The following is a 144,179-nucleotide window of genomic DNA, read 5'->3' as shown; positions in this document are numbered from 1 at the left end:
GGAGACAGAGGGAGCTGGTGGAAGGTTGCTTGTGTGACTGCAAGCCAGTGTCTAGGGGTGAACACAGTCGTCGGCACTGGGTCCTTTATTGTTTGCAATATATGTAAACAATGCAGATGAGGACATGGCGCAGATGACACAAAGATTGCCCACGTGGTTGACAGTGAACAAGGTTGTAAGTTGTAATGCGATACAAACCGATTGGTCAGGTAGGCAGAGATAATAAAATGTGAGGCTGGATGAACACAGCAGGCCCAGCAGCATCTCAGGAGCACAAAAGCTGACATTTCGGGCCTAGACTCTCTCTGATGAAGGGTCTAGGCCCGAAACATCAGCTTTTGTGCTCCTGAGATGCTGCTGGGCCTGCTGTGTTCATCCAGCCTCACATTTTATTATCTTGGATTCTCCAGCATCTGCAGTTCCCATTATCACTGGTCAGGTAGGCAGATCAGTGCCAGAAGGAATTTAACCATGATAAGCGTGAGGCGATGCATTTTGGAAGAAGCGAAAAAACAAGAGAGCACTCAATGATCGCCAGAGCCCACAGAAGAACAGAGAGTTCTTGAGGTGCTTGTCTGCAAATCACTGAATGTGGCAGAACAAGTTAACAGGGTAGTTAAGAAGGAATATAGAATATTTACCGCCTTTATTAGTCAAAGTATAGATGACAAAGACAGACAGGCTATGTTGGAGCTGTACAGAAATTTGGGTAAACAACAGCTGGAGTATTGTGTGCAGTCTGCTCAGCATACTATAGGAAGGATGTGATTGGACAATGGAGGAGATTCACCAGGGTATTACCCGGAATGGAGCACTTTGGCTATGAAGAGAGGCTCATTTTCTGTGGAGTAGAAAAAGTTGAATGGGAAACTGATAGAGGTGTGTAAGATTATAAAGAGCATGGGACAGGGTAGACAGAAATCACCTGTGCTCCCTGATTGAACAATTAATATCCAGGTGGGTTTGGGTGGGGGAGAACACATGTTTAAGGTGAAAAACAGGAGCTTTGAGGAAAAAATATTTTCACGCAGATCGTGGTGGAGGTTTTCAATGTACTGCCTGCGACAATAGTTGAGGTGGAAAGTAGTTAGATGAGCATTTGAAGTGTTGTAACATTCAGGCTACGTGCTTAGTGTGAGAAAGTGGATTTAGAGCAGTTCTGGTGATACAGACTCATTGGGCCAAAGGGTCTCTTCTGTACTGTATAATTTTATGATCATTGTCTGTCTCGTTTATGGTCTTCACAACTGCAGCATCAGGAATCAAGCTACACAAGGTACCCATCCTTAGCACAATTTTTAGCCTTATCGAAGGGAATGCCCAGCATAGCACATCTTCTCGGTGTCCATTGGAGAAGCATCACATATCTGAAGTCCCTCAAATAGTTGAAAATGTCCAATTCTATTCAACAACAGTAAAAGTCATATCAACAATTCCTTTTGCTAACAACTGTGATTGCTTACCTTTAAATATACAGAAAAAATTACAAACAATGAAATGATCACTGCACCTAGCTCATAGGGGCAGCACAGTGGCTCAGTGGTTAGCGCTGCCGCCTCACAGCACCAGGGACCCGGGTTCGATTCCAGCCTTGGGCGACTGTCTGTGCAGAGTTTGCACATTCTCCCCGTGTCTGTGTGGGTTTCCTCCAGGTGCTCTGGTTTCCTCCCACAGTCCAAAGATGTGTAGGCTAGGTGGATTGGCCATGCTAAATTGCCTGTAGTGATTAGGGAGTGTGGGTTATAGGGGGATGGGTCTGGATGGGATGGTCCAAGGGGTGGTGTGGCCTTGTTGGGCCAAAGGGTCTGTTTCCACACTGTAAGGAATCAAATCTAATCAAAAATATCTATTGGAAACAAATGTCAATTAATTCATTTCTGTCTTATTGAGTCTTTCTCTGCAATGCTGGACGTGATGTTCGTCCTCAATGCCCTCATCTTTGGTGGAAGGCTGCTGTCACTCTTGGAGTTATTAGCTCTGGTTGCAGAACATAATCCTGATTTGGAGGAAATGGCATCGAGGCTGAATGACCTTGGGCCTCCTATTTACTGACACATTCTGAGGGGACCTTTAACTTCTTCATATCAAGGTTTATCAACAATTACTGGAGATTGCTTCAAGTTCTGGGCTCACTAGCACATCTATATTTCTTCCATTTCTCTGTGCCTTCTTAACGCCACACCCATATGAGTGTTGGCAATATCCACTGCTGTGCCTGGACCCATTTCTCATGGTTTCAATGACCTTGTGAAGAGAATGTCAGGAATAGAACAGGTCCTTGGTGATGTGAGCAGTCAACATTTGTGTTGCACACAAATACAGATTAGCATAGTCCTTCATACAGTAGAGAACTCTGATTAGGAATGTCTCTGCAAGGACATTTGACATTGAGGCCTAATTGTTACATGCAGCATAAGCAATGCCTCATAAGTACAATTGGAGATTGGAAGAATGAAAGCATCAATGATACCTTGACGCCCATTCTATACCCTACAGCATCCAAGAAAGGCAGCATTGTGTTTAAGAGCGTGTTGGTCAATACTTACTAGTCGAGGTGAGAGGAAATCAACACTATGCTGCTTTGTAGCTTCTCAGCCCTTGAATTGTCTTTGTGAATTGTGGCCCAGAGATGACACTTTTAAACTCACTTGGATTATTTCTGCTTTACAGATAACCAAATCCAATCTGCAACGGTTGTGACTGGGATTTGAATTCCACACAGTTAAATACAACATGTATTTCATATGGAGGATATTATGATTATAGATGTCTTCAACCTGTACTGTGAAAGTGCCTGATTAGTGCAATTACTGCTTAGAGCCCAAGCAGAGCCCACATACTCAGACAGAAAAAGAGATACACTTACTCTGCTACAATCTGGCATGGTCACAGCCATTTTCTGCTTCCAATGTTCAACTGCATGTCTCACAGGGACAGAAGGTATTGCAGGTTGCATTTGGCACAGTGAGTTGCAGCTCAGCTGGTAAATCAAGCATTCCAACTCCCTGATGCTCCATGTTCCTTTCCTGTTTGCAGTCTCTGTAATCCCCATCATTATTGAGCTTCCAGACATTCCTACCTGTTGACATCTTCATGCTGCCTCCAATTTCCACAGTTGATGTTCCCAGTTTCCCAAATACAGCAGTTTCCCTTTAAAAAAAAACCTCTTCCTTGGTTTTTGCTGAGCAGGCACCCACCCTGGAAGAACGTAGATGCGCAGCTCCAGCTGATGAGTGACTGGCCTCCTGACCTCTGTGGAGGTCACTGACTGACTTAAAATGATCCCCCTCCCTATCGTACCCCCCACCCCACCCCTAGCATCTGTAGCTCTGGGCTTGCTGGATTGACCATGGTCTGCTCCCCAGATTGCAGTGATACAGAACTTCTGTCCTTGATTGTACCAAACAGCCAACTGACTTTTTCCATGCTGCTGGGCTGAGATTGGACTCTGCCACTGACTGACTGTGGTAAGACTCCTTGACCGATGACAGGCGCTTAACTTTAACAAGGACTCTATCTCTTAACCTAAGACCTATAGCCACTTAGTTGAAGCACACCCAATGTGTTTGCTGTATTAGCTGCCGCCACATGCATGTCACAGCCCAAAGCCTCACAGTAACACGTGTACCCCTATTACTGATTAAGGCTAACTAGTTCAACACTAAATGGTAAGGTAAGACAGAAGTACTGTGAGTATTTAAGTTCTGAATGAGACAGTAAAGCTCAAAAAGACAAGGAAAGACAGAATGGCTGTGAGCATCTCACGAAGGACAGAGTGAGTGAACTCTAAGAGAGCAAGCTGCTCCAATCCATGATGTGCATGCTTGTTCCTGCATGCAGAGTGGCCTGGCAGCAGCAGTTCATTACAAGGTGCTGGTACATTCCAAAGTGCAACATTAAGCTGTCGAACTGTTATAAGTGTTTTAGAAACATGCCATGATGATGTAATGTCTGATGCTAATCTTCTAGGATGCTTGACACTTGTGGCCCATGAAACTTAGCTTCAGACTTTGTGATCCACTGTCCAGGATGATGTCCCTGAGGATCAAGTGGTGAGTTGGAGACATTAGGTACCCATTCAGACTTTGATATTGGGAATTGTTGTCATCTAGTTTCTCTCCAGGCTATTGGTGAATATGAAACTACATATCAGTGAGACGAGATTAGGTTCTTATGAGGTGTATATGCATGCAAGTGGACCTCTTATCCATACAAATAGACTTCACTAGCAAAATTCTAATCTCACTTTTCAAAACGGTGATTGCATAATTGGGCTGTTTGTTTCTTGACTTGGCAGATCTTACTGTTTCAAACTTGCCATATCTTTTCCAATGGACTTATCATTGCCCAAGCCATTCAGGAACTTCAAAAATTAAGCCCAATATATGAGATAAAAATGATTTGATTTGATTTGATTTATTATTGTCACATGTACTCAGGCATAGTGAAAAATTTTGTTTTGCATGCAGCACAGGCAGTTCATAACATACAAAGTGCATTAGGGTAATAGAACAGCGAAAAGAATACAATTTTAAGGCTCCAGAGAAGGTGCACAAAGAGCAAGATCAACATTGTATTTAAAATTTGGGGTGTCCATTCAGAAGTCCAATAGCTGTAGGGAAGGAACTGATCTGGTGATATGTATGTTTAAGGCTTTGTATCTTCTGCTCAACTGAAGAGGTTGGAAGAGATTATAATTGGGGTGGGGGGGGGAGGTCTTTGTTTATGTTGGCTGTCTTCCCAAGACAGTGAGAACTATAGACACCGTCAATATATAGAAGGTTGGCTAGCTTGATGGATTAGGCTGTGTTTCGCAACTCTTTGTAGTTTCTTATGGTCCAGGGTACAGCAGTTGCCATATCAAACCAGATGCATCCAGATAGGATTCTTTCTATGGTACATCAAAAAAATTGGAAGGAATCTTTATGGCCATGCCAAATTTCCTTAGCCTTCTGAGTAAGTAGAGCCATTGTTATGCTTGATATGGTCACATTAGCAAATTTCTTCTGTTGTGATTCTGGGCATTTAACATTTTCTGGAAAAATAATATTAGGCATCTTGAATCTTTGTGAGTTATTTATTTGTTGTGGCTGTACTGGCAATTGCCATGTTCTTCTAGCAGTTTTGAGGTCTACAAACTTCTTAATAGTATGATTAATGCTCCATTTATGACCCTCTGATTATTTTGGTAGATGACTCCAAATGCTTATAAGCAGTTCTGGTTGTTAGGATCGGACTGCTGTAGTGATTTTAAATGATTGGAAAGGGTTGACAGGAAGGGAAGATTTTTCTATTCATTAGAAAGTTAATGAGGATAAAACAGGTTACAAGATTTAAAAAAAAACCTTAAATAGTAACACATTCTAGGGTGTTCAAAGCTCTGATGCCAAACTTTACACGTTTGTGAAATCAGTGGGAGTTTATCGCATGCCTGGTATTGATGCAATGCAATAGATTCTGTGCCCAGCAAACAGAGTAATTGGCACATCAGATTAGATAGGAGACACATTATAATATCATCCATGATGTTGTACAGACTCATTAGAGAGCACCAGAAACCAGAGAGCAGTCTATACCAGGCTTGGTTTAGACCAATGAAATACGATTAATTACTGACCTCATAAGGAGAGTGTCCCTGGACAGCAGCAAACCATAACACAGTTGAATTTTACACAGTTTAAGGGAGAAAAGTGTAGTTCCAGGATTACTAATTTGAATTTAAACAATTGCAATTGTAAGTTCACAAAAGCAGAGGTGATTAACGTGAACTGACAATTTAGTTTCAGGGAAGGGTCAATACAGATGCAATAGCAAACAGTTAAGGGAATATTCTAGAAAATGCAGAATCAAGTCTTTCCGCCAAATAAGAAAAGGCAGGTGTCTCATCTGTGACTAACTTAAAATGTCAAAGCTAGTTCCACACTCAATGAAGAAACATATAGTTGTGCAAAGGTGGGAGGCAGGTCAGATGATTGGGCAGAATATAAAAGAAAACAAAAAAATACTGTAAGATTAATAAGGAGGTAAGATAGTGATCAGCAGAAAGTTACCAAAAACTATAAATACAAATATGTCCACGGGAAAATGTCAGTCTTTGGCTGAATTTCTTTATCTCTAGTAAGTTATAGTATTTATTTCCTCTCCTATAGTACCCCGTTGTTATTTAGTGATTTTTGGAATGTTTTTAGTGTCTTCTACTGTGAAGGCTTATGAAAAGTATTAATTCAACTCCTCTGCAATTTCCTGATTTCCCCATTATTTCCTTCATTAGATTCGGGGAAGGTGCCTTTGGATTGTAAAATAGTTCAAGTAACTTATTAATTCAAAAAGAAAAGGAAGGCATAAAGCTGGAAATAAGAGGCCAGTTAGCTTAACAGCAGTCACAGGGAAAATGTTGGAAGCTATTATTAAGGATGTTATAACAGGATGCTTGGACAAGTTTCAGGTAATCAGGTGCAGCTAATATAGTTTTGTCAAAACAAAATTATGTTTAACAATTTGCTGAATATGACCTATGGATAAAGGGAACCAGTGAATATATTGTACTTAAGTCTTCCAGGAGGCTTTTGATAAGGTGTCACATTGAAGGTTATTGCAAAAAAAATGACAGCCCATAGTATTCCTCCAGCTCCACACTGTGTTATCTCACAGTTCATAGTGTGATGGTAACGTACTGACATGCATAGAAGATTGGCTAACTACCAGGACGCAGAGAGTAAAAATAATGGGTCTTTATCAATCTGTCAGGATGGCAAGAATGGTGTGACATAAGGATTGGTGCTAGTCCTCAATTTTTTACAATTCATATGAATAACTTGAATGAAGGGACCAAATATATGATAACTTCATATGCTGAAGACACTATGATAGATAGGAAAGTGAATTTTTAAGAGGACAGAATCTACCTCTATCACTTTGTAGATTTCTTAAATGAGTAGATAAAGATTTAACAAATGGAGTATAATGTGAAAAGTGTGAAATTGTCCGTATTGCCAGAAAGAATAAGAGAAACAGTTTCACAAAATGGTGCGAGGTTGCTGAGCTCTGAGATCCAGAGAGATCTGATTGTTCTCATGCATGAATCACATAGGTACACAAATACACAAGTAATCCGAAAAGCTATTAGAATGAAATGTTTCATTGCTGGGGTATTGAATGCAAGAGTAGGAAGGATATGCTTCAGTTATACAAGGCCACATCTGAAATATTGTGTACAGTGCCAGTCATCATGCTTATGAGAAAATGTTAATGTCTTCAAAGCAGTTCAAAGAAATTTATAAGGCCATTACCTGATATGAGCAGATTGTCTGATAAGGAAGGGCTGACAGGCTGAATGGGTACCCTCTGCATTTCAAAGGAGGCACTGGTAACTTAAATGGATCATGCAAGACTTTGAGGGGATTTGGTCAGATGGATGTTGAAAAGATCTTTCATCTTGTGAAAGAGTCTAGAACTAGGGGTTGTAGTTTAAAAATAAGAGGCCACCCATTTAAGACCAAGATGAGGAAAAAGAATTCTCTCTGAGGATTAGATAACAAAGTGTGAAGCTGGATGAACACAGCAGGCCAAGCAGCATCTCTCTGAGAATTGTGTGTCTTTTGAGTTCACTTCTTCAAAAGGCAGCAAATGAAGTTTCTTTTTATTCTCTTAAGGCAGAGCTAGATGGATTCTTAATTACCAAGGGGATGAAAGATGATTGGGAATGTGTGGGAATATAGAATTTAGGTTAAAATCTAAGCAGCCACAATCTTTTAGAAATGGGAGAGCATGTCCCTAGCATCAAGGGGCCAACGCTTGTTCCTTTTCTGTATTTTTGTATGTTACTTTAGAAGGATACAATAAACTGTAATAATTAATAAAGTTGTCTTCAGTAAAAGGGACTGACTACAGTTTAACAGAATGCAACCATCTTGTATATAGAATTAAAAGCTTTATTCTTTTACAAATATATTTATATTTGTGAATTTAGTTCTATGTAATCTTACAAGGTAACACTTGACAGTGTTCCATGGAAGGAAAACCAGGATGCACTGTTCGTAAGTAGGAAGGGACTGTGCTCAAGAAATGCCTGATCAATGATAACCCCCAGGATGTCGATACTACAGGATTCAGTGATGGTAACATTATTGAATGCCAAAAGGTGATGCTTAGATTATCTCTTATTTGGGATTGTCATAGCATGGCATTTGTGTGGTGGTGCAAGTGTTACTTACCACTTGTCAGCCCAAGACTGGATATTGTGCAGAGCATGTTGCATTTGAACATATTCTGATTATTATGAAATGCTTTTAGGTTTTGAACTATTTGTCTTTCAGTAGAATCACTCAGATTGTTGCCATCTGTATTCCATTCTGAGTTGAGTGATGGAAATTTATCAGCTGTCTCTTAAAACACACAAGGTGTGCACCTGGATGAATAGCATTTGGAACAGAGGTTCTTTAGATTCAACTTCTTCTTTATTCCCAAGAGAGAGTGTAGACAATGTGAATTTAAGAAAAGACACAGGAAGTTTCTTGGTCATTCCAGCCACAGTTTAGATTCACAATATCCCAGAATTTTTCTCATGCCTTTTTGATATTTATGCATGTTGAATATTGGTATGATCCATTTTGAACAAAGATCTCTTTTTACCTCAGGATAGTTTTATTTTCTTTTCTTAACAACTTCCAGTTGTTGCACCAGCACTTGATTGATTTTATTTCAAGGCTGAAGTTTTACTCTATTCCTGTTATGCTCACAATAAATGATCTCTGTGCATGATTGCATGGACATGTTCCACAAAATTGGCTTCTTCCAGCAAACTCTGATGAAGGTGCACCACTCCGAAAGCTTGTGACTTCAAGTGGGCCTGTTGGACTATAACCTGACGTTGTGTGACTTTTGACTTTGTCCAAACCAGTCCTGGCAGATGGGCAATAATTGTTGGCTTATTCAGCGATGTCCTCATCTTGTGAATGAAGGAAAGCAGCCCAACATCGGCAGCTCCACATCACATCTTCCAGCAAAGATAGGGCATTATGAGGAACAAAAGCAAAGTTGCTGGAAAAGCTCAGCAGGTCTTGCAGCATCTGTGAAAGAAAATACAGAGTTAATGTCTTGGGTCCGGTGACCCTTCCTCAGAACTGATGGTGGCTGGGAAAATGTCAGTTTACATGCAGAAAAAAGTGAGGGGTATGTGGTAGGGAGTAAACAATAGGAAAGAGCCTAAAAAGAGAGAAGTGCAGTTGAACAGGCAAAGAGTTGATAACAATCAGGCTGGGAGGGTAAATAGTTGTTAATGGGGACTGTTAGTGACTGATAATGGGCAGGGTGTAATGGCACTAGCAAGTGGTAATGTGGTGCTAGGTGTGGTGTGTGGGGTAGCATTCTGGGACATGGAAGAGCTTAGGCCCTAAAATTATTGAACTTGATATTGAGTCCGGAGGGCCGCAGGGTCCACAAGTGCAAAATGAGGTGTTGTTCTTCCAGCTTACTTTGGGCCTCACTGGAACACTGCAGCAAGCCAGAGACAGAGTTGTTGGCCATGGAGCAGGGTGTTGCGTTAATATGTCAGGCAACAGATAGTTCAGGATCTTTTCTGCGAGCAAAACGTAGATGTCCTGTGAAGCGGTCACCCAGTCCACACTTTGTTTCCCCAACATAGAGACCACATTGTGAGCAGGGAATGCAGTAGACTAGATTCTGGGAAGTGCAGGTGAAGTGTTGCTTCACCTGGAAGGTACGTTTGGGCCCTTGGATACTGGGGAGGGAGGAGGTAAATGGGCAGGTGTTGCACCTTCGCCGGTTACAGGGGAAGGTGCCGAAGTGCTGTAGGAGGGGTGTTGGGGATGAGCCCTGTCTGAAGCTTCAATGGTTATAAATGTATGTGAAGGCTCCAAGGCTGCTTTCCTGCAAAATTGGAGATCTCATTCTAATTTAATAATCCTAGGCAGGTCAGAGTCTGTGGTATCCTTACTGGCTGTAGAAATCTTTAAAACATTAACAATTTCCGTTTCTGATTGAGTTAATAAAAGGTATTGTTCGAGTATCCCACCAGTGATTTAAGTTTCTATCCTATAAATGCAGCTGCTGTTGCCAAATTACCATGGTAAGATCTGTGCAATAAATAGACATTTTATTTCTTCCTTAACCCCTGCAAAAAGAGAAAGCTGGGTTTTAATGAACTGTGCCACTTGAATTCAAAGGCACAAGAAGGTGCAAAGTGTCATACTCGGGTAAATGAATTATCAGAGTGGTTGTTTGCTCCTCTGTGACTGTATGTTGAAAGTGTGACCCAGATTCTAAAATCATCTGACTCTTTGGCACCTATGCCCCACATCATTCATAGTTTCTGTTTAGAGAGAAATTAAGGGTCTGCAACACCTTCTTGACAATGATAGGACTGGAGTGGAGAGTGATACTTGGTGCGCCGGATTGATGTCAGCATCTTTGATGTACGCAAACTGAAAGAAGTTATGATTCTACAAGTAAGTCCACACAATAAAGAATTATGATGATTCAGAGTGATAGGCAAGATTACTGTAATTTCTCTTCCATTGTAGCACTCTGATCCCAATACTTCCTAAGCCTCCAAAGCTGTTCTAATGATGGTCATGAAACAATTAGTGATTGCCATAAAAATCCAACAGGTCCATTAATGATTTTTTCAGAGAAGGAAAATGTACCACTTTAATTCGGTCTGGTCTACAGGTGACTCAAGATCCAGAATAAAGTGATTAACTTTTAATTCCCCATGAGAATGGCATGATAAGCCACTTAGTTATATCCAATTGCTACAAAGAATAATAAAATGAATGAAACTAAACGGTCCACCTGGCACCAACAAAGTTCTAGAAGCAACAATGCACACACAGCTCTGCCAAATCTGCAAAGTCCTCCTCACAAATACCTGGGGGTTTGCACCAAAATTGCAACAACTTCTCATAGACTAGTCAAGCAACAGCTTGACATAGCTACTGTCATGAAATTGTACCCAACTTGAAATTGACACCATCATCACCACCTCTATGTACATCTAGTCCCATTGACAGGACAGACCAAACAAACATGATGGCACAGAGGTGTACAGTTGGAAGGGAGTTGTCTTATGAGTGTTCAGCATTGACTCTGGACATCATGAAATCCTTCACATTTGATTCCCTTACTAATTACATATCAGCTTACATCAGCCTTGAATACATTTAACAATCCAGCTTCTATGGCCCTCTATGGTAACAAATTCCACAGATTCACTGTTCTCAGAGAAAATTTTTCTCCTCATTTCTGTCCTAACTGCACAATGCCTTACTCTGAGATGATGACATCTGGGTGTCTATTCTTCCCCAAAAGGAAGCAACTTCTCAATGTCTATCTTGTCAAACCCATTCAGAATCTTGCTTGTTTCAACAAGGTTGATTCTCATTTTCTAAACTCCAATGAAGCAGCTCAAACTGCTTAACCTTCCTCATAAGACAATCGTCTCCATACCCAGGATCAACCTGGTGAACTTCCTATAGACTGCTCCAATGCCAGATAAGGGTTCTAAAACTGTTCACAATATTATTGATATTACCGAACTAACACCTTGTATGATTTTTGCAAGACATTATTATTTTTATATTCAACTTCCTTTGAAATAAAGGTCAATATTCCATTTATTTTCCCCATTGTTAGTTGAACTTGTCAGATAGCATTCTTTGACTAATGCATGAGGACTCGCAAAATACATCTGTGCTGCAGCTTTCTGCAGTGTTGATCCACTTAAATAATATTCAGCTTTTCAATTTTTCCAGCCAAAATGTAGAAGCTTATGTGTTCCTGCATTTTATTCTATCTGCTATGTTTTTGCTCACTTGCTTAACTTGTTTATATCCTTTAAGACTCTGTCATCTTCATCATTTGCCTTCCCACTTTTTTTTTATGTCATCCATGAACTTGTCTGCAGTACATTCAGCATCCTCATCTCAGTCATTAGTGTATATACTGTAGATAACTGTGTCCTCAGCATTGATCACGGCAACACTCTGATGAAGGGTCTAGGCCCGAAACATCATCTTTTGTGCTCCTGAGATGCTGCTGGGCCTGCTGTGTTCATCCAGCCTCACACTTTGTTATTTTGGATTCTCCAGCATCTGCAGTTCCCATTATCTCTGATCACAACTCTTTGTCTTCTTTTATTTTGTTAATTCTTGATCCATGTTAATGCACTATCCCTAAAACCCTGGGGTCTTATTAAATAGCATCATGAATATAACCTTTCAATATGCATTGCGGATATCCAAATATCTCCCATCCACTGTTTCCCTTTACCTAACCTGCTTGCTTTTGTCTAAAAGAACTATAGTAAATTTATCAGGCATGATTTCCCCTCCATAATGCAATGCTGATTCTTTTTAATTATATGTTTCTAAACGCATTCACAGTATTAATGTGAGATCGATACTCTGATGAATGAACGACCACAAGCTGTTTCCATGGAAGATAGTGAAAGAGGATATTTTACTTGGAGATCTGCAGACCCAGGCTGACGTTCCATTCAAAACCTGTTTACTTGCATTCCCCACGCAGATGGCCTAAAAGCCCTTCACTTCTTCCTCTCCTGCAAGCCCAGTCAGTCCCCCTCTACCAACACCCTTATCCACTTAACTGAAATCATCCTTACCCTTAACAACTTCTCCTTCAACTCCTCCCACTTCCTACAGACTGAGCGGGTGGCCATGTGTACCCACATGGGCCCAAGCTATGTCTTCCTCTTTGTAGGGTTTGTGGAACAATCCTTCTACCGTAGCTACACTGGCCCTATCTCCCACCTCTTCCTCCACTACATCGATGATTGTATCGCCACTGCCTCATGCAAACGTGAGGAGCTTGAACAGTTCATCCACTTTAATAACACCTTTTACCCCAACCTAAAGTTCACCTGAACCATCTCTGATACTTGTCTCTCCTTCCTGGAACTCTGTCTCCACCTCTGGTGACTATCTAGAAACCAACATCTATTTCAAGCCCACTGACTCCCACAGCTACCTAAACTACACCTCTTCTCACCCACCTTCCTGCAAGAATGCAATCTCCTACTCCCAATTCCTCCGCCTCCATTGTGATCCATTCCCGAACACCCCAGATGCCCGCCTATTTCAAGGACCAGAACTTCTCCCCTTCAGTGGTCGAAAATGCTCTTGACCACATCTCTTATGTTTCCCACATCAATGCCCTCACATTCCCTCACACCAACAAAAATAAAGACAGAACCCCCTTTGTACTCACGGTTTACCCCACTAACCTCTGGTTTCAACGTATCATTCTCCGCCACTTCCGCCATCTGCAATCTGACCCCACGTCCAAAGATTCATTTCTCTCCTCCCTCATATCTGCCCTCAGCAGGGACGGCTCCCACCGCAAGTCCCTTGTCCACTTCACACTCCCCACTCGCCCCACCACCCCCTGCACCTTCCCTGCAACCGCAGGAAGTGCTACACCTGCCCCTACACCCCCCCCCACCTCCATTTGAGGCATCAAACAAACCTTTCAAATCAAACAGAGGTTCACCTGCACAAACGTCGATGTAGTCTATTGCATCTGTTGCACCAACGTGGTCTTCTCTACATCAGTGAGACTAAGCAGAGACTCGGAGACTGCTTTGTCGGGCACCTGTACACTGTTTGCGACAAACGATAACACCTTCCAGTTGCGAGCCATTTCAACTCTCCCTCCCACTTCCTGAGTGACATGTCCATCCTGGGCCTCCTCCAGTGACACAACAGAACCATCTGGAAACTGGAGAAGCAACACCTCACATTCCACCTTAGAAGCCTTCAACCCAATGCTCTCAATGTGGATTTTACCAGTTTCAAAATCTCCCCACCCCCGGCCTTATCCCATGACCAACCCTTCCTCTCATCCCTGCCTCCTTGACCTGACACAACCTGTCCATCTTCTCTCCCACCTATCAACTCGTCCTACCTCACTGACCAATTCCCACCACTGCCTACCTACACTCACCTATCATCATCCCACCTACCTTCCCCAGCCCCACCCCTCCACTCTATTTATTTCAGAGCTCCCTTCCCCTGCCCCCATTTCTGAAGAAGATTCCCAAACTGAAATGTCAACTTTCCTGCTCCTCTGATGCTGCTGGGCCTGCTGTGCTCCTCCAGCTCCACACTGTGTTATCTCTGACTCTAACAGTGGCAGTTCTTACTATCATGGAGGCTCCATGTGATCTGACATCACCAAGACGTAGCTCATTTAGCCCACGCTCAGGAGCTATCCTTACAGTTAGGATATATAGTTATTTTTACTCTTGTTTTTTTTGTTCCTTTGCTGACTGAAGTTGAAAATTTAATTTCTTTGATAGGTGCTAACAACAATGGGAAAAATGCTGTGTGTCACACTGAACAACTTTTATTGCAAACATGTTTCTCTTAATCTTTCAATCAATAGCGTCAAGCAAAAAGAAATTGATTTATTTCTTTAATTTACCATTATCGAGGCACAAATATCAAAACATAACATCCCATGGTACATACCCTTTTCTCCACCTTCATGGCCATCATTCTTCATTTTATAAAGAACAAGCTATCCCAATGGTGTGGACTTTGCCTACAGGATGGATGGAAAAGTTTTCTACCTGAACTGGTTGAAAGCCAAGAAGCAAATGATGCCGACTTTGTTTGTCGAACCTCAGTAGTCGGATGACAGTGTCATTTCCAGTCTCCAGGCAGAGAATCTTGGGTCTTGTTCAATGGCTTTGATGAAGCATACTGAAGAATTGATCTGAGCTTCAATCTTGAGAAGAGTCAAATCCCAAATCATCCCAGGGCAAGTGCTGGTCCATGACTCCATTAAGATCAATAGAGAAATCCTCTTAAACCATGTAACATATCCCTCACCTGGATAGCTATCTCTCATCTAAGACTGACATTAATGTGGTGATTTCACACAGCACCAATCTGTGTGTACTGCCTTTGGACACCGAAGGATGAGAGACTTCTGTGCTGATACCGAGATCTTTGATTATGAGGCTATTATCCTTCCCACTCTTCTATATGGCTCTGAAAGTGAGAATACATATTGTCATCCCTTTTGATTTTTGCATTTCACTTAGCTTTTTCCTGTCTCTTCTGTTGCCCCAGCAGTCTTTCTTTTAGCGTCCTATATAAATTTAGTGACTAATTATCTGGTCCCAATAACCATCTCCATACAATGGATTTGTTACAAAATTCTACAGTGTTTGTGGTTCTGATTTTGATTTAGATGAGAATAAGTAAGATCTTTTATTCTGGAAATTATTATTTTAGTGAATGTTGTAGAGAAAATGCACAAATGTGATTCGCTATCACATAAAGACTGTTTTGTCACTTCCTCAAGCTGGGAGGGACTGTCTAATGACAGCTGATAACAAAGTGTGGAGCTGGATGAACAGAGCAGGCCAAGCAGCATCTTAGGACCACAAAAGCTGACGTTTCGGGCCTAGACCATTCATCAGAAAAGGGGGATGGGGAGACGATTCAGAGGACTTTCCACATCAAGCAGATGTTCACCTGCAAATCCGCCAATGTGGTAAACGGCATCTGCTGTTCCCGTTGTGGCTTCCTCTACACTGGGGAAACCAAGTGGAGGCTTGGGGATGGTTTTGCAGAACACCTACGCTCGGTTTGCAATAAACAACTGCACCTCCCAGTCGCAAACCATTTTAACTCCCCCTCCCATTCCTTAGATGACATGTCCATCATGGGCCTCCTGCAGTGCCACAATGATGCCATCCGAAGGTTGCAGGAACAGCAACTCATATTCCGCTTGGGAACCCTGCAGCCCAATGGTATCAATGTGGACTTCACCAGCTTCAAAATCTCCCCTCCCCCCACTGTGTCCCAAAACGAGCCCAGCTCGTCCCTGCCCCCCTGACCTGTTCTTCCTCTCACCTATCCCCTCCTCCCACCTCAAGCAGCACCTCCATTTCCTGCCTACTAACCTCATCCCGCCCCCTTGACCTGCCCGTTCTCTCCGGACTGACCTATCCCCTCCCTACCTCCCCACCCATACTCTCCTCTCCACCTATCTTCTCCTCTATCCATCTTCGCTTCCCCGCTACTTCTCTCCCTATTTACTTCAGAATCCTCTCCCCATCCCCCTTTTCTGATGAAGGGTCTAGGCCCGAAATGTCAGCTTTTGTGCTCCTGAGATGCTACTTGGCCTGCTGTGTTCATCCAGCTCTACACTTTGTTATCTTGGATTCTCCAGCATCTGCAGTTCCCATTATCTCTAATGACAACAGATCGTTGTTCCTCATCATGATTGCTGGTGGAATGTAGGAGAAGAAGGATTAAATCAAACAAAATTTGCCTTGGAGAATTCTTCAAAGAATAAGCAAAATAAAAAGGTTAATTTGTTTCAGCCATGCTGTGAAGTGAGAAAAAGGACATAAACAAGCAAAAAGGTGCTGTTCTGATGTTGATTTAAACACTCATCAAGGAATTAAACGTAAGAAATAAGGAAAGGAGTAGATCATAATGCTCCTTTTCTGATGAATGGTCTAGGCCTGAAACGTCAGCTTTTGTGGTCCTAAGATGCTGCTTGGCCTGCTGTGTTCATCCAGCTCCATTCAATAAGGTGATGGTTGAACTTCTACATCAATTTCACTTTTCAATCCAAACCCCACATATTCCAGGAATCATTTGAATATGTTCTTGACTTGGTTTCTACAGCTCTCTGGAGTGGAGACTTCCAAAGATTCACAGTTTTCTAACTACAGGTATTTTTTCCCCACCCTTGTGCTAAATAGCCAGCCCCTTATCCTGAGATTGTGAATCCTAGCTTGGTATGCTCCGCAAACTGAAACAGTATTTGAGCATCTCCTCAGTTATGCCCCTTAAAAATTGTACATGTTTCAGTGAGAATGAGTTCACATTTTAAATTAAAAGGTGTTTTGTGCTGCCTCCCTTTGAAATGCCCATGTGGTTACACTAATTGATCTTTATTTGAAAAGAGTCTTTCATGTGATGTTTGAAGCTGGAACATTATCATCTATATAATACATTTCTTTTGTCCTTGCTATAAGAGGGTAACAGGGAGAGAAAAATAAAGAATTATGCGGCTTCTTTGAAATGCAAGACAGAATGATATCTAACCTCTATCAATTTGCCTGAAAGATGTCCTATCACTTTCCTTCATTTTCCACAAGCTTATTGTCAACTTCTTGTCAATTCAGGGAACAAATTGCTAGATAGTCCTTTATTCACGTAAACCTGTCTCCATTTTCATGTTGTAAAATTTTTGGAATGCTTTCTATTCAAACTATGGCTTTGTTCCTATTTTACAGAGATTGATATATGTGTTAATCACTTATTCTTACGTTCTCTTTTAAAACTGTGCATTGCAATCGGTCTATGTTCTACTATCCAGTTTGCTCAGCATAGGAAGTAGGATTGCTGAGAGGCTTCACAGGAATAACATCACAACAACCAACCCAACCTTCCGGTTGCCCTCCACTTTAACTCCCTCTCCCACTCTGCTGGTGACATGCCCATCCTAGCCTCCTCTGCTGTCAGAGTGAGGCCAAATGTAAACTGGAAGAACAGCTCATTTTCCACCTTGGGAGCTTACAGCCCAATCGCCTGAACGTTGCCTTCACCAGCTTCAAAATCTCTCATCCCCCAACCTGTCCATCTTCTTACTCACCTATACACTCCACCCTTCCCACTGGCCAATTACAGTAGGCTCCTACCTGCATCCACCTATCTCCATATCACCTACCCTGCCCCCAGCCCCACCCCCTCCTTCTATTTATTTCTGGACTTCCGACCTCTCTTTAGTCCTGATGAAATGTTTCAGCTCGAAACATTGACTTTCCTGTTTCTCAGATGCTGTCTGATTGGCTTTGCTTTTCCAACTCCAAGAAATTTTTCTTTGCAGTTTTTCTTATTTCTTGTTTTACTCTATTTATTATTAGTTTTGCTTTTGTGCTTTGCATTTGAAGGTTTCATTAATTAGTTCATGATACTATCCATTGCTCTGATAAGCAGGAGGAATTATTTGCCCTTGGCTAGCTACATATCAGTATTAGTCAATGATAGCATTAATATTCAAGAATATTGCCAAGTTGCCCAAATATTTACAAACTTGATTTTCCTGCCTTGAAAACAAACAGCAGGCTCAGCTGTGAAACTTCATTTAAATGAGATGTACATTTGCTGACATCACAGAATGATAGAATCATAGGGATATATTGCATGGAAACAGACCCCTTGGTCTGAATTGTCTATGTCATTCGGATATCCTACATAAATCTTGTCCTATTTACCAGCATTTTTCTCATATCCCTCTACTCTCTTCCTAATCAAATGCTAACCAGAAAACTTTTAAATGTTGTAATTGTATCAGCCTCCACCACTTCCTCTGGCAGTTCATTCCATACACGCACCACCCTCTGTGTGAAAGAGTTGCCCCTTAGGTCTCTTTCATATCTTTCTCCTCTCACCTTAAAACTATGCCCTCCAGTTTTGGTCTTCCCCCCCCAGGGAAAATACTTTGTTTATTTACCCTATCCATACCCCTCATGACTTTATAAACCTCTATAATGTCACCCCTCGGTCTCTGATGCTCCAGGGAAAATAAACCCAGTCTATTCAGCCTCTACCTATGGATCAAACCCTCCCTACTCTGGCAATGTCCTCACAAAACTTTTCTAAACCCTTTCTAGTTTCACAACATCCTTCCTATAGCAGGGAGACCAGATTGCATGCAATACTTCAAAAGTGACATAACCATGGCCTGTAAGCCACAACATGACCTCCCAACTTCTATACTCAATGTACTGATCAATAAAAGCAAGCATTCTAAATGCCTTCTTCACTATCTTTTCTACATGTGATTCCACTGTGAAGCTGCACTTCAAGGTCTCTTTGTGCAACAACAATCCCCAGGACCTTACCATTAAGTGTGGAAGTCCTGCCCTGATTTGCCTTTCCAAAATGCAGCACCTCACATTTATCTAAATTAAACTTCCTCTGCCACTACTCAGCCCATTGGCCCATCTGATCAAGATCCTGTTGTACTTTGAGATAACCTTCTTTGCTGTCCACTGCGTCTCTAATCTGTTCATCTGTGAACTTTCAAACCATAACTCCTATGTTCACATCCAAACCATTTATCTAAATGATGAAGTGCACTTGACCAAGCACCGATCCTTGTGGCACACTGCTGGTCACAGGCCTCCAGACTGAAAAGCAGTCCTCTACCGCTGCCTTCTGTCTCCTACCTTTGAGCCAGGAGTCTGGCGTAATGTTTATTTTGAAGCCTTGGCTCATTGTTCTCCTGACCATGAGGCCTTTCTCAATTTTCAAGAATGGAATTCAAATCTATATTAACAAACAATAGAATAAAGAAGCATAGCCTATTTCAGCAAATCAAAACAATGTAGAGCCTTGTCCTATTGAGACCGACAGTACATTTCAACAGTATTCACTGATATGACATCAGTTTCAATTTTATAGTATATGACCACGGAGACATACAGACACAGAAGATGTTCGTCAGTTCATTGTGTCAACACAGACTGCATTCGAGAGTGACTCAGAACTAATCTCCCTCCCTGCCCTCCCCATATCCATTTATCTTCCCCTGGGTCAAATACCCATCCTCTTGCCCTAACGTTATTTTGGTCGCTGCCTCCCTGTACAGGAATCAACAGCTGTATCTGTAAATGATTTCAATTCCTTCCCTTCTACTGGGCTGGAAGCTTTACTGATCCCTCTTTTAAGATCTATCAGAATAGTGGTGGAACTTTTCTCAATGGATAATCTAGTTGCGATAATGAGAAGTATACTTAAAATTTTAGATAGATAAAATGCAAAGCACTATTTGCAAGGTAATATTAAAACAAAATGCAGCATGGTGTTTTCTAACCAAATAACTAAGCTGACTTTAACTTGTTAAGTCTTTTGGTCTGGGACCTTATAAGAATGACTCATTGTATGCATTTGAATTGGGAGTCAATTCAATTATGAAGGTTTGAATGGAAAGATTGACATTAAGCCCCACATGCAAAGTACAGGTACCACTGCAGGCCATTCGGAAAATATGAATTTTTGTTTATAGGGGTTAGGCAGCAGGTGGAGCAGCACTGCAACCGCAGTGAAAATCTAGGCTATTGACGGTCCATTTCCTAAACTTCAGGATCACTTTCTCCCTGAACTATCAACTGCCTGAATGTTAGAGCTTGTCAATTTAACACCCTTTCAAAAGCTGCTGAGATGTAAGTGTCCATCTGGTGCCGACAGCTCACTGACAGAATGTAAATTAAACCGGTGCTCCTCAATAGCAACAGCGATTGTGTGCCACCTGCAGACCAACCTTTCTGTGTTGATAGTTAAAATTAGGCCTAATGTTCACGCCAATTACACTGAGAAATACTATTGCTTTAAATTCTGTGAAACAGCGTGACTGCTGAAAATAATTCACTTTAATAGAAAGGACACCACACATTGTATCAGTTAACTTTCTAGCTACACTTACAGCGATGATTAAAAAATAGCCCACAAAATATGCCTCTCAGTATATGAAGGATAAAATAGCACACAGGAACAAAATGAAACAATAGTAGTTAGATTTTCAGCCAACTTCATATTAAACTACTTCAGCAAATTATTCCCAATTAAGAGGACCACTGTTATTGCTTATATGAAATAGAAACTTAGAATCCCGACATTGTGGAAACAGGCCCTTTGTTCGAACAAGTCCTCACCAACCCTCCTAGACCCATCCCCCTATGACCCCACTAATCTACACACCCCTGAGCACAATGGGCAATTTTCATGGCCAATCCACCTAGCCTGCACATCTTTGGACTGTGGGAGAAAGCCAGAGTAAACCCATGCAGACATGGGGAGAATGTGTAACTCCACACAGCAGCCGCCCAAGCCTGGAATCAAACCCGGGTCCCTGGCACTATGAAGCAGCAGTGCTAACCACTGAACCACCATGCTGTGTGTTCTAGAAAGTGAAGGCAGTGCAACAGGATCACATTCTGAACGGTCATTGTCCCTGTTCTGTCATATTAAATTGTCTCATTAATACATTAGCAATGTAGGTATTGTCTCTTGCTCTAAGTTAACCCACCACCTTCTTGATGGAAAGGACACTGGAAGGAAAATTTTAATTTGAAGGAGGAATGCAACACCAATTGTCTTAGGCAAATCTTTAAATGTTGTGAAAAGATAAAGGAGACTACTTGTAACTGTTATGATTTTGTCCCAAAATGTTCCCAAATGCAGCAGTGAATTCTGATATATTTACGAGGATAGGCTGGTATTCAATTAGCAGCTAAATGGTAGAAGAATTAGTGTTGTGTAACATTTTGATGTTGGGTTATTGAAATTATTTTTGAAGATGTCTCTTCATTTACCTTTAATAAAAAAAAAAGCTTTATTCCTTTTCCCAGTATTTTTGCGGCTTTCTGTCTATTTTTGGAAATGTGTTTGCTCTTTTGGGATTCAGCCCATAAAAGCTGCATAATGCCACTACATGGTCACAGTGACCTTCACAGTTTGATTGCATAATGTTCATAACATTAGTGCATTTGATTACATGATAATGTTAAGCTATGTCATGGAGTTTTACACTTTTTAATGGAATACATAATTAATTATTGTTAGTGGTATTGTTTTCAATAAGTTAATTAGTATCCGCCTTGTATTGAGAGAGTAAACATTTTTCCTGCTTAAGGCTGACTGGGGCCGATTGTGGTCTCATTTCTGCCTCATATCTTTGTGGCAGGTTTGGAAAGTAACACAAGCAAGTGCACAATGCAGTGCATATAGTTCCTGTCAACATCTAGCCCACTATAAATTTGGAGTATGCTGGGGAATAGGTATCCAAGCCAGTCACAAGGCTCATTAAGAAATGCAAATTGTGACACTATGATATGAAATGAATCCCCAGTGCAGTTTAAATGTTGCAGGGCAAGTTGTATAGATTGTTCAAACTACATTCAGCACAACATAAGAGCCCAAGCCATTAACCCTTAACAAAGCTAACAGGAAAATGTTCCAGGGTGAGTATTTCTGAAACCATTTTTGTGGTTCAATAAGGAGTATTGACACTTTTCTAAGCGGCATAAGTATCATTGACAAGCTTGTCATACACACACACAGAGGGGCGATCAATTTCCCAACTCTTTCCAAAAGGGAATCATTGCATTCAAGCATAAGTGAATTGCCAAATGGTTTTAATGAGGCAAATAAATGTAATTATTTTGTTTGTTGGTGAAGCCATGGTAGCTGGAGTTGGAGCTTGTTACTTTCTTGTTTAGAAGAGGACATGGCAGCAGATGTATGAGACTACCATTTGTAAGTTCCCCTGCCTTTCCCAAGCCACGCACCATTTCTGGCTTGGAACAACAATTGTGTTCCTTCACTGTTACAGGATGTACTAATACCACAAAAATAGCAGGTGTTCACAAAGGTGGCCACCACCTTCTTAAATATAGTTGAAGGGTGGGCAATGAATATTTGCTCATTCTATGAGTCCCACACCCTACAAAACTAATAAATAAACCCAGTGAGAAGTTTGTGTAAGAACAATGCCATGTGGACGTAAGAAGCATTATTTACGTTCAACAGGTCACTCTATGCATTAACTGATACTGTTCTTATAAGTTTTTCAAATCCCTTACTTCTCAAGTTTATTATAACTTTACCTCACTTAATCTGTTCATTTAATATGATTTTACAATTGTTGCCGTATATTCTAATGGTTTGGATGTTTAGTGGTGAAACTGACACTTCAAAGTGATAATATGCTTAACATTGAGGACAAGTTCATAAATTTCATAAGACTAATTGTTATAATCCATTAATCTTTCCAATTGGAAAATTTCTTTCAATATGGCCTTTTTGTCAAAGTCACTTGCGCATTCAATTTTGTCTAATCATAGCCTTGGATTTTTTTTCATTATGTAATCACCAATGCAATGGACGAAAAGAACATAAAAATGTTCAAGGCAATTCTGGAGCAGATTTGATTTCAGCTTTTTCTTCAAGACATCATAATTGGTCACTGTTATTTTCTGTTATTCAGCAATCATACCATTCCACTTACAACTCTTATGCTTCATCATAAAAATCCTTTGAAACTCTGAACAAATGTGTCTTGAAATTCAAGAAATTTAATATGAACTACATCATTATCATTCAATTCTATTACATTGTTGCACAGTGCCAGAGTTATTCAGTCTGACTTGCTTTGATTTGAAACTACTGTCTTGACTGTGGACAAATGGGTTTGAATAGCTTCCATTATAAAAGACTTGAAAATATTTCCATCTACATATTTCACACTGACCAACCTTTGCTCAATGATTGTGTCCCTGTCCTTTTTTAAATATTTGAATAGCATAAGTGATTTCCGGATGTTCTACCATCATTCCTATGCTTGCCAAGCTGTGAAATTTTCTAACCATACATACTTCTTTTTTTCATTTCTCATAGTATTCTTGGATACATTCCATCTGGACTTGTTTTCTTATAAATATTTACATATTCTAACCTTTAACAATTATTCTCTATTTTCTCTAGAGAATCCCACAAACATCAAATATCAAATGGGAATTTTGCCAATAATTTCCTCCATGAAAACTATTACAAAACATGAAAAATGTCTTCCATATTCCTATCTCCCAGCAATTACAATCCAACCTTCACTATGTCACCTTCTAATAAATATAGTTTATTTCTTTCATGTCAATCTTGTATACTGCGTAAGACACTGAACTGAATAGACTGAAGTAGAAGAACGTGTCAATTTAAATCCAAACATGTTTTATTCGATTGTATGAAATAATGCGCAGTGCAACAGCTTTCATGGAAGTGATGACATACAACTGACATATAATTTATGATTGTGCAATGATGCAAACAAAGAGTTTTTACACTATTTCATTTTAGTGAGTGGTCCTCCTTAAAGAGAATAAACTGACTACACTCTAGCCTTGTGGCACAGTGGTGGAGTCTCTATGTTTGGGCCAGATATTCCATGTTCAAATTGTGCATCAGGGTATATTGACAATGAAAGCATTTCAAATGCAGTTCAATGGACAAATAATCAGTGTAACAGGGAGAAAAGAGTGTGCGCATCTGTGTGTTTGTGTGTGCGTGTGTATGCATATACGCATGTATACGCATGCACTCTCAAAAACACATGACCAATCCACTTAATCTGCATAGCTTTTGACCAAGGGTGGAAACCCAAGCACCCGGCAGAAGCCCAAGCAGACACAGGAAGAACATACAAACTTCACACAGTCACCTGAGGCTGGTATTGAACCAGATCCCTGGTGCTGTGAGGCAGCAGTCCTAACCACTATATTTATTTTTTAACTCAACGTTATGGACTTCTTTAGTGCTTTCAGATCCCAAAGTGTGGGTTTCAATCAACTAAATACACTGAATTACTGGCTCCCACTTGGGCTAGTGTCCCTGGAAGAGGTCTTCCAAGACCAAGGATCTTTTGAAATCCCTGCAATTTTATATTCAGCTGGCAATTGGCTGTGCAAGGTACAGATTAGATGAATGCAACAGTATTAGAGTGCTTTTTAAATCCATCTAAACTACCAAAAATGCAATATTAAAAAGACAGCTTCTTCCTCAATACAGTACTTAATCAATACTGTGTTGAATTATTGTGCTAGATAATGTGTTTGAGTCACAAAAAATACAAAAATAAGGAACAAGGGTAGAATATTTGGTCCCTTGATCCTGCTTCACCATTTAAGAACAACATGACAGATCTGATTCTGATCTCAACTCCATTTTAATGTCTGTCCTATTGTCAACACTCATTGATCAAAACTCCATCTAACTCAGCCTTGAATATATTCAATGACCAGCATCCTCTGCTCCATGGAAGAGAATTCCAAAAGCTAATAACACACTGAGAAATAAAAAGTTCTCCTTATCAGAGCCTTAAATGGGAAAGTCTAAGTTTTAATCTGTGTCCTTTGGTTCTAATCTCCCTCACAAGGGGAGGCAACCTTTGACTCTTTACCCTGCAAGCCGTCTCAGGTCTATTTCAATCAGATCACATCTTATTCTTCCAGGATCTGATAGTTATAGCCTCATCCTGCTCAAACTTTCCACAGAAAATAATCTCTTTGTCCCTGATATCAATTAAATTAACTTTCTCTGAATCATTTCTAATGCAATTATATTCTTTCTTAAAGAGACTATGACTGTACACAGGACTCCAGATATGTCTCACCAAATCCTGTCCAAATATAACATAAGTTACTTAGTTTTATATTTGATTTCCTTTGAAATAAAGGCCAACATTCAATTTGCCTTCCTTGTGACTTGCTACATCTGCATACCATCTTTTTCTGATTTATGTCATCAGGACATCTAGATTCCTCTGTACTTCAGTGTTCTGTGATCACTATTAATTTAAATGATATGATTCTTTTTCAATTCTTCCTGCCAAAGTGAATAAACCTGCCAAATCTTTGTCCACTCACTATCTAAATTCTTTTGTAGACTCTTTATATCCTTTTGACAACTTCTTTTCCTGCTTATCTTTCTGTCATCATCAAATTTAGCTGCCATCTACTTAGTTCCTTCATTCAAATTTTGATCAAGATTGTAAATGAGGCCCAGCACTAATGCCTTCAGTCCTCCATTACTATCAGTCTGATGGGCTGAAAATGATGCACATTGCAGGGCTTGTTCTCTTATGTTTTTGATTTAGAGATGAAAGGCCTGTAATCTAAGTCAAGCTAGTACAATTGGAGCAAACATAGAAATGCATTAAAAGCTCAGTTGCATTTGCATTTAGACATTAATTTATTGTTGACATTAATAGTATGTTGTCTCTTTGTGACATTTTAATTAATGGTTCTCTACATTAGCCCACTAGATATCTAAAAATGATTGGAGCAAAAAATATTTTTAGAGACGGAATTGCAAATATTAGCATGGTAATTTTCTGAAATACCCCAAACAGCACAAGTACTTCTTTGTGAATTTCAGTTTGATATTTCATTTGTTAATTTAATGTTTGGTCCCTCTATTGTCCTGCCGTTTAATGTAATCCTTAACCTGGATCTACAGAACGAGGAAGTCAGGGAATCTTTCATTGTTGGTCTTCTCAGTGGGTGACAGCAGTGGTGGGAGATGGGCCTGGTATAAGCCAGGAGGCAGGAACAGAGAGTGGCTGTCACATCTGCAGTGCAGAGCAAGCTTGCTGTTTCACCTTGGAGGACAGCATATGTGGAGGAGGGCTAAGAATAGAATAGTTTTTGTTTTATTTGCTTGAATTGAAACATGAGTAGAATCTTACACATGCTTGAGCAACGAGGGTTATTGCAAGTTTTGTGGCAGAATCAGGAGAGAAGCCAATGTGGTCTATTTTGACTTTGGGAGCATCATGCTGCATCTTTCATGCATTTGCAATGTAGTAAGGCAAATTTCTTTTGATGCAGGTCAGGAGGTGTCCCAAGTGAGTGACTGGGCAGTATAGAGGGTAGGCAGGGTTAGAGGACATAGTGACGTAGGAGAGGGTGAGTGGGGAAAGGCGTTGCAGGCAATAATGAGAGTGATAGGGCATGTGGGTACAATAGCAGTGAGAGAAATACCATTGAAAGCAAGGCCTCAGGCAAAGAAGAAACATCAATTATAGACCATACAAAGCTACAGTGCTAAGGTCTGATGCAGCTATTGTGTTCCTACTCAATGTAAATACACCTTTAATTCAGAGATAATGGGAACTGCAGATGCTGGAGAATCCAAGATAATAAAATGTGAGGCTGGATGAACACAGCAGGCCAAGCAGCATCTCAGGAGCACAAAAGCTGACGTTTCGGGCCTATACCCTTCATCAGAGAGGGGGATGGGGTGAGGGTTCTGGAATAAATAGGGAGAGAGGGGGAGGCGGACCGAAGATGGAGAGAAAAGAAGATAGGTGGAGACAGTATAGGTGGGGAGGTAGGGAGGGGATATGTCAGTTCAGGGAAGACGGACAGGTCAAGGAGGTGGGATGAGGTTAGTAGGTAGGAGATGGGGGTGCGGCTTGGGGTGGGAGGAAGGGATGGGTGAGAGGAAGAACAGGTTAGGGAGGCAGAGACAGGTTGGACTGGTTTTGGGATGCAGTGGGTGGAGGGAAAGAGCTGGGCTGGTTGTGTGGTACAGTGGGGGGAGGGGACGAACTGGGCTGGTTTAGGGATGCGGTGGGGGAAGGGGAGATTTTGAAGCTGGTGAAGTCCACATTGATACCATTAGGCTGCAGGGTTCCCAAGCGGAATATGAATTGCTGTTCCTGCAACCTTCGGGTGGCATCATTGTGGCATTGCAGGAGGCCCATGATGGACATGTCATCTAAAGAATGGGAGGGGGAGTGGAAATGGTTTGCGGCTTTAATTCAGTACTTCCATGTGCTGTGTTTCCAGACAGGTCTAAACAGGATAAACACAGAGAGGGTTTTCCCAGTAACTGGGGAGTCCAGGACGAGGGGTCACAGTTGATTGATATTGGCTATGGCATTTAGGCTGAGATAAAGTGTAAGTTATTCACCCAGGGAGGGTTAGACCTGTTGAATTCTCTGCCACAAAAAACATTTGAGGCTAAATCATTCAATGATTTCAAGAATGAATTTGATTAACTTGTTCGTGCTAAAGAGATCAAAGGAAATGAGGAGAAATTAGGAACAAGATACTAAGTTTGATGATCAGCCATGATCATATTGAACAGTGAAGCAGGCATGAAGAGCTTAATTGCCTATCTCTGTTCCTATTTTCTGTTTCAATGTTTCTGGTCAGCCAGGTGGACCTTGCAGAAAATGAGTTCCCTGACTGGGGATGTTAATCTGGCCCAATCAGAGAGCTGTGGCTGGCAGATAAAAATAGGATTGTCAGAGGTTCTATTCACTCAGAGTTAGCTCTGAGGAAGTTGGATCAGCATCAAGGACTCTTCTTGTGTAAGTAAGGAATTACGTGGTAACAGGATATTTTCCTCTATGGAATTATTTCATTGTAACTTTCCTTATCTCTTCATTTTAGAAAATAACTATGAGGTACGTTTAAATTAGATTAATTGCTTGACTCTAATTTACTTTGAAATCAAGATGCACTGCAGGGTGCCCCAAAAACCATGTATTCATGGTAGATAGGAAGCAAATTCTGAAAGTCGCCAAGCCCTGAAAGTATGTGGCTTCAGCAGGAACCTGTAACAGATGCCACATAAAAAAAACTTGCATTTATTTTGCTTCTCATGACAATTAAGTATCCCAATTACAGCCGCTGAAGTTCAGTTTTAATATATTTTTCCTGTCTTAATGTGGGAAAAACAGCAGCCAACTTGAACACAGTGAATTCTCACAAATAGTTATGTCATTATAACCAGGTAATCTGTTTTTGTGGTTTTGACTAAGGGTTAAAGACTTGTCAGGACACAAAAGATGACTGTTCTCTTTTTTCAAAATAGTACCATAGGATGTTTTACAACTGAGAGGCAGACAGGATCTTCATTTAATATCTCAACTGAGAGAAGACACATTTGACATTGCAACACCTGCTTTGTACTGTACTGGAGTGTCAACCTCAATGTTATGTTCAAGTCATGGAGGGACTTTTAAATCTAGAAATTTCTGACTCGAAAGTGAAGATGTTACCAATAGAGCATTGCTGTCTTGATACACACAAATCATTGCAACAGATAAATGTAATCAAAAAGACGACATTGAAATTCACATTGGCTGGCGTGCACTGGGACTAAGTAGTGCCGTTAAATCACAAAAAGCCATTTAGCCTATTACAGTTTGTAGAATTTGTAAGAATCAAATAAAATATATGCCTTGAGATATATTGCAACCTTCTGAAGTTTAGGGCTTCGCCACCTTTGACTCTTTTCACTGTAAACAATGAGGGGAAAATAATCTTCAAATTCTAGGCAGTTCTTCTGCAACCACTTCAGATTGACAACATTGGGTTTTATATATCAGCAGTAATGTGGTCGCAGGGATGGGGTAGGGCAGGTGAAATTAGGGGAATATCAAAAGATTCTAGTCAGTAGAGCATTCAATTGTTGGAGTGCCAAATAATGCCGTTTTTACTGTCATAGGATGCTAGCCTTTATCACAAAGGGTTTGAAATATAAAGGTGAGAAAATGATGCTTAATTTGTACAACAAAGACTAGGCTAGACCTTGGAATACTGTCTTCATTTCTGGGCAGTGCACATGACGGAAGCTATGTTGTCCTTGGATGGGGTATAGTGTGGATTCAGCACAATGATCTTAGGGCTTAAAGTATTATGTCTGGGGACAGATTGCTTCCTCTCACAGAGGAATTTAAAACAACCAGCCATATCTTAAAATAAGAGCTAGTCCATTTGGGAGTGGAGTCAGGAAGAATTTTTCATTCAAAAGTAGAGCAAATGTGGAATTCTGTGGGTGAATTGAGTTTTTTTAAACGAAGATTGATAGATTTTTTCTTGTTAGGCAAGGATATTAAGTGCTGTGGAGCAAGATCAGTGATTCTTGAGGGAAATGAATGGCATTTTCTTATTCCCACGTCTCTTTGCACCCCTTATATGGATACCTAGTGTGTTTGCATTACCGAATATCAGATTTAATAAATATTTTATCACAATTATGAGCAGTTTGTCTTTCATTGATTATAAAGACAAAATAACATTCCAGGGTGGTCCTTCAGAGCCATACATACTTCTGTTTCATGTTGTGTATCATTAATTTTTCACAATCAAGACAAGACCACCAGAGGACAAAAGGCGTTTTGTTCCCACTGCCTATTCAAAATGTCTATTCATCACATAACTGGCACTCACCCTTAACAAACAAAAATGCATTTAGTCCGAAAAATGTTTGAACAGAACCCAGTTTTCTATAGTAGTTGTTTTCGCATTTTACAGCTGTTTCACAAAGTGACTAATATGATGCAGGTCTTTAAAATTCTCTGCTGTTAAAAATAATTTGAAGCATAACTTATTCTTGATGCTAATTGAAGTTAATTGAATTGAACTGATTAATATGAGAATAGTTAGGCAGCACTGTGTGAATTAACTAGGATTTAGTAGGGCAGTACTTGATTCCATTAGCCGTCGCAGTCAGAGAGGTAGCATAATTGAATTATAACTCACTTGAATTGTGCCACATGACCAAAGGAGAATTTAGTGGTTCAGGTAATATCTGCCAATCAGATCCCATGTGCTTCCCACTATTTGTTAGAAATTCACAGATCTATATTAGTCATTTTATTGTATTCATGGTTATTGGTCAATTTCATTAGCTGACTCCCATATGATCCAGAATCTACCTTTACCACCAAAATATTTAGTTAGTCGATGGTACAATGTGTACATCGTTGTATATACACTTGCATGTGCCAGAAATGCCTTCTCATCATTTTAATGGAGCAAGACGTTAGTAAGTTAGGGACAGGTTTCATAGTCTCAATGGTAAATGTGCAAATCTGTGCCACTGGCTGATATGTGTCTGCTGGTACCATTCTGATCACAGACCATTTTCCAGTTGGTTGACATGCTTACCCACCTGAAAGCAATGCAGAGGCAAATGAATTAGTCAAAAGGCCATTAATGCCTAATTTCACATGGCAATTAGAATTTTGAATTCCATTTGATCTCCAGAACTCCCAAGGCATGGGAAACGAGGCTAAGTGTTTGGAGACAAACTCATGGCAGCGGACCAATAGCCCATTCTCAAGGAAGCTTTGGATGACCTCCCACTGCACCAGCCTGCTCATAACTGTGGCTGCAAACTTCCTCCCCCATGATGATCCACTGCTTATTTCCATTCATTTTTATCTCATTATTTGCCTCATTTCTACATCGCCCCAAATTCTTTTCTTCTTCCCCAGGAATCTAGACAGCACTAATTCCCAATAGTAAAGTTAGAGCAGTTATCTGGTGGCAGCAATTCACCTCCTGTCTCCCTGGGCCTTCACTGAACTCTGTCTTCTTCACAAAACCTCTACATGAATAATGGACAATGTACTCTTCCACCCCTTTTCCACACAAGACAGCCTCCCAAACCACCAGCTTAATCACAACATCAGACCGGCTTTCAGGTCAGTTCACACACTGCTTAGCCCTTCAGGATTTCACTTTGGAGCTCAGGCATACATGTGACTTGAGTACTTCTGCCAGGTTTGTTTGGGTGTAGGGACAGATGTATATTTCATGCACCTGAACTGTTGGTGCATTTTATGGCTCTTTCCTTCATTTCGTAATGCTTAATTGCTTTGCATTTACTTGGAGGCTTGCCCTGGTCATTAGCAAAGAGGGACAGGCAGGCCAGCTTGTCATTTTGGAGATCTGAACAGTGAAAGGAAATGACATGTGTCTGCACAGCACTGTGGTTTATCAACATCACACTTACAGCATGCGCCAACTGCTATTATAGCAAATATATTACATGAGTTTCAAGCAAACGGACAAATGTAAAAGTGGAAAAGAGTTAGTCTTTGATAGGGTCAAGAGGGACCATGGTCAGGCACGGAATACTGTCACATTCAGTCAGAGGTTTGGCTGATTCCTTTCTAGGGGTTTGGCCATTATCAGTCAAGCCTTGGTCTGACCAGAGTCATGGCTTTGCTGGCTGGAGGTTGGGCCACAGTCAATCCTGCAGGTCAACTGCTATCAGCCCAATGATTAAAGGTGAGCCAGTTTGCATGCTGTGGAGACATTATACAGAAGATAGGCCATTTCTTTTCCAGAATGAGACTGAGAATGATGGAAGTGAAGGGCAATTAGTTGTGATGCTTGAGTTTGAGTAGCAGTAAGATATCCTGATGAGTGAGTATGAAGAGCAGAGGGCGGGAATGTTTAGTAGTTTGGGAGGATGTGTGTGAAAGCTATTGAGTTGACATTATGTGTGCAATAGTGAGAATTGTAATTCATGAACCTTGGTGAGAGGTGTATGGCGATGCTGAGTTAGAGAGAGTTTTAGCGATATGATTATGGGTTAGCAAAGAGAAGGTGGTAAGATGGTGATACATATCGTTGTAGTGCATAGAAGATCATCGATGTTCTGCCTACACTGCTGTGAATTGCAATTCGCCTGGATACTGCACTGATCTTGGCTGCTTTCTTGCCCAGGGCCGATGAGGTCTTGTGACATTGGCAAAGCAGGCAATCAGCAGATTGGTTCCCTTCATGTTATTCATCACCACCCTCAGGTCCCTGTTGGCAAAGTGAGAAACAAACTTACATTTCAGGACCATTTCCTTAGTTATAACCATGCATGAACATATTAAGGAATGTAGTTCATTGCTTGCAGTATCTATAATGGTGTATGGCTGGAGTTCATGGTGCCAGCAGAATTAACATTGTAAAGTTCTGGTAGTGTTGAACACTTCTGCTTTGTGTATTCTATGATTCCAAAGGACTGGTGCCAAAAAGGCTGATTCTATAATTAATGAGACGAAAACAGAGGTTACTTGAAAAAGTACCATGATGTATATTGGTCCAATTGCCATGAATCTCAGTTGGAGAAACATTTGGTCAAAAACTGGAAACATTTGCCCATGGTTATAAATTATGTTACAAACAGACATGATACATTTTTTTCCCAACGCTATGAAGAGCCATATAAATATATCTTAAACTTTTAAACAGAGGCCACTGGGTAAAACAGTAGCAATGCTGTGTTTATAAGGGAACAGGGAGCACAGATGGAATCATGAAGTCTGGAGGACTTTCAGAGAGAAGTAACATCAGCTGATTACTGGGTGGAATAAGACAATTTCATTGTTGAGCTGAGTCAGTGAAAAATTAACACCAACCTGAGAAGCAACAGCCGATCGCTCACCCTCTCTTTGTTTGCAAATTCTCTCTGAAAAAAAAATGAGCTGAAAACCACCAGAAGTCAACTTGATCACACATAAAGGTTTCCAGGAAAAATTGCGCCAGCAGGTTATGCATGCAGAATAAATTCTCATCCAGCTCACCATTTGGGATAATCTGTGACTTATCCTTTTATCATGCGTTTAACTACTACTTGGCCAAAGTCCTTTAATGATAACACTGTGCCGGATTTTCATTTTCTTTGCTTCTCCCAGGACTCGAGAGTGTGTGCATGTTTGCCATAATATTTGCAAATTTGTCTGATTAAGTTTATTTTTGGTTTAAAAAAAACGCTTTTTTTATAGACTATGTAAATCTGATTGATTTGTTCTTTGTTCCAAATCTGCTACATAATGGGACCTATAAAACTGGCCATAATGCCAATTTGGCTAAATTTAACATTGCTGTGATCAATGGAGGAGTGGGATTACAAAAGGAAACCGTACATTCCTCCAACATTAATCATAACAGGTAGCAGCTCCCAAACTATTTAGTACTGATCTTTTCCCTTATAAAAGTGTTAATATCTATTATGTGCATTCATTTATACGTACATCCAAATTAGAAGCGTAGTGTTCCATTCATACTCTTGAGCAATGTGTCCATGAAAATATCTTGCAGCTTTACATGCAGCCACCTGGTGGTTCTGTGCAAGTTGATGGCATGCCAATGCATTGACATTCACTATCTTCCAGTTCCAGTTGGACCATCCCTGAATCAAGGGAATTTTGGAAAATTAAAATCAATGATCAACTATCTCACGAGACACTCCTTTTAAGATGCAAAGATCCATCAGGACCTGGGCACTTGACAGTCCATGCCTCCAACATTTTACTTAGTAGCATTTCCCCAGTGACTGTGATATTCCCCAGTTCCTTCCTTCCTTCCGTTTCTGATTTATTACTACCTCTGAGATGCTAGTTGAATTCTCTATAGTGAAGGCAAATGCAAAATACTAGTTCCATTCATCTGCCATTTCCTTATTTTCCATTATTAATTATCCTGGCTCATTTTCTATAGAACTAATGTTCACTGTGCTAACCCGTTTCTTCTTTAAATATTTATTAGAAATCTTATTATCTGTTTTATATTTCTGGTAACTTAATGGTCTAATTTTTCCTCTTAATCGGTTGGTCACTTTTTGCTTCTTTTTAAATATTCTGTGCAATCTTCTGATTTGTCACATGTCTTTGCATAACTTTATGCTTTTTGCTTAGTTGATACACCTTCAAAATTTCTCGTTGAACATGAATAATGGCTCTGTCCCTTGGAATTATTGGTACTCATTCGAATTACTCATGTGTAACCCCTTAAATATCTGTTATTGCATCTCTATTAATGTACCCTTTCATCTAATTTTGCCAATTCATTTTAACCAGCTCTGCTTTCATGCCATCTTGGGGCCCCTTAAATGAATTTTTAAAAGAACGTCTGATCCATTCCCCTTTCCTTCAAACCAAAGTTAAAATTTCAATCATATCATGCTTGTTGCTACCAAGGAGTGCCCTTACTTTGAGATCTATCTGAATGCAGAATAGCATTTTTCATATAGCCTACGCTTTGCACGGCTCCAGAACATGTTGTTGTAAGAAAATAACCCAAAACATTTCCATTCTGAGAAAGGGCTACCAGATCCAAAATGTTAACTCTGATTTCTCCTCACAAATGCTGCCAGACCCGCTGGGCTTTTCCAGAAACTTTTGTTCTTGTGTTCCAAACCATTTCATGAATTGCTCACCTAAACTACCCTTGCCCCTCTGACTTTTCCAGTTGATGCATAGATTAAATTGTTCCATGCCTTTCTCATAAACTGAATATTTCTTACATTATATTCACCTTATTATGTGGTTACTATTAGAGGCCCATAAATAACTTGTTGCCTTCATCATATCTACCAAAACTGTTTCATATCTCAGTTTCATAAATTTGGATCACCCTCTTCATAGTGCTGGCACGATTATTAATTAAAACAACGAATCCTCTATCTTTTCCTAATATCCTGTGGTTATTAAATATCCCGGACCCTTTAAGATCCAGGTTTCATTCTATGTCACCCTGTAATAGCCCCTGCATTAGCTATCAGATTGTACTTGTTATTTTTTTTAATAGAATCCTTACAGTGTGGAAACAGGCCCTTTGGCCCAACAAGGCCACACCGACCCTCAGAGCAATCCACTGAGACACAGTCCCCTAAGCTACACAGCCCTGAACATGGGCAATTTAGCATGGCCAATCCACCTAGCCTGCACATCTTTGGATTGTGGGAGGAAACTGGAGCAAACTCACACAGACATGGGGAGAATATGCAAATTCCACACAGACAGTGACCCAAGGGTGGGATTGAACCCAGGTCCCTGGTGCTGTGAGGCAGCAGTGCTAACCACTGTGCCACTGTGCCACCCAAATATGTTTGTGCTCTTAGTTCATTTGTTTTACTTTGAATGCTATGCCCATTCGGATGCCTTTAAGTTTTATCTCTTCACACTATAAATTCCGGTCTTATCTGATGGTTGATTTTTAGGCTCATAGCATTTATCCTTTCATGTCATTGTCCATTTATTATTTCTGATATCCATACACATCTTACAGCCTTGACTGTAGTCTTTGATGCATTACATCTTCTCAAATTTATCCCTCACCACACTATTTGGCTTATATCCTCTCTATTTCTCTAACTACATGGTCAACAAGAACACTGGCCCAGCATGATTCAGGTGGAAACTATCCAATTGGTACAGATCCCACTTTTTCCAGTATTGGTGCCATGATGCAGAAACTGGAACACTTTTCTCCCGCATCAGTCTTTGTACCATGCACTCATCTCTCCAATCTGTTTCCCATAAACCAATTTACACATGGGTCAGGTTAATAATGCAGGGATTGTGACCTCATCTTTCTTAATTTGATGCCAAGCCCCTCATGCTGAACCTACTTCTTTGTCCTGCCAGTGTCATTGGTACCTGCATGGGGTACAATAAGTCAATTCTTCCCTTCCTACTGTAAGCTCCTTTCTAACCCTGATTATATATCCTAAACCCTGGCATTGGGCACAGCTATGTAGAGACGTACTCTTTGCTTCAGAGAATAGTGTCAATCTCTCTCTTTCCTCCTACTTTTATATATTTTTCTTACTCCTCATGCTTGAATGGTTTCCTGTGACACGGTGACATGGTTAGTATGGTTAGTTAGCTCACTGTATCTCGTCACTGTATCTCCCCTCTCCCCACACCTCCAACAAACCCCACAGCCATCAGACAAAGAACCAGTTGGACAATTGCAAAGGCTAAGGCTCCTGTGTTCCTCTCTGGGTCCCCTTACCTCCCTCACTCGCAAACTTTCCTGTTCCTGAACACTGACTAAATCAGATGGCTCAACCTTAAGGAATATGATGGCTTCCTGGGACAAAGAACGAAGGTACCATTCCCCTCCCCTGGTGCATCGTAATGTGTATAGTTTAGCTGCCAGCTCATAAAATCTGAGCCAAGGCTGCTCAAATCTCAAACACTTACCGCAGAAATGTTTGCATTGGACAAAACTGGCAACCAGGATCTCCCACATGCTTCAAAGGTGGCAGAGCATCCTTAAATCATCCTGAGATAATAATTACTTATTTATGTTGCCTTTTATGGATCTTATTACTGTTACCATCAATTTATGCACTATGTTAAAGCTTAAGAACTAAAAGACCTTTAGCACTTACCTGAGGCTCAGCATACAGCTAGCTCCATTCTCTGCCAACAGTGAAGATCAGTTCTAATCAGCACCAATGAATCTATCTCCATCTTTGACCGTATGTCTCATGAGTCTCAACTCAACCTCTCCTCTCGCTGCTTCCGACTACTTATCATAAGTTCTTTGCCTCCCCCAACGCTTTGGGTACTGCTGTCTATCTGTCACAATGCACTCACCTCATTCAACCCTCCAGTTGATGCTGAGTGTCTGTCTTAGGTTTGTAACATGCCTGCTCCTCTGGGTAATGCTGACTGTCTGTTGCAGGATGCTTACCTCACTTACTCCTCTAATCTCAGCCTGAAGTGTCCCACTTGATCATTTCAGGCTGTTCTCTCCAGAGGTAAGAGTTGATGTGTGACCCATTACTCAACTCTGTGTGATGGAAATTGGTCTGACAAGATGGCAATCTAAGTTCCTGCTTTGAATACCCTTCTGCCCAATGCAGCTCCAAGCAGCTGCAATTTCTGACCAGGTAAAGTTGCATTCTGAGAATGTTGAATGAAGTTCCTGTCTTAGTGAATTATTCTCAATTCTGATTGAACGTGTGCAGTAAGCAATTTATACTGTTGACCATTGTCAGGACTACACCACTTCCCAATTCAATCAACATTTTCAGGAGCTTGAAATAAATTCACATAGAATCTTAGAATCCCTACAGTGTGGAAACAGGCCATTTGACCCAATGAGTCCACGTTGACCCTCGGATTCTATTCCTGGTATGGTTCTTGAACTGATTCTACTTTTCCTATCTATAATTCAATTGAAAAATTGATTCCTTAAACATTTTCCATTCATAAAATAAAATGAATTATACTGTCACAAAATAGTTTGATAAGTCATTTAGACAATTAGGGATCCTTGAACTTGAACAGTTAATTTTTTACCTCAGCCCAATCCTGTTCTGTGACTTGCCTTCATACATGTCCGGGAATTTCTCATGTTCCAATCATCCCGGTTATACTTTAAATCTGACTACAGGCTGAATCTGACATTTTTCAGCTAAATGCCAATTTTGCGGAAGTCACAGAGAGTTTCTCTCTGTAAGGCTTAGTGAATTGGCTCACCAAATCATCCTAAACTCACCTCATTAATTAGCAATAGAGATAATGGGAACTGCAGATGCTGGAGAATCCAAGATAATAAAATGTGAGGCTGGATGAACACAGCAGGCCAAGCAGCATCTCAGGAGCACAAAAGCTGATGTTTCGGGCCTAGACCCTTCATCAGAGAGGGGGATGGGGTGAGGGAACTGGAAAAAACAGGGAGAGAGGGGGAGGCGGACCGAAGATGGAGAGAAAAGAAGATAGGTGGACAGGAGAGTATAGGTGGGGAGGTAGGGAGGGGATAGGTCAGTCCAGGGAAGATGGACAGGTCAAGGAGGTGGGATGAGGTTAGTAGGTGGGAGATGGAGGTGCAGCTTGGGGTGGGAGGAAGGGATAGGTGAGAGGAAGAACTGGTTAGGGAGGCAGAGACAGGTTGGACTGGTTTTGAGATGCAATTGGTGGAGGGGAAGAGCTGGGCTGGTTGTGTGGTGCAGTGGGGGAAGGGGACGAACTGGGCTGGTTTAGGGATGCGGTGGGGGAAGGGGAGATTTTGAAACCGGTGAAGTCCACATTGATACCATTAGGCTGCAGGGTTCCCAGGCGGAATATGAGTTGCTGTTCCTGCAACCTTTGGGTGGCATCATTGTGGCACTGCAGGAGGCCCATGATGGAAATGTCATCTAAAGAATGGGAGGGGGAGTGGAAATGGTTTGCGACTGGGAGGTGCAGTTGTTTGTTGCGAACTGAACGGAGGTATTCTGCAAAGCGGTCCCCAAGCCTCCGCTTGGTTTCCCCAATGTAGAGGAAGCCACACCGGGTACAGTGGATGCAGTATACCACATTGGCAGATGTGCAGGTGAACCTCTGCTTAATGTGGAATGTCATCTTGGGGCCTGGGATAGGGGTGAGGGAGGAGGTGTGGGGGCAAGTGTAGCATTTCCTGCGGTTGCAGGGGAAGGTGCCGGGTGTGGTGGGGTTGGAGGGCAGTGTGGAGCAAACAAGGGAGTCGCGGAGAGAGTGGTCTCTCCGGAAAGCAGACAGCGGTGGGGATGGAAAAATGTCTTGGGTGGCGGGGTCGGATTGTAGATGGCGGCCCTATCATGAGACCAGTTTAACTTATTTGAAAAAGCCAAGTGATCAGGGTAAGTATTGGATTGACAGCGAGCAGCAGAAATTCAAAAATATTTTTGCAAGAATGCCCCCAAATTCCCTGGGTTAAATTGGGATGCAACAGATTCTCTAACATAATTTTAAATACAGTCTACACAGGCTTAAAACATCAGGATTAACAGCTGAAAAGCTAAAAGATATCAAAAGATATTAAGCATATTAGAAAATCAATTCCAAGTCAGCTTAAACTCCTTTATTCACCATCTAGAATTCATGTAATGTAGACAGAAACGTACTAAATTCATAGACCACTTTGTGAGCAGATGGAGAGGAAAGGACTCACTAAGTTATTTTGCAGGTAGGGAGCTAACTAACAGAATTATTGAGTTGATGATTGCATGAGGTGACTACCTCTTCCCTCATGAAAATGCCTCTTTTTATCTAATCTATGTCAATGTGTATTGTAATATTAATTCCTCACGCATGGTAATAATGAATTAACTCATTCTTTTGTTATTTCAAGGAATTCCGGCCAAAATGAATTGTTTTAAAATGTAAGTTCTATTGGGTCACACATAAAGGTATCTACAAAGTTCGGGATCCTTCTTTTAAACTGACATTTTTACAACTAGTAAGGGAGTATATTTTTTTAAAAAGTGAGCCAGTTCATCCTTCTTAACTAGGGTTGGGATGGGCTTAACAGTTTATGTTGTTCCATCTGGGTGTGACTAATTAGGGAATCTCTCCTTGTATCTGGTAATGACGCTATTCAGGAAATACTTGCAGAACTGAATATGAGTGAAGAATAAAGCACAACTTTTTTTTCCTGTATTAGTATAAATAAAATCACGACGCTCCATGGAGACAAAAGTAAACGTTCATGAAGAAAAGACTGAGATGCTGGCTCATAATAAATCCAGACTTGCCAAGGCCACCTCTCAGATGATAACATCTTTAGGAGATACCACTGCTCAGCTCACAATGATGAATGAAGAGCTGGAAGAGAAAGAAGAGGAAGCAGGATGAGCTAAACCTTTGTATTGTCAATCAAATGATAAATAATCTATTTTACGGGGCGATCAGAAGCAAATTGCACATGTAATAGATCAACTCAGCAAGAACAGCTACGTCAGGTCAAAGCAATGCTGCAGAAAATGACAGACCTGTAAATACAGGTAGAGATGCATAATGTACACAAAGGGAGTTACAAGTAACCCAAGGGAATTTTTTTTTAGATGTCAATACCAGAAATGATATAGTGAGAGAACTCAAGTAAGATATAAAGGCAACAAAACAAACGCTGAAGCGGCATGGAGAAGGGCAGCATGGGAAAATGAGACTAATGAGATTGGGCAGTTTTTAGAATTGTTTAAGGAAGGAAGGAATATATTGGACTAACAGAAGGCAAACTATTGATAAACCTAGAAGAATACAGTGGGTAAAGCCAGAATGTTCCATATGAGCTGGAATCTCTTCAGAAGCAAAACAGTACATGGCAAGAAGAGTTGAACCATTCAAAACAGCTTGAGGAACGTAATCTTCCAGTGGCTAATCTAGAGAAAACCTGCCTACCCTGCTTCAGAATAAGCAAATCTAAAAAAAAACAACTGCAGGCCATGAAAACTAAAACTGGACACACAAAATGGAATGATGGACAATATCACTGATGACTGTGGAAATCATTGGCACATCCAAAACATAAAATTGGGATGCTTCAGCGAATTATCTATATTTTATAAATATATACATTCACACGTTCTTTTAAATAGTTAAAATTTGTTTTGATAAGAAGGGAGATATTTTACATACATTTTATAAGGAGTCTGTTAGCTGTAGGTATTCAATGTTGTGAATCAGCCTGTTAGTCTGCTATGTGTTTCCAAGCTGTGCACAAAGAAATTTATTGATTTTTTGCAATGTCTGCAGCATACTTATAATATGTTTTACTGTGTTAAGTAGATAAAATCTATTGAATAATAAAGCCCTAATGTGATTGATTATTAGACTATTTTCGTTAGCATGAAACTGGGCCTGAAATCATGGACCTCTACCAAATACAATCGCCTTCTTAAAGCAGACACAACAGATCTGGACACCTTCCCACAGGTCGATGTCAAGGTTGTATCTATACTGGGACCGGTTTTGCCAAAGGTGCAGTTAGCTTTGCAACAGAGATCTTTAGCATTGTCGCCAGAATGTTGTCAGGCAGAATACCTTTGCAAAATCTAGAGACTTCGGCTCAAATTTGATAAAACCAAAACTCATCAGCATTGAAGTCATATTCTGCATGCAGTCCAGTACCCAGTCTACTGCTTAACTTTTATTAATAGTATTTACCTTTTGCTGAATGTTGGCTTTGCTTTCTATGCTTTTTCTCCCCTTCATTCTAAACTCTCCTTGTTTTTTTTCTATTAGGTGCAAGTCAGGGGTTTGCTAGATTCCTCTTTACTTTCCTGGAGGCTCCAGCAACTTTCAACTTCTAAACTGCACAACATCCTAACTTGGAATTATATCATCATCCCTTTACTATCACTAGATCAAAATTCTGGAAACTCTTCCCCAACAGCACTGTACGTCCCTGTATTAAATGGACTGCAGTGGTTCAAGAAGAAGCTCACTACTACCTTCTCAGGGGCAATTAGGCCAAGCTGTGATGCCCAAATCCCAGGAAAAATATTTATAAAACACACAGCAGCCTTAATTATCTGTGGTTATTTATTTATGGGGTGAACTTTGACAATGATAAGCAGAAAGATGCAAGAGTGGTGACTATTTAATGTTCAGCATTAGTTTATGCCCCTGCAGTTTGAGTTTTTCAAACCCAGAGGACTGCCTAAAAATAGATTCCTAACAGTCAAACATTTCTAAAGTTTAACATTATACTGTTTATCTGAGGGTACAATCTTACTCCCATGAAAATTGATACTGATTTTAATTATCAATTGGCCCCTAAGCTCTTTTAATTTGCAACTATAATTTATGTTCAGAAATTTGTCAAATTCATGGAAATTGATAAACAGCATGAAGAAGAAGTCACAACATATAAGATAACTACAATATTTCAAATGGACCTAGATATAACTTAAATTCAGCAGAACAATGATAGATGATATTGCATATTACTTGTGTACGGTAATAGCACATTCGACAAAAAACATAATCTAACTGTTATCTTTTTCTGGGGGATGATGGCCTAGTGGTATTATTGCTGGGTTGTTAACTCGGTGACACAGGTTTGAATCCCGCCACAGCAGGTGGTAAAATTTGAAATGTCAAATGATGTTGGTTGTTGGGGAAAATCCCTCTGTTTCACTAATGTCCTTTAGGTGAAAGGAAACTGCTATCCTTACCTGGTCTGGCCTACATGTGACTCCTGACCGATAGAGATCACATTGGACACAGGCCCTTCAGCCCAAGAAGTCCATGCCGACCGTCATAGCGTCCACCCCCCATAACCTAACTAATCTACACATCCCTGAATACTACAGGCAATTTAACATGGCCAATCCACCTAGCCTACACATCTTTGGACTGCGGGAGGAAACCGGAGCACCCGGAGGAAACCCACACAGACAGGGGGAGAATGTGCAAACTCCACACAGACAATCGCCCGAGGGTGGGATTGAGCCTGTGAATCTGATGAAGCATTTCTACCCTCCAATTTCAATTTCCTGTTGTGGAAGCCAGAAAACCCAACTTCAGGCAATTCCCTATTCTTCTGTTCCTGTCCGTTACAAGGCTCCAATCAGAACCAAAGAATATATGAACAAGGAAACTTTATTCTAAAGCTGCGCACTCTGTAAGAACCCGAAGTATATCTGAACAAGCTTCCAAATTATCTAATGACTCAATAATGTTCAGGTGACTCACCTACTAAAGGGACACTGTCCCAATTGTGTATTATCTATAATACACAATGCCCATGAAATCGTAATGTAAGCTTATATAAGGCTTTCCTCAAATCAAGGAGAGGATTCAACCCTGAAACTAAGGGGAACAACTACTTCCTATCCACCCTGTCCAACCTCCTCATATGCTTAAATACCCTAGTCAGGTCCCCCTCTTAGCCTTCCCTGCTATAAAGAAAACAACCCAAATCTATCCAGCCTCTCTACATAGCTAAGATGCTCTAACTCAGCAACATGTTTATGGCAATTTGGCATAAACCTGTGACCTCTGTTGTTAGTATTTTTATGGTTAGAAGGAGAGGCCAATTAAACCTGCACATGAAGCATGGTGCCAGAAGTGATCACCTGTGATTGTGAGAACTGTAAGAGAGCTAGCTGCTGCAGAAAGCAGCAGGAAAAAAATAGAATAATAGCTGGTAACATTGAATTACAAGCTGCAGCTACTTTCACAGGATATGGCCTTTGCTGACTAGGCAGAATTTTTTGTTCATCCACAGTTACACTTCAAAAGGATGCGGTGAGCTGCCTTCCTGAACTGTTAGAGTCCTTAGAGTCTAGGTGGACCCAAATGATTTGCGAAGCGATGTCCAGAATTTTGACATAGGGCAAATGGCAATAGGTTTTCGTGTCAGAGTGATGAGTAGCTTGGGGGTGAATTTGCAAGAGAATGGGTGGCCCAGTGGCTCAGTGGTTAGCCCTGCTACCTTACAGCGCCAGGGACCCAGGTTAAATTCCAGCTGTGGACAACTGCCTGTCAGGGGTTTGCACGTTCTCCCCTTGTCTGTGTGGGTTTTCTCCTATAGGTCAGGTGAATTGGCAATGATAAATTGCCCAAAATGTGTAGGCTACGGACAATAGCCATGTGAAAAGCAGTGTTAGGGAAAAGGTGTGGGCCTGGGTGGGATGATCTTTGGAGGACTGGATGGGCTGAAGGGCCTGTTTTCACACTGTAGGTATTCTATGATTCATTGAACCAACAGAGACACACAAAATGGACTCTTTGTTTGAAATCATAAGGTAATATCCATGACGAGTTACCTTCAGATTGCATTGTTGAATAACAGCTAGAAATGTTTCCTTTCAGCTGGTAGACTGCATCCACTTCCCATGCCAGGCAATATGAAAAGGATTCACAGACAGTGAGAACAAAGACCATAGAAAAGAGGAGGAGTAGGCCGTTCAGCCCTTCTAGCCTGGTCTGCTGTTCAATTTGATCATGGCTGATCATCCAACTCAGTACATTGTTCCTGATTTTTCCCCATGCCCTACAATCCCTTCTGCCAAGAATTATATCTAACTCCTTCTTGAAAACATTCAATGTTTTGGCTTCAACTGCTTTCCGTGGCAGAGAATTCCGCAGCCTCACCACTTCCTGGGTGATGAACTTTATCCTCATTTTAGTTCTAAATGTATTCTTCAACTGGGACCCCTGGTTTTGGACTCCTTGATCATTGGGAACATTCTTCCTATGTTTAGCCTGTCTCATCCTGTGGGAATTTTACAGATTTACATGAGATTTCCACCTCATTCTTCTAATGATTTGAGTATTGCCCTTATTGACCCAGTTTCTTTTCATTTGTCAGTCATACCTTCCCAGGAATCAGCTTGGTAAAGCTTTGATGCACTTCGTTTAAAGCAAGAACATTCTTCGTCAGATAAGGGAAACAAAACTGCACACGATGCCCCGAATGTGGTCTCACCAAGGCCCTGTACAATTGAATTAAGATGTTTTTGTCCTCGTACTTGAATTCTCTTGCTATGAAGACCATTTGCTTTTTTCAAAACCTACTGTGCCTGCAAGCTTACTGTCAGAGATTAGTGTACAAGGACACCCAGGTCTTATTGCTCCTACCCCTTTTCCAACCTATCACCATTCAAATAATAATCTGCCTTTCTGTTTTTGTTACCAAATTGGATAACCTCATATTTATCAACAGTATACTTTATCTGCAATGTATTTTCCCACCTCACTCATCTTGTCCAAATTGCACTGAACTATCTCCTCACTATTTACCCTCCCACCCGGCTTTGGGTCATCTGCAAACTTCAAGGTATTAGATTTAACAGAGAGAGAGGGAGAAAGAGAGAGAGAGAGAAAGGAAGATCAACTAAGTGACAGAGAGTAGGAGTGGTAAAAACACACATTAAAAAAGAGAAAGAAAGCATGAAAGAAACCATTCAGTCCATCATGTGTCTGCTAATTTTTGAAAGGGCTGCCTACTTAGTTTAGTATTTTCCCTGTGCAGCCTTTTAATCTAATTTAGTTTAAATATTTGTTCTTCTTTTTTAGAAGCTATTATGGTTTCAACTTCGACTATAGTTTCTAATAGGAAAAAGAAATTCTCTTTACCTCATCTTTCAATTTTTTGGACACCTGCATATCTAAATTAAGTACCTTTCACAACACCTTTCTGAAAGTATTGCTGTACTCTAAATGTAACTATAGTGCAGTAGGCATTGAGCTCAATCATTAACTGTAACTTGGAGTTTTGTTAACCAGTTATAGCTGGAAGAATTGACTTTTGTTTTGGGACACCTGTAAATAACACAATTATTATTTTAACATGGCTTTAGGACTCTTGTTTGTTATTATTTGAAGCTCCAGGATATAGAATGTGATTTATGCTGATCTGCAGTATATGCTTCCTTGCTGGAATGGATAGATCTGAAGTACACCCAATATTGAGCCTCAAATCTCAGTTCCGGCCATCCACAGGCAGTTTGCCGACAAAGATCCTTTGTGGAGTATTTTATTATTTTATATTACCTCACACATTCCACGACATGTGTTTGCTTGTCTTCTTGCGAGGCAGTTTGAAAAATAAAATTTGCACAAAAGGAGGCCAGTTGTGAACAAACAAACTGGTTCATTTTGCAAGAGAAATCTTAATGAACAAGAGTAGAATTTCAAAATATATTTATACATTTCCTACGGCTCCTCATACTATTAAAATAAATATAGCTCCTCCCCATTGAAGGGCTGAACACTTAAGATAGAAACACTTCAATAGGTCGGCACTACTGCTTCTCTAGCAGACTCTGCAGGTATTTTGTCAGCTAGAAATCTCTCAATTTATCACTGAATGAGCACAAGTTAAGACTTTTCCTCTTAATCATTGTTCTAGGTTCAAAGTTGCTCTGTCTCGAATTCCCCAGGGAGATACAGAAAAAATCCTGGGATTTTCCATTGTAGATGTTGACTTGAAATGCAGAACTTGACCTGCATTGGGTCAATCTTGCTTGGATTGTCCAATTGATCAGTTGGCACACTCAAGGTCTAACTAACGATGGTATGTGTGCTTTCAAAGTTGGAAGACATGCACATGCCTCTTCAGAACTGAAGAAGATACAATTTGCCATTGTACATGAAGGAGAAGATAATTCATCCATGTTGAAGTACCCTCTCACCATTTTTAGAAAATATATTTTAAATAAAAAGAAGCCACATCAATGGGCGACCGTTGTGGCGGAAAAATCCCTCCAAAGAGTGATGTACTGTTGTAGCAATGACCCATAGACTTGGTCTTCCTTGAATGATGGCTTCTCAGCCTGCACCTCCCAACATCTGCACTAAGTGAAAGCCACCTCTGCATTAAGAGTGCAAACTGCCATAGAACGTAAATAATAACTCTGCATTGTCTCAAAACTAATATAAAGAAGTACACCTCATACTGCATCAATTGTGTTAAACAAGCTTATAGTTGGTTCATCTGGCAAGTATCTCTTACTGAACTATAGTGAACTTCATAGCATAATTGGAAAATAAGTGAAAGAGAAATCACTGTAAGATTTTTACTAGGACTCTTCTCATCTGCCTCAATGTCCTCAGTAGATCATTGATTATAAAGGTGACTGCCTTCTCCCATTGACATCTGAGGGAGTCTCTTCCAGCCTCTGATTGCAAAGGACCATTGCCATGGGTTGTTAACACTGCTCAGATTTACATTCCTACCCATTCACCAAGTACACAGTCTGGCCAAGAGTGAGGCCGGGCCCTTTGAATCTTTATTCAGATTTGGTAGTGGCATTAAAATTAACAAGGTCCTCTACATCCCAATTCTTACATGTCAGTATTACAGAAGCACAAAACTGTTTTAGCAAAGAAGGAGGCTCTTTAATCCAGCTCTGATGAAGAGTTATCTAGACTCAAAACATTAGCTTAGTCTCTCTCCACGGATGCTGCCTGACCTATTGTGATTTCCAGCACTTTTTGTTGTCAATTCATCATGTCTGCACCAGCTTTGCAAATGGGAATCATTATCAATGCTAATCTCCTGCTTTTCCTCTACACCTTGTTCAATATTTTTATTCAAATCATGCTTGCTTGAATGTTTTAATTGAATCTGCCTCCACTACACAGCCAGGATGTTCATTGCATATCCTACTCACTAGGTAAAAAAGACTTTCTTCCTTTTTCTTGTTCAATTCTCTTACAAGTGGGACAGTTTCTGTCAATCCACTCTATTCTCTCTTCTCATGACTTTGAAAACTTCTGTCAGATCTCTCAGCTTTCACTTTGGGAAGAACAGTCCAAATTTCTTCAATTTATCTTCTTAACTGAAGTTCCTCATTCCTGGAAGTATTTGTGTAAATTGTTTCTGCACCCTCTCCAAAATGTTCACATCCTTCCTAAAATGTGGCACCCGAAACTGTACACAATACTCCAGCTGAAGTCTAACAAGTGTCTTATACAAGTTCAACATCACCTCTTTGCCTTGCACTCCTTGATCCTATTAATAAGGCCAAGCACACTGTATGCTTCATGAACTGCTGACTTCACCATCCTATCACTAAACCGTTGGTTAGAGCACATATACATTACATTTTCTTCAATCAACCTGTTCAGACATGTAATCATGTAGCTCAATGGCACATGAGCTTTGAAGTTGGACCTTCTGGTTTCAAGACTGAAATGCTTCCATTGTGTCACAGGATGCTAGGCCTCCCTCAACAATTGCTTATGCATAGGTAACAGCATCTACTTTGTCGTGAATACCTCCTGCTACTCTATGAAAATCAAGACCTGCATATTCCTTCACAAAAGACCTTGACAGATTTCCAATACAGCAGTTGGAAAAGGGGCACAATCTTATTCCTTAGAAATGCTGGTAAATCAAGCCATGGACTTGAGTGCTGGCAAAACTGGAAGAAAACAAATTTGTGCTTGGAGAATCAATTTGTTAACATTGAGTGAATGGCCATTTTCTATTGTGTTTTATTCTATTCTTACTGTCTATGGGAGGTAACAAACTAAGTGTAATGTTCGGAAGGTTTGTAAAGTAACTGCTACTATATTGTTAAATAACCAGGAGAAGATAAACTGTCACATCAGCTTTAGTTACATTTATACTCAAGTTAACTTAAAAATATATACTTCTTAAATATGTGCATAATTTCTGTCAAAATAGATGGTGCTCATCAAGACCATATTTAAATGCACTCAGATGCAGTTGCATTTTGTTTGGTTATGATAATCTACTAAATAAAACATTTTGCTTAATAGATTCAGACTCACAAAATGGCCAATTTATTATTCAATACTGACATTTCAGCATCTGATAGCCTGAGATTTGGCCATAATTCAGTGAAAAATAACGTGCCACATGTCATAAATTAAAGAAACATATTTTTGAAGAACATGTGTGCACCTGCTGTGAGTTAATCAGATGGCATATGATCTGAGAGCTGTTCCATATGCAATAGTTTCAATAGAACTGAAATCCAGATGACACAGTTAATGCTGCTATGATCATTTCCTCCTTAACAGCCTTTAAACATTAACCATATAAAGGATAACTGCTTTATCTAGCTCCAAAAGTAATAGCTTTATCTGCAAATCCATCCATATTACTAATAATGTGTGTGCTCACCACAACTCACACCACTAAACTTGTTTAAATACAGCCACTGATATATTCAAAGTGAATATTTTGAATTAACACTTTTTAAAACAAACCTATTAGCTGATCTTCATATTGTTAGTAAGCACCACTCTTGGCTGTAATTGGCTTTCACACAGTGACGAAAACACGGTTAGAAAAGCATAAGCCACTACAACTTCTATTCTATGTTTTCTTTTGCAGGAAAATGTTCCAAATTTGTGGAGACATATTGGGAGTAACCAAATGATTATGTATCTGTTCTCTTTTTCTATCTATTTTCTTCTACATTCTGGCAACACCCAGTTTCCTTCTACTGTCTCATCTTCCACTTTCTTAGCACACTAGCTTCTCCACATTTTACAATCTCATTGATCTGGTATTTTATTTACCTGATCCACCTGAATATCGGGGGTGTGGGAGATGGGGAGTGCAGGGAAGACGTCATTAAAGCACATGAAACCCATAAATCAGGATTTCACCCACACAGTGAGGAGATCCCGGCCCAAAGAAGAAACTGATCGAAAAGGTTGGCATCCAGTTAGAGAGAATGCTGGAGGTCTCTGGGAAAGGTTGGTCTACATTGGTATGAGTCTGATGACAATTGGAGGTTATAATCTCATGAGGGGGCTGCTGATCCTTGGGTCCTTGAGGCAGAACCCACGGAAGTCAGAGAGTCAGATAAGAATCTCAGGCACGTAGGAGTGACAGGAGAGGATCAGAGATCTGAAGTGAGGTTTGGAGACATTCCACTCCCGCACATCCCAGATGCCCAAGTTCTTTAAGGACCGCAAGTTTCCCCCCACAGTGATCGAGAACGCCCTCGACCACGTCTCCCGTATTTCCCGCAACACATCCCTCACACCCCGCCCCCGCCACAACCGCCCAAAGAGGATCCCCCTCGTTCTCACACACCACCCTACCAACCTCCGGATACAACGCATTATCCTCCGACACTTCCGCCATTTACAATCCGACCCCACCACCCAAGACATTTTTCCATCCCCTCCCCTGTCAGCTTTCCGGAGAGACCACTCTCTCCGTGACTCCTTTGTTCGCTCCACACTGCCCTCCAACCCCACCACACCCGGCACCTTCCCCTGCAACCGCAGGAAATGCTACACTTGTCCCCACACCTCCTCCCTCACCCCTATCCCAGGCCCCAAGATGACATTCCACATTAAGCAGAGGTTCACCTGCACATCTGCCAATGTGGTATACTGCATCCACTGTACCCGGTGCGGCTTCCTCTACATTGGGGAAACCAAGCGGAGGCTTGGGGACCGCTTTGCAGAACACCTCCGCTCAGTTCGCAACAAACAACTGCACCTCCCAGACGCAAACCATTTCCACTCCCCCTCCCATTCTCTAGATGACATGTCCATCATGGGCCTCCTGCAGTGCCACAATGATGCCACCCGAAGGTTGCAGGAACAGCAACTCATATTCCGCCTGGGAACCCTGCAGCCATATAGTATCAATGTGGACTTCACCAGTTTCAAAATCTCCCCTTCCCCTACTGCATCCCTAAACCAGCCCAGTTCATCCCCTCCCCCCACTGCACCACACGACCAGCCCAGCTCTTCCCCCCCACCCACTGCATCCCAAAACCAGTCCAACCTGTCTCTGCCTCCCTAACCGGTTCTTCCTCTCACCCATCCCTTCCTCCCACCCCAAGCCGCACCCCCATCTACCTACTAACCTCATCCCACCTCCTTGACCTGTCCGTCTTCCCTGGACTGACCTATCCCCTCCCTACCTCCCCACCTACACTCTCTCCACCTATCTTCTTTACTCTCCATCTTTGGTCTGCCTCCCCCTCTCTCCCTATTTATTCCAGTTCCCTCTCCCCATCCCCCTCTCTGATGAAGGGTCTAGGCCCGAAACGTCAGCTTTTGTGCTCCTGAGATGCTGCTTGGCCTGCTGTGTTCATCCAGCCTCACATTTTATTATCTTGGAATTCTTCAGCATCTGCAGTTCCCATTATCTCTGAGGTTTGGAGACTGCTTGGATGAAGAGATCTTCTTTTCCAAAAGAAAATTCCTTACTCATAAGATGTGGAAAGGTGCACGAGAAAATTTGACATTCGGTAAATTGTAGGACAGTTCATTCTATTTGAATGTGCTAAATTACTCCAGCAGCCTTCTGTCTTGTGAGATGTTGATTTGTGTCTTGGTGGTCAACTGTGTTAAATGTTGCCTAACGCCTCACCCTGGCATGGCAGTAACTGCCACATTTGCTGCAGTTGAAGACAACATGTCTGAGAGGTTTTAAAGGGATTCTCAGTGCACAACATAGCAGAAAGTGTTCTTTTTCCTCCATTGAGCCTTTGCAGCAGTTTGCCCAAGGCTGGGAGAATGGAGGCCTCAGGCCTCATGGAGAGGAGTGGCAAGGTTGACCTTCAGAAAGTATATGTAAAGTCACTTATCTCCTGGATCTGCCAGCCTAGATTCCACTGCCAATTTTCTCAAGGCTCACAGCCATCCATAGTTAAACTCGAAAGGCAGAATAAAAATGAGGCTCACAATTTATTATCATATTTAATGTGCCAGTCCACTTCCTTGGATCAAGTTGCCCACCCACTTGCCCACTTCAGTTAAAGTCAGAAGAAATTGGATTGGAGACGGATTTGGTTCAGGAATCTGATGCTTATTTTAACCACTCAACTGAAACCAGCTCATTACCCCTATAATTCCCCCTCTGTCTAACTCCCCTGACTCTCTTTCAACTATTTCACACTTGGCTTTCTTTATTCTCTGCCTACAATCTGTTTCTAATACATACACTTATATAGACTTTCTCTCTCTCTCTCTCTCTCTCTCTGTCCTATCCCAGTTTCTTTATTTCCAAGCTCTCTTTCACAGTCTCTTGACTCAATTATCTCTTTGTCACAAATTTCTAAAGTAACACAGTGAAATAAATAAAACAATTGGAAAATTGAAGCATTTCAAAGTGCAGAAACAAATTAATTAATTTTAAACAATCAGTTCATTTCACACAGAATAATTTAATCAGAGTTAACGTTTCGGGTCCGGTGACACTTCCTCACCGGAGCCAAAACATTAACACTAATTTTTTCTTCACAGATGCTGCCAGACCTGTTGAGCTTTACCAGCAACTTCTGTTTTTGTTTCTGATTTACAACATCCTTAGTTCTTACACTTTTAATTTTCTCTGAGGTTGAGGTGACTAGAAGTAGGCAACAATATATTATAAGATAATAAAATGTGAGGCTGGATGAACACAGCAGGCCAAGCAGCATCTCAGGAGCACAAAAGCTGACGTTTCGGGCCTAGACCCTTCATCAGAGAGATGAAGGGTCTAGGCCCGAAACGTCAGCTTTTGTGCTCCTGAGATGCTGCTTGGCCTGCTGTGTTCATCCAGCCTCACATTTTATTATCTTGGAATCTCCAGCATCTGCAGTTCCCATTATCTCTAACAATATATTATATTGGGTGCTTGAGGAAAGAATCTGGATTAGTACAATTCAACTGCAATCTGCACAGTATGCCATAATGATGGTTACTCGCACAGTTTTCAAGTTCAGTTAACCTTGGAATGTAAAGTTTGGAAAATGTTATGTCAGTGATGAGAAACCTGAACTACGTAATAAACGCCCTTATATTGGCTCTTTCGATAACTGACGCATACTTACGCTGGCAGCTGTATTCTCCAGGACTCTGCCAATGGAGTACCTACCACGAAGGTGTTCAAACTAATGTACAATAAAGGACAACAAACAAAATACTTTCTGCACCCATGTTACTCTCAGTGCTTTCTCGAAGCTGTCTTCAAAATGTAGAAATAATGATTCATAAGTTGAAGAAGGGTGATAAATGGTATTTTGGAGCCGATTTTCCTTGCCTATACTTGAATGGATGTTACAGGACTTCATAACATTCAAAGTTAATGTTGAGAACTCCACCTGCCACTGCCCCTCTCCCTCAGTCACCCATCTCATAATGCCCCCTGCCTGAGTGCGTACTGATATGCTCCTAGAAACTGGTGCGTCTGCCCTGTCAGTAGATCAACATGTATCAAGCAGTGTTGATGAAGGGGTTTAACATACTGCCTAACCAAAGAAATAAAACAAAGAACAGCGGCTGCTGAAAATCTATTCTATTAGCCGGTTTGTTACAACAGAATGGTTTCACTGCACCTGTTTGAAGGCACTTAATGATCAAATGCATTAGTATGGGACATGTGAAACCCAGGCTAGGTTAGAATGGTAAATTCTGTTCCCTAAAAAGATATTAGTGATCCAGTTTGCTTTTTAAGCAAATTGGCAATATTTAGGTCACATTAGTAGTGTTTTAAAATTACCAAATAGGAAAAATATTCAAATTTGCAAAAGGATGGTGAAGCTACATTTTTAATCAAAGGTTTTTGATTATTAGAACATAGAACATAGAACATAGAACAGTACAGCACAGAACAGGCCCTTCAGCCCACAATGTTGTGCCGACCATTGATCCTCATGGATGCACCCTCAAATTTCTGTGACCATATGCATGTCCAGCAGTCTCTTAAATGACCCCAATGACCTTGCTTCCACAACTGCTGCTGGCAACGCATTCCATGCTCTCACAACTCTCTGCGTAAAGAACCTGCCTCTGACATCCCCTCTATACTTTCCACCAACCAGCTTAAAACTATGACCCCTCGTGCTAGCCATTTCTGCCCTGGGAAATAGTCTCTGGCTATCGACTCTATCTATGCCTCTCATTATCTTGTATACCTCAATTAGGTCCCCTCTCCTCCTCCTTTTCTCCAATGAAAAGAGACCGAGCTCAGTCAACCTCTCTTCATAAGATAAGCCCTCCAGTCCAGGCAGCATCCTGGTAAACCTCCTCTGAACCCTCTCCAAAGCATCCACATCTTTCCTATAATAGGGCGCCCAGAACTGGACGCAGTATTCCAAGTGCGGTCTAACCAAAGTTTTATAGAGCTGCAACAAGATCTCACGACTCTTAAACTCAATCCCCCTGTTAATGAAAGCCAAAACACCATATGCTTTCTTAACAACCCTGTCCACTTGGGTGGCCATTTTAAGGGATCTATGTATCTGCACACCAAGATCCCTCTGTTCCTCCACGCTGCCAAGAATCCTATCCTTAATCCTGTACTCAGCTTTCAAATTCGACCTTCCAAAATGCATCACCTCGCATTTATCCAGGTTGAACTCCATCTGCCACCTCTCAGCCCATCTCTGCATCCTGTCAATGTCCCGCTGCAGCCTACAACAGCCCTCTACACTGTCAACGACACCTCCGACCTTTGTGTCGTCTGCAAACTTGCTGACCCATCCTTCAATTCCCTCGTCCAAGTCATTAATAAAAATTACAAACAGTAGAGGCCCAAGGACAATATTATTACAGCTTTTTTTAAAAAAAATGTTCATGGGATGCAGGAATTGCTGGTGAGGCCAGCAATTATTGATTTGTTACAGTAGTTAAGGATCAATCACATTGAATTCAGACCAAGTGAGGATGGCAGATTTTGTTCCCGAATTTACCCTTCCTCAGAACTCAGATTTTTATAATAATGGTTACAAATAGGGTAGCTGCTTAGTCCAGGTATTTTAAAAAATCTTCACCCTCAGCCAAGATAGCATCTGAATCCCTGCCGCTAGGATATTGACTTAGGTTCATGAATTACCATTGCACCACCCCATCATCCTTTAATAATCAAGCCCGCTTACCATATCACCAAGTGGAAGATTTGAGCTTAAAAAGCACTGAGGGTTACAGAACTTAATTTGTATATGTAGCAACTATAAAGACAGGCTATGTCTAAGAATGCCTGTCCTCAGGCCAATTCTCTTTTGTCACCAGAAACAATCTCAAACGTACTCACGAACTGTTCACCTCTGTCTTCCCTGCAAACATTGAAACTCTTCCAGAGAGTGGATCATGAATTTCTTCCTTTCTGGAAGTGATTTCCAGGTTTACGTCCTCCCACACCTCAGTAATTTCAAGAAAGAAAAATTCAAATCTCTTATAATTTTAGAAATGAAAGCGAAAAAAGTGAAGTATTTGTGGACTGTGATAAATAACAGAACAATATGAAAACAATTCAATTTCTGTATTATTGAAAAGGTACAGTTCTATTTTTGGTTTCTTATTTACACACACATAACAAAATCGCTAATATTTCTGACACAGGTATCTACCTAAAACCATGGAAAATTGCCCAAGTATGTCCTGTATCTAAACAAAAACAGGACAAATCCAACCCAGCCAATTACCGCCCCATCGGTCCACTCTCGATCATCAACAAAGTGATGGAAGGTGTCATCGACAGGGCTATCAAGCAGCAACCTGCTCAGCGACACTCAGTTTGGGTTCTGCCAGGGCCACTCAGCTACTGACCTCATTACAGTCTCAGTTCAAACATGGACAAAAGGGCTGAATTCCAGGGGTGAGGTGAAAGTGACAGCTCTTTTGATATCAAGACTACATTCAACCATGTGTGGCATCAAGGAGCCCTAGCTAAACCGGAATCAATGGATATCAGGGGCAAACTCTCCAGTGGTAGAAATCATACCTGACACTTAGGAAGATGGCCGTGGTTGTTGGAGGTCAAGAATTTCAGTTCTAGGACATCTCTGCAAGAGTTCCTCAAGGCAATAGCCTTGGCCCAACCATCTTCAGCTGCTCCATTAATAACCTTCCCTCCATTATAATGTCGGAAGTGGGATGTTCGTTGATCATTGTACAATGTTCTGCGCCATTCGTGACTCGTCAGATACTGAAGCAGTCCATGTTCAAATGTAACAGGATCTGGGCAATACCCGGGCTTGGGGTGAAACATGGCAAATAACACTGGCAACATACAAATTCCAGGCAATGACCATCTCCAAGAGACAATCTAACCATCACCCCTTGGCATCCAATTTTGTTACGATTAACGAATCCCCCACTATCAACTTCCTGGTGTTACCATTAACCAAAAATTAAACTGGAACTAGTCATATAAAAACAGTAACTACAACGGCAGGTCAGAGGCTAGGAAGTTAGCTATTAGGTACCTCACTTCCTGGCCCCTCAAAGCCTGTCTATCACCCATAAGGTACAAGTCAGGAGTGTGATGGAATATTCTCCACTTGCCTGGATGAGTGCAGCTCCAACATCACTCAAGAAGCCTGATGCTATCCAGAATGAAGCAGCCCGCTTAATCAGCACCAGATCCACAACATTCAGTGCCTCCGCTACAAATGCTTAGTAGCAGCAGTGTGTACTATCTTCAAGATGGACTACAGAAATTCACCAAAGTTCTTTAGATAGCACCTACAAACCCATGGCTACTTCCACCCAGAATGACTAGGGCAGCTGATGCATGGGAACACTAGCACCTGCAAGTTCTTCTCCAAATCATTCACCATCCTGACTTTGAAATATGTCACCCTTTCTTCAGTCATTGGATCAAAATACTGGAATTCCCTCCTTAAGGGCTTCCTGGGTCTACCTGCTGCAGAAGGACTGCAAGAGTTCAAGAAAGCATTCACTGCCACCTTCTTAAGAGCAACTAGGAATGTGCAATAAATACTGTCCTAGCCAGCAACACACACACCTCATAAGTGATTAAAAAACTGTGATGCATATTTAACCTACACTTGCTTTAAAGATTGTTCATAAAAGGAGAAAGATTTAAACCTGCATTATCTTTAAGAAAGATTTTATTACTATCAATATGGGAAAGAAAGTTTTATCATTCAGAAGTTATGTGGCCAAAATAACTGATGAGTTAGAATTGTTGCTATTGTCATTCATGGTAACATCTGTGAGTTTACGTAGCTCTTTTTAAAAAAGTTGAGAAAATCACTTAGTTCCTTAAAGATGTATGCATATTACTTGTGGCATTATAGTAATAGTACAGAAAATTACTTGTAAGATATCTGGGGTTCAAGTAATTGGTGGCTTGTAAGGTGTCATCCCTGACCAGTCAAGAATTGATTTCGTCATGACTGTTTGAAAAGCTGCAAATTGGAACCTATGGAGCTTCAAGAGAAAGGGCAATAAAGAAATGAAATAATTCAAAAAAATTAATACTGGGGATGATTATAAAAATGTTCACATGTTTATCTTTGTATTGTATCCTTTATAACACACATAAATATTGCACAGCTCATTGATTTGTTGAAATGACTTACATTATAATGCAGTGTAATATATATTCAGTTTGCATGCAACTTAGTCCTAGAAACATCAAGAGATAAATTCTGCCCAAGACAACAGCTGTACTCTTCTCATCTTTGGAATGTGAAATGGATATTGTTTTATATCTGTCTAAGTGTTACTATTGAAAGTAGTTAAGCAAATGATTGAGGTTAATTGGTTAATTAATATTCTGGGTAGATATAGGAACATCAGGGAGGCAATGGCCTAGTGGCATTATCACTGGAAAACTGTTAATCCAGAGATGCAGATAACATCTGGGGGACCTGGGTTCAAATCCCACCATGGCAGATGGTGGAATTTGAATTCACTAAATGTCTGGAATAAAGAATCTAATTGTTACAATGAATCTATTGCCAATTGTCGGAAAAACCCATCTGGCTCACTAATGCCCTACAGGAAGAAAATCTGCCATCCTTAGCTGGTCTGGCCTACATGTCACTCCAGACCCACAGCAATGTGGCTGGCAGTTAACTGCCCTCTGGGCAATTAGGGATGCACAATAAATGCTGCCTAGCCAGCAATGTCCTCATTCCATGAATGAATAAAGGAAAAATCATGTAAGCCAGGAAGTCAAGGTTCAAGTCCCAGCCACTCCAAATGTGTGTCATAACATCTCTGAACAGGTTGATTATAAAATATCCTCGGAACATGCGAGAATGGAAGTGCCTTGGCTTTTGTGTCAGCATCTGGTTTACATCTGTTTTGATACGGAAAGGGCTATCAGATTCTAAGTTAATGCCTTAGCTGAAATATGTCACCTGCAGCAGAACAGCCCTTTCTCAAAACTAGATTGCCAACTGTATTCAATTACCAAATCCTGCAGCATTCTTAAAAACATAAGAAAGAAGGAGCAGATGTAGGCTGTTTGGTCCCCTGAGTCTGCTTTACTGTTTACCATCTTTTCACTTGATTTCCTGAGTATCGACAGGTCCTCCAGAACAAAGAGCTAATCAACGATTCATAGCCTTCTAGGGGACCATTGTCCTGGGTGGAAGGTTTGCTAAGGGGACCAATGTCCTGGGTGGAAAGTTTGCTCGAGTAGTTCGAGAGGGTTTAAACTAGTATGGCAGGGGGGTGGGAACCTGAGCTGTATACCAGAGGTGAGCGTTGATGCAGGTGAGGCAGTAGCAAGAGGTAGACCAGCTAGTGGGAAGGATTTTCCTGGGAAGGAACCAAGGGATCGGTTAAAGTGTGTTTGCTTTAATGCAAGGAGTATCAGGAATAAAAGTGATGAACTTAGAGCATGGATCAGTACCTGGTGCTATGATGTTGTGGCCATAACAGAGACATGGGTTTCTCATGGGCAGGAATGGTTGCTGGATGTTCCAGGGTTTAGAACATTTAAAAAGAATAGGGAGGGGGGAAAAAGAGGAGGGGGTGTAGCACTACTAATCAGAGAGGGTATCACAGCTACAGAAGCTTCCATTGTCGAGGAAGATCTGCCTACCGAGTCAGTATGGGTGGAAATTAGGAACAGCAAGGGAGTAGTCACCTCGTTAGGGGTTTACTACAGGCCCCCCAATAGCAGCAGGGAGATTGAAGAAAGCATAGGTCGACAGATTTTGGAAAAGTGTGCACGCAGTAGGGTTGTTGTAATGGGTGACTTTAACTTTCCTAATATTGATTAAAACCTCCTTCGAGCAGAAGATTTGAATGGAGCTGTTTTTGTAAGGTGTGTTCAGGAGAGTTTCCTAACGCAGTACGTTGACAGGCCGACGAGGGGAGAGGCCATTCTAGGCTTGGTGCTCGGAAACGAGCTGGGGCAGGTATCAGATCTTGTGGTGGGAGAGCATTTTGGTGATAGTGACCATAACTGCCTCACATTCTACATAGTTATGGAGAAGGAGAGGATTAGGCAGAATGGGAGGATATTTAATTGGGGAAGAGGAAACTATGATGCGATTAGACATGAGTTATGAAGCATGGACTGGGAGCAGTTGTTCCATGGTAAGGGAACTATAGACATGTGGAGACGGTTTAAGGAACAGTTGTTGGGAGTGATGAGTAAATATGTCCCTCTGAGACAGGCAAGAAGGGGTAAGATAAAGGAACCTTGGATGACGAGAGCGGTGGGGCTTCTAGTGAAAAGGAAGAAGGTAACTTACATAAGGTGGAGGAAGCTAGGGTCAAGTTCAGCTAGAGAGGATTACATGCAGGCAAAGAAGGAGCTCAAAAATGGTCTGAGGAGAGCCAGGAGGGGGCACGAGAAAGGCTTGGCAGAAGGAATCCGGGAAAACACAAAGGCATTTTACACTTACGTGAGGAATAAGAGAATGGTCAAAGAAAGAGTAGGGCCGATCAGGGATAGCATAGGGAACTTGTGTGTGGAGCCTGAGGAGGTAGGGGAAGCCCTAAATGAGTTTTTTGCTTCTGTCTTTACGAAAGAAACCAACTTTGTAGTGAATGAAACCTTTGAAGAGCAGGTGTGCATGCTGGAATGGATAGAGATAGACGAAGCTGATGTGCTGAAAATTTTGTCAAACATTAAGATTGACAAGTCGCCAGGCCCGGATCAGATTTGTCCTCGGCTGCTTTGGGAAGCGAGAAATGCAATTGCTTCGCCACTTGCGAAGATCTTTGCATCCTCGCTCTCCACTGGAGTCGTACCTGAGGACTGGAGAGAGGCAAATGTAATTCCTCTCTTCAAGAAAGGAAATAGGGAAATCCCCGGCAATTATAGACCGGTAAGTCTCACGTCTGTCATCTGCAAGGTGTTAGAAAGGATTCTGAGGGATAAGATTTATGACCATCTGGAAGAGCATGGCTTGATCAAATGCAGTCAACACGGCTTTGTGAGGGGTAGGTCATGCCTTACAAACCTTATCGAGTTTTTTGAGGATGTGACTAGAAAGGTTGATGAGGGTCGAGCTGTGGATGTGGTGTATATGGACTTCAGTAAGGCATTTGATAAGGTTCCCCATAGTAGGCTCATTCAGAAGGTCAGGAGGAATGGGATACAGGGGAACTTAGCTGCTTGGATACAGAATTGGCTGGCCAACAGAAGATAGCGAGTGGTAGTAGAAGGAAAATATTCTGCCTGGAAGTCAGTGGTGAGTGGAGTTCCACAGGGCTCAGTCCTTGGGCCTCTACTGTTTGTAATTTTTATTAATGACTTGGACGAGGGAATTGAAGGATGGGTCAGCAAGTTTGCAGACGACACAAAGGTCGGAGGTGTCGTTGACAGTGTAGAGGGCTGTTGTAGGCTGCAGCGGGACATTGACAGGATGCAGAGATGGGCTGAGAGGTGGCAGATGGAGTTCAACCTGGATAAATGCGAGGTGATGCATTTTGGAAGGTCGAATTTGAAAGCTGAGTACAGGATTAAGGATAGGATTCTTGGCAGTGTGGAGGAACAGAGGGATCTTGGTGTGCAGATACATAGATCCCTTAAAATGGCCACCCAAGTGGACAGGGTTGTTAAGAAAGCATATGGTATTTTGGCTTTCATTAACAGGGGGATTGAGTTTAAGAGTCGTGAGATCTTGTTGCAGCTCTATAAAACTTTGGTTAGACCGCACTTGGAATACTGCGTCCAGTTCTGGGCGCCCTATTATAGGAAAGATGTGGATGCTTTGGAGAGGGCTCAGAGGAGGTTTACCAGGATGCTGCCTGGACTGGAGGGCTTATCTTATGAAGAGAGGTTGACTGAGCTCGGTCTCTTTTCATTGGAGAAAAGGAGGAGGAGAGGGGACCTAATTGAGGTATACAAGATAATGAGAGGCATAGATAGAGTTGATAGCCAGAGACTATTTCCCAGGGCAGAAATGGCTAGCACGAGGGGTCATAGTTTTAAGCTGGTTGGTGGAAAGTATCGAGGGGATGTCAGAGGCAGGTTCTTTACGCAGAGAGTTGTGAGAGCATGGAATGCGTTGCCAGCAGTAGTTGTGGAAGCAAGGTCATTGGGGTCATTTAAGAGACTGCTGGACATGCATATGGTCACAGAAATTTGAGGGTGCATACATGAGGATCAATGGTCGGCACAACATTGTGGGCTGAAGGGCCTGTTCTGTGCTGTCCTGTTCTATGTTCTATGTTCTATGTTCTACTGATACCTTATTCTGAAACTTACAAGCTTCTATTCCCGGAATTCTCAGATGGGGCAAGATGAGCTCTCAGTGTCTACCATGTCAAGCCCCGTGGCACATTTTTGTATTTCAATGAGCTCACCTCTCATTCTTCCAAATATACCCAGCAACAGCTTGCAACAGGAGCCGGTCCCAATATTGGAAACCTGCTGAGCCCTGAAGTGACCAGCCCAAGCTCTCAAGTTGAATCCTTTGGACATGAAAATGGAGTTGAGGTAGAAGATTAACAATGATCTACTTGAATGAAGAACCTGCTTGAGCAAAAAAAATGGTTCACTCCTGCATCTACTTGCTACATTCTTATATTTTTTGTAGCCTCTTTGTGTCTTCTTCATATTCTGTTTTCTAACTTTACCCTGACTTGTTAGCCAACATGTTTAGATTTGACACCGTCATCTATTTCATTGATTTAGATATATACGAATAAGACCCAAACACTCATTTTAAAACCATTCCATTTAGGAACAGCATTAGACCATTTAGCTGATCATTGCTGATATATTCCTCAACCCCATTCTTCCGTTTTCTCCCCTTGATCCCCTTACTAATCAAGAACCTATCTAACTTTTTAAAGACACTCAATGACTTGGCCTCCACAGCCTTCTGCAATGAGTTCCACAAATTCAAGACCATCTGGCTGAAGAAATTTTTCCTCATCTCAGTTCTGAAGGGTAATCCCTTCAGTATGAGGCTGAGCCCTCAGATCCTAGACTGTCTTACTAGTGGAAACATCTTTTCCATGTCCACTCTATCCAGTACTCTTGGTATTCTGTAAATTTCAATCAGCTGCTCCCTCATCCTTCTAAACTCCATTGAGCACAGTCCTAGAGGCCTTAACTGCTCCTTATATGATAAGCCAATCACTCCCAGGGTCATTGTTGTGAACCTCCTTTGGACTCACCCCTATGCCAGCACATTTTTCTTCAGCCAGGTAACCCAAAACTGCTCACAATATTCCAAATGCAGTCTGTCCAGAGCCTTGTACAGTCTCAGCAGTATGCCTCTGCTTTTCTATTCTTGCCTTTTTGAGATGAATGTTAACATTGTGTTTTCCTTCCTATCTGCCAAATGAACCTGCATGTTAACCTTAAGAAAATCCTAAATTAGGACTCTCAAATTCCTTTGTGCTTCAGATTTCTGAAGCCTTTTATAATTTAGGATGGGGCAGTCTCCTGGCTGTGAAATTGCTAACTTGGTTGTACTGCAAAGAATGCCGGGTACATTGTCCAAGTAAAACTCTGAAACCACAAAGCCACACACCAGGCACAGTGCAAACACAGCAGCCAGGTGCTAATGACATTAGCATAATGTAAAAGCTAACAATTATTCTGGACTGATATAGCCCAACAACATATCCATTAAACGGAGGTGAGCACAGACAGAAAGGCATTGGATCCTGCTACACAAAGAAACTAACAGTAGCAGGGTATCTAAATGATTGACTCTGTTTCAAACTATTAAGTGTATCTCCCTGATTGGACAGAGCTATAGAAAGTTCCAGAAAACCATCTAAAAGGTATATAAACAGGGTCCACCTGCAGACCTTTCTCTGGGAACTGCTCTCGGAGTCTCTGGAATCGTCTGAGGCCTTCTGAGGAGACCAGTATGGAAAGAGGCAATGACTGGCTGACTATCTGGAGGGAGTCAGGAAGAATGCAGCTTTGTAGACTGAGAGACAGAGCCATAGAGAGCTGTGTAAATTTATAAGAAACTCAGGAAGCATTGTAGCCTTAAGGGCCAGGATTAGAGATAGTATGTTTAATATTAAAGATTATTGTAATTTTGTTCCTAATAAAGTGGGACTGATTTGCTTTGGTACCAGCTTGCGGGCGCCTTGGTTTAACTGTATTGGTTTTGTGGAACACCTGAGCAAATTCATTCACAACTTTCTGGCTGGAGTTGTCTAACTTGTTTTAAGGAGGCACTAGACAAGAAGGAAATATTCTACACATCTGCTCTTCCTATCAAAGTGCATAAACTCACACTTTCCCATATTGTATTTTATTTGTCATTTCTTTTCCCACTCTTTGAGCCTGTTCAAGTTCTTCAACACGATCTGCCCCTCCATCTATCGCTGTGTCATCTGCAAACTTGGCAACAATACCCTCAGTTTCTTCATTCAGATCTTTGACATATCATGTGAATAGTTGTGGTCTCAGCACAGGCACTGAGGAACGTCACAAACCACCAACTGTGATCCTGAAAATGACCCCTTTATCCCTTATCTCTGACTTCTGCCAGCCAGCTAATCCTCCATCCATGACAGTACCTTGGTCCTAACATCATGGGGTCTTAACCTATTAAGCAGTTTCCTGTGTGGCACTTTGTCAAAGGCCTTCTGGAAATCCAAATAAATAATGCCCACTGACTCACTTTCGTCTAGCTTGTTCCTTACCTCCTCAAAGAATTCTAACAAATTTGCCAGGCATGATCTCCCCTTGATGAAACCATGCTGACACAAACCTATTCTAAAATGCACTTCTAAGTACTTCGCAATCTCATCCTTAATAATGGACTCTAAAATCTTATCAATGACCAAGATCAGGATATCTGGCCTATAATTTCTTACCTTCTACCTTCTTCCTTTCTCAAACAGGGGCGTTTAATCGGCCATTTTTCATGAGGGGGAATGTGACGGACACCTGAAGGTGTTGAAGGACACTCTCATAAGAATGGGATACGATGCTCAACTCATCCATCGCCAGTTCTATTATGCCACAGGAAAAAACTGTAATGACCTCCTCAGACATGAGATACGACTGATAGGCATGGTATATTGGTGAGACCATGCAGATACTACAACAACAAATGAATGGACACAGCACAGCAATCGCCAGACAGGAATGTTCCCTCTTAGTTGGGGAACACTTCCAACGGTAAAGGGCTTTCAGCCTCTGAAATTCAGGTAAGCGCTGTCCAAGGCGGCCTTTGAGATACAATGTGGAATGGCTGAGCAGAAACTGATAGCCAAGTTCTATACCCATGAAGACAGCCTCAACCATGATCTTGGGTTCAGGTCACACTACATGTGACTCCACCACACTGTTCTGAATCTGTAAGATCTTCCTAATGATCCTGTTTTGACACCACCACCTTGATAAATTGTTATAATCTCTCTACGTTAATTAGTTTGTAGTTTTGGATGGCTTATTACTTTGATTAGACAAATGACTCATACCTATCATTTGGTTTGTCTCCTACCTTAGTTTTTTTTGCATTTATCTCTCTGCTTCATTTAATCAAATTATGGGTCATCCCTTTGTTTGTTATTCAGCTGTTTACACTTTACTCACACTGTCAAACACTTTTGGCCACCTGCAGAGACATACTATTTGACACTCTATTTACACCAGTTGTATGATCTTTTGATCTCTTTGCCTTTGATCTCTCTGCCTATAAATTCTGTGTTCTGTGTGCTGCTCTTTCACTTCAGCTGGCAAAGGGGCTATGCTCTGAAAGCTTGTGATTTCAAAAAAACTTATTGGACCATAACTTGGTGATATCTGATTTCTAACCTTGTCCACCCGATTCTAAAACCAACACCTCCGCACCTTGATTACTTATAGAATAGTGAAGAAAGGTTCACCCCAGTGAAAGCTTTGTGGTTGCTCATGAATAAAATGCTTCATAAAGGTTATTATGTGGGGAGATTTCAATTGTTTCTGTTCACTCATTCATTTATTTCTTAGTAAACTAGTTTGGCAGTTTATAAAGTAAATGTTTCAAGAAGTGTTTAGTCTACTTCTTTCAAACATCAAAGAAGACAAATGACCAATAAATTCAAATACAGAAATGCAAAATTTTCTGTTTGATTTGTGAATACAATACAAGTGACCAAATATGAAACAGATAGTGGGACAATCTTGGAGAGTCAAAAGCTTCCTATAGGTTTATTTCAGATGCTAATCCCCACGTATATAACAATGCAGCTATGTCAATTCTAATTTTGAACCTAATACTGTTTCTGTACTACTGTACTATTAAAATGATCAGAGCATTGTTAGAGCATGGCTCCATGCTGTAAACCTATATTGAGGATGCTGCTTTAACAGTGCAATTAATCATTGGGGTGGCATGGTGGTGCAGTGGTTAGCATTTCTGCCTCACAGCACCAGGGCTCTGGGTTTGATTCCACACTTGGGAGGCTGTCTGTGTGGAGTTTGCATATTCTCCAACTTTCTGCGTGGGTTTCCTCCCACAGTCCAGGGTTAAGGTGGAGATACTCTTTGGAGGGTTGGTGTGAACTCAATGGGCTGAATGCCCTGCTTCCACAGTGTAGGGGTTCTACAATCCCTTTTATCTGCTGAGTAGTCTACAGAGTTCAGTTAGGCATTTTATCCACAGTCAATGCTAAATACAGAAACTCAGATTGTAAATGCTTGTTATTCTTGTTTGAAGCATTTTTTTTGTATTCTTCTATTGAAAAGGCATGCACAAATATTATACATTCACGTGGTGAATTTTTAATATTGGCTTTTATCTTGATTTGCTGGAATTGCATGCTATTTCAGAGTATAATACTATATGGTTAAATGAATGGGTTACAACTTTTTAAAATAGCGATTTTTTTTATTTTTGCCAACACACTGTATTTATTACTGATACTGTAAAACATAATTTGAAATAATAGAAAAAAAATACTTTTGAAGCTTGGTGTCCTTAAAAGACTTCATAGCATGAATCAAACATCCTTAGACGATTTCAGTGATATGTTCTATTAGATATCCGAATGGCCAGTCTTTGATTTATTCTATATAAGAACCAAAAGAACTACAAATGCTGTCAAACAAAAACAAAAATAGAAATTGTTGGAAAAGCCCAGCAAGCCTGGCCACATCTATGAAGAGAAATCAGAGTTAGCATTTCAGAATTAAGCTTTACCAGCAATTTTGGTTTCTGTTTTTGATTTTTTCTATATTGTCTACAATATGAAATCAAACCATGCAATGGTAAATTATGTCTGAAAGATAATTCTGGAAAATCTTTTCTAGTACTTCAATAAATACTGAATATTGTGGTTTGAGAGCAGCCAAGTATTGAAATGCAATACATTCAGAATCATATGAAAATTATTACCAGATATTTTTTGTGTCACCAAGTAATTCACATTCCTTAAAATTATAAAGTTAAACATTATCAACATTAGATAATTACATAAGATATGTTTGATTTAGTATTGAAGCAAAATACAATTTTCTCTTCTTAGTGGCAGAAGAAGAAATAATTGCCATCAATTTAGGCAATCTTAGTTTATAATATACAGAAAGCTGCGCAAACTATCAAGAATGTATTTGCAGGAACTTACAAGCATGTTGTTATAAAGTGGAAGTTGAATCCCCTCTGATAACTAAAACTGAAACACCCAGAGAGGAGTGCCTCCCCATATAATTTGTTAGTAGGAGTGTGAGAAGGGGTGTCTGCCATTTTTATCATCAACATCTCAAGGTTAAATGAAAGAAACCTCTGACTTTCACTTTACAATCAGCAAATAGCAATCTATTTATCTAACTCTAACAGTGAATAAACTAACTAAGCTATTAACAAACCGAATAAACCCCTTCTAACTACTAACTATTCTCAAATAAACCAAGATTCTAATGGTATGCTGTTCCAATCAATATACACCCCACTTATGTAAAACAAAAATAATAAAAATAGAATTTATAGAAAGTCTATTACAGCCAGGTTACATTTCTTCCAGAGTGTTCTGTGTCTTCTCCATTTAATGTTTGGTCAGGAATACCTTCTCCGTTGAATTCTTCTGTCAGGAATATTAACTAATTGTGCCAGAGGTACCTTTGATTTTACATGATTTTGGTTTTATTGTCACGTGTACTGAAATACAGTGAAAAATGTTGTTTATGAGTAATACAGGCCAATCATAGCAATCAAAGGATGTGCAGATCAAAAAGACTTAGAGGCATACAGGTTACATTGCAGGTTACATTATCTGAGGCTACTGTCCATTCAGCAGTCTGATAGTGGCCGGGAAGAAGCTGTTCCTAAACTTGCTCATACGTGTGCATTCAGGCTTCTGGAAATTCTGCCTGATGGAAGAGGTTATAGGAGATCATTACCAGAGTGCGATGGGCCTTTGATGATGTTGGTCGCCTTTCTGTGGCAGCAAGCCATGTAAATGAAGTCCATGGATGGAAGGTTGGCTTCGAAGATGGTCTGGGCTGTACAGGCCACATTCTGTAGTTTCTTACAGTCCTGGGCAACGCAAGTGCTGTACTAGGCTGTTATGTACCTGGGACAGTATGCTTTCAATGGTGCATCTGTAGAAATTGGTGAGGTACTTTTGGACTTGCTGCCTGAGGAAGAAGAGGCGTTGTTGTGCCTTCTTGACTTTTGCATTTACATGGAAAGTCCAGGGAGGTTGTCAGTTATCGGCACTCTGAGGAACTTGATTCTCTTCGCTCACTCAAACTCAGTTCCATTGATACAGATGGGATGCATTCTCCTCCTTTTTTTCTGAAACCAATCAGTTCTTTAGTTTTGCTGATGTTGAGAGACAATTTTTTTTTCATCGCACCAGACCACCAAGCTCTCTATCTCCCTTCTGCATTTTGACTGTCGTTGTTAGATATCCATCCCACTACGGTAGTGTCATCAACAAACTCATAGATGGCATTCATTCAGAATTTGGCAACACAGCCATAGGTGTGCAGGGAGTACTGTAGGAGACTCCAGTGTTGAGTGTTCCTGTGGAAGAAATGCAGTTACCTATCCTCACTGAATGCGGCCTATGGGTCAGAAAGCTAAGGTTCCTATTGTAAAGGGCAGAGCTGAGACCTAGGTCACACAGTTTTGAGATCAGTTTGGAGGGGATAATGGTATTGCAGGCAGAGCTGTGGTCAATGAGCAGGTGTCTGATGTAGTTGTCCTTATTGTCTAGATGTTCCAGGGATGAGCGCAGAGCTAGGGAAATGGCATCTGCTGTGGATCTGTTATGTTGGTCGGCAAACTGTAGGGGATGAAAGCAGGTTGGAAGACTGGAATAGATGTGGGCCATGACCAGCCTCTCAAAGCACTTCATGAAAGAGTATTGAAGCCAGAGCTACTGGGTAGTAGTCAGTAAGGCACACTTCATGTGTTTTCTTGGGTACAGGTGGTATTCTTGAAGCAGCTGGGGGCTTAGGCTTATAGGAGGGAGAGGTTGAAGATGTTAGTGAGTATCTCCACCAGTTGGTCTGTACAGGACTGAGTGCTCAGCCGGGGTCACCTTTCGGACCATCACTTTCCTTGGGTTGACTGCCAGGAAGACCATCTGACTTCTGAAGTGGTGAAGTAGGTATGTCTGGGGCTGACAGGGCAGGCATCCCCACATTGGTGGTATTCTGCTTAAACTGAGCATTGAAAGCATTGAGCATGTCGAGAAGGTATGTGTCATTGTCTACTATCTTACACTATTTCATTTTGTAACCCATAATGTTGTTTAGGCCTCACCATAATTGGAAGGAGTCTGTTTGGTAGGCCTGGGTCTCTAACTTGGTTCAGCACTGCCTGTTGGCCTCCCTGATAGCTTTATGGAGGTAATCTCTGGATTTTCCGCATTGGTTTGGGTCATCCCCCTTGAATGGTGCATATCTAGTCTTCAGTAGGGATTGGATTTCCTGGTTCATATAAGGTTTACGGTTGGGAAACACTCGGATTGACTTCTTTGGTACACAGTCTCCGTGCATTTGCTAATGAAGTCAGTGGCGGTGGTGGCATACTTGTCTAGGTATTCCACTGAACTCTTGAACATGGTCCAGTCCACCAAGCCCAAGCAGTCCTGGAGATGGTCTTCCACTGCTTCAGACCAGCACTGTACTTCTTTTTGTGAAGGTTTCTCCCATTTCAGCTTCTGCTTGTAAGCTGGGAGGAGGAATGTAATCCTGTGGTTGGATTTTCTGAAGTGTGGCATGGGGATTGAACAGTAGGCGTGTTTGATGATTGTGTAGCAGTGAACTGGAATGTTCAGTTGTCTGGTGGGGCAGGAGGTATGTTGGTGGTAGTTTGGCATCACCTGCTTGAGTTTGGCTTGGTTGAGGTCACCAGCCACAATGAATCGGGACTCAGGGAATTTTGTCTAATGTTTTTGTGGCTGTATAAATCATGTCTAGGGTATTCTTGCTCCAAAACTTAAAGAAGACTTTGAGGGTTAGTGATTCTCTCTTGAGAGCTGACAGCTGCTAACTCTTGCAGATGGCAGTTCATTCTTTTGTCTTTGTTCAACAGCCTCATCTTTAATACCCTTGATGGCATATAAATATTTTTTACAATAGGATTGATTCTACGTTGTCAAAACCATTAGGTGTAAATTTAATTGTTTTTTGGTGTCTGGGTGCCTGTTTCAAATTAATTGGCTAAATTCAAGACTTGTTGTCCCAATAACAACAAAAACTGCTGCTTGGCCTACTGACTGTATGGCATTTTGATACAAATTTTTCATTTCAGGTGTTCTGTACACCTGCAAATCAACAAGCTGCTGCCCCCAGACATCTTTTTTGAACCTCTAAGCATGGAAAAAACACTTTGTCTTTTAAAAGGACCACACACTGCTTTTCCCCTCTAACATTTTACAAACACCAATATTTTACAAACACCAAATTCTAATACCATGCCTTCCAATCCACAATTACTCTACCCAACTTTGCAACAATGTCAAGTCGTAACGAAAAGCTGGCTAACAATGCAGTTTGGAACTGCAGTTAGTGTCCAGGGCAAAAATCAATGGGGTGAATTATCTTGAGGCTTTTCTTGATTTGCCGTCTTAACCTCAGCAGGGAATAAACACCTTTTATTAAAGAATTACTCGATGAAATAAAATCCATTTAATTGACCTCCTATAATTCTAGCCGTCAGGTTAGACAATGTTAATCATAGCAATTAATCTTGACCAATTAGTGTGCAATCGGCTTAGGAATCATAGAATGAAAACTGTACTGGTAGAGAGCTTCGGGAACAAATCAGTTTTTCCTTTCAAATATGCTACATGAACCATATGCCACATCTCAATTTATTTGCTTATTGCATCCCAAAATATTATTTTCAAAAAGAAACCTATTAGATTTTATCTGAAGAAATATTTCCATTAAGCTCATTATGTTACAGCAGCAAAGCAGTTACAGGCCAAAGAAAATCCCGTTTCTCATGTCTTTGCTGTTCTACCACATTCTCTAATCTAATAAATTTGACATAATTTGCCATATTCTGAACAATTTAAACAACTATTGCAAGGTCCTACAGCACATGTTGTTAGATCAGCAGAATGTGGCTTCGATAAATGTGGTCACTTTGAAAAATAACCCCGTTACTAAACTCTATTCTCAAATGAAGATATATCCAGCCTTCAATGAACATTGACATTCACTTATTAAAGCATGACTGTCTTTGTAGTTCTAGCAATACCACATAGTACTTGCAGCTGTGAAAGGTTGGGTATAAATTTCTATTCCAATTCCTCTTCGATTTGACCTTGGTTGCCTTCATTAAGAAAATTCTACTTGTTGGCAAACAGTTAGATGAACACTCTGCCAGAATCTTGTGGCTTTGGGTGCAAGACTTGTCAAGATCTGTCCAATTCATATTGACCATTATATCGAAGTACACCATAATTGGCACAATGCAATGGAAGAAAGTTTTATATTTCAGACAAAGTCTTTAAGAATGCCTTTGATACTATGAAGCAAAGTGCTGGAAAGTGGAACTAGTGTAGATTTAGAGCAGTATTTTTGTCAGAGCAGACTTAACGGGCCAAAGGGCCTGTTCTGTATTGTATGTTTCTATAAAAGTACTAGTCTCAATGTCAGCCTGTGGCTCACTTGGCAGTACTTCCTGACCCTGAGTCAGTAATTTGTGAGTTCATAGTCCTATTTAAAAAATGCTTCTAACACTGAGGGAGCATTGTATGGCATTGGCATGCTGTCACTAGGACAAAATATTAAACTGAAGCCCCATCTGTCCTCTCAAATGGATGTAACAGTTATCCTGGCCTGTGCTTCCCTACCCCACCAACACAAAATTGAATAGTAATTATTACATTGACGGTTATGGATGATTGCTATATGCAAATGAACAATTATGTTTCCCACATGACATCCCTACACTTCGAAAGCACTTCATTGAGCGTGAAGTGACATAGGATATCCTGAGATTGTGAGAGGCACCGTATATTATACGTATATAAATCTAAGTCTTTCTTTCAAGTAATCAGTAGATACAGGTTCTGTACAACCAATCCCAGGTGACGTCTCATTGTAAAGTCTTTAATATTTTAAAATTTTGCCAATTGATTTTTTTTGCTCTTGATGCCAAATCTCATATCTCTGTCTGTTCAGCCATGATCAAGAATGTTCCATGTGATGAGTTATGGGTATTAAACTACAGTGTACCTCCTTGTACTATATAACCACTGAAGTAACAACCTTTACTTTATTGCCATTGATTCTTACTTGATACTTTGCACATATTTTATTCTCTCTTTAGCTACATGCAACACATATTTAGACATACATAGATGCACTTGTTCACCTCCATTCTTTTCAGACATGCTCATCACACTACTTCATAAATCAAGAAATAAATTCATAGAAATCAGAAGATTTAATTTAAAAATCATTAGTTGCTACTTTTCCCAAATATAGATCAATACAAATCTATAGTTGCTTTATAAACTCCATTAGCGCGTTACTTAATCCCTAACAAATCGGAGTTCTTTAAAAAAAACTACACAATTGCATCTAAAAATGCCTTACCATAAGAAGTTTAAAATAGCCTACAAAAGCGAAATTATTTCATGTGGCAGCCCCTGAAACTTACGTTGATTCAACAGGGCAGTCAATTTCTCAAACAAAACCCTTATTGCCACTGCTCAACTTTAATGTATGTGTTCCCAATCAGTTCCCACATGCCTAAATGAGAATAACAGAATAAATTCACAATGTCGAATGGCTTACTTCTGTTTCTATGTGGCATTGCTGATCTCTACTTGTCAAATATTCTTGTGAGTGGTGAAGCTTAAGGAGTCTATACAACATTAGTGTATTGTGGCATTCACTTCTCACCCCCAAATGCACAAACTACCCTAGAAATACAGTATAGAGTGATTGTTCAATTGACGGAAGTGATGAGATTCATCATTTTGCTGCCTGCCTTTTGCTACATTCTCCATACCTTTTAAAATAGAGCAGAATCAGCACGAATTAAGTGATAGATTGATTGATTTATTCTCATCATGTGTATCGAGATACAGTGAAAAGTATTGGTTTTTTAGCAATACGGGCAGTTTGTACCATATTAAGTGCATCAGAGAAGCAGACCAGAGTGCAGAATACAGTGTCACAGCAGCAAAGAAGGTGTGGAGAGAAAGGTCGAAAGAACATTTGAGAAATCCATTCAAATGTCAGATAACAGTGGGGAAGAAACTGTTCTTGAATCTATTGGACTGTGTAATCTTTTATAACTTCTGCTCAACAGAAGAGGGTGGAAGAGAATATGACCAGGGTTGGAGAGGTCTTTGAATTATCTTGGTTGCTTTCCCAGTGCAGCCGGTAGTATAGATAGAGTCAATGGATGAAAGGCTGATTTGCATGAAGGATTGGGCTGTGTTTACGACTCTGTAGTTTCTTGTGGTCTTGGGAGGAGCATTTGCCATCCTACTCTGTGATGATACTTTCAACAGCTCATCCTCGCACCTACCCCAAACACCAGGCCTTGTTATCACGTAGCCTGCTATTACACACAACCTATTGTTAGTCACTAACAGCCTCCATTAACAGCTATTCATCCTCCCAGCCAGATTGTTATCCACTCCTCTCTCAGTCCAACTGTTTTCTCTCTCTGGGCTCTATCACCATCTATCATTTACTCCTTATCCCCTCACTCCACCCTATCTTCTGCGTATCAACTAGCATTTCCCTTGTTACCATCAGTTCTAAGGAAGGGTCATAGGACCTGGAACATTAACTGATTTCTCTTCGCTGACGTTACCAGACCTGCTGCGCTTTTCCAACAACTTGCGTTTTCTTTCTGAGTTATTTTACAAAGCAGCCTTCTCTTGCCTTGGTGTTGAAAAATAACATATCATATGCAACATGATATATGGGCCAAATGACCTGTTAGTAAGTGCAATGGCATGTGATTTATGTTTTTGTTCCAGAAATTGTGGATGGGCACTGTCTTGGTGTGGCTTCGTCTACATTGGGGAAACCAAGCGGAGGCTTGGGGACCACTTTGCAGAACACCTCCGCTCGGTTCGCAATAAACAACTGCACCTCCCAGTCACGAACCATTTTAACTCCCCCACCCATTCTTCAGACAACATGTCCATCATGGGCCTCCTGCAGTGCCACAATGATGCCACCTGAAGGTTGCAGGAACAGCAACTCATATTTCGCTTGGGAACCTTGCAGCCCAATGGTATCAATGTGGATTTCACCAGCTTCAAAATCTCCCCTTACCCCACCACATCCCAAAACCAGCCCAGCTTGTCTCTGCCTCCCTAACCTGTTCTTCCTCTCACCCATCCCTTCTTCCCACCTCAAGCCGCACCTCCATTTTCTGCCTACTAACCTTATCCCACCTCCTTGACCTGTCCGTCTTCCCTGGACTGACCTATCCCCTCCCTACCTCCCCACCTATACTCTCCTCTCCACCTATCTTCTTTTCTTTCCATCTTCGGTCCACCTCCCCCTCTCTCCCTATTTATTCCAGAACCCTCTCCCCATCCCCCTCTCTGATGAAGGGTCTAGGCCCGAAACGTCAGCTTTTGTGCTCCTGAGATGCTGCTTGGCCTGCTGTGTTCATCCAGCTCCACACTTTGTTATCTTGGATTCTCCAGCATCTGCAGTTCCTATTATCACTGTTTTGGTTGTGCGTGTGTGTGTGTGTGTGTGTGTGTGTGTGTGTGTGTGTGTGTGTGTGTGTGTGTGTGTGTGTGTGTGTGTGTGTGTGTGTGTGTGTGTGTGTGTACATTTTGACCAGCCAAAACTTTAGCACTGTTCGGATGTATTACAACTAAAACAATATTTACAATATTATAGGATCAACCAAAGCTTTAATCAACTAAGAATACAAAAAGTACATTTTGAACAAGATCAAAATCCTAACATTGATTATCGAAATCAAGATTATTAACAACTTCAAATGCTTATCAGCCATCAGTCAGTGCAATGAAATTTAGCATCAAAGATCTTTCCAACAGAAACATTCAAGCTACCATGTCCTTTTTATTGATTGGCAGATTGGTACATGTGGAAAAGACAATTCCAAAGATTTGAAACAATTTCAGGACTGAATAACAAATCAAATGATGAACAGGTTAGAATATTTTTCCACTACATGAGGAGAACATCAGATCTGCATCACATAAACAACAGATTGATTGTCAAAAAAAGAAACGTTTTGGCCACCCCCAAACAGCCTTTGACCAATATTTCTCCTCCATGAACAAATAGGGCACTGATGATATTACACAGCAAAAGTTCTACTCATCACAACTTCCATCATCTTATCTCATTGTTCCAGCCTGCTCACCTCCCATCCTTACTGCAGGAGCTATCCACTCAATAGGAACAAATTCGGACATTGCCAGCCATGTACCATGAAGTGCTTTGATCTTCTGCTGATCCTTTGGTTTGTAATATTCACTCATGTTATGTGGTTAGGCAGCCAGATGTATTAAACCAAATGTATTAAAAAGACAACATGATAAATAAAACTCACTAACTTTAAATTTTCCTCAGGATTCTATTCCTTGTCATGGACTTCCAAGACCCACCTACTGACACAGCTGAATCAAATCAAAGACTCGGACATGGATGGTAGAGCAAAGGACAAATGTATCGTTGACGTTGTAAAATGAAGTAATCTATTTGTCTATTTAATCTATTTATCACCTCAGCGATGGTCTTGTGGTATTATCACTGGACTGTTAACCCTGATACCCAGGTAATGTTCTGGGAATCTGGGTTTGAATCCTACCAAGGTAGATGGTAGAATTTGAATTCAAAAACTATCTAGAAGTAAGGGTCCAGTGATGACCTTGAATACTTTGTCAATTGTTGAAATTACCCATCTGGTTCATTAATATTCTTTAGGAAAGGAAACTGCCATCCTTACCTGGTCTGGCCTACATGTGACTCCAGACCCACAGTAATGTGTTTGATTCTTAACCTCCCCCTGCCTAGCCAGTGGCACCCTCATCCTGTGAATTAATAAAAAAAAGAGAATGTGTGCAAATATTAATCAATGTTTATTGCAGGAAGTAAAGGTTGAAAGTCACATTCTGTAAAGATTTTAGGGCCATGGAGCAACCTTCTAATAATGTTATGGAGCTGCCCCTCACTCAACAAAAATAGCACAGTGTGGGCAAAGTTAAGGTAAAAAGAGAAGCTGTGGATTAAACTGACTACTAATAGGCTGTAGAGTTCATAGAATGGTCTTTCAATATTGTATCTAGAAAAGCTTGGTAAATTTCTGAATACCATGTCCTATGAAGTGTTACAAAGAAGCCCAAGCCTGAAGATAGTTCTTGGCCTTGCTTTCTCCTTGACCAATAGCTGCAGCTGGAGCCCAATTGCCAAAGAGTGCTTGGAGAGAGGTGGTTTCCTATTGGCTGAAGCACTGCTTGACCCAAAAACTATCTCCCACCTGAAGAGCTCACGTTTTCATTGGCTGCATTTCAGCCACAGTGTGAGATCTGCCAGCAAATTGGAACATTCCAGTTAGTGCATGAGAGGGGCCTTAACAGCACGTCTGAAATACATCATTTATCTACCTGACCTGGCCTTCTAAATAAAAATGACTTAGAGGCAGAATAATTGTAATAAACTGACACACCCATCGGAACTATGAATTTCCAAGCCTGCTCTGATGTGTCTCCTTCCCATTGGCCTCTGACAACCCTGTCCAAAAATATCTATTTGTAATAGTAAATAATGTGAAGCAAACGTTTTGGTTAAAGTTGTTTTCATTTCCTAATGAATAGTTATCGCCAAGACATCTGGGATTTTGCAAATTTAATACAATGTGGCACATTTTGATTAATTTCATGCACTGAAAATTGTACTTATTCACTGCCAATATGAACACTGGAAGGCTCCACACCCAATCCTTTAGTGATGAGTCAGCATGGCTGAGATTTAAAGAGGATTTGAATCTGTCTCACTCTGCTCTGTTTCAAGTAAGAAGAATAATGGTTAAAAAAAATTAAAATGCCAATGGGAATCAATAGTCTGATGTAACACTGCATCCAAATGATAGAAAAAAAGTGATTTTGAGAATAACTTTTATTTGTGTATAGTTTACAACTCCTCAAAGAGAGAAAAGCTATGAATTGTTGCTGATTTAAACATGTAAGTGCTCATTTGAAATGGATTAAGTACTCCTCTAACATTGAAGGCAGAGGATTAAGAAGGCAAGTATACTGCTGTTAATATTACAACCATAATTTATGTCATTCAAGAAGATCATACTTGTGTTTCTTTTTGACCTCCACTGCCCTTTCCTACCCAACACAACATTTCTTGATGCCCTTAGAGTCCAAAAAATACCCTTGAAAACAAGCAAAGAATTTCATTTACATTACTTTCAGGACCACCCAACATATCACAGCCAGTGATATGTAACACAATGTGGAGCTGGAGACATGAAGCAGGCCAGGCAGCATCAGAGGAGCAGGAAAGTTGACATGTCAGGGTGAGATTCTTCTTTAGAAATGTTGGGGGGAGAGAGTTGTGGAATTCAGCTCAGAAATAATTAGAAACCAGGGGTAGGGCTGGGGAAGGTAGGTGGGATGGTGATAACTGAGTGCAGATAGGGAGTGGTTGGGAATTGGTCAGTGAGGTGGGAGGAGCAGATAGGTGGGAGAGAAGATGCTCAGTTTGTGTCAGGTCAAGGAGGTGGGGATGGGAAGGAAGTTTGGTCGTGGGATGAGGCTTGGGGTGGGGAGATTTTGAAACAGGTAAGATTGACATTTAGGCCATAAAACTGCAGGCTTCTGAGCTGGAATATGAGGTATTACTCTTCCGGTTTGCAGGTGGCATCATTGTGACACTGGATGAGGCCCAGAATGGACATGTCACCCAGGAAATGGGAGGGGGACTTGAAATGGTTCCTGACCGGGAGGTGTTATGGCTTGTAGCAAACAGAGCACAGGTGCTCTACAAAGTGGTCTCTCAGCCTCCATTTGGCCTCACTAAGGTAGAGGAGGCCACATCGGGAACAGCAGATGCAATGGACCAACTTGACGGATGTGCAGGTGAACCTCTGTCTGATGTGGAAGGTTTGTTTTGTGCCTGGGATGGATGTGAGGGGGACGTTGTAGGGGCAGGTGTAGCACTTCCTGTGGTTGTAGGGAAAGGTGCCGGGGTGGTGGGGTTAGTGGGGAGTGTGGAGTGGACGACAGAGTTGTGGAGAATAGAATTGGCAAAACTGTAGCAGATGAAATTAAATGCAAGGAAGTGTGAAATTATCTATTTTGGACCCAAAAAAAGATAGATACAGTACTTGATAACAAAATGTGGAGCTGGATGAACACAGCAGGCCAAGCAGCATCTCAGGAGCACAAAAGCTGATGTTTTGGGCCTAGACCCTTCATCAGAGAGGAACGGGTATGGTACTTGTTAATAAAATGTGAGGCTGGATGAACACAGCAGGCCCAGCAACATCTCAGGAGCTGAGCTCCTGAGATGCTGCTGGGCCTGCTTATTCATCCAGCCTCACATTTTATTATCTTGGATTCTCCAGCATCTGCAGTTCCCATTATCAATGGTACTTGTTAGATGGTTTTAAGGTAAACACAATGGATGTGCAAAGGGATTTGGGCCTTCAGGTGCATTGATCTTTAAAATGTGACAAACAGGTGCAGAAAATAATCAAGGAAGTGAATGGAATGCTGACCTTTATTTCTTGAGTTCTGGTATACAAAGATGCAGAAATTATGCTACAGTTATACAAAATCCTGGATAGATCTCGCTTGGAGTACTATGAGTGGATTTGGATACCACATCTTAGGAAGGATATGTTGGCCTTGGTGCGAGTACAGCATAGGTTTACAAGAATGATACCTAGACTTCAGGAGATAAGTTATGAGGAGAGGTTATCCAAATTAGGACTCTTTTCTCAGACTGAAAGTCTCAAGATATTAGCAGGAAATAAACAAGATAGATAAAGATTACAATTTTCCACTGTTTGAGGATTCAGCAACTGGGGGGCATGGTCTGAGAATTAGGGCCAAACTTTTCAGGAAAGATTTTAGGAAGAACTCCTATGTACAAAGGGTGGTGGATATTTGAAATTCTTCAACAGACTGCAGTGGATGCAGGATAAGTTATTAATTTTAAACCTGAGATAGATAAATTCTTGTTAAGCAAAGGCAATAATGGATATGGACCAAAGGTGGGCATGTGGAGCTAGACCACAGATCTGCCATGATCTCTTTGAACGGTGTTGCAGGCTCTGGGGGCTGAATGGCCTACTCCTGTTCCTATGTTCTGTCTATGACTGAAGCTTTTTGGAGATAGAATTAACAGGGTAAATAAAGGGAAGTCAGTGGGTTGCAGGTACTTCAATTTTCACACATAAAGTTAATGCATCAGGTAACGATTCATGGAGTTAGAAAGGGTTGTATATGAGTCAGCAAGAAGACAGTGGGATAAATCAAATGATTGCGTTTGGCATGCTGAACCTAGTGAATTGACATAAGAGCCAATGCTCAAGTTTTTATTACTTATAGCTAATATTAATGAAATAGAAGAAGAAACATGAGTAATGTCTAAGTTTGCAGCTGATCCAAAGCTAGGTAAGAACGTAAAATGTGGCCAGGACATGAAGAGGCCACAAAGACATATCAATATTTAAGTGAATGCTGGACAACAAGGTGACAGATTTTCTGGAGAAGGGTCCGAACCTGAAACATAAGCTTTCCTGCTCCTCTGATGCTGCCTGGCCTGCTGTGTTCCAGCTTCACACTGCGTTATCTCTGACTCCAGCATCAGCAGTTCTTACTATCTCCTCAAGGTGACCGATAACATGGGGAAGTGGGAGGTTATTCACTTTGATTGTTATAAGAGCAAAGCAGTTTTTATTTTAGCAAGTCATGAAACTATTAAATATTGATTTTTCAGTACTCTTTGGTGTGCTGGATCTCTGTTTTATAGAGGAAAATTACTTGCTTTGGAGATAGTACATGGAGGATTAACTGGATTGATTCCTGGGATGAGACTGCTGTCCCATGGTTAGAGTCAGAATATACCAGGTGAATGCTCACTATAGAATTTAGACATGATCTGCTTGAAATATGTTCTGAGGGGATTTGACAGAGTTGATAATGGGAGGTTGGGGATTTTAAAACCCAAAGGTAAGGCCTCAGAATATGTGATTGATTGTTAAAAACTGAGATTAAGGCAAATTCTTAAACTCAGAGGATTGTGACTCTTTAGAAATCTCTATGCAAGAGGGTTGTGATGTTTCATCGGTGAATATATTCAAGGCTGTGATGGTCTCATTTCTGGTCTCTGAGGAAGTCAGGAATGTTTTAAGTCAGGCAAGAAAGTGGAGTTGAGACAGAAGATCAGCCATGATTATATTGAATTACGGAGCTGACTTTGGGCACTGGATCATTTACACTGCTTGGATGTTTATGTTCTTAAGTACTTCAGATGATAATGATATAGTCGATTCTTATTATGACCTAAGGAAACAGCTTTATTATTACAGATCACATTATTGAAGTTTCTGCTTTATTTTTTGGGTCTCTTGTACTTCAAGTTGGATCAAAGAAAGGTTTTCCTCTATTGAAAGAGCATTGCAATCGGGTTAGCTCGATTCACAAGCTAACTTGTATGTGAGATAATGGGAACTACAGATGCTGGAGAATCCAAGATAACAAAATGTGGAACTGGATGAACACAGCAGGCCAAGCAACATCTCAGGAGCACAAAAGCTGACATTTCGGGCCTAGACCCTTCATCAGAGAGGGGAATGGGGAGAGGATTCTGGAATAAATAGGGAGAAAGGGGGAGGCGGACTGAAGATGGAGAGAAAAGAAGATAGGTGGAGAGGAGAGTATAGGTGGGGAGGTAGGGAGGGGCTAGGTCAGTCCAAGGAAGACGGACAGGTCAAGGAGGTGGGATGAGGTTAGTAGGTAGGAAATGGAGGTGCGGCTTGAAGTGGGAGGAAGGGATGGGTGAGAGGAAGAACAGGTTAGGGAGGCAGAGACAAGCTGGGCTGGTTTTGGGATGCAGTGGGGGGAGGGGATGAGCTGGGCTGGTTGTGTGATGCAGTGAGGTGAGGGGACGAACTGGGCTGGTTTTGGGATGCGGTGGGGGAAGCGGAGATTTTGAAGCTGGTGAAGTCCACATTGATACCATTGGGCTGCAGGGTTCCCAAGCGGAATATGAGTTGCTGTTCCTGCAACCTTCAGGTGGCAACCTTGTGGCACTGCAGGAGGCCCATGATGGACATATCATCTAAAGAATGGGAGGGGGAGTTAAAATGGTTTGCAACTGGGAGGTGCTGTTGTTTGTTGTGAACCGAGCGGAGGTGTTCACCTATCTTCTTTTCTCTCCATCTTTGGTCCGCCTCCCCCTCTCTCCCTATTTATTCCAGAACCCTCACCCCATCCCCCTCTCTGATGAAGGGCCTATGCCCAAAACGTCAGCTTTTGTGCTCCTGAGATGCTGCTTGGCCTGCTGTGTTCATCCAGCTCTACACTTTGCTAACTTGTATGTGGTTCAGAATAATATCACCAAGTGCAGTTGTGATTTCCACCCAGCTGAAACAGACTTAGGACTATTCTGCGCACAATGGAAAAAACAACATTGAAAAAAGCTGCTAAAAAACAGTTCAGGATGAAGTACCAGTAGATAATGAGCTAAGAGCCTGCCTTTGGGCAGAGTCTAAATCAATTGTAAGGAATCTGTCTATCCTGTATACATTTATTGTTGACATTTGAGTTTTCTGATATTTCAGTATCTTTCATTTTACGTAATAAATTGTATTTTTTTTTAATATGTAATGGGACCTCCAGCAGCAGGTAGTGTCGGTAAGAAAAAGATACTGAGCAAGGGATCTTCAGCAATGGCGCTGGTACCTCCAGTAGTAGGTGGCGATGGCGAGGGAGGGCAGCTGGAGCAGTCAAACAGCAACTCGAAGGAAAAATTGGTGCCTTTGGTGAGTAAAAGGCCGATGGGATGAAAGGGCAGCTGGACAAAAAAAAATCTTCAGCCTGATGTAAGTTGTAGGCTTTGTTACATGTACACACTGTAAAATGCTTCTTTATTTAATCTTAATATTCCTTCATGTTTGCAATGACCTGATGCTAGTGGAATACAAAATCCCACGTTTGGGATCTTTAGGTTATCTGTGTGTTTAAATGTCATGTTATATATCTTGTTAGTTAGCAGGATCCAACATCACAGGCATCAGATTATGGTGGGTGAAGTTGAAAGGAATCCTGGAGTTACCTGACACTCGGGTAGTCATGTCATGGCCTCCACCAAGAGTAGCATAGCTGGTAGTGAGAAGGGAAACTGTAGTCTATAAGAAGATACCAATGGATTATTCGGGGGGCAAAATGTGGCAGACAGAATTGAACCTTAAGAGCTTTAAGGTGATGCATCCAGAGAGGTCAGACAAGGCAGAGGAAGACATATTTAATGGCAGAATACAAGAGGATGCATTAAAGAGCTTTAAAGAGGACTGGCCATATGTCTCTAGAGGCTGTAGGACAACTTGGAGATAGTAGGAACTGCCGATGCTGGTGTCTGAGATAACAAGGTGTCGAGCTGGATGAACACAGCAGGCCAGGCAGCATCAAAGGAGCAGGAAAGCTGATGTTTTGGGTCTGGACTCTTCTTCAGAAAACAACAAAATTACAAGAAGGGTCCAGACCCGAAACGTCAGCTTTCCTGCTCCTCTGATGATGCCTGGCCTGCTGTGTTCATCCAGCTCTTGGACAACTTGATGAGTTGGTTAAGAAGGCTTACCAAAATCTTTTAAAGATGACGCGCATAATATAAGAGCAGTGAGGTTTTGCTGGAACTACATAAATCATTAGTTTGGTCACACTTGAGTAACGTGTGCATTTTTAGTGATCTCATTGCAGAAAGGATGTAATTGTACTGAAACAAATACAATAGAGGTAGGTGTACAAATATGTTGTCATATATTTGTGAAAAGTTTAGCAATGAGTAAAGGTTGGGCAGTTCGGCTTGTTTTGTTTAGTGTGAAGGAGGTTGAGGGAAGATTTGATTGAGATGTAAAAAAATTCTGAGCAGTTTGGATGAAATGAATGGAAAGGGCTTGTTAAAACCTTAGCAGAGAGGTCACAAACTAGGATACGTACATTTAAAATCATTGGTAGAAGATAGGAGGGGAGATGAAGAGCATTTTTTTTACCTAGAGAGTGGTATGGATCTAGAACTTGCTGCCTGGAAGGACAGTAGAGGCAGGACCCTCAATTATGTAAAGAGATATCTGAATATGCAGCTTAAGTACTATCACCAGCGAGGCTTTGGACCAAATGCTGGGCGACTCATTTTTTAGTTGCACAGGCACCAAGGACAAAGTGGCCTCTCTGTCCCATAAATTTTCTAATATTCTAAAAATGTCTGTAATCTGTAAAAATCTACTCGCTTTATTTGTATCTAATCTGTGTGTGTGTGTGTGTGTGTGTGTGTGTGTGTGTGTGTGTGTGTGTGTGTTTATGATTGTGAGAGAGCATGCATAAGCCTAAGTATATGGCATTGCATCAGTTTACAGTAAATGTATGAGGATAAGAAGCCTAATTTATTTTAAACTCTTAAAGACTTCCTGTTGAATTATTTAATTAGAACACATTCCAAGAGTAAGAAATATTATATCTCCGTTCATACAAACCATGTGATTTATGCGAAATGAGAGAGCCTGCATGGTCTGTCTTTGAGAACCAATATTTTGAATTGAATCATTATGAAATTTAAATTACTTGCTGTAGATCTTTAACGTAAACCTTATGAAGCCTAGGAATCTTGAAATGTCTGTAGGAACTATTGGAAAGAGTGAGCAGATCGATTGGTATCTGTAGGGTAAACATATTCTATTTCCCAAATACACCTCTTTTCATAATATCATGGTGGTTCATCTGATGTTGTAATTCTGAGGAAGGGTCATTGAACCCGAAATGTTAAATTTGACTTTTCTCCACAGATGCTGCCAGACCTGCTGAGGTTTCCTAGCAATTTCCGTATTTGTTTCTGATTTCCAGCATCCACAGTTCTTTTTGGTTTTTATATTGCAGTTTCTTGGGCTTACTTATGGTTACTACAGCAAAAGTATTTTGTATTTAAACATATTAATAGAGTACGTCTGACCACCCAAATATAAGAAGATACATGAAGCATCTAAATGAGGGCATCGTAGCATAAAGAGCAAAATTCAGTCTGAACTCAGCAGCTGTTATGTTCAAGCTGCAAATGGCATAGCCAAGGCCATAACTAAATTATTAAAAAATAGGAGCAGGAGTAGCCCATTCAGACTATTGAGGTTGCTCTACCGTTTAGAAATATCATGGCTGATCTGATTATGGCTTGAACTCCACTTTCCTGCCTGGCTCCCATTATCCTTAACACCTTTGTTGAACAAGTATTTGAATGTTTAAACATTTCACTGCTCACCGAGCACTGTGATAAAGCTAGAAAGGCAAACAACTCAAATTATTCCAATTATTAAGTAAAGATCAGAAGCAACGATAAATCTGCTAACTTGACATCTTTTAGAGAAAATATTAAAGTTCATTATAAAGGAAACAATTCAAATGGTTCTCAAAGTAGCATTTCATGGTTGATGAGCGTTTTGGAGTGTTTTGAGGCTGTAAGGTACTGGTAAATGATGGTTGATAACGATCACTTGATTCACAGAAAGCATGTGCTATTGCTCATTTTTATAGATCCATGGCTAGTGAAAGTTCTTGCATAAAGTTCAGTATAAAGAGGAAGCAAAGGATAATTATTAACATTAATAGCTCTAATGGTCAATTGTGAAAAATATTAAGGGTAGTGCAAGGAGCATTTGTGTCTTGTGGGTTAATGTAAGTAGGCATCACGTATAATCAGAACCATGCGTACTTTGAGAGCTGATCTAAAATAATTAGTCTGCTTTTTAATGTCACATCTCTTTATTCACTGGTTAATCTTTGCCAAATGATATTCTGTAGCCAATCCATAGAGACGCAAAAAAATAAAAAAAACAAAGACCAGCTGGTGCATAGAATTCTGATGCCTCACATGTCAATTTAATAGATCCCTTTCCTTAGGTGCCATATAGATTCTTAGAGAGGTAGAAAGCACAAGGCCAAAGGAATGAAAATCTCGAGAATTCCTCTCCAGTCACTGGAGATGATCGAAACCAATCCAGAACATACACATTACCACCTAAAACAGAACAAGTTACACAGTGGCAGCTGAAGGTGGTTGGGCCTGGGACACTACCCCGAGGATCCCCTGCAGAGATGACCTGGAGCTGAGATGACTAACCTCCAACACCCACAACCATCTTTTTTTTTGTGCCAGGTATGATTCCATCCAGGGGCAAATTTTCTGTCTGATACCAATTGATTCCAGATTTACTACAGCTACTTGATACCACTCAGTTATATTCAGCTTTGATGTCAAGGACTGTCACTCTCAACTCACCTCTGGATTGCGGCTCTTTTGTCCATGTTTGAACCAAGACTGTAATGAAGTCAGGAGCTAAGTGGTCCTGGCAGAGCCTAAACTGCACAACATTGATCGAATGCTGCTTGATAGCACTGTCGATGACACCTTCCATCACCCCATTTACTTTACAATGAAACTAACTCTTTCATTTTGATTAACTCAAGTTTTTTTCATATAACTTGATGCATGGACAGATCTATTTGAATTTTTAAAAAACAAGTATTTCAGAAAGTTAAACTCTCATGATTAATCTCAGCAGTGAAAATAAAGGAATTTATTCTTTCCTTTATACTTTGTCTTAATAACTTGCACACTTATCCACAATACCTTAGACAGTTTAAACCTTGGTGTAATTGTTGGGGGTATCCACAATCAATTCACACATATTCTTTCCCATATCACCAACCCATTCCCATGACCATCTGACAGGCCCGAAACGTCAGCTTTTGTGCTCCTGAGATGCTGCTTGGCCTGCTGTGTTCATCCAGCCTCACATTTTATTATCTTGGAATTCTCCAGCATCTGCAGTTCCCATTATCTCTCTCCCATTCCCATGACCAAACTGCTTTCATAGAATATAGAACATAGAAAAGTACAGCACAGTACAGGCCCTTCGGCCCACGATGTTGTGCTGTGGAATAATCCTAATCCAAAAATAAAATAACCTAACCTACATTCCCCTCAATTCACTGCTGTCCATGTGCATGTCCAGCAATGGCTTAAATGTCACTAATGACCCTGCTTCCACGACTATCACTGATAAACTATTCCATGCGCTCACATCTCTCTGGGTGAAGAACCTCCGTCTGATGTCTCCTCTATACCTTCCTCCTAACACCTTAAAACTATGACCCCTTGTGGCAGTCAATCCTGCCTTGGGGAAAAGCTCTGGCATTCGACTCTATCCATGCCTCTCATTACCTTGTACACCTCAATCAGGTCACCTCTCTTCCTCCTTCTCTCCAGAGAGAAAAGTCCGAGCTCAGTCAACCTCTCCTCGTAAGATAAGCCCTCCAGTCCAGGCAGCATCCTGGTAAACCTCCTTTGCATCCTCTCCAAAGCCTCCACATCTCTCCTATAATAGGGCGACCAGAACTGGACACAAACGATATTCCAAATGTGGTCTCACCAGGGTTTTGTAGAGCTGCAGCATAACCTCATGGCTCTTAAACTCGATCCCCCGTTAATGAAAGCCAAAACACCATATGCTTTCTTAACAACCTTATCCACCTGGGCGGCAACTCTGAGGGAGCTATGCACTTGAACACCAAGATCCCACTGTTCCTCCACACTGCCGAGAATCCTGCCTTTAATCCTATAATCCTGACTAACAGTCCAACCTTTGATCACTCACTTATTCTCCTAAGTGCTTTGTTACATCCAACCACCCATCATTCAAACCCAACTGCTTCTCAATAATCTGTCTCCCCAAAATTGACTTTATTACCCTCTGACCTGCTGAGTAGATCACGACCAAATGATGCATGAAATGTGAACAAACTACTCTCCTGTCCAACCAACTACACCCTCAACTACATCCACTCAACTACGGACTCTCAATTCCACTGTAGCCCCCTACCTACATAAACATCTACCAATTCACTCACTCAACTTTTTACTCCAGCACCCATTCATTCACTCTTCTCTTTAAAAACTTACCTGAATCCAATAGCTAATGCAGTAAACTGGATGTCCTCTCATTACCCACTAGACTTGGATAGGGGTCGTTGCACCTCTCTTTTGTGTGTCAAATTGATAAAGCTTTAGTAGGCAGCAGCAATGCACCCAATATTGCCATCCAAGGGAAAATCTAAGACATTGTCATTGAATATCTAAATAAAAAGAACTGTAAATGTTGTAAATCAGAAACAAAAACAGAAATTGCTGGAAAAGTTCAGCAGGTCTGGCAGCACCTGTGAGGAGAAATCAGAATTAACACTTCAGGTCTAGTGACTCTTTCTCAGAATAAATGAAGAAGTTATGCTTATTTATTACTCATGAATTAAAAAAGCGAGATTAAGATTTAAAATGTCAGTACAAATACTATACCAATTGCCAAAGGAGACAATTCCTAACCCTAGAAGACAGGCAGGATTCATAACACTTCTTGCTCCCTAAAGAAAACTTTTTTTTCCCCATTTTTACATTGAAAATAGGAACAGGAATAGACCATGCAGCCCTTCGAGCTTGCTCCACCCTTCAATTTGATCATGGTTGATTACCCAACTCCATTTTCTGTTCCCACTTTATGCAATATCCTTAGATATATTTCTTAGGACTAAAGGGATCAATCTCATTCTTGAAAATATTCAAGTGCCTTCTGAGGCAGAGAATCCCACAGGTTCACCACTCTCTAGATGAAGAAAATACTTTTGTGTCATTCACTTCAATCACTTCTTGTGGCAGTAAGTTCATTATTCTTTCTCTCTTAGAGTAAAAGAAGTTTCTTTAGAATGCATTGTTGGATATCTTCATATATTTCATATTATAGAGTCCCCTCAGTGTTCAAACAGGTTATTTGGTCCAACAAGTTCACACTGACCTCTGCAAAGAGCATCACACCAAGACTCACCCCCAAACCCTGTACTTCCCATGGCCAATCCACCTAACGTGCACACCTTTGGACTGTTGGAGGAAACCAGGTCATCTGGCAGAAACCCCAAAAGACAGAGGGAAAATATGCAAACTCCACACAGACATTCGCCTGAGGCTGTAATAAAACCCGGGTCCCTGGTACTGTGAGCCAGCTGTGCTAACCACTGAGCTACCATGTCACTCTTTTCTGCTGCGATTTTTGATAAATGTCATTTCCATTCCACCAAACCTAAACCTTTCATGAATCATCACAAATGGACCACATTTTAGAATGCAGTAACACAGTGTGGAGCTGGAGGAACAACAGCAAGCCAGGCAGCATTAGAAGAGCAGGAAAGCTGACATTTTGGGACCTGAAACATCAGTTTTCCTGCTCCTCTGATGCTGCCTGGACTGCTGTGTTCCTCCAGCTCCACACTGTGTTATCTCTGACTCCAGCATTGGCAGTTCTTCCTACCCCACATATTAGAATGTCTCTTTTTAAAATTTGTATTGAAGGTATTTTTAAGGAAACTTAATAATGGTAACCTGGTACATTTTTATTTATATAACTGAAAACAGGGTATATCAAAAGATAATCATTTTAAATCAGGTTGTATACTCCACTATTCATGGGTAAGTTGATTTTAAATGACTGAAATTGACATTAAATAAAGTAAATGCAACAATTTATTGTCACATTGATGCACAGTTAATAGGATTCTCAGTCAATAAAAAAACTCTTTTAATATGCCTCATTAATATGAGCATCCTTGCACCTAAAAATTTTTAAGAATCTCCACGAAATTAGCAAACAAAAGCAGAAACTCATTTCTGAAGAAGGGTCTAGGCCCGAAACATTAGACTTCCTGCTCCTCTGATGCTGCTTGGCCTGCTGTGTTCATCCAGCTCTACACCTTGTTATCTCAGATTCTCCAGCATCTGCAGTTCCTGCTATCTCAGAAACTCATTTACTTGTTTTTAGAATTGCAGGTGGGGTTGTACTTTCTCTGAAAGATTGTGGAAATTCCACTTGCACAGGAACTTCTCAGATCGTTTTCACTGCTTTAACCAATTCCACATAAATTAACTGAAAGGAAACCCCAGTACAAAAGTATTTACATTTAGGTATATGTTGCAATACTGCTTTATTTTCTGTCATTCATCACAGTAAATATTGTAATGTATTGAACCCATTATTATTTTCTAGTTACAATGATTTAATACACAGTTTTAATGTCATTAAATTACAATAATTTTTTTTTACACTGTATCATGATGTGATAACTAACAACACATAGCAAGAGAAGAGTTATAGTTTTCTGAATATTGGTCGTCTGTGAATTATTCAAACTTTGATCTTGCGGTTCATGATGTTAACTAAACTATTTAATTAGTTTACGAGTCCTGTAAATTTATTCACTCACCTCCTTACTTGGATTTAGTTTGCTCCATCTAATGGAATTAATTTAATTGCAATGACAACATCACATGAATACCACAAGTCAATTTCCGGAAATCATTCTTTGTTGGTTTGCAGGAAATTTGGGGGTGAATAAAATTCTTAATATGTTCGTGATTTATGTTGATTCATATAGGGATTGATACTGAAATAAGATAGAAATTTCTATGAACAGTTGCATTCATTACTTTTGTTCAAATGATTATCGTCCAATAAATGTGAATCATTGGTAAATATGCCTAAAATATCAAGAACAACAATTATAATGACATTTATCATTTTTTCAATTTAGTTGATTTCTGGATGAAAAATTGAGGTGGCTATTCACAAGTTGGTAATAGATTCTGGATCATTTGGTGAGTTAATAGCACTTTTTCTGTACTTTTTAACAGCAATTTTCGTTTAGAAAGTGCTCCAAGACACATCACAAAATTTAGTTAGAAAAAAAGAGACCAAACCAAAGAAGCCTATTTGAAAGTAGTTACCAAACTCTCGGACAAAGATTTAGAGTTACAGTAGCTTCTCAATAACGAGGAGGGATAGGTGTGAGGGGGAAGGGATTTTAGGAGAAAAGCCCAAAGCAATGGATCAAAAGATTAGATAGTTGAAAACTTTATGGCTAGTGCTGGAGCATAAAGAGGGGAAATTCATTAGACGCCGGAATCAAAAAATTGGAAATTCATGGTGGTGGGTGTCATGTTAATGCTAATGGTCTATTAATCAATTGCTTGTAAGTGATTGATTAATACTGTGGGTTTATTTCAAACAGTAAAACAAATTACAAGCTAAGAAACAAATATTATAGCAAACCAACTGATTTCTGTGAGAGCAGTTTGTAGACAAATAGCAGACTAACTGTCAGGCCAATCACAATATTGTATACACACAACACATAGAATCCTTAAAAGTGAACTGTATTTAAAGGCAAGGAACAAAAATGAGTGAAAGGTTAACTATTGACAATAACAAGTGAGCATATGATTCTCAATAATGTGTACGTAATTTGACGTATGTCTACGTCTTGAGGTGTTTGCTTTGCCTGGATATAATGTTGACTACCACTGTCATCCATGATTTTGCTTTTCATTTGTATTTGTGTTCAGGATCTTGTATGTGACACAACCGGATTGGCATCTGGTTGGGAAATTGGAACAGACCTGATATATCCTCAATTCCAGATAACAAAGTGTGAAGCTGGATGAACACAGCAGGGCAAGCAGCATCTTAGGAGCACAAAAGCTGACGTTTCGGGTCAGCAGTTCCCATTATCTCATATCCTCAATTCCATCTCACCATTGTTCCATAAGTTTTCAGTCTGAGTATAATTTTATAACCTTGGCTGGTTGTCATGTACCTCCTTTGCAATTCTAATGTGAACTTGTTGTTCCACTTGTATTGTTAGCAATTCTAAACCTGCCTTTTTATTGCACAGGTTGATCATCTTTATTAGCAGAACGGAAACAGGTCTACAAGCTGTTATAACGTTTTACAAAGAGTCCTTTGGGTGAATGTCTGTAATTTGGTGCCCATTGGCATGCCAAACATGAACACAGAAAAGCTTAGCATATGTGAAGGAGAAAACAGAGTTAATGTTTCGGGTCCAGTGACCCTGCCTCAGAACATTTTAGGTTATATTGTCTTATTGCAATCAGTCGGGCATCTCCTGGGATGCCAAACATGAACACAGCCACTGATCAAATGATTTCACTTGTTTTTTTTCTCAAATGTAGCATTTCAATGTGTAGATCTTGTTTGGGTTGTTTACCTTTGAGGATCAAGCATTCAGCTAGACTGCTGGGTGGGGGTTAATATGGAGAACAAGCAGTGTAATCAATACTCCATTCTTCATGCGTGCATACCAATAAATTGTGAACCATTTTTCCTACTGATTTCTCTAAAGGTGCTGAATAAACTAAAAGTGGAGCTTAGCATGTGTGACAGTTGTGCTTGACTTTTTGTCCAATTGATGATAATATAATCATTTCCATGGACATGAGAAAAGTCAGATTGGATTTTGCACCAAGTATACGCATGGTATCAATGGTTTGTTGTGCTGTCTTTGCATATGCTGTTGAAATTCCTTGCCATTCTTAACAATGAATATGATGTCAGTTGTGTTTCCACCAATACATGGTCTTTCTTGTGAGTTTTCTCATTCACTCTGACCCATGCATGAATAAGAGATGATGAGAGACCTGATATATCCTCAGATTACAATGGTTCCAGTATGATGATCTGCATCCTTGAAAAGTGACATCCCAGGAGATGCCCGACTGATTGCAATAAGACAATATAACCTAAAATGTTCTGAGGCAGGGCCACCGGACCCGAAACATTAACTCTGTTCTCTCCTTCACATATGCTAAGCTTTTCTAGCAACTTTGTTTTTGTTCCTGATTTACAGCATCCGCAGTTCTTTGTGTGTTTAGTTAGTCTTAAATGTTCTTGGAATTATCAATTTGATCAAGCCATCCTTCAGTAATGTTTTTCAATAGTTCAATAGCTTGGAAATGTTTTGTTGTTCGTTATTGTAGCTACTGGCATTTGGCTTGTGCTAAATGTACCAGGTCAATTTGAAAAACATTTCAAGTTCAATGTCAACAAAGTTAACTTGTAGCTGCAAAGATTTTCATTTTCCACGAGCTTGACAGTGTGAGAATGTGTTCACCACTCTGTGACTTGCTTTGTTCTTTGCCTGGTTCTGGTCTGTCAATTACATCATGTTTATATCTCTTGTGGGATACTGGATGGCCATACTGGGACTTACAGATACTCCTTTTCCAGGATCCTTTTGGATCAGTGCCCTGGTCTTTGGAAGGTAGAAAGGATATTGCATGAAAACAGTATCAATATTGTGACAATAAGAGCCGAACCTGAAAGATACAAAAGCACCATGGGATACATTTGAAACATGTTGCCAAGATGAGAAGTTAGTTGTCATCTGAAATTACCAACTGTGATGAGAAGGAACAATCTGTAACAATGAAAGCGTATATTAGAACATAGAACATAGAACATAGAACAGTACAGCACAGAACAGGCCTTTCAGCCCACAATGTTGTGCCGACCACTGATCCTCATGTATGCACCCTCAAATTTCTGTGACCATATGCATGTCCAGCAGTCTCTTAAATGTCTCCAATGACCTTGCTTCCACAACCACTGCTGGCAACGCATTCCATGCTCTCACAACTCTCTGTGTAAAGAACCCGCCTCTGACATCCCCTCTATACTTTCCTCCAACCAACTTAAAACTATGACCCCTCGTGTTAGCCATTTCTGCCCTGGGAAATAGTCTCTGGCTATCAACTCTATCTATGCCTCTCATTATCTTATATACCTCAATTAGGTCCCCTCTCCTCCTCCTTTTCTCCAATGAAAAGAGTCCGAGTTCAGTCAACCTCTCTTCATAAGATAAGCCCTCCAGTCCAGGCAGCATCCTGGTAAACCTCCTCTGAACCCTCTCCAAAGCATCCACATCTTTCCTATAATAGGGCGACCAGAACTGGACACAGTATTCCAAGCGCGGTCTAACCAAAGTTTTATAGAGCTGCAACAAGATCTCACTGCTCTTAAACTCAATCCCCCTGTTAGTGAAAGCCAAAACACCATATGCTTTCTTAACAACCCTGTCCAATTGGGTGGCCATTTTAAGGTATCTATGTATCTGCACACCAAGATCCCTCTGTTCCTCCACACTGCCAAGAATCCTATCCTTAATCCTGTACTCAGCTTTCAAATTCGACTTTCCAAAATGCATCACCTCGCATTTATCCAGGTTGAACTCCATCTGCCACCTCTCAGCCCATCTCTACATCCTGTCAATGTCCCGCTGCAGCCTACAACAGCCCTCTATACTGTCAACGACACCTCCAACCTTTGTGTCGTCTGCAAACTTGCTGACCCATCCTTCAATCCCCTCATCCAAGTCATAAATAAAAATTACAAACAGTAGAGGTCCAAGGACAGAGCCCTGTGGAACACCACTCACCACTGACTTCCAGGCAGAATATTTTCCTTCAACTACCACTCGCTGCCTTCTGTTGGCCAGCCAATTCTGTATCCAGACAGCTAAATTCCCCTGTATCCCATTCCTCCTGACCTTCTGAATGAGCCTACCATGGGGAACCTTATCAAATGCCTCACTGAAGTCCATACACACCACATCCACAGCTCGACCCTCATCAACCTTTCTAGTCACATCCTCAAAGAACTCGATAAGGTTTGTGAGGCATGACCTGCCCCTCACAAAGCCGTGTTGACTGCATTTGATCAAGCCATGCTCTTCCAGATGGTCATAAATCCTATCCCTCAGAATCCTTTCTAACACCTTGCAGACGACAGACGTGAGACTTACTGGTCTGTAATTGCCGGGGATTTCCCTATTTCCTTTCTTGAAGAGAGGAATTACATTTGCCTCTCTCCAGTCCTCAGGTACGACTCCAGTGGAGAGCGAGGATGCAAAGATCCTCGCAAGTGGCGAAGCAATTGCATTTCTCGTTTCCAAAGCAGCCGAGGACAAATCTGGTCCGGGCCTGGCGACTTGTCAATCTTTAATGTTTGACAAAATTTTCAGCACATCAGCTTCCACTATCTCTATCCATTCCAACATGCACACCTGCTCTTCAAAGGTTTCATTCGCTGCAAAGTTCGTTTCTTTCGTAACGACAGAGGCTAAAAACTCATTTAGGTCTTCCCCTACCTCCTCAGACTCCACACACAAGTTCCCTATGCTATCCCTGATCGGCCCTACCCTTTCTTTGACCATTCTCTTATTCCTCACATAAGTATAAAATGCCTTTGTGTTTTCCCTAATTCGTTCTGCCAAGACTTTCCCGTGCCCCCTCCTGGCTCTCCTCAGACCATTTTTGAGCTCCTTCCTTGCCTGCGTGTAATCCTCTCTAGCTGAACTTGACCCTAGCTTCCTCCACCTTATGTAAGCTACCTTCTTCCTTTTCACAAGAAGCTCCACCGCTCTCGTCATCCAAGGTTCCTTTATCTTACCCCTTCTTGCCTGTCTCAGAGGGACATATTTACTCATCACTCGCAACAACTGTTCCTTCAACAGTCTCCACATGTCTATAGTGCCCTTACCATGGAACAATTACTCCCAGTCCATGCTTCCTAACTCATGTCTAATCGCGTCATAGTTTCCTCTTCCCCAATTAAATATCCTCCCATTTTGCCTAATCCTCTCCTTCTCCATAGCTATGTAGAATGTGAGGCAGTTATGCTCACTGTCACCAAAATGCTCTCCCACCACAAGATCTGATACCTGCCCCAGCTCGTTTCCGAGCACCAAGTCTAGAATGGCCTCTCCCCTCGTCGGCCTGTCAACGTACTGCGTTAGGAAACCCTCCTGAACACACCTTACAAAAACAGCTCCATTCAAATCTTCTGCTCGAAGGAGGTTCCAATTAATATTAGGAAAGTTAAAGTCACCCATTACAACAACCCTACTACGTCCACACTTTTCCAAAATCTGTCGACCTATGCTTTCTTCAATCTCCCTGCTGCTATTGGGGGGCCTGTAGTAAACCCCTAACGAGGTGACTACTCCCTTGCTGTTCCTAATTTCCACCCATACTGACTATATTATATTGAAAAATTGGAGGATATATATCTCATTTGGCTGTGGCTCTGCATTCGCTGCTAATCCTTGTTGCTTTTGAACTATGTGTCCTGTGAGACCATTTCAAAGGGCTAGAGGATCCTTCCGTACTTGGAGCCCTTTGGCCTTGAATATCTGGTAGCACTTTGTTTAAAGGACTCAGGTAAACTGATTGTGTCCTTGACAGATTCAAAGGTACACCTCTCAGCTTAAAGTCACAGAGCTGAGGGTAACTGGCAGGGTGGAGTTGGAGCTTGCAGCCACCTTGGAAGTATCCTGAGAGGACACCTACTGATGGTCTCTTGGACCCCTATTGCCTGTTCATTGATATTGAGCACCGCTAGCTAAAATAATGTGGTGAAAGCCTGTGCATATATCCTGCAGACCCAATGACTACTGGGCCTGGCTCTCGGAAGCAGCCACTAATCTCTACTTGGAGGCAGTCAGACACTTGCATGTCAGAGGTGCCATAGTACAGACAGCACTAAAGAAGTCCTGCAACCTTTGAGTCAGCATTCCCAATGTTCCAGAGCCGCCTCCTCCTGTGTCTGCTTGTGTATTTGTATGAAGCCCCTGATTGCTGACAATTCTGCTGCCTGAGGCTGGACAGGTGCTTGGTCACTGGCAGTCCTCCAGGCTCTAGAGATCTGGTACATTTCTCTCTCTTCCCATTGGGGAGATGTGAAAATCAAATGCACTTGACTCCTATCTCGCTAGAGTAGCCACCGTGACTTCAGAATCTGAGCTGATGGGAGGTGCAGGAAGCAGCCTTTCTGGAGCTACTCCAGATGTCTCATTGTTCTCTTCCTCAGAGGTGGGGGTGGCAAATTCTTGTAGGGTGGTTTTCTTGACCACAGCCACTGTGGACATCCCACTGGTACCGGCAAGACACAAAAGTGACAATATTGTGACCAAGGGGTACAGTTGTGGTATGCTAACATGAAGTGCACAGTAAGGACAATGCTTCTTACTTGGTTGCTGGGAGATGTGAATTTCAGCGTCTTTGCGGGATCAGTCCCAAACTTAGTCGATGAGGAGTCAAGTGTCAGGAATCTCACTACTTGTGCCAGCTCATTCAAACCTGTTATTGGGCCATTGCTCTTGAAATGTGAAGAAAGGGCTGGCATGACATGAGTGAGATAGTACAGCTATTAATGCTGATACAACCAGAGGTCAAGTTGGAAGGTGTCCTGGCGGGTAAGTAAACAGTGAATAAAGCAGTCAGGGTTTGTACTGTACGGAGTTGGAACAAGGAGGAGTGAGTGAAAGGAGAACTGTGCATGCAATTGTGAGAGTGGCAGAAAATGAGCCTTGTTACGAGGTGTGTGCATTAGCAGGGACAGAGTGAGTGTGAGATAGCAGGCAGAGATTGAGATCACTTTCCTTGGTTGAGAGAAGAAACTCATTGACATTCCTGTGGCTTTGCTGCATGTTTCTGTGAACCATGGAGACTACACTGACCCAGGTACTGATCTTGATCTAGGTTGACAGGGTCTGGTGATGTGACCTCTTCTGGCAGTCCTGAGGTAAGAGGGTGTCCCTGATCAGTATGATCCCATCCAACAAGATCTCCAAGCCACTGACACTAAAGCGCGGCAGCAATTTCCTGCTATTTGTCATGTCCAAGGTCAATGTGATGAGCTGTCCAGGGCATTTCCATATTGCCAGCGCTTGACTAGTGTACAACAACCGCTTAAATACGGTGCCAGGAATAATGGTCTATCCTGGAATATCCTGCCAGTATCAGGAACTTCTGGCTACAGTGAATGGGAGAATCCAGCTAGGTGACAGAGGTGCCATGGGGGTAGGTAGTTAATGAGGCAAGTTTGGGATAATTGTGACAGAAAATTCATGAGTCCTCACAGGCACAAACATTCCATGAAATGTACTGAAAATAACACAACCAAACAGTGGGAATATTTAGCCCCAGGCTGCTATATCAATGGATATCCCAAGGTTAGTTATCCTTTCAGTCCACTAACACATCCATATTTTGACAGAGTGGGGGTCACATGATGTCCTATCACTTAATTGAAGACATTGTTCAAATACTCTGTTTCACTGTTTAAACCATGTGCATTTGAAATCAATCTGAATTTAATTTTATCAATTCCAAATCAACCAGCACAGTTAGCTTTCTAAGAAAGATCATTGGGAAATATAATGATGTTGCAACGTACATGTTTATTTCAAAAGAAACAAAATATAAAGTAATTACATATATTTGAACTGGTTCAATGCTTGTTAATGTATTTCATAGCAGGTTGAATTGCAATTTGCATTGGAGTTAATGCACATCCTAATTGTATATTTATATGCAATAATGTTGCGTCTGATGTGCTAGTGTTCATGGACTATTTTTTCAGTATTATGTCCACATTCTCCAACTTTTGTCTTAGACTAACCACCTCCATGGCATATTCATGCAAAAATACCCTCTGCTCAGGTTTTCAAATGCTTGTTCACTGCCTGTTAAGTGTGAATTAATTTAGATCACATCAATTTTATTCAGAATTTACTTAATTCGCATCTTATCTTAATTTCCCTTATTTAAGTCTGTATTTGAGGGAGCTGATAGAAATCTAACACTGAATTTGGAAGGGATTACTCTCTCAAGAAGAAGGCAGTGAAGTCTACAGTCAGAGCTTTGAATTAACTCAGTCAGCACTCGACAGCCCCCTAATTTTAATTCCAGAAAATCTTTTGGCAGATGAGGATGTAAAGATAAAGCAATAACAAGGACAGACCATGGCTAATACAGTTGCACTCCATTGGACCTATAATTACAGTACTTGTTGCTAGCCAATTGCATTTCTTAAAATAAAAAGTAAAGAATTTCAGATGCTGGAAAAATGAATATAAAACAGAAATTGCTGGACAAATTCAATAGGTCTGGCAGCATCTGTGGAGAGGAAGTTGGCACTGCTGCCAGACCTGCTGAGTTTGTCCAGCACTTTTTTGAATGTTTCAGTGTTAACACTAACACCTAATGGATGTAGTGTGCAAATCAAAGTGAGGAATGTATGTGCTCATGAACAGACTGGTCTTGAAGCTAATTTCAGCAACAGGCACTTGTGGATAAAGTATGAAATGAATTAAATGCTGATTAAAACTGCATCAAATCCATCCAATGTGTCTTGCAAATGATGTTAAGCAACTGAGAAAAGATAGGAGACATCCATTCATTGAATCTGATTCAAACCTAGGTTCCAGAATTGAATAATGTAGTTTTATTTTAATTAACAATTTAAATCACAATTCTTCCAAAATCCTTAAGAGATATAACATAATGCTAAGTCAACCTGAGCCATTATTATCCTCTTATAGTTAGTCTAGGAGTTAATAATGAAATGAAGAGATTTGAATAAGAATACATTTGTAAGTCTGAGAAGTCAAAGCTGTAGTTTAAATTATATGATGGTGGATAAGCAATGAAAAACTGCAAAAGGGAGTAATTGATGATTCCCGATGAATACACGTTACCTTGTGAAATAAAATTCTCCTAGGAAAGAGTGATGACGACTAATTTATGCTTGCCACCCTTTGTCGGTTTTGGCACACACAGTCCAATCATGGAACAACTTTTCCTTCAATGAGATGATGGGAGTGAGTGGAAGACTTACTCGTGATGATGTAGGGACTGGACAGGTACTGAAGCCAAGTGGGAAAGTAATCTACAAGGAGTACACAAAGAAGCTGCAAACTAAATAGAGACATATTAACCATCAAGCATGAAGTTAGAAGACATGGTTTAATGTGAAAACTTTATCCATATTGGTAAATAATGGAAGACCCGAGATTTTTTCAGGGTGTGAGAAATGAGTAAATGTTGGTATGCAGAAGTGAATGAGTGTCAATGGTGAGATAACATCTGGAAAATATGGCTGGATATTGGTACATCAAATGTTCACTAGATTGATTCCTGATATCTCACTGTCTTATGAAAAGGGATTGAATGAAATGGGCCCATGCATGGAAATTGAGAAGGAGGAGAGTTGAGCTTATTAAAATGTCTAATATTCTTTATGGTGTAAATGCTGTGAAACTTTGGCTACAGAATCTAAAGTTAGGGACCATCATTTCACAAAGAGGAAACTGACTATTTAAGACTTAGATAAGGAGAAGGCTATGTGTCTTCAAATTGGGACCCCAAAGGGTTTTAAATGCCCAATTGCAAGGGATAATGGCCTATCCTTCCTTTATATCTTATGACCATAGAAATCTTTTAAATTGTTTAGTTTATCATCTATTAATTAGTGAATCATTCCAACTAAGCATAATTTAGATGGTCTTTTTATATAAAAAGACCAACAGAAGGTAAGATAACTAGGTGTAGAGCTGGATGAACACAGCAGGCCAAGCAGCATCAGAGGAGCAGAAAAGCTGACATTTTGGGCCTAGACGCTTCTTCAGAAGCTAATTGGTTGATTAGGAGCAATGCATTTTCTACCTTGTAATTATCAGAAATGTGACAGAATTAATGTTTAGAACAATAAAAAAGTAGGAAGATATGGAAATAATATGCAAAAAAGTGTGATTTAGAGGTTAGTTGATCAATAAAAAAGATTGTGACTGAAATTATTTCCTTGTTTGATAGATGAAGAAACTTGAAGCAAATTATTTTGTTGAAGGCTACGCTGCAGGAGAAATGCCATGGAATTCAACATCAAGAGCACTGTTGCAGATAAAGACCGAGGAGTAGTGAATCTTTTGTTCAAACCAGTTACAGCTACTCGCATTAAATTGGTAATTTGCATAATTGTTACATTTGACTTTTTTTACAATATTTGGATAATTTTGAACAGAAAAAGAAAGTTTCAGATTGAAATAGTTTCACTATAATATCAGTGGAAGACCAATAGAACCAACTGGTAAAAGAGAGATAGTAGGAACTGCAGATGCTGGAGAATCGGAGATAACAAGGTGTAGAGCTGGATGAACACAACAGGCCAAGCAGCATCAGAGGAGCAGGAAGGCTGATGTTTCAGACTGAAGAAGGGTCTAGGCCCGACACGTCAGCTTTCCTGCTCCTCAGATGCTGCTTGGCCTGCTGTGTTCATCCAGCTCTACACATTGTTATGTCTGGTAAAAGAGAGAACCTAGATTGCATTTGGTTTCTATCTTATCCAGGAGTTTCATACATGCAGGACATTATGAATTACAGAAGTTCCTTACCCAGCTCTTAAAAGATAATATATCAGCCAGAAGGTAAAGCTAAGGGAGGAAACTGATTGTAGCTGTTTATAACCAGCATTACTGTGGCCAGGTATGTTTGAAGCATGATACAGAGTTCGACTTCGGATTTATTGGCAATGGAAATTAGAAAAAGACGTATGTTTATAAGAGAATATGTAAAATGGAGAAAGAAACAGGTAAGACCAAAGAGGTAGTAGAGAAAAGAGAGAAAATAAGATGACAGTAACTTCCATCAACACTAGGGTGGCTGTGAAAATAATTAGTATTCATTCATTTAGATTAATCAAACACAGAGCTGAAAATTTACTGTTAGTCCACAGAATGCCTACAGGTGATCTTATGAGAGGACATCTCTGGAACATTAAGCACTCAACATCATTATGACCTAACTTCTTAAGCACATGCTCCTGCACCTTCTTGCTGAAGCATGCTCAATGCCAACTGTATTTTTCTGCAGCCAGATGCTTCTTTGATTATCCTCCAGATTCAAGAAACAAAAAGAACAGAAAATGTTGTAGAAACTCAGCAGATCAAGTACCTTGGATTGTCTTGGATTCTAGAGCATCTGCAGTTCCCATTATCTCAGATCAAGTACCATCTGTGGAGAGAATTTCTGACAAAAGATCACTTGACTCTTTACAGATGCTGCCAGATTTGTTGAGTTTCTCCATCACTTTCTGCTTTTGTTTCCGATTTCCAGCATCCACAGTTCTTTGTTTTCAATCAAGCTTCAAGAGCTGGCCCACACCATTAATTGGACAGAGAACCTATTTCCATGCCAAGTAAGAGCTCACCTAGGTGAAAATTTTAACTTTAATCAGTCTCCCAAAAATATCGTGAGCCCTGTTTCCTGTCTTGGTGGGTTGATTCAGTCACTTGTATTTCAATTACAGGTAGTTCTGCTATAGCACATGTTTTGTTAATGCAAATTGGTTGTAACACGATTGATGAATAGTGGATGCTGTTTGGATAATGCAAATTTTCTGCTGCCCAGGTATAGTGATTTTCTATAGGGATTTTCCTATAACACAATTTCTATGGCCATTTTCTTTTGTGCCAAGCCACACAAGGCCACAACTAGCACATTATTGGAGAACTATCTATACTAAATTGAATTATTCCAAGTTCTGGTTCATGAAATTGGGAGATGGTCGGCTAATGTATTAATAATCCAGTAATTCTGGCTAATGCCCTCAGGACATGAGTTCAATTCCTGTCACAGCAGTACAATAGTAAATTTAAATTCAATGAATTAAGTAATAAAATAGGAATGGAAACCTACTCACTGTCATGGCTCTAGAATTCAGCTGTTATAGATTGTCATAAAAACTCATCTGGTTCAGTAATGTCATTTAGGAAAGGAAATCTACTTCCCTTATCTGGTTAAGCCTACACAGGACCTCACATGAATGTGGCTGACTCTTATTTGCCCTCTGAAATGGCTGAGTTCAAGAACTCTTAGACAGGGGCAACAAATGCTGGCGCAGTCAGAGATGCTCACATCCGATGAAAGAATGTATCTTTTTAAAAATTATGCATAAGAAAGATGACAGGTTTAGTAAGTAGAAAAGTATCTGGGGGACTGAAACACTTTCTTCATGCAATCATTTTATAATTGAATCCTTAAGAACTGAACGGTAAAAGATGCCAAATAATACTTATAAATGATTTTTTTATTTCATTGCTTAAGGGCCACTAACTAGATTGCATGAACCAACTAATATTATGTAGTTTAATGAGTTAGCAAGGTAGGAACTCAAGAATATAAATAATTCATTTATTGGATTAAATAGTTGGATGCAGAGGAATTTATTACAAAATGATAAACATGCTTTAGTTTTAAATAAAATCTTATATCAACAACAGTACATATCGAAAAATACAAACTTCTGTCTTGGCAACAGGATGGTGTTACTTGTTTGTATTGTGTGTCAAAGACAACTGACATTGCACTTTAGGTCGAAGCATCTTGGTCATCTATCTTTTAGATAGCAAGCTGACCTCATTCCCTGACAATCACATGATGTGTTCATGGGCATTTGAGACACTGGCAAACAATAGGATTTTTAATCAGCAGGCTTTAATTATTGAGAGAGAATCAGAGGACGACCAAAATATATAATGAAATAGATGTAAACTGGAGACAGAAAGGCAAATAGAAAGGGAGAATGGATTTAAGAGAAAAAAGGGTGAGAGAAATTTTAAAAAGTTGAATTTTTGAAACATCTTTAAAAACAACTTATTGTCTATGAACATTAAACATCACAGTTTCAGATGCTGGTGGGGTCAAATGGCATGCAGCAGCATTAATGTCATCATTGAAGGTGTTTTACAATGTTAGGAAGCATCCCTAACATTGTAGCATATTCACTTCATAATTAGTGTGCAAATCTACCGGTTTCTTCCTCTATATGTGATATGCTAGTTTTATTATTTCTCTCAATTGAATTAGCTACTTGAAAAATTCTTCATTTTAAAGTGTACATGCAATTATTTAATTTAAATTTACGGTGGTTTCTTCAATACACGATGTCTTAAATGCCGCTTGCAGGGATTCTCTTCAATGAGATAGAAACAGTTAAAAAGACTACAAGAAATACTAGGGGAAAAAATGCCATCCAAATAGTCTCAGCTGTGTTTGCATTTGTAGTGGAAGTGAGATAAGATGTGCTGCTGGCATGAATCCTCATAAAGCCAACATCAAGGAGACTTGACACACCATCACACTGAAAATGAAAACTATTGTAAACTGCCATTGAGCTGCTGGTTTTGTGTCACTAATACATGAGCTGTTATAGAATCTAATATACAGTTGGTCTTTGCAAGGGAGAAGAATATTGCACTTGTACAGAGGACTGGATTGGTTGCAGTTTCAATATTGCACTCAAGAGGAAACTGATTTGATATTTCAGCTAGGAAATTAGATCAAATCTATTTTACTTCACACAATTTTAGTAGACTTTGTGCATATTGGTTTTGTGCTCAGAAATCTATGACTTTCCCTTTGTCATTCTCTCATCCTCTTTTCTGCTTTCCTTCCACACTTTAATATATCTGTCAGTATTCTTTGATATCAAGTGCTTTTATATATGGTATTCCTTTCTCTACACTTCATTCTGAACTAATTTCTGTATTCACCCATGAAAATACTTGGAACAACACCATTACTCCAGAAAACAATGGTGTGCAATTCAGAACCATGGCATCAACTTCAGAAGAGTGATTGAAGCCACTTGCCATTATGAGTCTGCAGCCATGTTTGCCAGCTATTCTGGAGATAATCTATGGGTGTATCAACTTGAGCAAGCATGCCCCACAAATATTGGAAGCTTCTCGACCAATGTTGTTGGTGTGATGCCTAAATGTTGAATTTGGGCTATGCTGCACAAAGTCACCAACAGCAATGGGGCTGCATTTACAAAGCATGTAAATTAATAACCAATGTGGAGATGGGGGTGAGTTTTACAGAAAATTAGCTCTGCATGATCCCTTCTGACCACTTGAAGACAAGCTCCTCCAAGCTCCTAGAAAGTGACAGGAGGTTATTTCGTAAGCCAGACAATGCACTAAACATCTCGATGTGCAGATCATTTCACATTCTCGTGAATATCACCCCACTTGGTTGTTCAACTGTGTGCTGGCAAAAGAAATAATCTGCAATCTAAGATTCTAGTGAACTTGTTCACAACCCATCCTTCATTCCTGGCCTCTTATTCTTTAGCCCATTACTTTAACATACCTTTCTGATCCCCTTTAAAGTATATGTCTTCACCCTGGCTGCCATATTTACCAGTGTAAGTTCATCTTTAAATTTTGCAGCTTGTACTATTGAACAGAAATGTTATACGACATACTCATGAAAAACTTCACTGTTTTGACATCTATCTGGTTCACAGAGATTCAGTAATTATCACAGTGTGTAATTTATGCACAATTTATTTCATATTCTAACTTGCTTATTGATAAGGCAGTATAATGTGTTTTCCTGCCTTTTTTGGCAACATGTTTTCTTTAAGTATCTAATTTGTGGCTTAATTGCACAATTTTTTCTCAACCGTTTTAAATTTGACAGCCCTATCTGCTCTGCAAAGACCACCTGCCCAGATTCACAGTGTAGTCAATTCCTTTTTAACATTTTATATGTTTGTCATTAAATTTTTGACATTTATTACAACAATGCCAAATATGCACTGCACAGCAATACTCCTTGGGTACAAACATTATTGTGTACATCAAATCTTTATGACCCTAGGCTGCATTTATTTTATTGACTTAATTTAGCTCTGCAACCCTTTTCCAGTTTGATCATGGAGAGTCCCATTCTGGGAAATTTATTCCTGTAATTATTATGCCCAAAGCTCTAAAAATATTACATGCCAGAGAGCCATCAATATGTATGCTTACACCACAAGTATCTGAACATGACTGTAAAATCGGTAAAACTGTAGAAAATGGCAGCTCATTTACATTCTGTCAAGGCCCAGATCTTTTCAAACTCATCAGTAAATTTTAAACTTAAAATGATATACTTTTAAAATGTTATTTACAAAAGAAAGATCACTCCTGCCCCAACTCTCATACAGTATTACTACCTGAGGAAATAAATATCTGTGTAGCCATGGGTGTGGATGCATTTGAAATGTTTACTCACCGACCTAACTAAGGGCAAGAACTTAAAAAGCTTTGCACTGCCAATCTCATAGCCTCAAGATTGATATAATTCCAGGCTGAAACAAATGTGCCAACTTCTATTACCTATGTTTCATGGAGATGACCAAGAGCTCGAAGTGACAAAGTGCACAAAGCCAAAAATGGTTTAAAGATTGTAATGTGTCGCTAACTACTATGTGTTCATGAGACTGCTGCCTATATGAATTAGGAGCCGGCCAACGTCCACCTTAAAACAGGTATGAACATTGTGGTAGGTTGGTGTTTCTGTCACATGTACCATTTCGGCCTCACAACTGCTCCATTTTTAAATTCGAACAGATATGTTAGGAATATGAAAATAACCTCATATAATCCAAGCACTCCTATGATTAAAAGCCAAAACGTTATTTCATGAAGAGTGCCTTGTCTACCAACACTTCAAAGGTTACAGGCCTATAAACCCACTGAAATATAGTTTCAATTTAGGAACAGAAATTTGCTCCATGTTAATCTAAATGGAATCCATTTTTCACAGGCTCCCTGATGTACCATATTCAGACTGGTTCCACACAACTGTTAAATTCTTTTTTTGTGTACTTACAGATGTATCAAATTTCACGTCAAGTCAGTAAGGGTCTTACAAAGGTATTTTAAAGACTTTTTTTCACTTTTACAAAATAACTTAAATCCCTTTTGATTAAAATATTTCTTGTCTGGAGAAAAATTCACAGTAGCCATTTGACCAATGGAATAGGAAGTAAAGATTAAGGGGACACATGAGGAAAAGATAGCAGGCTGTGCCAAACGAATAGTCAAATGTTCTTCAAACATATTAATAGTAAAAGATTAGTGAGGGATAGAGTGAGGTCCATAAAGAACAAGGAAGGTAAGTTGCTCACTGATGCAAAGGATAGAACAGAGGTACTAAATGAATTTTTTGCTTCTTTCTGTACAAAATTAGAGAATGACAATAGCCCAGTTTAAAATGTGAATGTTGACCAGCTGGGGAATATAGTGATAGATAAAGAGGAGGTCCTAAAAGGCTGACGGCTCTCCAGGTTGAGAAGTTGCTAAGCCCAGTTTGATACATCAAAGATTGCTGACCAATGTAAGGACCTAAACTGTGAAGCCATTGACAGATATTTTCCAGCTGTCTCTGAACACAAGATTGCAAATGTGACGCTTTTGTTTAAGAAAGGGGCAAAGGATAATCTAGGAAACTACAGATCTGTCAACTTGACAGTAATAGTGGGAAAACTGATGGAGGCCATAGTACAGTATAAGGTAAATATACCTCTGAATTCTCTAAATTAAATGAACACTTTTGGAGCATTCCAATCTCAGGGAAATTGTCAATCAAAATCTTCAAATTCCTGGGCACTTTCCTCAGAGCTGTCTGCACTGAGAATTCTAAAGATTCCCTCCGTGAAATTCCAATCTATGCTGCAGAAACAATTATCTGGCCATTGGAAAATCTGACCCATGTCTCTTTTCAGTAATCTTTAAGTGTTTTATTTCATATTTAGACCACTTTTACAACACTACCATTTGCAAACATTCGTGGCAGCTGTTGCTGTTACCTGGCCTAATGTATGACGATTGAGGCATTAATAATTGTGACACCCTTACCTCATGGAAATCGGTGAAATATTTTGGCACAAAAGTTTCACACACCATACATTAGATAAATCATGTATGCATTTGAATCACTTTCTAAGGGATAAATAATTTTACTCAAGTGCGGTAGACAAGAAAATATATAGAATTGAGTAGCCACTACTGACTTTGTTGTTAAAACGTTTTCAGAAGATTTGTAGCTCACGTTGTGGATGAGGTTGTAGACATGCTTGCCAAGCTGGTGGATTTGGTTGCACAAGTTTCATCGCCCTGCTAGGTAACATCGTCAGTGCACCTCTGGTGAAGCGTTGGTGTTTTGTCCCGTTGGTTATTTATATGCCTCAGTTTGTTGGGTGTTGGGTACCACTTGGTTCTGTTTTTCAGTGATTTGTACACCAGGCCTAATCCAAACAGAACAGCTACAACAGAAATTGAAATACTTAGTAAGCAATACTACACGCTCCATCTATTCCTCCCAAGAATTCCTCAACATCATCAAGGACACCAGAATACAAGAGGACAAGATAATGATATGTTGTGATGTAACAGACTATTCAGATTCATAAACGTCAACCTAGCCAAAGAGTCAGTCAAGTAGGTAGGCAACCCAGGACACCAACAACATCACGAGGACACCACAATGAAACTACTAGATCTGTGGCTCACAGCCCACTTCAACGACAGCATATACAAAGAAATCAAGCGAATACCATTGGGGTCCCCAATATCAGGACTGATTGCAGAAGCAATAATACAAAGGTTCGAAAGGACAGCGCTCCCCACTACACGACCCAAACTCTGGGTCCAATATATAGATGAAACCTTTGTGATTATTAAACATCGAAAACTAGAAGAAACTGAACTGACAAATTTTAAAAAAGTTCTTACTGGAATATAAATCATGAAAGAAGAAGAGATCAACAACTGACCATACTTCCTGGACATAATGGTAGTATGCAAACACAATGGGGAACTCCACATTAGTGGATATAGAAAGACCACACTTACGGACCAGATTCACGACCACTCCAACACCCATAAAAGGATCTGCATCAGGATACTACTTAAATGAGCCACAACACACTGCAGCAACTCAGAACTATGCAAAGCAGCACAGAAACACCTATACAGAGTCTTCAAAAGAAATGGATATCCAAAAAGCACAATTCCCCATTTCCTCTAAAACATGCCACAACATGTCCAGACTCACTAAACACCCTACTGTACATCTGAGGCATATCAGAGATGACCATAAGACCACTCAAACCCCTAGGTACCAGGGTAAACCACAAACCAACAACCACCCTACAACATCTACTGATGAACATAAAGGATCCCATACCCAAAACCAGTGTAATATGCAAAATGCCATGCAAGGACTTGGAGAAACACTGCATAAGCCAAACCAGAAGAAAGCTGACAATACAGATACATGAACACCAACTAACCACCAAGAGACATGGCCAATTTTCACTTGTCTCACTATATGCAAACAACAAGGGACACAAATTCGACTGGGACAACACATGCATAATTGCACAAGCCAAACAGAGACACCCAAGGGAATTCCTGAAAGCCTGATATTCCAAGTGGAACTCCATCAACAAACACATTGAATTAGACTCTGTGTACAAACCACTGAGAAACAGAACCGGAAGTAATACCAACTATCCCAGCAAACTGAGGCATATAAATAACAAGCAGGACAGAACACTAACGCTTCACCAGAGGCACACTGATGAAGTTACCTAGCAGAGTGATGAAAAGTTTGCAACCAAACACATTGGCTTGGGGAGCACGTCTACAACCAGAAACTGTTGTAATCAGATTGTATGGGGTGAGTTCCAAACGCAGTGATATATTCATTTAAATTATTCAGACCAATATTTTAACGGAAGTTAACTTAATTACAGTATTTGAAATATAATTTTTGACAAAAGCAAGACAAAGGGTTTTGGTTCAGAATTCATTATCTTTAGGGAGCACTGTTTCATAGAATGGTAACAGTACAGAAGAAGGCCATTCATTCAATTGTGCTCATGTTCAAGAATCCAAGATTTAAAGTGTATCATCATAATGCAGTTAACAACCAGAGGTAATGGCAGCTATGGGGTATATTCGTTTTAAGGTCGTTTCCTCAGTTATGGTAGCGATAGCTTCACAATCCCAGAAAATTTGGCTTCAGCTACACAAAGGCTATTGCGGAAGTGAGCAATGCACAAAACCACTTACTTTTGTATTTGCTGTGATCTTTTACCTGGGTTTGAGACAAATTTCCTTGGGTCAGGATCTTCTAACAAGATTGAAATTGTGAGATTCTGCCAATTATATTGGCCGAAGAAGCGTCATCATGCACATTTTTTAAGACACACTGATACGTGTGAACAAGTTCAGAAAGCCAATCATAACAAAAACATTGATGACCATTAAATGGCTAACAAACATCAATCGAGAGTTTAATGGTCAGTATAGAGTTTTTAAATAATTCTCAGTGATTTAAGATCTGGTTATTCATGTGGGGATCAACAAACTTGTGAAAATGTTTATTTTTGATGATCCATTTTCATCTGTATTATTAAGATTACACATGGTTGCCAATTTTAGATAAATCAGGGATTCTATAATACTTTTTTAAGTGCATTGGATGAGATAAATATCCAATTGTACTGATACATGATAAAACTTTACATTTATGATTATGTAAATTTGATTTGATCATAAACTTGGGCCATAACCCATCCAAAGCAATTTCAGACACATTTTTGTTCTGTGGATGGCACTGTCGGTATTGAGACTTCAGCAGGACGTTTGTGGAAAATGTGGGCAAGTTGTGTGCTATTGGTGGCTGTTTACCTCATATCTGTGGGGTTTTGCTAGATTTTCCAATAAAATTATGCTTGAAAGAATCTTGTCTCATCTTGTCCCTGAGACTGCTACCTTCTAAATTATTTCATGCTTAGGTGGCCAAACTGATGATAATGTGATGAAGCTGGGCAGTAGTTCTGAGGTCAAAATGTCCTTGAGTTCTCATCTGGCTTCTTATTTTTCCCAACAACCTGATTGCTGAGATGTATACGGTGTACTCATTATCTGTGAGGCAAAATGAGCTCGACCTCATTGTCCAGACTTGGAATTATGTAATTATACATTATCATATGGCATAAATGTCCACAATTTATTAAAGGTACTTTACATTGCTGATTACTGCTATGATTGAAAGCCCATTGAGGATAATCATTTCAAACTCATGACAAACACTTTGTAACATCAAACTGACAAACTGTCTAACAGTACATGTGGCATGGTGCACCTGAGGCACTAGTTCAGAACCAAGTTGGATTAAATTTTGAATTATACTGAACCCAGCTTTATTATCACAATGCACACAAATAGATCATGTGCTTAGTTAAAGCTCTTAAAGACATGCCAATTAGCTGTGCACCGCAACATTAATGTTACAGCATATCCAATTTGGTTGCTCCATGTGGCTTGAGTATTTTGTTCTGCATTTCTTTGAGCCAGTGCGGAACTACTGTTGACATCTGTGAAGAACATCCCATGATTGGTAATTATTAACAGCATCTGTGTTAATGCACTACCCATTTTTGAAAATATTTCATAAATAATCCATCACAAACTAATGTCAGATTACAATTTACACAAGTTTTATCACAATTACATTGCTAAAATGATCAATTTTTAATAATTTGTATTCTGAAATACTACTGCAAAATAATATTTTTTAAACACCTAGGGAAGAGCTCTATTCAAGATATGTTCACAGAGGAGCTATGAATAAACATTTATATCAAAGGTTCTGACAAATGCAAAAACATAATAGAATGGGGTTCGATGAAATTTTGTGAATGCACCTTGAGATGCATTCATAGTGACTCCATTTCTGCTACAGCAGCTCATTCAATGGGAGTGCAAATGAGGGATGAGGCACAAAGGTCTCCGGGACTGATGCACATTGCACTCAGTATTTCACTCATGAAGAACTTGGCTAGATACGGACAGAAAATGAAGGACTATTTCTGAGACACATTTCTGTTTCCAAAATTTGGATCGAGGATCAGCGAGGATGGAAATAGTCTTCCTGCTGAAGTACAGTAAGAACAATAATTATGTAGGATGCGTTCATGCAAAACAGATATGCTCAAACTTTCGTTCAGCACTTCTTTCAAGCAAGAAGTGATCATGCTAGAAGTGATGTTGCTGAAAAAAATATAAATATTTTTTGAATGGTTTTTGTTCATGCTGTCAGCCATTGCAGTGAACAATATTTTCATGTCAGCCAATGTTGCCTCAAATGACAAAGTAGAGGTGATTACCAGAAATGGTGGTTCATTTTATTTGTAGCCGTGCAAGGGAGAAATAGCCATATGGATATAGAACTGACTCAAAGGTAGAAGACAGAGGGTGGTAGTGAAGGGTTGCTTTTCAGACTGGAGGCCTGTGACCAGCAATGTGCCATTAGGATCTGTGCTGAGTCCACTGTTTTTCTTTATTTATACAAATGATTTGGATGTGATCATAGAAGGTATAGTTAGTAAGTTTGCAGATGACACCAAAATTGGAGTTGTAGTGAACAGCAAAAATGCCACATCAGAGTACAACGGGATCTTGATCAGATGGGCTAATGGGCTGGTATATGATAAGGAAGGGTTTAGAGGGATATGGACCAAATACTGGCAAATAGGAATAGATTAATTTAGGATGTCTGGTCGGCATGGATGAGTTGGACCAAAGGGCCTGTTTCTGTGCTGTACAGTTCTGTGACTCTTAAGCGTTTATTCTGCGATCAGAAAAGTATATTAGTGGCAGATGGAGTTTAATTTAGATAAATGTGAGGTGCTGCATTTTGGAAAGGCAAATCAAACTTGGATACTAGTGGTAAAGTCCTAGGAAATGTTGCTGAACAAACAGACCATGGAGTGTAGGTTCTTCGAAAGTGGAGTTGCAAGTAGATAGGACAGTGAAGAAGGCATTTGGTATTTTTGCCTTTATTGGTCAGTGTGTTATATATAGGAGTTGGGAGGTCATGTTATTGCTGCACAGGACATTGGTTAGGCCATTTTTGGTGTAGTGCATTCAATTCTGGCCTCCCTGCTTTTGGAAGGATGGTGCGAAATGTAAAAGGGTTCAGAAAAGATTTACAAGGATGTTGCCAGTGTTGAAGGGTTTGAGCTACAGGGAGAGGCTGAGTAGGCTGAGCTGTTTTCCCTGAAGCATAGAGACTGAGCAGTGACCGTACAGAGGTTTACAAAATCATAAGGACTGTGGAGAGTGTGAATAGCCAAGGTCTTTATTTCCAGTGTAGCGGAGTCCAAAACTAGAGGGCATAGGTTGAGGGTGAGAGGGTAAAGATTTAAAAGGGACTCAAGAATCAACTTTTTCACACAGAATGTGGTGCGTGTATGGAATGAGCTGCCAGAGGAAGTGACGGAGACTGATACAATTAGAACATTTAAAAGCATCTAATGGGTATATGATAAGGAAGGGTTTAGAGGGATAGGGACCAAATGCTGGCAAATAGGAATAGATTAATTTAGGATGTCTGGTCGGCATGGATGAGTTGGACCAAAGGGTCTGTTTCTGTGCTGTACAGTTCTGTGACTCTTAAGCGTTTATTCTGCGATCAGAAAAGTTTATTAGGCAGCTGTCTGCTAAGGTGTGCACTACTTCTTCACTCGCCAGAGCTAAAATCAAAAGGATTGAAGCCATGCAGAATGTGTTCTTGTGGGTATTTAGAGAATGTAGTAACAACGATGGACTTTAAAAACGGAAAGCCCTATGCCGTTCATGTGCTGTTTATTAAGCATCTAAAATGCTTTGAACAATCTTGTTAGCATTTCTGAAGCTTTCAGGTTTATCCATTAACGCTGCTCAAAGTATGGAGTGCAAGAACAAATGTGTTTGTAATTAAAAGTTGAAGAACAGTTTTCATAACAAATGAGTTTTCTTGGCAGCTGTGGTCCACAAGATGATTGGACATATGTTCTCAAGCCTCATTTCAGAAAAAAAGTGAAAAGTTTGATTTCTTTCAAGTTCGGCAATGCCCTTTATTCAAGACATTGCAATTGATGAAATGCTCAACAACTAATTTTGCATTGAATGGTTACACAATTATCTTTATTGTTGTTCAAACATATTATTGACAGAACTCACCATTAACCTATAAGACAGTCCATGCTAGGAATGTAAACTATAGCTGGGATCTTTAATTTATGGGAGCTCTCAAACAACAGCTGCAAAATAGACATAAATCAGAGAGGAGAATATTTCAGTACATGGGGTATCTGTTAAATAAGAGTCACAGTCCCGTTTAGAACACCATTGTTCTTGATAGATATGGTATACAAATACCCTTTGAAAGCTGATATATAATTTCAGCACCATATCATAAATATGACATTTGCAGACAGTCCTGGAACACAGCGTTCTTTGGTCTAAGATATTTCTTTGATTCAACATTATATTCATCATAATTGGAAATTCACAGAAAATGGTATTGGGCTGATGATATCTGAATAAAAAAGTATGTCTCTTGAAGACTTCCAATATTCTAGAGGATAGAATGCAACCTCTACAAAAGAAACAATTGAAAATTTTACAATGTACTCGCTACGTACCAGAAACTCTGCTACAACTTCCTGGTGACCTCTGAATGTGGTTTGAAAGACTTCAAGAAGAATTTACATCCAATTGCACATTTATTGCCCAGTTCTATGGTTCCAGTTTGAGTTCTGATTTTGGAGAAGACAATGGTACATCACTTCTGATTTTCACTGCATTCTCAAGCTCTGTGCTACAATCACTCTAGATTCCAGCAGGGGTGTCTCACCTGTTTTTTTGAAGCACACCTATATCTAAGGAGTGACAGAAAGGAATTCTAATGCTGGATCTAGGCCAACATTTGAGTTAACGGTTTCATCTTCTAGAATGGCATTTAAGACAAACTCCAAAATAGTGCAAGAATTCACAAATTCTAATTGGTATTCCATTATGGAAACTAGTGTAGGCAAATAGCTTCTCAAAGGAATACAGCCAGAAACAACTGCATGGCACCAAGAGTGTCACTTCCCTTCCAGAGGGGCAGAACAAGGAACGGGCGATAGTATCAGGGGATTTCAGACTCCGTTGTTCAGATAAGTATTTCTGCAGGATGAGCTGTGATTCCAGGATGGTGTGTTGCCCTTCTGGTTCCAAGGCTAAGGATGTCACAGTGTCGCTACAGGACAGTCCTTTGAGGGGAAGGGAATCAGCCAGAAGCCATGATTCACATCAATGTCAATAACATAGCTTGGAAGAGGGATGAGGTCATGAAAGCAAACTTCAGGAAGTTGGAAAGAAAATGAAAAAGCAGAACCTTAACAGTAAATGTCTGAGGATTATTCCCAATTCCATGTGTTAGTGTGCATAAGAACATGAGGATTACATGATTGAACATGTGGTTAAAGAACCAATACAGGAGATTTCTGAGACATTGGGACTAGCTCTGAAGTAATTGAGACCCGCTTAGGCTGGACGGTTTACTATTGAACAGGACTGGAACTGACATTCTCGCAGGGAATTTGCTGGGACTGTTGGGGTTGGTTTAAATTAGATGTTCAGGGGATGGGAATCTGAAGGGGTAACCCAAATTGTAAGTAAATGACAGGAAATAGAAAAGGCACCAGAAAAACTGAAAGACAAGAGAAACAAAGCCAAACGTTGAGTATGCTTCAAATGTGGAGAGATGTCAAAGAGATAACATTAAAGCCTGAATTCACTCAGCATTCATAACAAATCGATGATGTAAATGAATAAATAGGGGTAAATAATTAATTGCCATTCCAGAAATATGACTGTATGGATCACAACCAGGAGCTGAATATTCAAAGATATTCGATGTTTAGGAAGGACAGGCAAGAAGGAAAAGGCAGTGGAATTATGCTGATAATGCGAGATGGAATCAGTGTATTAGTAAGGGAGGTTCTCAGATTGGAAGACCAATGTATGGAATTTATTAGGGGGAACTAGGGAATAGCAAGAGGCAACAAATACTGAGCTATTTAAAGGTCACTAAATAGTAGTGGTAGTGTGAGGCATGGTCTAAATCAGGAGATAAATTAAGCTTTAGCATATGCAGCGCAATGAACCGGTTGATGTTAGGAAGTAGGATGTGCTGGAAATTTTGAAAAACATGAGGATAAATAAGTCCCCTGGGCCAAAAGGAATATACCCAAGGTTTCTACAGGAAGCAAGGGAAGAGATTGTTGCATCTTTGGCAATGATCTTTGCATCCTCATTGCCCGCTGGAGTAGTACCAGATGATTGAAGGTTGGAAAATATTATTCCCTTGTTCGAGAAAGGGAATAGAGATAATCCTGGGAATTACGGACCAGTCAGTCTTTATTCCATGGTGGGAAAACTATTGCTGGGTATTCCGAGAGATAGTATTTATGATTATTTGGAAAAGCACAGTTTGATTAGAAATAGTCAGCATGGCTTTGTGAGAGGCAGGTCATGCCTCACAAGCCTTATTGAATCCTTTGAGGATGTGACAAAACACTTTAATGAAGGTGAAGCGTTGGGTGTGGTGTATATGGATTTTTGCAAGGCATTTGATAAGGTTCCCCACTGAAGGCTCATCAAGAAAGTAAGGAGGCATGGGATTTGAGGAAATTTGGCTGTCTGGATACAGAATTGCCATTCCAATAGAAGGCAGAGGGTGGTAGTAGATGGAAAGTATTCAGCCTGGAGCTCAGTGACCAGTGGTGTTCCACAGGGGTCCGTTCTGGGACCTCTGCTCTTTGCGATCTTTATAAATAACTTGGATGAGAAAGTAAGGATGAGTTAGTAAGTTTGCCGATGACATGAAGGCTGGTGGAGTTGTGGATAATATGGAGGGCTGTTGTAGGTTGCAACAGGACATTGACAGGATACAGAGCTGGACAAAAAAGTTGCAGATGGAATTCAACCCTGAAAAGTGTGAAGTAATTCACTTTGGAAGGTCAACTTTGAATGCAGAATACAGGGTTAATGGCAGGATTCTTGGCAGTGCGGAAGAAGGAGGGATTTGGGTTCCATGTCTATAGATTCCTCCAAGTTTCCACCCAAGTTGTTAAGGTTGTTAAGAAAGTGTATGGCATGTTGACTTTCATTGGCAGGGGAATTGAGTATAAGAACCGTGAGGTTATGCTGCAGTTCTATAAAACCCTGGATAGACCACATTCGGAATGTTGTGTTCAGTCTGGTCGCCTCATTATAGGAAGAACGTGGAAACTTTGAAGAGGGTGCAGAGGAAATTTATCAGGATGCTGCCTGGACTGGAGGGCAGGCCTTATGAGGAAAGTTTGAGGGAGCTAGGGATTTTCTCATTGGAGTGAAGAAGGATGAGAGGTGATTTGATAGAGATGTACAAGATGATGAGAGACATAGATAGAATGGATAGCCAGAGACTTTTTCCCATGGCAGAAATGACTATTACTAGGGCGGATAATTTTAAGGTGATTAGAGAAAGGTATAGGGGATACATCAGAGGTTAGTTCTTTAGACAAAGAGGGCAGAGTGCATGGAATGTGCTGCTGATGGTGGTTGAGAATCAGATACATTAGGGACATTCAAGCAACTCTTGGGTAGGCACATGGATGATAATAAAATGTAGGGTATGCAGGGTAGTTTGATCTTAGAGTAGTAGAATAATAGACCAGCACAACATCGTGGGCCGAAGGGCCAGTACTGTTCTATGTTCTATGATACTGGTGCTCATGGGTGACTTCAAGCTGCACTTTGATTGGGTAAATCAGTTGAGCACTAAAGCTGTGGAGGCTGATTTTCTGCAGTGTCTACAGAAACTCATTGAAGAGCTGACAAGAGGAAAGGCTATTTTGTATCTAGTATAATGTAATGAAAAAGGATGATTAAATAATTTTGTACAGAAAACCTTTCAGGAATGAGTGACCACAATGTGGCAGAATATATGATTACATTTGAAAACAGATTAAAACTGAAGCCATGGTGTTAAATTTAAATAAGGAAAATTTTGAAAGAAAGAGACACAATTTGGCAGAACTGAATTGGGAAAATACATTAAAAGACATGATTATACGTAGACAATAGCCAGTCTATCTTTCAAAGAAAACTATTCCATGGCTATCAGCCACCGTATGTTCCTTCAACGTGCAAAAAAACCCAAAAATAGTTGGGATAAACATGTCTGACAAAAGAGGGTAAGAATTGTACATGATTATAAAAAGGCTCATAAAGCTGCCAGAAATAGTAGTAAGTCTCAAGATTGTGAACGTTATAGAATGTAGCAAAAGAGGGCAAAGTAAATGTTAAGAATAGAATAATGATAAGAATAGAAAAGGAAGAATAGAATGTGAATGTAATCTAGCAAAAACATAAAAATGGACTATAAAAGTTTTTACACACAAGGAAATCTTTGGTTAAGACAAATTTTGATCCATTTAGGGAAGAGGTAATTCATAAGGAAGAATAGAGAAATGGAAGAGAAGGTAAATGATCACAATAATAAAACCAAGAACTGCCAATGCTGGAAACCTGAAACAAAAACAGAAATTGCTGGAAAAACTCAGCAGGCCTGGCAGCATCTGTGGAGATAAAGCAGAGTGAACGTTTTGAGCTTAGTGCCCCTTCACCAAAACTATAGACCTGAAACGTTGACCCTGCTTTTGTTCGACAGATACTACTAGACTTGCTGAGTTTCTCCACAATTTCTGGTTTTGTTTGAATAATTACTTTGTATATGTTTTCATGGATAAGTACATAAGAGATCTCCCAGAATTAGAGATCTAAGTTATTAAGGAAAATGAGAAGTTAAAGGAAATTAGTATGGTAAGATAATTGTATTGAAGAAATTAATGGGATGAAAGATTATGCGTCCCCAGACAACATTCCCTTTAATTTTCTTACCATCTGTAGGAGCCTTTGAGACCCACGCACACAGTAATTTTTGGAACTGGAAGTCAAGCTGTGATCTGTGTACCAATGCTGATCATTGTGTATGCGACATTAGAGTATCTGCTTGCATTCGTAGCTTCAAGGGAACATTGATCTCATAGTATTGAGGCCGGTGCTATACAGATTGTCATGGCATTGATAATCGATGTTCCAAAAACTCCATATATTCTGGACTGATTCCTGCAGATTGGAAGCTTACAAATGTCAGTGCCCTATTTAAGAAGGAGCGAAAGATAAAACAGAGGACACAGACTGTTAGCCTTAAATCAGTTATAGGGAAAATGCCAGAATCTATCATAAAGGGCATGATAAATGGTAGGAATAAAAATGATCTGACTAGGCATTATCAGCATATATTTGCAAATGTAAAATTGTATTTGACACATTTGGAGTTTTTTGAAGACTCTACGAACAAAACTGATAAAGGGGGATCTGTGGATATGGTATACTTAGAATTTCAGAAGATGTTTGATAAAATCCCCAACAAGAGTTTAGTTATCAAGATTAAATTTAGGGAAGAGGTAATTCATAAGGAAGAATAGAGAAATGGAAGAGAAGGTAAATGATCACAATAATAAAACCAAGAACTGCCAATGCTGGAAACCTGAAACAAAAACAGAAATTGCTGGAAAAACTCAGCAGGTCACATGGATATTGGAGATAATGCACTGGCATGGATTAATGACTGGCAAACAAACATAAAACAGAGAGTTGGAATAAATGAATCATTCTTACTTTGGCAGATTGTAACTGGTGAGGTATTAAATGTATTAGTAATTGGGCCCTGGCTGTTCAGAGGATATACCTATGATTTGGTATTGATAGTCAAATGTAATATTTCCAAATTTACATGCGATACAAAGAGAAGTAGGAATGTGTGTTACGAAGATGTAAAATATGTTCAGGAGGTTTTAGTAAAGGCTCAGTGATTCAACAAGAACATCATATGGAATATAATGAGGTAAAATGTGAGTTTCTATTTTAGGAAAAAGAACAGATGTGCAGAGTATTTATTAAATGGTGAGAAGTTCGAAAGTGTCAATGTGCAAAGGGATTTGGTGACCTTGTCAATAGTTCACTGAAGGCCAACATGCAAATACAGCATGCTATTACAGTAGGCTAATGGAATGTTAGCTTTATTCACAGGAGGATTTGAGTACAGGTGTAATGAAATCTTGTTTCAATTGTATGGAAACTTGGCTCGATCACATCTTGAGGACTGTTGGCAGTTTTTGTTAAAGAATCCTTTGAAGAGAGATTGGGCAAACTGGGACTGCATTCTCTAGCTTTTTCAAGAGTAAGAGGTAATCAAATATTTAAAGGGATTGACAAGTTAAATGCAGGCAAGATGTTTCCGTGGGCGGGGAATCTAATACCGTGAGGTATGATTTAAAAATAAGGGGCATTCCATTTAACAGAGAGGTGAAAAGGACTTGTTTTGTCAGTGATGAATTTTTGGAATATTCCACCAGAGTCCTGTGAAAGATCAGTTAGTTATTGAGTATATTTAGAGTTTGATAGATTTATGATTACCAGTGTACAAAAGAAAATTATGGGTATATTGTGGGTGAAAGTTATTGAGACATTTGATCATCCATGATCACAATAAAGGCTGGAACAGGCTCCATGGGCTGAATGGCCGATTACTGTCTTTGTTCCCTCATGATAATACTCTCCTATGGCAATCAATGCAGTCCCTTAATTATTATCCAACCATGTCTTGGAAGGCTCCCCTGGGAGCAGTTTTCCATTAGTTTGCATCAAATCAGCAATGCTCTGTTCAGAATAACTGTGCTTCCATCAATTTTCACACTGAATTTTAACTGCAACGTGACATTTATGTTACATTTGTAGACCTCTTCCTGTGTGTCACTAACTGAGCATTTGCATGTGGTGCTAGTGTGTTGACACAATTTGTTGTGTGAATCAACATTAAAATTTCAGTGTGACAACAATTCTACATGTAATTTGTATGCTGAAGATATGCCATGCTGCTATATGGACATGGATGCCAGGCATTCACGAGGAGCCTTGAAGTGGCAAGTGGTAAAACAATAACAGATTCAAAGTGCCATCTTACATCCCCCATGGACAATACTTTGTCTCCAGTTACATTTGCAGGCTTATTCTCTGTGAACTGCAAAGACTCAGCAGGCATCACCCATCTTCTGCTGGCATGTTAATACCAGACTTCCCTTTGCTTCACTGTATATGCTTTCCATAGATATCGTTAAGTCCTTTCACAAATTATTCACCTGCAAGAAATAGTGTGACTCTTTCAAATGCATCCATCTAGTTCATATGAAATAGCAGAAATTGGAGTTTAAGATTTAGCGATTTGAATATTTAAATTGAAATGGTTTCTTTTCATTTCTGTTATCACTTTAATTAACTGGAATTCTGAAAAAAAAAAGCCATCAGCAAGGATTTGTAATGGCTTGCTCACCAAGCCTTTGCAAATTACATTGGTAACTTCGCTATAAAATGTTATCCTTCTACAAACTTTAGGCTTAAAGTCATCTTCTCAGTGCCAATGCATGCAGCTAATTGACAGGAGCCCAACACTTCACATCATAAAGATGGAAAGTACTTTATTTCAATGAGCTAACAACCATGTAATTTGTCACTGTTGATGAAGGTGTAAGACTTTGCACAATGGGGAGACCAGGTGGGTGATTGCTTGGCTGAATATCTATGTTTAGTGACACTGAGCTTTCAGTTATCCAATGTATCTATTCCCTGCTCCACTCCAAGACTATCTTTCTTGACCTTCCCCATTCCAATAAAACTCACGAAACAGCACTTCAATTTTCTGAGGCATTTTCCAGTCTTCCGAACTCTTTGTGGAGTTCAACAATTTAAGATAATAACCTTCCAGTCCATACTGCTATGTATAGACCTCCCCAACCTCATCTCTTGTCTGTGTACTTAGACCAATTATCATTATCTTTTGCCTTGCACCATTATCCCTTTTGCCGATTAACCGCCCTTCCCTTTCACCGCATTTCACACAATTCTTATTTTTTGTTCTAGTTCTCCCCACCTCCCACGATCACCAACGGCCCCCAACCCCCACCCCCACTTTATTGACATTCCTAACGTTTTGGAGTAGATTTGTAGCTCGGGTTGTGGGTGTTGAGGTTGTTGAGGTTGGTTGGCTCGCCATTTGTACTTAAAATTCACTGCAATCATTTCTCTTTCCAGGCCTGAAGAGAAATCATTGACCAGAAATGTTTCTGTTGCTTCCTCCACAGATACTCAGACCTGCTGAGCACATTCAGTGTTTTTCGGTTTATCACAGATTTTCAAGATCTGCAACATATTGCTTTTTATTTGTGTTTTCACTCTCCCCTGTTTTGCGCAGTTTTTAACTCACCGTATAATTCCACTTCTACATCCATTTTTAAAGCATTAGCAGCACCTGCTACAAGAAAAGTATGAAACGTATTTCTAGAACTTAATTTCTGCATTTCTGAAATCCTGCTTTCATGTGTGAGAGTCCCCGAAGCACATAATCAAATGTAATAGGTAACTGGCTGTGTTATTTTAATCTGCACTGAAACTTTACATCATGGTACCACATCCAGCTGGACATTTAAGGATCTAGGGAACGTAAGTGATACTTAGAGAGAATCAGATGTCATAAATAGACATCTCTACTACATGTCAACCATTCTTTTGAAAAATCCTATATTTTCAGGCTTTAATTTCACAAAGGCATTATAACAATCCCACTAAAATTACGTGTGGCCAAAGACTAGTTTAAAAGTAAAAATAAAGCATTGGATATATGCATTAGATTGCCAGATAGAGCACTATTTGAAGGAAAATTAACATTCCTACAAGGATTTGGATAGATATATTTAGGAGTAATTTTGACAGCTATATAAATGACAAAGTTGGAAGATATATTGGCTCAGATGTTGCTTGCAAAGTAACACAATGCACAATGTTATTAACACAAGAATTTACCAGCAAGTATAGGTAAAGAAGAGATATGCCATGACTCATGAATGTCTATAATTTGCTGATTGATGAATGCTGCCCCACCATTTGTCTTGCAAGAATGTCAGTTTATCCTTAACCTCACTCTGTTTTTAAAGAATTTACTGGTTTTGGACATTAATTGCCCATTAAACATGCCAGAGAAATTTAGGGCTCAATCTTAACAGAGTAAATGGCCTTTTAGCAGGGAGTTAATGCAATGTTAATCAACCTCACCAGAGTTCAGCAGAAAGTGAACAATGCAAATTATTTAGCCTCATTCTTTCCAATAGTCCTTCTTCTTTTAGAGGTTTGAATAACATTCACTTTTTAATTAGTAAAATTTATTTTCTCTCTCTCAAATCTCCAATCTTTCTTTCACTCACTTTATTTCACTCTCTGTGACTGGCTTCATTTCTTTTAATTCTACCTTAGTGCTTAAAACTCAACATTTAGGAGAAATTTCGCATGTACTGTTGCTCCCCAAAGTCCTAGATGCTCAAATGGCCTTGTCTAATGATTAAGCTTACACTTTCTGTAATTTAAAAGACAAAGTCATCTCAAGCTAAAGGATGCAAAATGAATTCCAATGGTTTGCAATGGGAGATGCCCTATTCCATGGAGAACTAGTCGAGTATGATCTAGTTTTACTCATTTGTGGGATGAGAGTATCATTGACAAAACCAGCGTTTGTTGCCCATCTTTAATTGCCCTTCAGGATGTGTTGGTGAGCTATCCCTTTGAACTACTGCAAACCTTGGGATGCAGGCATAACCATTGGACTGCTACAATGAAAGTTCCAAGACTTCAACCTGAAGATAGTAAAGAAACAATGGTAATGTACAATGTTAGGACTGTTTGTGATGATCTCTGAATTAGATTGAGGGGTATTGTCCAACTTGACTTTAAATGAACAGGAGGAGAATATTTCCAGGACATTTTTTAAATTGTATACATGAATTGTGCACATGATGAAGTGGTTTGTATATATGATCTGCAGACAGAGTAGTCCACAAGATAAAAAGATTTTTCTCCTGCTTCCTAATTTCTTACATGCTTATTCTCTCAGATCGCATTGGTTTCCATGTAAAAGCCACAGCTTTCTCATCACAAAAAGAAACCAATTACGTCATTTTATAACATGCGTTTTATTCTGGATGTAAGTTTGCTCGCTGAGCTGAAAGGTTAGTTTTCAGATGTTTCATCACCATTCTAGGTAACATCATCAGTGAGCCTCCGATGAAGCACTGGTGTTATGTCCCACTTTCTATTTGTCTAATTAGGTTTCCTTGGGTTGGTGATGTCATTTCCTGCGTTGGTGGTGTCATTTCCTGTTCTTTTTCTCAGGGGATGGTTGATTGGTCCCAAATCGATGTGTTTGTTGATGGAGTTCTGGTTGGAATGCCATGCTTCTAGGAATTCTCGTGCGTGTCTCTGTTTGGCTTGTCCTAGGATGGATGTGTTGTCCCAATCAAAGTGGTGTCCTTCCTCATCCGTATGTAAGGATACTAGTGATAGTGGGTCATGTCGTTTTGTGGCTAGTTGATGTTCATGTATTCTGGTGGCTAGCTTTCTGCCAGTTTGTCCAATGTAGTGTTTGTCACAGTTCTTGCAAGGTATTTTGTAGATGACGTTCGTTTTGTTCGTTGTCTGTATAGGGTCTTTTAAGTTCATTAGCTGCTGTTTTAGTGTGTTGGTGGGTTTGTGGGCTACCCTGATGCCAAGAGGTGCGAGTAGTCTGGCAGTCATTTCGGAAATGTCTTTGATATAGGGGAGAGTGGTAACTGTGACAAACACTACATTGGACAAACTGGCAGAAAGCTAGTCACCAGGATACATGAACATCAACTAGCCACAAAACGACATGACCCACTATCACTCATATCCTTACATACGGATGACGAAGGACACCACTTTGATTGGGACAACACATCCATCCTAGGACAAGCCAAACAGAGACACGCACGAGAATTCCTAGAAGCATGGCATTCCAACCGGAACTCCATCAACAAACACATCGATTTGGAACCATTCTACCATCCCCTGAGAAAAAGAACAGGAAATGACATCACTAATGCAGGAAATGACATCACCAACCCAAGGAAACCTAACCAGACAAATAGAAAGCGGGACATAACACCAGTGCTTCGTCGGAGGCTCACTGATGATGTTACCTAGAATGGTGACGAAACGTCTGAAAACTAACCTTCCAGCTCAGCGAGCAAACTTATATCCAGAACCTCAACCTGAGCTACAAATCTTCTCAAAACTCGCTATGTGTTTTATTGTGATTTAATTCATAATTTTTATTGTATTGTAAATATATAGTGCTTTGTGAAATCTGATGATGGTGAAAGGCACCATATTGATTTTTTTTTAAAAAATTTTTTCTGTGTATGAACAGGGAGAAATAAATTCTGTTCATATTTTCCAGAAAGAGTTCTCAAGGATAGCCAGTTGTCTCATGGTTTGGAGTATCGTTGATTATGTATTACTTTCTGGGTACCACATTTAAAATCAGAAATTTATAATAACCAGGAAGTTACCGCTACCTCAACGTCTAGCTGTTGTGTGGACATAGCATATCATGCAGCCCAATGCTGGTGTCCTTCCAGAATCACATGACACCAGGTTATAATCCAACAGGTTTACTTGAAAACCCAAGCTTTTGGAACCTTGCTTCTTCATCAGGTGTAAATGTGGTATCTAACACAGAGTTTATAAGTAAAAGATCAAAGGATCACAGCACTGATGAGGATGTACTAAATAAACTTTAAACATCTGACAGCGTCTTCTCAGTTAGAAGGTTTTAATTGACTAATATGTTTACGTAAATCCCCAAATTCCTTTCAAGTCACTGCCCCAAGAGAGCTAAAGGTTTTATCAGATAAAGAAGAGGTGACATTTTAGGTCAGGCAATGCATCTAGGGTGTGAGGGCCTGCTTAGAATCTGCTTGTATTTTGGTTTGGAGTCAGACTGGTTTTATTTCTGAAGTAGGAATTTATAAAATGCTGCAATGACTGACTATCAATCAGTTGGGCTGTAACCTGGTGTGTGGTTTCTGATCTTGACAAGCCCAGTCCAACTCAGGTGCTTCCACATCATGGCTTCCAGAATCACAGAATCATTGCAGCACAGCAATAGGCTATGCAGCCTGTCAGGCTCAACCAATGTACCTGACGTCATTTCTCTACCTTCTCCCTGTAGCCCTGTGTTCCCATGCATCCTGTTTTCCAGAAGCTTTTCAGCAACCATGAAGCCTTCATCTATTAGTCCATTGTACCATCTGCATTTAAGCCATCATATCCAAACAAAGGTGAATACTGGGTAGCAATAGCCTTCTGTAGGCCACATGGCACATAGCACAAAACCCATGTGCAAGCAACCCAAAGACTCCTGCATAGCTAATTGTCAACCCAAAGTTACATGAGCAGCAAGCATATACTGAAAGCCAGGTTGCCACAGAAAATGTGGGTAAGGAGAACATTTGGGAGGCTTAAGTGATGTATGAATTACCTTGATCACCCTGCAGAACCCTACAGTACACATCGGTGTGTCTGGTGATTTGTTATCATCAGCTGCATCTGGTACAGATGCACAGCCACATAGATAGGCACAGAAAAATGAGGAGGAGACAAACCACATGGTACTTTTTTGGCTGGGCTGTCTGTGATCAGCTCATGCAAATATAAAAGTTAAGAGCAGGAACTGGATATGTGCCCCCTTATTAAATGATAAGCCTGATCCTCCATTCACTAAGATCATGATTGATTGCTACACATTCCTACCTCACCTTGATAACCCCTCACCACCTGTGCTTGTTAAAATCTATCTGTTTTTGCATTAAAAGTATTCAAGGATTCTGCTTTATCTGCCTTTTAGGGAAGATAGCTCCAAAGACACTCAAGTCTCTGCAATAAAAAGACTCTTGTTATTCATGTCTTCAATACACAACTATTATTCTTAAATTGTTCCTCTAGTTCTACGTTCTCCCAGGTACTGCAATACCTGTGAATACATTCTGACATCTTCATTCGTCACAGTTTAACTTCTATGTGGTATGAACCTTCACAACCTACCATGAATGAGGGAATAAAAGCTACCACAAAATAAATGTTCTAAACTAACTTTATCAAGCTATCTAATATTCGATATGAAAATCAATTAATTAACCTCATGCTTCCCTTAAAGCTTTGTCTTTTCAATGTCTCTCACGCAATGCCTGCAGCATGGCTCCCGAGACTGTTGATATTCAATGGAGGAGACTGTCGATATCAATGAACTGGTCCTTGAAGGCCTACCTTTGGACTGCATCGTCTTGGCATGGCTTCCACAAATTGAGGCTGGGTGGCTGGCTGACGATTTTGGCATGGGCACTATCAAAGTGAGTAGCTGTGGGAGGGTGAATGCTGTTATATTGAGAGAAGACAGCAAGTTTGTGTTCCACAGAGCTGCTGACTCTCCCATGGGATGACAACAGCACTGTGTGCTTGCAGGATGTAAGTCTGAACACCCATTGCCACACTAAGACAATTGCTGGTGTCTGCTTATGCTGTTGCAAAGAAAATTGAAGCATCAATCACTGTAGACTAACATCACATTTGGTCCATGAGTGCTGTAATAGAGTTGAAGACCATCTCCATGCTCTGCAGGTTAAGCCTCAAGCTCTGCACGAAGTCCTGTGCCAAGCTCTGTGTAAGATTCTTCCATGTCCCTGAATAATGCCTGCCAGCTTACGAGCAGGTCTGTCTTCCCTCCATGCATTTCCATCATCCTTCTTCTACAAAGCATTGTGGATGCTAGAGACCTGAAACAAGCAAAAGCATAAATTGCTGAACAAACTCAGCAGGTCTGGCAGCATCTGTGAAGAGAAGACTGTCAACATTTCAAGTCCTATCACTTTTCAGGATCACTGGACTCAAAGCTGTAAGATTGTTTTCTCTTCACAGATTTTGTCAGCATTGCTGAGTTTCTCCAGCAATTTCTGTTTTTGTTTACCCAAACTCCTTCTGTAGGCTGGCTGATCCAAGCCCTCATCTGTGTTCTCTGCATGATCTGTAACTTCATCCTCCACAAACTAATATCTTCGCCCACTGCTGTGGTTTCAGCTCACAACGCTTGATGTCCTACCACTTGCAGCATCTGCCTTGTAACTATCCCATAAATTCTATGCTGTGTCTGAGCTGCTGTCTGCAAATGTGAGTATGAGTGAGAATGACCATGTTCCTTCTTTATTAATCTCTTTTCTCTCTCGGGTTATAGAGCAAGTGAAAGGAGAAAGGCGCTAGGTTAGGTTTGTGCTAAGGACAGTAGGTAGCCAGCATCTTGTAACTCAGAAGAGGACATGGGATGTGAGAAGGAGTGTGAGGTGTACATGTACAATCATTACTGATCCTTTCAACCCTGTCCCTGCAGCTGCATCCTCAGTCACTCGCGCCCCAAGAATGACCAGCATTGCCTGTTTAATCGGAGCAGGGGCTAACTCCTGTCTGTCATTGGTTATGTGCTGTTGCTTGTGGTTTTATGCAAGAAAAGGAATGTGCATTAATGAGTGCAATGGGTAAAGTTGCTGCTTTGGTTAAATTGCTGTTAGTATATGCAATTTGCAAGTTGTGAACATGAGGTTTGCAGCAGTGTTCGGTGTGTGAGAGTATGTTTAAGATACGAATGAGGTATGTGGCATGGTTGGTAGATATTGGTGGTGGGTGAGTGAATAGGGATAATAAATTACACACCGTGCAAATTTCATTTTTGATCATAAGAGTTTTGAACATGTACCTACTGACCTTGATTCTCATATATGGTCATTGAAATTTATGCAGCACTGGGGATTCGGGTACTGTATTACTGGCGTTGACGGTGATGGCTATCTACTCCATCGCCATTGTTTATCTGCCTTGAGGGTCTCTTGATGCTCAGCGGGTAGAGTATCTCTCTTTTACCGGACACCTCCTGTACCAAAGCCTACTGTGCCAAATTAAAAGAACTTGGTGCATTATCACTGACCTCTTACACCAATACTGAATGTTCTCCCACTCAGACTCTCTTTCCTCCCCCAACTGTAGCATTTGCTGCAGTCAAAATACATCTCATCTTTAGGAGGAGAAGCCTACAGATAAACTTTCAGTCGTGCTAGCCTCTTATTAAGTTTTGTGCCTTGTATTCGGATGTTCGGCTATTCGTCAGAATGGCTAGCACTAACTGCACGCCATGACGACGGGATGAATAGACAGCTCAAAGTTTGTGTTCTGCCTGCAGCCAAAAGAGAGAGAGAGTGTGTGTGTGTGTATTTGTTATTGCCTTGGTCATTTGTGGAGTTTATTGAATTTGTAACATAGGAGTTTGAGCCTTTCAGAAAATGAAGAGTGTGCTTCACGTCAGGGTACAACGAAATAATGTATTTGGTCCATTCAGGGTGCACGTCCTGTCTCTTCTACAAATTACATGGCTTTCTTTCTTGGAGCAAAATGTTGGGCTGTTAGCATGAATGACAGCAAGCATCTCCCTGAAGCTACTAAAAGGGCATTGCCCTCAAATTGATTAATATTTCAGAGACTTGCTTTGGTTAACTTGTGTTTGGAACCTTTCATTGTTTACTTGATTCAAGTTACACATTTGTTTTTACTTAATGTTTGTTACCAGATGGGAATTTTTTTGAAATTTGTCATGCTTTCAAAGGATTTGTCAGAAATCTGCCAGTTCCCAAGGTGAGCAATGTCTACTCATTATTATCCAAGTAGGTTTCCATAGATCGTGTCTGACCTTCATGGACATGTTACAGAAAATATGACTGATGCTGCCTCAGCAAAGTTTGATTGACCTGAAGCGATTTGAGTTTGAATATTGACACGCACAGTGAATGACGCACAGTAAGCGAGAACTGGAAACTGGCCTAAGTTGCCTGTATGGCCATGTCTCAACTCAGTTCTCTAATGATGGGTGGTTTTAACAATTTTTTTTTCCCTTTTAACATTGAGTGTACAGCATAAGGTGTAGGTGTTGTGAAATGCACAGTCGAATGCTGAACAGGAGCTTGAAATGTATGAGAACTGCTAGCTAAAAAGTCATCATTTGGTTGCCACACCTTTAACTAGAAAATTCCTAACCCCTGAAAAGCACTTTCCAAATCTTTCTGCCTCTCTTCCCATACTTGGCCTTTTTTAAAAAAAATCTAACTCTTTGACCAAGTGCTTGTTCATTTCCTCAAATGTGGTCTGTGTCAATATTGATAATACTCCTGCATTATACCTTAAAATATTTTACCATATCTAAGGTGCATACAAATTATTGTTGCTTTTGTTGGAAGGAATACTGATTAAGCCACTGAAGGCCTGGTAGTAATAGGTGCAGATCAGATGATTGTGTTAGTTGACCCTAAAAATTACAATTAAGAGCTTGCAATAAACTTAGGACTCATGTTGCGTTACAAGTGGTCTAAAATATGTGTGAAGCAAGCAGCTCTCTCATTCACCTGCTGCTACCATCTAAACATTTGATTAGTTGGGCCCTCAAGCATCAAGGGGCAGACAGATGATCTTGGATTAAATTGGTGTCCACCATTTTCTCCATTGATATATTTGAGAATTGTTACCTTATCACTGTAATTTTGTACAGTTGTCCTAAGTTGTCTGTGCACTGTGGAGAATGTGCACAGCATTAAGCCTGTTTACCACCTATGGCCATGAATAGTGCCTTTGTTATTTAGCCATGAGTTTATCGTTTGTGCCACAATGACCAGTCTTTGAGGTGGGTACCAGTGGTACACAATATTGCTGAGCATTCCTAATGCTCAACACACACATGGTGATTTAGCCATCCCTGCAACAAAGGAACAGATTTTGTACTTCTCACAGGGTCAGTTTTATGCTTTTCTTTCATTATAACAGTGGCTGCACTTCAAAAAGCACTTCATTGGCTGTAAGATAATAAAGTGTGGGGCTGGATGAACACAGCAGGCCAAGCAGCATTTTAGGAGCACAAAAGCTGATGTTTCGGGCCTAGAACCTTCATCAGATAAGGGGAATGGGGCGCGGATTCTGAAATAAATAGGGAGAGGGGGGAGGCGGACTGAAGATCGATAGAAGAGAAGATAGGTGGAGAGGAGAGTATGTGTGGGGAGGTAGGGAGGAGGTAGGTCATTCCAGGAAGGATGGACGGGTCAAGGGGGTGGGATGAGGTTAGTAGGTAGGAAATGGAGGTGCGGCTTGAGGTGGGAGGCGGGGATGGGTGAGAGGAAAAACAGGTTAGGCAGGTGGGGACCAGCTGGGATGCAGTGGGGGGAGGGGAGATTTTGAAGCTGGTGAATTCCACATTGATACCATTGGGCTGCAGGGTTCCCAAGCAGAATATGAGTTGCTGTTCCTGCAACCTTCGGGTGACATCATTGTGGCACTGCAGGAGGCCCATGATGGACATGTCATCTAAGGAATGAGAGGGGGAGTTGAAATGGTTCGCGACTGGGAGGTGCAGTTGTTTACTGCGGACCGAACGTAAGTGTTCTGCAAACCAGTCCGCAAGCCTCTGCTTGGTTTCCCCAATGTAGAGGAAGCCACACCGGGTACAATGGATACAGTATACCCCATTGGCGGATGTGTAGGTGAACCTCTGCTTAATATGGAAAGTCATCTTGGGGCCTGGGATAGGGGTGAGGGAGGAGGTGTGGGGGCAAGTGTAGCATTTCCTGCGGTTGCAGGGGAAGGTGCTGGGTGTGGTGGGGTTGGAGGGCAGTGTTGGGCGAACAAGGGAGTCACGGAGAGAGTGGTCTCTCCAGAAGGCAGACAAGGGTGGGGATGAAAAAATGTCTTTGGTAGTGGGATCGGACTGTAGATGGCGGAAGAGTCAGAGGATGATGCGTTGTCTCCGGAGTTTGGTGGGGTGGTGTGTGAGGACGAGGGGGATTCTCTTTTGGCAGTTATTGCAGGAGCGGGGTGTGCAGGATGAGTTGCAGAAAATACGGGAGACAAGGTGAGAGCTTTCTCGACCACTGCTGGGGGGATGCTGCAGTCCTTGAAGAATGAGGACATCTGGGATGTGTGGTAGTGGAATGCCTCATCCCCCGAGCAGATGCGGCGGAGGCGAAGGAATTGGGAATACGGGATGGAATTTTTGCAGGAAGGTGGGTGGGAGGAGGTGTATTCCAGGTAACTGTGGGAGTTGGTGGGCTTGAAATGGACATCGGTTTGTAGATGGTTGCCTGAGATGGAGACAGAAAGGCCCAGGAAGGTGAGGGATGTGTTGGAGATGGTCCAGGTGAACTGAAGGTTGGGGTGGAAGGTGTTGGTGAAATGGATGAACTGTTCGAGCTCCTCTTGGGAGCATGAGGCGGTGCCGATACAGTCATCAATGTAACAGAGGAAGAGGTGGGGTTTAGGGCCAGTGTAGGGTGCGAAAGAGGGACTGTTCCACGTAACCTACAAAGAGGCAGGCATAGCTTGGGCCCATGCGGGTACCCGTGGCCACCCCCTTCGTCTGTTGGAAGTGGGAGGAATCGAAAGAGAAGTTGTTAAGGGTTGAGGACGAGTTCGGCTCGGCAGATGAGGGTGTTGGTGGAGGGGAACTGTTTGTGTCTGTGGGACAGGAAGAAGCGGAGGGCCTTTAGGCCATCTGCATGGGGAATTCAGGTGTAATTCTCCAGCATCTGCAGTTCCCATTATCTCCTATCATTGGCTGTAAGACATTGGCTTTGAGACATCCAGTAATCATGAAAGATGCTGTGTAAATACAAATCTTTTTTCTCCTTTCACTCTGTTTATGCTGAAACTGTCAATCTTGGCCAAAGCTCAAAAATGTGTGAAATGGAGACTGAAAGTTGATACATCTAAAACCCAGAGAATTTAACAGACCTGGCAGCATGAGTAGAGAGAAAAACAGAGGTAATGTTTCGAGTCCGATCTGACTTTTCTTCAGTATATGTCGCTCACCTTTAAGTGAGCATATCCCTTTAATTAAGATCCAGTAGACTTAAATTATAACTGCTCCGCTGGGCCAGCTCCTTGTGCAATCTCTACTCAGGCAGCCATCAAAATCATTCCAACCTCCCGCAATGAAAATTTCAGGGCTGTCAGTGCACTTCTTCTGGGGCAGTTCGACCTTGCAGCACAGCAGTAAAAAAAATGATGTGAGAGCCTAGTTCTGAGACTTTGGACCATGTGTTTAGGCTGCTATAAAACCACTTCCGACAGTCATTAACTCATGAGTCCATCATACTTAGTTGGTACTGAGCTTTTAATGCCAAATATTCTAATTTGCAGTGTCTTAATTTGCTGCCTCAGATAAGTCAAATTATCCAATGAGTTATTTGGTTAAATTAATCAAACCTGCACTTTGGGTAGAAGGCAGTCGCAATTATTAAAAAAAAAACAGTTTTATGTCTATGTGTCCTGGTTTTTGCTTTTTTTTAGGGAAACTGTAAACTATCTACAATAGAGATTATAGGTTTGAAGTAAGTTTCAACTTTTGTTGAGGGCATTTTGAATAGATACTCCTGTAACACTTGATTTTTACACCAGCTGCAATAGAATGACAACACGCTGTGAAGCCACCTTTAATGGCATAAAAGTTTAAACATGGCCTTAGGCACTTAGTTGGACTCTATGATTTTATTTGTTTCTTAGACTTGGTCAAAAGCTGATATAATACTCACCTATTTGCTATGAAAAGATTACTGGCTTTTTGAGCTGATGGTAAATCATATTATGCTTGTAGGCTGTTTAACATTTATGATGTATTCTTTGTTATACAATATAATGAAAGATCAAATTAGGTACAAGTATGTCTGTGGTAGTAAAACTTGATCTGAAGGTGATTTATTGTGCTGTTGGCATAAAGATTTAATTCATGGCTAAAGCACCTAAATTAATTGGATGTATCCATTCACAGTTTGCTAAAATGATATATTTAATACACTAATAGTTATCCTCACTATTGGACTGAATGTATAATGAAACATGCTGCAATAGCAGTAAGATAGCTAAAGTAGCCCCCACCACTAAAGCGCAAATTTCCACTTGATGGTAATTGGTAAATATTATTACCATTCTGACCTTTGTCTCCTATCTTGTAAGTTTGCTTTTAACTAATATCTGCACCTCCATTCAAACTGCTTTATGCAGTTGTGAAATGCAAACACATTGTCTGGAAGTTATTGCAGCCTACAATGTAAATAGAGCCCTGGACTCCACTGTGGGATAATGAATCATGTCTGCCTCCCAGACCTCAGCCTGGCCTCAAACCGGTGGTGATGTGGCATATATTTATACATTCAGAAAATTAGACTTTGTAAAAAGATTGCTTGGACATATTCATTTCATTACTGCATATTTTATCTGATGATTTATAGATCAAGGGAAATTATCCAAAATTTTAACAAAAAAATTCCGCTGCTACTCTTGCAAATCCTTAGGGCATTGTCTCACAGCAGTAGGAACTATAAGATTATCATTCCTTTTAATGTGGACACCATTATAAAATTCAGCAGTATGTGTGTGTGTCAGATGTGAAGTAGATACCACATGAATTAGGCTGACTCAGAGGGTGTGTTTTCATTGTGTTTGCAATTTTCATTTAAAAAATTTAAATTCCCCATTGTGAATAAGTAAAAGTGTCATTCAGCAACACCGCCTACTCAAAGTGCTTCAAACACTTAAGGCAGGAGTGTTCATCCGCAGCAGCATTCTTTTAAAAGCAGAAAGATTGACAACTCTACGTGTAATATTGTAAAAAATGACTTCTATCTGTATTACAAAATGTGCACATGCAAATATGCATGCTGATTTTTTTTTCCCTCTTCACTGTATTATCCACTAATATCATGGTTGTAGTCCATTTTAAATAAACCCTTGTAATGGGCTTCAGTAATATTCTGTGTTTGTATGCATTGTATTTGTGTTGTTGCACATACATATTTGTTAATATTAAAAAGTATTTAAAGAGCTGAGAAAATTGCTTTCTGATTTTCTGGTCAGGTTCTGAATTAAAGTTAAGAAGCACTGACACAAGTTTGTTACATTCTCATTTCCAAGGTTAGTGTCAATCAGAAAAGGTGCATAACAGCTGACTAAAGTGATATTTCCTATTTTACCAGTCAGAATAATATCTGAATAATCCCACTTTAAGTCTTGATGCTTCATGTTGGCTATGAAGACAGAGAAATAAGGTTAGTTGCTTTGGTTAGTACTGTGGAAAGTGCATGGTTAGAGTAACTCTACTATGTGTACTAGTTTGAAAAAGGTTTAATGTGCAGAATAACAGATTAAAAAGAAACACTGTCCCAATGTAAAAATTACACCAATGAATCCATATGAATTAAGCTCAAATCAGGATTTTTATTTAATATTCAGCTGAATACCATAGAAGAAGCTCAACACATTCAGGGAGAAAAAGTTCTCATTAACAGTTTAGTTTATTAAGTAAATTCTTGTCTTTAAGTTGGAGACTTTTGCAGTCAAGGCCCGCTTTTTAGGGAAGTCCAAATAGACTTAGTGATCCTCTCCCACTGGATTCAATATCTACTCACTATCATTCCTGCACAATTGCCACACCAATATCAAGTAAAGCACAATTTAAGCTTACTTTTAATCACTTGCTTTACTGTGGCCCCTATCTTGCAATGGAGTCAAGGGAACTACATTTCAGAGATGCCAACACCTCAGTCATATGTCTTCCTGACTCACTAATGCATTTTCAATCTTTCACCATCATTGTGCCAAAACTCTGGAGTAACTATCCACATAAGGGAAGTTGCCACCAAAAGTAAGATTTTCTATGTCTCCGATATCCTAAAAAACCAAATTAAACAAACAGCATGAAAAATGTATTTTATTCTTATTGGTTGATGACACCAGAGTGTCCCTTTACAACAGGGAGAACCACAAAATAATGTATCCAGACGAAAAGTTTTTGCCTTTTCATCCTAACAATATAATTTTGCACTCCCTCAAAACTGCATCGAAATACCAGACTTGTTTGAGCTCATGAGACTTGAACCAACAATTTACTGGTGCAAATACAAGAGTTCTGCCAATAAGCCAGTCTGATAATGAGATAAATTTGAAAGCCTATCTAATTGTAATATATTGAATTAGCCATGAAGTTTAATTTGGCCCGCTCCACAATATGTGCTTATACTTTTTCATTGGACCTGAGCAAGACCAGATATATTAGAAGTGAAAGTATTACCACATCTAAGTAGAAAGAAAACAAATCAAATGCAACAGGAAGTTTGAAAAAAGACAATGACCATGAATTTCTCTATTGATTAACCTGATATCCTGGGACAGTATTGACATTTGTCCATTTGTCTATTTTACCATCCACTCTATTTCTCTGCAAGTTCCAGTGACCTGCCACTGAGGTTGTGCCAGAGGTTAGGGCATCATTTGCACAAAATTCATAAGTAATGCTGCATTGTTTTAAATCTAACTGGAAAAGTCAAGAAAATATAAATAATGTGACTCTGAGTTGGTAGATTTAATTAGGAACTTGAAAACTGAAAGCAGGAACTTGCAAAATATGTTTAAATGAAGTTTAAAATGCTATAATCTGATTAGTTTCTTCTGTCTTTAGGTTATGAACTGCTTTTTGAAGAAGGCAATTCCAATTGCTCACAAACATCTGAGAGAAAAAATTTCCTCGTTTCTCTTTTGAATGGATAACACTTATTTTTAAACTGTGATCCATTGTTCTAGATTCTCACAAGAGGGAACATCCTTTCAACATCCACCTAGTCAAGTCCCCTCAGGATCTTAGATAAAAACCAAAAGAACCACAGATGCTGTAAGTCAGAAACAAATTGCTGGAAAAGATCAGCAGGTCTGGCAGCATCTGTGGAGAGAAATCAAAGTTAACATTTCCAGTCAAATGACTCTTCCTCAAGATCTTCTGTTTCAACTGTCATCTCTAACTCTGCTAAACTCCAGAGGATGCAAGCCTAACTTGTATAGCCTTTCCTCAAAGCAATCTGCTCATTCCAGGTATTAGTTGAGTAAACTTTCTCTTAACTACTTCCAGCACATTATCTTCCTTCCAGAAGCACGGTGACCAGTACAACACAGAACTCCAGATATGATTTCACCAATGCCCTGTACAGCTGAAGCATAACCTTTCCACTCTTGTATTCAAATCTCATTCACCCCAAAAGAACATAATTCTAATAACTTCCCTGATTACTTGCTGTACCTGCATATAAACTTTCTTCAATACATGCTCTAGGACACATAGATCTCTCTACATTCAGAGGTCTGCAATATCTCACAATTTAGATAATATGTTTTTTTTCCACTCTTCCTGCCAAAGTGGACATTTTCACACTTTCCTACATTGCACTGTTTGCCAGGTCTTTATCCTCTCACTGAACCTAGCTAGATCTCTTTGTAGGCTCTTTTTGTCTTTTTTACAATTTATCTTCCTACCTATCTTTGTGTTGTTGGCAAATTTAGCTATCATACCTTTTGTCCCTTCATACAGATCATTTGTGTCAATTGTCACGTTGAGATCTCAACTCTGAAGCACACTTCAGCCCAAAAAAAGACCCACTTATTCCTACACTCTGCAAAAATAACAAAACTTCCAGAATGCAAGTGTGGGGAAGCCACAAGTTACAGGCTGAATATAATGGCTGCATTAATGGCCCCGTCCACTATCTGTATCTTGTCTCAAGATTTTCAGAAGCCTTTTCAGAGTTATGGCAATTAGACAGTTAACAGCTACTATCAAGACTTTTGTCCTCTGAGTGTTAGAGTTGCTGGTCAATTAGGGGCCAAGCAGCTCCTCATTGTCAACAGCACCACTACTCACAGAAGCCGCTGCTAGGATTGCAGCAGGCCCAGATCAATCAATATAAAGGAGGCTACAGGGTTTTGACAAGTCAATTGGGTTCATAAAACAGGCCAGGCAGCCTCTGGTGAGATGGGCCTTCTAAATATCTTATCAGTATTTCAGTGGGGATGAACCTTACTACCTTTGAATCCTCCCGCGGTTTAATTCCCACTGCTCCAAATTTGCATGGAGGCTATGATTCCTATATACTAACCTCATCTCACTCCCTTGACCTGTCCGTCCTCCCTAACTCCCCACCCACACTCCCCTTTACTGGCTCCATCCCTGCCTCTTTGACCTGTCTGTCTCCTCTCCACCTATCTTCTCCTCTATCCGTCTTCTAGCCACCTCCCTCTCTCTTCCAATTTATTTCAGAACCCTCTTCCCCTCCCCTATTTCTGATGAAGGGTCTTGACCCGCAACAGCCTTCCTGCTCCTCTGATGCTGCTTAGCCTGCTGTGTTCATCCAGCTCTACACCTTGTTATCTCAGATTCCCCAGCATCTGCATTTCCTATTATTTCTGATACAATATTAACCTCACTGCGAAGCCTCTCCTAAGGATGCCTACCCTGAAGAAATTATCCTCCTCCCTCTGGACAAACGTCCAAGGATCTCACTTCCTCTGCAACTCTCTAGTAATCTCTTTGGCCTTGAAACCTCTCGACCATGTCCTGAAGCAAACCAGGTACTACAGCCACATCACCTTTCTTCGTACCTATCTACAGAACCAGATCATCCCCAATGGACTACAGTCCACATTCAAGCCTTCTTAATTTGGTCCCAACCATGACAATACCTACATTCAGAACATTGAGACCCTTCAGAAGCGTTTCTCCCTGAGACTCCTGAAACACAGACTCGCAGCAATGGGCCGCCATCTTAGGACGCTGCAATCTAGCCCACCCCAGCTCAGAGCCTCCCTCTCCCTGACCTGCAAAGGACCTCTCCTGTTTTTTATTCTTCGTAGGATCCACAACCTGAACTCTCAATTCTACTCAGCTTTATTGGACACTAAAAACCGTAAGTACAGTAAGCTTACGAGTGCCTCCCATTCAAAATGGGCTTCCTCCACCTCCCAAATCCCCAGCCGTACCCAGGACCTTCCCCACAATGTACCCGCCCCCATTGGCCATGAGACCACTGTTGGAGAACCCACAGATGACATCACATCTGCCACTGCCGGGAACACCACTTCCAGGACAGGAAACACCATCGCTGCTGAAGCCACTGCCTCCATTTCCAAGGCCAACACCACAAACACAACTTTCACCGCTGCTGCCGCTGCCTACCCCGCTCCGCCCACCACCGATGCAACCCCGCCCACAGCTGACACCGATGCAACCCCGCCCACCACCGCTGACATTACTCGACCCACAGCCGATGTCGACATCTCTGCCCACAGCTCCAGAGGAGACAGCAACACTGAGCCCTGCCGAGTCTTCGCCATCACCCGCAGATCTCGCCCCTTAATGAGGACGAATGGTCAGTCCTCAGTAAGGGCCTCACCTTTGTCCCCCTCCACCCACATATCAACGACTACCGGTCATGATTGGACATTGAGCAGTTTTTCTGCTGCCTCCACTTCCACACTTACTTCCTTAACCATGAGCCTAACCTGCCCTCTACTGACCCCTTCTCCCGCATCCAACACAAACCCTCCTCCTGGACACCACCCCAAGGACTCCTATCCTCCTTCGACGTCTTCATCTCCAACTGCCTTCGAGATATCAATCGCCTCAACCTCTCCACCCCTCTAACCCACTCCAACCTCTCCACAGAGCATGCTGTCCTCTACTCCGATCCCATCCTCACCATAAAATCTACGGACAAGGGAGGTGCAGTTGTAGTATGGCGCACAGACCTCTACATTGCTGAGGCCAGGCGCCAACTCTCCGACACCTCCTCCTCCTACTGCCACCTGGATCATGACCCCTCCCGTAACCACCAAACCATCATCTCGCGAACCATCCACAACCTCAATCACCTCAGGCGAACTCCCACCCACAGCCTCCAATCTCATAATTCCCCAACCCGGCACTGCCCGCTTCTAGCTCTTTCCCAAAATCCACCAACCTGACTGCCCTGGTCAACCCATTGTCTCCACCTATCTGGACTCCATTTTCTTCATCTTGGTCCAGAACTCTCCACCTCCATCCAAGACACCACCCATGCCCTCCACTTCCTCCAGAACTTCCAATTCCCCAGTCCCAACACCTCATCTTTACTATGGACACCCACTCCCTATACACCTGCAATCCCCATGCAGATGGCCTAAAGGCCCTCCACTTCTTCCTGTCCCACAGGCCCGACCAGTCCCCCTCCACCGACACCCTCAGCAACTTCTCTTTCAATTACTCCTACTTCTAACAGACAGAGGGGGTGGGCACAGGTACCCACATGGGCCCAAGCTATGCCTGCCTCTTTGCAGGTTACGTGGAACAATCCCTCTTCCACATCTACACTGGCCCCAAAACCCACCTCTTCCTCCGTTACATTGATGACTGTATCGGCGCTGCCCCGTGCTCCCACGAGGAGCTCGAACAGTTCAACCACTTCACCAACACCTTCCTCCTCAACCTTAAGTTCACCTGGACCATCTCGAATGCCTCTCTCACCATCCTGGACTCTGTCTCCATCTCGGGCAACCACCTAGAAACCCATAACCATTTCTAGCCCACAGAAAACTACCTCCCTACAAAAATTCCATCCCACATTCCCAATTCCTTCACCTCCACCACATCTGCTCTCAGGATGAGGCATTCCACTGCTGTTCATCTCAGGCGTCCTTGTTTTTCAAGGACCGCAACTTTTCCCCATGCAATGGTCAAGAACACCCTCGACCATGTCTCCCGCATCTTATCCCTCACACCCCATTCCCGCAATAGCAAACAAAAAACAATCCCCTTCGTCCTCACATACCACCCCACCAGCCTTTGGATCCAACACATCACCCTCCGACATTTCAACCATCTGCAATTCAACCCCACCAAAGACATTTTCCCCTCCCCACCCTTATCTGCTTTCTGAGGAACCACTCTCTCCATGACTCCCTTGTCTGCTCCACACTCCTCCAACCCACCACACCCAGCACTTTTCCCTGCAACCACAGGAAGTGCTACACCTGAACCTACACCTCCTCACTCACCCCCTCCCCAACCCTCATCCTCAGCCCCAAGAAGACTTTCCACATCAAGATATTCATCTGCTAATGTGGTATACTGCATCCGCTGTACCCATTGTGACTGCCTCTACATGAGGCAAACCAAGCGAAGGCTTGGGGACCGCTTTGCAGAACACCTACACTCTGTTTGCAATAAACAACTGCACCTCCCTGCCACAAACCATTTCAACACCCCCTCCCATTCCTCACACGACATGTCCATCCTGAGGCTCCTGCAGTGCCACAATGATGTCCCCCAAAGGTTGCAAGAACAGCAAATCATATTCCACTTGGGAACCCTGCAGCCCAATTGTATCATTGTGGATTTCACAAGCTTTAAAATCTCCCCTCCTCCTACCACATCCCAAAGCCAGCCCAGCTCATCCCTGCCTCCCTAACTTGTTCTTCCTCTCACCTATCCCCTCCTCCCACTTCAAGCCACACCCTCATTTCCTACCTACTAACCTCATCCCACACCCTTGAACTGTCCGTCCACCCTGGGCTAACCTATCTCCTCCCTACCTCACCACCTACAATCACCTATACTGGCTCCATCCCCACCTTTTTGACTTGTCTGCTTCCTCTCCACCTGTCTTCTCCTCTATCCTCTTGTATCCACCACCCTCTCTCTGCCTATTTATTTCAGAACCCCCTTCCACTCCCCCATTTCTTAAGAAGGGTCTAGGCCCAAAACGTCAGCCTTCCAGCTTCCATGATGATGCTGCCTGGCCTGCTGTGTTCATCCAGCTCTACACCTTGTTATCTCAGATTCTCCAGCATCTGCAGTTCTTATTATCTCTATCAGCTGTTACTAAGTGATGTCCCATTGATGTACCACACTCCCCTGCCATTGGTGCAGGCAAGTTGAGGCCTTTAAGTGATTATTAAAATACTACTAAAGTACTCCAATTGGCTTTTGGGTGATAGGATGCCCTTAATCTTTTCCAATATCGGCTTAATCAGGGGTCTACGGCCGTATGAAGGTAATGGATACTCCAGCAACCTTTAGTAATGATTGTACCACAACAGCATAGCTATGACTGATGTTTAGTCAAATAAATTACAGTTGAAGACCACAAAATCAAGTTTCTTTGCAATCAGCAGTTTGGTCATTGTATCAGGGTATCCATTATACTGTTGAGATTCATCCATCAGAAAAAGGAGAAACAATCATTTTGAAGTGGACATCATTTTATTAACAAAAAGATACACTGTATTTTGCTTTATATTACTCGTACTGTTGCTATCTTGTTGAAAGTACAAAATGTTCTCGACTGCAAATTTTCTTGATCAACATCATCAAAGCTTTTGTTTTCAAACACTCTTGCTCTCGGTTTTCACACATGTTGACAGCAGTTGCTTTGTACCAGTTGTCTTGTGCCATATTCCTCGTCACACCAGTTGCTTCATTGCCGTCTGTCTGCAGCTGGCAGCCTGTTTGATCAGGCACTGAATCCATATGGGATTCACAATATGATAGGGCGTCTTTCAATTAGTCACAGTTTGAATTCCATTGTTATATCAAGATCAGTAGGGGAAGGTCCTGCTTTAACATTTATTGTTGTAGAGCTGATTAATGTTGAGAAAGATTGGCTCCTCAATTTGAATTTTAAAATTCAAGGTTTGTTATTATCAGCAGGCTTTATTATAAAGATCACATTGTAACAGAAAAATCAATAAAGAAAATGTTCAGTAATGTTGTTCTGCCAATCTGTTTACAAAATTCATGTAAACTGGATACCAGTGAGTCTACTTCTTAAATATTTGAACTCATCATTCACCGTTTTTGGAAAGACAAAAATCTGAATTCCTGATTCTTCATTAAAACCATTGTAGCCTTGCAGGTTAAATAGATGATATCTGGGGGACAGGTGGCAAAGCTGGATGGTTTTAAATAAATACACCTTAAATAAAAAGTAGGTATTGGAATTTAATAAAATTGATCCAGAAATACACATCTACAATGATAAAGATGCTGCCATCATTGGGAGCGAAGAATCAGAAAAATATAAACCTTTTTGGACAAAGCATAGCAGTTAAGCTGACAGAGAGAATCAGCAGTGGTTGCTTTTGTAAAACGTTTTCTCAGTCAGATATGTTACATTGTTAGGCTAAACCAAGCCGACATTTTAGTAGCATCTTCCAGTTAGGAAGCATACAGTTTTTCCACTGAAGCCCTAAAGACTAAAGTACGGACAGAAGATATATACCAGATTTTAGCTGGGGAGCATTGACCACGGCACCACAGCTACTCTTTGTTCTGCACTAGTAGTTTTATGGAATATTAGAAAGCATAAATTATTATATCTTCCCTCGTATTCCAACTGTGATAGCATATGCATTTTAAAAAATAATCAGTCTGTTTGCAGACTTTGTGCATAATCAGAAGCTTAGTCCATCAAGTTGATCCCACAATGATCCCATTCCAATTTAAATCTTCATGGCAGGCACCTATCATGACAGAACCGGAGCATTCTCTGAATGTCAGAGTGATATCTTGCAGAGCGAAGGTGAGAACTATTAAATAAAGAACACTACTTGAATGCAAGAACTAGGATGAAGTGCGGGAACTATGTAAGTTACGAGTTAGACCACAACGGAAGTTTTGTGTTTAGTTCTGGTGGCTGCATTACAGGAAAAACATAATTGGTCTAGAGAAAATACAGAGAAGATTTACAAGAACATTCCCATAGCATGAAAATTGCTACAAGAGCAAAGATTGTTTAGACTAGGGTTGTTTTCCTTAGAATGGAGGAGGCTGAGGAATAGAGTGGACCAGGAGGACCAGAACCCCCTAACAAAAAGGTCAATTACCAGAGGAACATATTTGAGATGATTGGTAGAATGATACAGAGAACATGGCAAAATCATTTCTCACACAGAAATTGGTAACTACCTGGAATTCATTGTCCAGTTTGCTGCTTGACATGGAATCTTCACCTCATTTAAAAGGAAGCTGTTTCACACCTAAAGCTCTGTAAACTCCAAGGCTGAGGACCAGATGCTGGAAAGTGAATTAATACAGGTGGCTAGTTTAGTTAGCTTACCACAGACATGATGGGCTGAATGGCCTCCTGCTGAGGTTTTACCTTTCTGCGGTTCTATAGTTTCTATGATTATATTGCGCTAGCACCTTGAAGACTGCAGGCCTGTCGAGAAGTTTATTAAAATGACTTGGAGAAAATTATAAAAGTTTATATATTTTTATGTATCTAAGTAACTGTACTCCACAAAATGCCATAGGCATCTCTCTGCATTGGAGAGAGATAATTAATCATGTATAGCTTGAGGGCAACCACTCCACAAGTATGGGATAAAGTGAGGAGGCAGGCATCCATGAATTGCCACTAATGGAACGAGCATGAAATCCATATTGTTGATTTTATTCTATACCATTCTCTAGTCATCTAGCCAATTGACTCCAGAAACTATAAACTCTGCTTATTCCGGAACTGGTGATCATTTGTTCTTCAGCGATTTGTCTTACAATGCCGTCTTCAGGTCTGAGTGAACCATCTGGGATGCCTTGTGTAGATTCATCGCCACCAATCTTCTTTATGGTATTAGTTTAAGTTATCGATACCAAGTGGGGAACAATGTGCATACAAAGTCTTTGGCAGAAGACCGACTCAGACTCATACTTGATAAATAGAATAGGTTTATTACATGTCATTTGGTAATAACATTACATTTGATTTACATGATACTCTCTTCAGAGACATCAGACTCAATCCAACAGAACACACACATATTGTTGTCGTTACATTCTGTTACACAACTTGGAGACACCTGTCAAAATGATCACAGATCCTCCCAGGAAACATCCTGTACATTCTGATGCGTGCAGTTTATCTTCTAATATCAATTCAACTTCATCAGTAATCACTGTCATATGCAACAATTGAGTACAATGTACTTGCAGCTCAGAATTCCACCTTAGTGGTGGGACGTCCCATAAGACTATTAGGATTCATGTGGATGACCTCAGAAACATCTCCAGACAGGCTAGAAACTGCTGCAAAAGGGCAGGTTAAAAAAAGGCTCTTTTTAATGAATTCTAAACTCACTGAATCCAGATTCTCATTCAGATTTGAGCATCACTGACACAATAGGGGCAGAAGTCTGCACCTCACATATAAAGGAGCATAATCCGTTGATGAGAACCTTTAGTTTTGATATTTCATTGTACATATTGATTGAATTCAAAAGGTAGCACCTTGTAATACAATTGGGTCCATGGGGTAGGAATCAAGACATAGCTCACTAAGTCAATGGGTTCCATGTGTTCTCACCAGTGTGAAGCAGTGCTGGGTGATATTACAGGCCTTGTTAGAATGATTTTCTATCAACTATAGATAACTGTGGCTGCCAATGAACTTAATTTTCTGCGAGAGAAACAGCTGTCTGCTTTATGGCATAATACCAGCTCCACATTAAGAATGAGGTGACCTTGAAACTAGGCAATGGTAAAAGAACTATAAGTAGGGTTATCTAATGAAGTGAAAAAGCCATGTTTATTAAAATAAGGGAAGAAAAAAATCAGAAAAAAATGAAGAAAATAGGCAAGTGATATGTTGTTTCAAACACACTACTGAATCAGGAGGCAACAGAAAACCATCACAAACTGACAGACTGTCTTTCAAGCAGGCAAATCACGTTATATTAGTGAATGCTCTTGATTATTAATTAACTCATCTACTTCACATATGTAGTTAATTTAAAATGTTATTTGTACAGATGATTGCTTCATTTTGTGAAAGATAAAAAAATAACCTGTTTTGTGATGTAAATGGAGGAACAATAAAATAAATTGTCAATACAAGATTGTGACCTAATTTATGATTAAAAAAAGCTATTTGCATAAAATAATTAATTTAAGCCTTGTGCAGATAAAAAATGGATTTAAGATTTAAAAAGATGAAACTGTATCTAATTAATTTTCTACAGAAATTACTGTCAGCATTTCAGCTTTCAAGTACAAAAGCAAGTTGACACCAAAAGTACATTAATTTTAAGACAAAACTGTTTTATTTGTTTGCAAAATATCCTGCGCAATGAAGAAGAAATCTATCTTATTATCGATTATGATAGATACTAGAGGAGTGTACTGTCATTCTATTCCCACTGCTCCACTGATCATAAACAATAGAAATATCAACAATAATCAGCAATAAAAATAACTTTTCTATGGACAATTTTGGTTTTAAACATAAGGGTCTATCAACAAGTTAGGTCAATACCTTAGGTTATTGTCAAAACTGAAAACTTATTCAATGAAAATGCAATCAATGCCTAAGATACACAATCTGTAACATGGAAGTATAAGTGCTTGGTTTTCTGAATATTTCTAAGCACATCCACGTACACACACATCTCAAAAAAAGAGAAAACAAAACGGATTTGGCTGCAGAGATTGGCTTTCTGGAAAAAAAAATCATAACTTTACTTATTGGTCTATTCTTGAAGGCAAAAGGATAAAATGTCACATGCTCCAAAATGTGTTGCTCTGATATTCTGGCACATCTAGTTAAATCAATAATTGTGCATGATTATCGCTAGGGCCTATCAGACTAACTTCAGTCAGAAAATACAACATTGCAAAGTTCTTCCAATCACTGTTTCAGAAGAATTGTTTTCACCCTGGACTCAGCAAGAGAATTCTTCCTGAAATTAGT

This window comes from Stegostoma tigrinum, chromosome 25, assembly GCF_030684315.1.
Source record: "Stegostoma tigrinum isolate sSteTig4 chromosome 25, sSteTig4.hap1, whole genome shotgun sequence".
NCBI lineage: Eukaryota > Metazoa > Chordata > Chondrichthyes > Orectolobiformes > Stegostomatidae > Stegostoma > Stegostoma tigrinum.
The sequence above is the reverse complement of the archived record's forward strand: the minus strand, read 5'-3'. Positions refer to the sequence as shown.